This window comes from Papio anubis, chromosome 8, assembly GCF_008728515.1.
Source record: "Papio anubis isolate 15944 chromosome 8, Panubis1.0, whole genome shotgun sequence".
Taxonomy (NCBI): domain Eukaryota; kingdom Metazoa; phylum Chordata; class Mammalia; order Primates; family Cercopithecidae; genus Papio; species Papio anubis.
The window spans coordinates 86,938,216-87,082,394 of record NC_044983.1 but is presented as its reverse complement, the minus strand read 5'-3'; the positions used below and the strand labels follow the sequence as shown (position 1 = coordinate 87,082,394).

Genomic DNA, 144,179 nt, shown 5'->3' with positions numbered 1-144,179 from the left:
TTTTACATAAATGAAAGTATCACAAATATGCTGTTTTGTCCTTGCTTTTTAAAAAAGTTAATATATTTTAAGACTTTACGTATATTTAATTAATGTAATCTTAGTACAGGAAAATTAGTCTTTTGCCATATGTGCTGTAAATATTTTCTCAGTTTATCATCTGTCTTTTGACTTTGGTTAGGTATTTTTACCATGCAAAATTTAAAATATTGTATTTGGTCACATTTATCAATTTTTTTATGACTTTTTTTGTCTTTTTTTTTTTTTTTTTTGGTAAGCCTTTCTCAGATTAGAGATGAAAAATAAATCCATGTGTTCTTTAAATGCTTTCATGGTCTTAACTATTTTTCGCAGTTAAATCTTTTCTCCACCTACAATTTATTTTGGGGTAAGACTTCATTTTAATCCAGTGGCTAGCTGCTGAACCCCAAACTAATTTTGAAATAATTGATCTCTCTTTTCCCGTCGATATGAAATGCCAAGAATGTCAGTTTCAGAACTTTTAGAGAAGGAAATAAAAAAATCTTCAGGCGGTAGGAAAAATGTGAGACAAAGAAGTCTATACCAGTCTTCTGACTCCTCAACCTATGTCCACTGTTTCATCTCAACATTTTCTGAAAAATCTCCTCTGAAATTCAAAACCCCTCTCACCACTACTACCACCAGAGTACTTACTCAGTCTTCACTGTGTATCTGACATAGTGTAAGTATTTTACAGGTATCACACTCAATCATCACGTCAGCTGGGTAATGTAACTGTCTCCAATCTTAAGGCAAGGAACCTGGGAGAGTGAGGCTAAGTAATTTTCCTAAGACCACACATCTGGTAGATATCGCAGCATGAGCCTGAAGTAACTAGGCTGTTTGACATTAGGTCCTATGTTTTTAAACCCTGAGTTGCACCATATCTCAATAGCCCCACTTGAACAAAAACCCAGGTTTCCTCTGAAAATACTCACTTCCATTATGTCCTTCTAAGTGATAGTTTATTATTTTCCAATACAGCAGGTAAAGAAAGATGGAATTCAAAACTGGAGGCTGAGAAACAACTTTGGAGGCTGTTCCACAAGTTCAGGGAGCCGTGTGAAATGTCTGAATTAGTCTAATCAGAATGGAGAGGACAGGCTATGTTTCTGAAATATAGAGGCGATCTAATAGGCCAGATTTAATGGTTGAATGGTTATAGAAGGGAGAAAGAGAGTTCAAGGATGACTCTTACATTTTTAATTTGGTTGACTGACCAGGTAAATGATGTCTGCCATTAATTGAGAGATAATTTAGAAGGTATAAGCTGGATTTGAAGGACAGAATTAGATGAATTTAGTTTTTGACTGAAAATACTAAGCTGTTTTATTACAGGCAGTCTATGTGACTCTGAAAGCCAGAGACTCATATAGGAGAATTAAATTTGGGAAATGATTAGTGCATGGGTAGAAGTTTAAATTTTGGAAGTGAGTGAGATCACCTGGAAAAGGAATAAGGCATGAGAAGAACTTCCGGACACTTCAGAACTTTGGTGAACATCAGCATGCAAAATATAGGTGGCATGGAATACTACACAGCCATAAAAAGCAAAATCACGTCTTTTACAGCAACATGGACGTAGCTGGAGGCCATTACCCTAAGCAAACTAATGCAGGAAAAGAAAACCAAATACTGCATGCTTTCACTTATAAGTGGAAGCTAAATATCAGCTATGCATGGACATAAAGATGGCAACAATAGACACTGGGGGCTACTGTGGCGGGAGGCAGAAGGCATGGGTTGAAAACTAACTATTGGGTACTATGCTTACTACCTTCATGACGGGATCAGTTGTACCCTACAACTCATTATTATACAATATATCTAGGTGTATTGCACATAAACCCCCGAGTCTAAAATAAAAATTGACAAAAAATGTAGGTAGCTCATATCAAAAGGGATAGAGGAAAAAAATGGAAGAAACTAGAAAGTATAGTGTCAACAAATAAAGTGACCAATAGAATAAAATGTAACTAAAATCAGTGATATCAATAGACAAACACTATTTAGACAGCAATGATGAGGTCACTGGTGATTTTAATAAGAATATCTTCAACAGAGTGGAATACAGATGCACAGATGTAGTCATTAAACTCTGAATAAGCGGTTATGTTGAGGGGACCATCCAGCTTACTATTCTATGTAGTCTGGGAGAGAAACAAAGAATGGTAACTTGAAGAGAATGTGAAGTTTGGAGGTGGGTTTTTTTTTGTTTTTTTTTTTTGTTTTAAATGAAAAACTAGAGAATGTTTATTGGCTGAAAGGAGAGGAACTAGCATAGAGATGAATGAAAGACAACTTGTTTTCATGATACACAAAGAGTTCAAAGACACAAGTAGTATGAGGAGGATGGCTTCATCTTTTAAAGATGAAGGAAAATATTTTTGATGGATGCAAGGTAGACAGATTTGTGTATAGGGGAATTAGCAAATTGAGGGAGATTTGAAGAATTTTCTCTTAATGACCTTGATTTTTGTCCTGTAATAGATAAACTTATTTACTGAGAATGAAGGAGCTAGAATGGTGTCAGATGCTTGAGAAGAGCAATAAAAACTTGTTAATGCTTGATAAGGGCAACACAAATGTTGGAATGATATATTTCTGACTAAGAATATATAAAAATCATTTATTGGCAGTTCTGGGTACCTCGCTGACAACAGAAACTGAATTTTTTGTCATGCCAAATCATATTGTTGTTGTTGTTTTCTTGGTGTAGAAGAGAAGGCAGTTTGACAACATTGATTTTGTGTTGTTTGGATAAGCTAAAGATGTAAGGAAATTTAGCATATCTGCAAGATAATGAAGATGATAGACATTTCAGTACAGGGTACATAAGGAAAGTGAAAAGGGCAAATAAGCTGGAAGACAATAAAAAATTGATGTCTCTACGAGATGCAAGAGTGATGTAGTCAGAGTTTGAGGGTAAGGGTTACCGTCAGAAAGTGAGGTGGAGTAATTCTTAATGATAACTGAATTGAGAGTTTGGTAAAGGTTATAGGTGAATCTCAGTGGATTGGAGATGAGGGTCACTTGATAAGAAAGGTTCAGGGATTTGAAGGCAAGTTTAAACGGTAGGTTATTAAAAGAAACTGACTTTTCATAGATTACCATAGTAAAGGAGGAAGATTCTGAGTCAGAGAACTGACAGTAGCCAGGAGGTCAATAATGAGGATATAGCCCAATGGCATGAGTATTGAAGGTTCTGGACAGTTTTACCTGTAAAAAGAGGTGTAATTAAATGATAAAGAGAGAATCTTCAACATAAATTGTTTAATGAAATAGCATTTCACTGGAGAAAGTTATGTGGATATAGATAGAATTAGATACATAGTGTGAGGACCATTGCCATTTTAACAAACATATTTGAACTTATGTTGATGTTTTTCATTAACAACGATAATTCATTAACCCTTTGACACACCCTCCCAAATAAGACAAGGGTTTGAGTATGTTTTTACTTCTTCCTTTTTGCTCACCACCAGATTGTTACTTTTTTTTGTCGTATTTGTGGCACTATTTTTTACGTATCTTTTCTTAGTGTAGTCACTTTAAAATATGTCAGTCTAATTCCTCTTCCCTTGAATTTGGCCTGGTCTGCAGCGACTTGCTTCTAGTGAATAGGAGCTGGTGGAAGCTATGCTGTATGATTTCTGAGGCCAAATCACAAAAGAGATACAGCTTTCGCCTGGTTTTCTCTTTCTTGGAATAGTTGCTCTTGGAACCTAGTTGCCATGCTGAAAGGAAGCCCAGGCCACATAGAGAGGCTTCATGAGGTATTTCAGTGAACAGTCCCAATTTTTAGGCAGTATCAAGTCTCAAATATGAGTGAGGAAGTCATGGAGATGACTCTACCTCTAGCCATCACTTGATTGCAATCATATTAGCAACCCCAACTGAGAACCTTCTAGTTGAGCTGAGTCACTTCCATAACTTTTATAGATAATAAAAATAAGTGATAATTTTGCACAAGTAAGTCTGGGGTGGTTTTTCTGCAGCTATGATCAGAACACTCAACAATTGAGTTAATCCTCACAGTTCTATTATCAGTAAGTGTTTAGATGTAACCATGTATTTTATCGATTTGTATTAATCCATCTCATGTTATCTATTTCTTTGTGTTCCTTTCTCATTCTGCTGAAATATTTATTAAAGGTTTTTTCCTCTCAGAATAAACCCTGTGTCCTTGCATGTCTAAAAAGTATTTGAATGGTAGTTTGACTTTTTACAAAATCCTAGACTTAACATTATTTTCTTCTTTTTCTGCCAGGTAGTTTTAAAGATGAGAGTTCTCATTCCAGAGTCATTTTCACTCCAGGATGGTTGATGTTTCCTATGTTTTTAAGCTGTGGTTTTTGGAAATTTCACCTGATATTCCCTCTGCTTGGCATACTCTTCTCCCAGATCTTTTCATGGCTAGCATTTTCCTGCCATTCAGCTCTCACAGCAAATGCCAGTTCCTCAGAGGTACCTTCACTGCTATCTCAGTATAAAGTAGCTCCACATGGTCATTATTTATTATTACCTATACTTCTTTCTTCAGAGAATTTATTTCTTTTTAACTTTTATTTGTTAATTAATATATTTTATCTCTGATCTTTACAATGTAAAATCCATAGAGGGAGAATTTGGTCTGTCCTGTTCATGGCAGTCCCTAATCCCTAGAATGGAGCCAGGCATATAGTAAATATTACATGAAATCTTTGATAAAGGATGAATGAATGAATGTGTTTGCTTGTATTTCATCTTACTAGATACCCAGCATGTTTTTCAATGTGAAAACTGGATCATTTGCAGGTCATTCTTCTAAAAGAAGAATTCTTTTAGAAGATTATTTATTTTCTCATTCCTCTTCTCTCCTAGTATATGAATATTGGATAGAGTGAAACTCTTCTCCATATATCTGTAATGTTTTTATTTTTCATTTCTTTTACTCTTGAGTTTACACTCTTTGGCAACATCCTTTCACTTATTCAGCCTATTTTTTAAAAATTTTACCTAACATGCTTTATTTCCAAGAATCCTTTATTTTTTATTGCTATTTTATTGCATCTTGTTGGTTTTCTTTTGCAGATTCAGAGTCTTTTTTAATCACTCTGAAATTATTTAAAATGATTTAAGTTTTATTCTCTTTTCTGCATATCTCTGTTTCCCCCAGTTGTTCATCTTTAGCATTCTTTTTTATTTTATGTGTGTTTATTGAATGCTGATCTTTGTTTCCTGTGAAATGATAGGTGAAAGAATACGTTGGTGAGTTTACTTTTCTGGGTTGTATTTTCTCTGAAGCTGTATCACTGTCTCCCAAGTAGTTCTCTCCCTTGAGTGAATCCTTGGCACATTCCTGCTCCTGAGATTTAAGTTGCTAAGAAGTTTTGTTGGGACAAATGGGTTCTAACCAGTAGAATTTTCTGTGATTTGTGTTACTGTTTTATTCTGCTGAGTATATGTAATTCAATTTACTTTCCCTCATATACCTCAAATTTATTTTGTCTGCTAATGGCACTCAATAATCTATATCAATAGACGTAAATGTATAGCTGCAGATATGGATTTACAGTGAAATGACTATTAACATTTTAACAAACATATTCACACAACATTGATAATGTATTAACCCCCATAACTGTCATCCCAAATAAGACAAAAGTCTGAGTATACTTATTTTTCAGCACTGTCATAAATTCTACTTGTAAATATATTTCCTGTCATTTCAGTGAGAATGTGAGTGTAAAACATGTGCAAGTCAACCATCCTTATGTAGACACTACAGCTTCCAGACTCACACGTACATTTTCAATTCACTCGGCGCACATCTGTCCTAAACTTAATTCAATCTGGTTTGTGTCCACAGCAGTCTACTGAGACTGCTCTCCCTATTGCCCCAATAACTGATTAATCAACAAAATTTGTGTCAATTTGTTATTCTCCAATCGATGTTCAACACTATTGATCCCTTCCTACTTTTAAGATTCTTCTCTCTCGAAGATTTTGTGGCACCATTTTGTTTTGATTTTTTTCCTAGCCATTCTTTTTTTTTTTTTTTTCTGTTTTACTGACTTCTCCTGGAAATTACTTAATTCTTTGATGCTACCATGGAACAAGTGGAAATTCCTCTGCTGATGAGTCACTGAACCTATTTAACTCTATTCACTGATCTGCAAATCCTGTCCTATTCAGGATGGTCACTTTACCATCCCGTAAGTCTACCATGCTTATTTCAGACTCTGAGCATTGGCTTATATTATGCGTCCTACATAAATTGCCTGCCACTTTGACTATCTTTTCTAATCTTATCCATCCTTCTAAAAGGAGTACAATTCTCCATCTTCTATGAAGCATTCCACGTGAAGCCCAAAGCAGTTTCTTCTTTGAATGGTTATTTTTGGTCTATCATGAACTTCCACTTACCATTAATTCCCTCTAAATTTATATTCCATCTCTGTGGTTAATTTCTGCAAGAGGAGAGTCTGTGTCTTCTTCTTCTTTTTTTTTTTTTTTTTTTTTTTGATGGAGTTTCACTCTTGTCACCGAGGCTGGAGTACAAAGTGTCGCAATTTCAGCTCACTGCAACTTCCACCTCCTGGGTTCAAGCGATTCTCCTGCCTCAGCTTCCCGAGTAGCTGGGATTATAGGTGTGTGCCACCACGCCTGGCTAATTTTTTTGTATTTTTAGTAGAGATGGGGTTTTAACATGTTGGCCAGGATGTTCTGGATCTCCTGACCTCATAATCCGCCCGCCTTGGCCTCCCAAAGTGCTGGTACTACAGGTGTGAGCCACCGCTCCTGGCCTGTGTCTTACAATTTTTAAATTTCCCCTCCCTCTATACATATTCTAGTAATATGAACGTAGAAAGCATTAACATTTAGATTGAATTAATAAACAAAAAGCTAAGTGATCTATAACTAGTACTGATTCCTCTTTTAGCTAGGGCAAAAGAGATAAAAAAATTGGGAGTTAAGGATTAGGTCTACCTTCGAATAGCTACAGGTGAAAAGTGTAATAGCATTTTAATAATGACTTAATAGGGAAAGCACATTAGCCTGCTTAACAGAGTTTCAAACAGCATCTGGGTGTTTTCTTTTTTGGGTTTTGTTTTTAGGTTCTCATTTTACTATGGAACATTGGAATATCAAAAAATTCTCATGCTTATTTGGCACAGCTGGTTCCAGGAGAGATGCCTATGACCTACAACTTAATGAAGATTTCATAGCTTCATAAAATTGTATAGAAAAGGAAAACACCTGTTAGGTCAGCTACCTCAGATAAGAATATTACCATGCTGGCTCTCCAGGAGATAAGTTGCTATAAGAACTCATTGATTCTGAGTGTAATGTTTCAAATAATTACGATTTTAAAATAAACTTATTTTTTAAAAAAATTTGGGCTTCTCAGCTCATGAAACAAAGAATTCTTGGCAAAATAGCTAATTTATCTGTTTTATCTATTTTCCAAAATACAGCTTGCTAGAATTTAAGAATCTTAAAAGTATGTGTAGATAATCAAGATAGATATTAAGGAAACTTCATGTAATATCTAGAAAATATCTTTGTAAGAAGCAAAATTATATTGTCATGGAACTTAATTCCTTGATTTTTCAAGCTTTCTGAGATTCTATGATCTAGGTATCAGGAAAGTTTGTTTGACTATCTGGTTTGGAATCTGGACACATATGGTTACATATGCCCAGTTGACTTTATGCACTGAGGGTTTTAAGAAGGAATTGCCATAGAAGTAGGAATTTTCCAAACAACTTTTTGAACTTAATAATTTTTCCATATTTATTCTGTAGAATTGTTTTTAAAAGAAATTATTTTCAATGAAAGAACATTTGAGTCAGTCTTCATGGAGTTCTCATAATGGTATTTGTTCTTGTTTATGTTCTTGAAATCTACCTAAACATACATTGCCAAGAATAAATAATTCAGAGAGATTATGACAAATTCTTTGAAGGAATATCTTTTTCTTTCTATAATTATAGCAACTGAAAAATAATGTCATTCACCAGCAAGGTGATATTATAGTGACTTACAGTGAGATATCATGATGCTAATATTTGTTGCTGCCTCAGTTCTTTACAATGAAATAAATGTAACTCCAACTGCCTTGAAGCTGACCTTTCTGAAGCTTAGCTAACAATATTAATATTAAAACTCCGTTTTCGTCTTGTATTATCAGGGAATAAAGCATTCAATATTTGCTTTTGTTGTCTGAAAAATTCAGGTAAGCTTTTAAGCAGTAAAATTGACTTCAGTAAATTTCTCTAGATTTTTCAAAGTATTTCAAATATTCATGGCTTTGATTCAGCAGAAAACACTAAACAAAATTTAATTTTTTTTTTTTTTTGCATGATTTAGTGCCATCATTGTAAACAACAGCCTGTGTAATCACAGTGTTCATCATCTAAAACGAATGGGCAAAGTATGCCCCGGGGCCAAATCTGGCTCGCTGCCTGTTTTTGTTAATAAAGTTTTATTGGAACACAGCCAAGCCTATTCATTTACATTTGTCTGTGTCTGCTTACACAGACAATTTTTCTTGCTATCCCAGAAAAGTTGAGTAGTTGTGACAGAGGCTGTATGTCCCCTTAAATCTTAAAATATTTACTATCTGGATGTTTATAGAAAAAATTTGCCAAGCTCTGATCTAAAGCATGGTCCTCTTTTTATTGTTCCATGAGATACTAGATAGTCCCTGGAAGTCAGTTTTGGTAATTTCCTTTAGTATACCCCATTTACAATCCAAAATAGAATGCTTCTAAATATCTCTTATTTACTTCCTAAATATTTACCTTCTAACAGCTTTTTGAACTTTTTTACTTCTGTCCATTTCCACTACCAGAATTCTAGTCAAACCATCATCTTCAGCTGCTATGTTATTGTAATACACTTTTCACTGATTTTCCAGCAGCTAATCTTGCCCCATGTAAATCCATTCTTCATACTGAAAGGTGATATTTTAAAAGTACACGTTTCCATTATATTGCTCCCTTTCAAAGCACTCTTCAATAGTTTCCCTGTATTTGTTGGGATACAAATGGAATCCATAGACCCTGCATCTATCAGTCATATAAACTTTGTATAATCTAACCCCTGCCTACTTCTCCAGCTCATCTTAGATCATCTTTCTTTCTTTTCTTTTCTTTTCTTTTCTTTTTGAGATGGAGTCTTGCTCTGTTGCCCAGGCTGGAGTGCAGTGGCACAATCTCAGCTCACTGCAAGCTCTGACTCCCGGGTTCACACCATTCTCCTGCCTCAGTCTCCCAAGTAGCTGGGACTACAGGCGCCTGCCACCATACCCAGCTAATTTTTTTTTTTTTTTGTATTTTTAGTAGAGACAGAGTTTCACCGTGTTAGCTAGGATGGTCTTGATCTCCTGACCTTGTGATACGCCCACCTCAGCCTTCCAAAGTGCTGGGATTAAAGGCGTGAGCCATCGCGCCCAGCTGTGATCTTTCTTTCATTTCCTCATGTTCCTCCCACCTCAGGGCCTTTGCACAAGCTATATTCTCTGTATGAAATATTTTTGTGCCCTCCATCTATACCCTTATCTTCCAAAATATTAGTTTTCAAACATCTAGACATCCTTCAAATCTCAGATAAAAGCTCTCTCAAGGAAGCCTTTTATATATATATTTAAACCTTTTACAGATCCCATTTTTTTCCTATTTATCACAATATTAAAATGTTTTTTGCATAATATTTACATTAGAATGTGCATCCTTCTATAGGCTCTAAAGTTCAGGAGGGCAAGCACCAAGTTTGTTTTTTTCTCATTGTTTTATCCTCAGCACCCAGCAGGGAGTAGGGCCCTAATAAATATCTGCTGACTGAATTTAGGTTCTAGCAGTGCCTTCTGCAGTTGTTTTGATTCCTTGCCCCTCATGAGCAAGCATTTTGATTTGCCAGAATCCTTGCCATAGACTGTGTTTTCTATCTTGCCAAGGCTTTTAGAAACTGGCATTTAAATTTGAAATACTGTGTCAGTATCTAAAGAAAGCATAGAGATGTTAATGATTATGTGAGAGGCACTTTTGTGAGGAAAATCCACAAATATTAGCAAATATTTTACTTCTGTGGGGATTACCTACAGAACATTTTTATTTACAAGTTCTCTGGTGATTTCTCTATTGTTGAGTATTTTGGGTATGAGGCATTCAGTTGTCATGTGCTGCTTTAGTATTATGCCATATCATGTTTTGCCTACCTAATCCGAAGGGCAATGTAGAAATTTCTATGTCTTTTCATAATGTCTCTAAAAGAGAGAAGCCCACTCTTAGGCTTACTTCCAAAGGCATGCATTTCTGAGAAGACACAACATTCTTGAGGGTGCTACACATGTGCTTCTATAGCAAATGAGGGAGTCCAAACATGTGTCTTCATAGTCCCTTGATAATTAGAAGGACAAAGAACACAGGTTTTCTGTCATGCTCTCATCTCACTGTGGAAGCTGAAAAATTAGAATCATAAGGCAGAAGGAATCACAAGAGGTCATTTAATCAATTTTTCTACCTTGAGACATTTGTACTTAAACCAATAGTAAAAATTCATATGGAATTATCAGGCTGAGGCCAGAAAGAGTAACAGAAACTGTGCTCTGGGTAAATAAAATATTTATCCAAAACTAAAACATTCTCTTTTCATTTTGTTCACATTGATGGTATCTCCAGATATATTTGTAAGCAGAATAATCTAGAAACAATTTTTAATGCAAATATCCATTCTACCTACAAAAAATGACTGAAACTACCTGAGACAGAGAAAGGAGTCTGCTCCATTTTTAAACTTTTCACAATTCTATATTGAGGATTTTACATTATCCTTTGATAATCCATCTTAGAGAATATCCCCCTAAAGCTACAGTGTTCTTCCTTATGTCTAACATAAACTCTCTGGTTATAATTTAATCCCATCCTTCTACTTTCAGCAGAGAGGAGAGCAGCTGGCAACATACTCTATCCTAATAATCTTTCACATAATTACAGATGGTCAGTTACCAACCCTTAGCTTTTCTTGTCTACAAGAAATCAGCTCAGCATTTTTTTTAACCTTTCCCCAGAGGGCATTTGTTCTTTGATATTTTTACACGTTTGTCTGTTATAGATTTTCTTAGTATCCTTTTATTTTTCTTGGTGTTTCTTTTTGCTCAATATTCAAGGTTATGGAAAACAAACTTCATGCACACTGGAAACTGAGCCTGAAATTTTTAAATGGCAGATACTAGGTATAAAAAGTCTATTTTAGGCATACCAGGTCTAAAGGTCAACCTAATTGCATTGTTAACAAAGGCAGAATCCAACAGGAATTTAGCCTTGCTTTGAAAAGGGACTACTGGTTTGTTTAAAATCTAATCCATTGCAACTTTTACTCAGTACTAATAGTGACAGTGAAAACATTCAGAGAGGGATTGTCACCCATTCTTTTAAGAGCTCTGGCAAAGAGAAAAATGTGAATCTTGAGAGGAGAGAAATAGGGAAAATAAAAGATGTTAAATTTGAGAGACTTGAGCAGAGTTTATGAGAAAAAGACAGGTAGAGAATAAGAAAGAAAGGAGAAAGTGGGAAACTGATGAAATGAACTCCTAATAAGCGACGGGGGGAGAGGGAAGAGGTGCAAAGGTGGAGTTTCACTAGCGAAGGCTTCTTTTTAATAAGCAAAATTGACTATGTCACGATGACTATATAACACTATATTATTTTGCATTTTATTCTCTGATTTTATAAGTAATTCATGAAGGCTGCTAATTTCCTAGCAACCTTTTGGGGAAAAAAACACAACTCTTTTTTTCATCTTGAAGCAATTGTTTACTACATTTTTATGACAATGTTTTTCAGGTAATATCTGGACCAAGTAACGAACTCTTTTTCCTTGAATTCCTTGGTTAGCTTAGGCTTTAAGCTATTTTTTATTTTTGATTTTTTTTAACTGTTCCATACTTAAATCATTGTATTATTTTAATTGTATTATCACTTTTAATATGTAAATGGTCTAATTAGCTTACAACTGTAATTTTCCCTTTCTGGGCATTTATAGTTTTCTTCATGATTTGTCTTTTTATAGTTTCTATTTCCTTGCAATTCACACCTTCCTTTAAAAAAATCAGGTGTCCCATGAATCTACCAAAATACACCAACAATCCCAGAAACCCCCCCAATTTTTAGATCCCCGGAAATGCAGCCTGCTATGTGAACAACAGCTTGTGGTGGCCTCTTGCCTCAGGGGTTCTCTTTTATGGGTGATATCAAAGCAAAGGATGTGATTTGGAGTCAACTGAAAGCAAATCCATTTTCTTAAGCTGGATTTTAATTAGTCAAATGGGACATGTTAATATTTTTCACTTGAGGTTCCAGGAGAAGGGACCAAAACACTGAGGAACTTAGCATAGAATCTGATTGGGCATCTCTAACTTCTCTAAAATGTGGGGTAGCACACCCTTTTATTTATTTATTTTTCAACAAAAGCATCAGAAAAGAAAGACAAAAATTGTGAGAGGCTAAGTGTTACCCAAGAATATAGTAGCATATGTGCCACAAAGCTGCTAAAGGCTGAAGTACCAGGCTTAACAGCATTTCTCTGCAGCACAGTTGCTTATCAATGAAGCGTGTATGCAGTCTAATTAACATAATTGGAACTACTATAATTATGCTATCATTTTGTTTACTTTAGCACATTCTGTTGAGGTATATGGGTAGCAATATTTGCTATTGAAATATTGCCCCCTTGCTGCATGCTGGTTGTTTAATCATCCTGTTTATTCTACCTTCCTTGTGGTGCTGCCCTGCTACTCAAAGGTGAGTAAAGTGTTAAGTCCTTGTAGCCAGAAAAGTAGAAGAAGAAAAAAAACAATTAAACTAATAAGGAGCTCACAGCCACAAAGCTCCAAGAGTGGGCAGTTTTGCAAAAGCACAATGGGAAAATAATACTTCCCAGTTCAGAGCAGTCAATCTAATAAAATGATGAAGGAAATTGATTTCAAACAGAATGCGTTCATCATACGTGGTTTGCCCCTGTGTTTTAAGCAATTGAAACAAGTTATATCCTATTTTGGAAAACTGAGAATAAAGTCATAAATGCTTCACAGAGCTTGTTCCAAGATATTCATTACTAAAATGGGACCAAAAGATTTTATTTGCTTTGACCTTTTAAGTGAGGCTACAGTGAGGATGAGAAAATGATACTCAACATTCCTTCTCCTAGCTCTTGCATTTAGAGGCACTAAAGATTTTATTTTTCCTGATGTCTCAGCAGAACCAGGTAGGAGGTAAGAACTTCACAAGTCATCAGGCCCTTGTATGACCACGCCTTTCCAGAATCTTCAAAGAGAGACAGAGAGCAGAAGGCTTGATTTTCAGAATCAGCTTACATGCTTGTTCTATGGCACAGAAGAGGTTACACAGGTGTTTTGGGTCTTTGAAGCTTTCTTTTTTCTCATGTTGTTTCCAAAGAGAAGGTATGGGCTAAAGCATTCCCAATGGTTCCTACCAGAGGCGTCAAGCCAAGGCAAGCAGATGTCAGTGTCACATTCACAGCCAATGAGTGTAATATCTGGGTTTTCATAAGTACTCTTCTAAAGAACATAAACAGAACACAGTATAAAGATCAATAAAACAGGGGGAGACATGCTCAGTGCCCTCTCATCCCACTGAGTTCTCTGAATGACTCCACATCCTCCTGCCTACATTTCCTGAGCTCCCCGTTAGACATCAAAAGTCACTGAAAGAGCTGTTACTGTGTGTGCTCCACCTTAAAGATACATCACATATTCTTCACCGAGGTTCAATATGGAGATCTTAATCATCTACCAGATGTTTTTATTTACTAGTTGTTATTTAAAATAGCTTGTAGGGTTCCCTTTTTATTTCATCCTGATCGCATTCCATTTGGAAGTCTTTAAATGCATGCAACACATGTATTCCTGAAGCAGAGACTCGGCGGCAATAATCAGGGTTGTAAAAATGGTTTGTGAAATCTACACGGAACCGGTCAACTGCATGAACAAGTTGAACCCTATTTCACACAAATCTTGAGGAATGAATAACATGAGAACATTTTAATGGATGGTAAGTACAGTGGATGCTGTCAGTGTCTGGCAAGATCCCCTTTTCCTGACCAGTGTATGCACCCCACAGCTTCTGTGAATGTTGCTGGTTAATAGCCTATAGTTGCCTCCTTCTCTGGAGAATTTTCCTAGGCTGAACTAAGTGTTCTTCATGAAGGTTACACACACACACACACACACACACACACACACAGCCCAGGGCAGCCCAAATTCCAGTAATTGAGCAGCATGGGAGTATAAAGGGCCAGTAACCCTGACAATGGCAAGTCATGCTCCCAGAGCTCCCTGTATAGGATTGGCCTAAATCTGGACACCAATTGAGATGACATTCAGGTTTAAATAAATCTTTCCCCTAACCTATCCTGCCTCCCTCACTGTCATTCTCTTAAGAATATTCCCTGATGTATCCAAATTCTTGCTCTGCTACTTGGTAACCCAACCTAAGACAGTGGGGATATCTAAACAATTTGCACCATTAGCACTGAGGTTATAAATCAATCAAAACATAGTGTTTACTCTGAAGAGAGAACAGAGGTGGTAAAGCATAATACATATACAGAATCTGGCACTGAGCAGCCATCCTATTATTTCTTTTAAAATAGAGGAATAAAGAAACAAAAATTAGTCAAAGACTGTTTGGTTCTGTTAAGAGGCAATAACATCCATCATTAAGAACTCAGGCTCTGCAGCAGACATCTGAATTCAAATCCGGGTGCCTTCATTGTCTGGTGGGCTGTCCTTGAATAAGTCCCTGAACTTCTTTGTTCCTTAGTTTTCTCATTTGGATACTGAGGATGATAACAGAACCTACTTCACAGAGTTGTTATGAGCATTAAATAACTTCTAAATGTAAATTTTGGCATAGTGTATAGTACAAACTAAGCACCGAACAAATGAAGTTTTTACAATATCATTCCCGTCACAGAAAAGTCCTTATCAACAACCATTGTAACTGTTGCATGTGGCACATTCCAAAGGCTCCAAAATGACAAAGTATTCTTCTCTGCTCTGAATTTTCAGGAGGCTGGCTGAGATTTGATATAATGGGTCCAGAAAGCAGCTCCAGGCTTCACAGGACACAGCAAAGTTTTATTCACTTACTTGACAAACATTCTGTATCAGGAACTGTTCTGGACATTGCATATGCAATGATGACCCAACTAGGTCCCTGCATTGATGGAACTTACATTTTAATAGTGAAGAAAAACAATAAACAAATGAAAGTGGGATTGCCTCAGACAGTGAAGAGCTCTGAAACTAGACAGTAATGATCTGGAGCAATGTTGTCCAACAGAACTTTTTGGATGATGGAAATGCCATCTCTGCACTGCCTTGGTGGCCACTAGCTATGTGTAGCTACCAAACACTTGAAATGTGGCTAATGTGACAGAACTAATTTCTAATTTTATTAAATTTAAAATTAAATTTAAATCACTTTATGTACATTTGGATTTGCAGAAAGGCAAGTGGGAATAAGGAAGCAGACCTCCCATGTGAGGCCATTGGAGCTATGACAAAAGTGGCACTATTCAGAGAACACTTCTGAGTGAGGAACAGATGGATTTTTCAATAAATGGTACTAGGTCACTTGGATGTAAAAGTGAAAATACAAAATTAAACTTGTCACCTACCTCATCACACAAATAAACCAATGCTAGAGATTGTGTATGTGAATATTAAAAGCAGAACAATAAAACTTCTAGAAGATAACATAGGAGGATGTCTTTGCCACTTTGGCATTTGTAGAGATTTTATAAACAGGACTTACAGATCTCTAGCTATAAAGAAAACAATTGATAAACTGAAGTTCATTAAAATTTTAAAAAGACCCATTCATTAAGATTCCACTATGAAAAATTTTTAAAAGCAACCCATAGAATGTGAGAAGATATCTACATTACATAAAACTGACAAAGCACTTGCATCCAGGATATATAAAGAATACCTACAATCATATCAAAAATAATTTAATAGAAAAAATGGGCAAGACTTAAGCACGCACTTCACAAAAGGGGATATCCAATTAAGTGAATAAACGTGAAAAAATGCTCAATCTCATTCATAGTCAAGGAAATGCAAATAAAAATGCAACATGAACTACAACTTACACATCCATCAGAATGGCGGAAATTAAGAAGACTCATTATTGTATTGGTGAGTATATGGAGTATTTAGATCCTTCAATAAAGTTGTAGGAACTGTCAATTAGTATAATCAGTTTTAGAAACCATCTGCAGACTCTCTACCCCAATTCCACTCCTGAGAATACACCTAAGAGAAATGCTTACAAATATGCTCCAAATATGTATACAGTAACACTCGCAGCAGCACTAATTACAACAGCCCCAAACAGAAAACAATGAAAACATTCAGAAACAGAAGAACAAATTGTGGTGGATTCATCTTGTAAATTAGTATACAGCAATAAAAAATGAATAAGCCACTGCTATATTCAACAGCATGAATGAAGTTCACAAACATAATGTGGAATGAAATAAACCAGTCGGAAAACAGTGCATACTGTGTGAACAATACATGCGCTGTTTACAGAGTGCAGAAAGAGACGAAACAAATCTATAGTGTTAGAATCAAGGAGTGATTATCATGGGGAAGAGGGAGGCTTCTAGGGAACAGAGGATATTTTGTTTCTTCATAAGTGTTGGTAACACTTAGCTGTGCAATTTTCTATATGTATTTTTTAATAAAAAGATTATTTTAAAAAGCACATCATAAAACAGAATATACAGTTTGATCCCCTATTGTGAAAACAGATGTGTGTGTGCCTATGCAGAGAGCTGAATCCTCTGTGGAGGTTGAGAGAGAATTACTTAGCACTTTTACTTTTTTTTTTATTTTTTTTTTTTTTTACTTCTCTGATCACATTTTCTAATTCATCTGTAACAAATATGTATCATTTGACAATAAAAAACAAATTGTTTCTATTTATAACAACAGTAACAATATTATTAATAGGAATAACAAACAAATAAAGTGAATCTCCAGCTTTGACACAGCTCAAGTTAAGAAAATCAGAACAATTGTTGCTGAAGAGAACAGGCTTTGGGTAGCCAAAGAAAAGACTGGTAGGTCAAAGGAAACATTTGTTTTTAGAAGAATGAGGGACCTGATTGTCTTTATAAACTAAGTGGGAAGAGTTAAGGGAGGCAGGAGCTGAGAGGTCTTCATTTTGTTTGGTCACTGTGCAAAATGAAACAACCATTTTTTCCATGGATACTATGCAAAGGACAGATCCAGTCCTAGTATACGCAATTGGCTAGAATCTGCCTTGTACAGCAGCAGTGGCACAATCTTGGCACACTGCAACCTCTGCCTCCCGTTTCAAGTGATTCTCCTGTCTCAGCCTCTCAAGTAGCTGGGACTACAGGCATGTGCCACCACGCCCGGTAGTTTTTGTACTTTTAGTAGAGATGGGGTTTCACCATGTTGGCCAGGTTGGTTGCCCAGGCTGGAGTGCAATGGCGCGATCTCGGCTCACTGTAACCTCCGCCTCCCAGCTTCACACCATTCTCCAGCCTCAGCCTCTCAGGTAGCTGGGACTACAGGTGCCCGCCACCATGCCCAGCTAATTTTTATATTTTTAATAGAGACAGCGTTTCATCATGTTGGCCAGGATGGTCTCAATCTCTTGACTTCGTGATTTGCCCATCTTGGCCACCCAAAGTGCTGGGATTACAGGCATGAGCCACCATGCCCGGCCTCCTGGCCTCTTTTTATGAGCTTTCTTCTCATTTCCAGTATAGCCAGGTACTCCTAATTACCACCTTTGAAAAGCAGTTAATTCGCTGTAAAAAAATAAAACAACCAACACCACCAAAAAACAAACACAACTACACAAAACACCTATGTTTACTTTGCCTATAGCATAATCTTCTGATATTTTAGCATGATATTCAAGGCACTTCATAATGTGGCACCAACTCTGTTTTCTTGCCTTATTTCCTGCTGCTCACAACAGCCCTGTGCTGCTTTAGGCATATTGAAATATGTGTATGCCTCTTGCTGTTTCGTATTTGTGTTTTGATCTAGCCCCCTTTCCTACCTGGCAAAATTGCCCTGGTGTTTTCACACTCAGCTCTCGTGACAACTTTTTAAGGAAATTGTATAAATTCCCCTAGTTGTAAAAGCTAACATCTCCCTATGTGTTTTCTGAACCCTTCATAATAGTAAGAGCTACCATTATGCATCAGGGGCTGGGTGTGATACTGTTGAAAGAAAAACTTCAGCCAAATTAAATTTAAGAGAGTTTAATTGAGCAATGAATGATCCACAAATTGGGTAGCCCCCAGAATCACAACAGATTCAGAGAGACTCCAGGGATGCCTTGTGGTCTGAACAAACTTATAGGCAAAAGAGGGGAAATGATATACAGAAATAGGCAGTGAGGCACAGAAACAGCTGGATTGGTTACAGCTCGGCATTTGTCTTATTTGAAGACAGTTTGAACACTCAGCAGTGTATGAGTGGTTGAAGGATGGCTGCTGGGATTGGCCAAGATTCGTCTGCTATTACAGGAGCATACTCCTAAGTTAGGTTTGCAATCTTGTCTACCTATTAAGTTAGGATATGGTTTGTCCACAAAGTCTCAAATGTAGAAGTATGGAGTCTTTCTCAGGTCATATTTAGTTCTCTTTAACAAGACCAGTATCACTAATTCTCAAGGCTACTCTACCAAGTAGATATGATTACACCTTTTTATCAAATAAGATAACTACTGTCCAAGTTCACTCAACCAGTAAGTGGACGAGCCAAGATTTTACCTCAACCTGTTATCTCTGTCACTAGTCTAGAGTATGTGTCTGGCTCCCCTATTATATTGTGCATTTGAGGCCAAGAATCTCACCCTATTAGTTTCGTTTTCCCCACCCTGGCACCAAAATAAATAAATAAATAAATAAATAAATCACCTATATTGTAGTTTACACTGCTTGTGGAGCTTCACTGAAGTAATCTCAATTAGGTTCCTTAACAGGAAGTATAACATCACATTATGGACTGAACCTCATCCCCACAAAATTCCTTTGCTGAAGTCCTAGCCCCTAGTACCTCACAATGCAACTGGATTTGGAGACAGGCCCTTTCCAGAGTTAAGTAAGGTAAAGTGAGGCCATATAAGTGGGCCCTAACCCAACATGTCTGGTGTCCCTCTATGAAGAGGAGATTGGGACATAGATGTGCACAGAGGGACAACCATGTGGGCACAGAGAGAAAGATGGTCATCTACAAGTGAAGGAGAGAGGCCTCAGAAGAAATCAACCATGCCAACACCTTGACCTTGGACTTCTTGCCTCTAGAATTTTGAGGAAATCAGTTTCTGTTGTGTAAGCCACTCGTTGTGGCACTTTGCTATGACAGCCCCTAACAACTCATCCAGCTGCTCTGGCCATGTCCCCCTAACATGTGCCCTATCTGAGTCACTGTTCTGCTTTGGAGTCCTTCTTCTGGGTCTGTAAATCTTTTCATTCCTGACTTCTTTTTTTAAACCAACCATTCTCCCACTCCTCCCATCACTTTATCTTTCTTTAGAATTGGTATCTTCCTGTATTTTACTCACATATGTGATTTTTCTCTACAGCTTCGCTTTCTTATCAGTCTTGTTTTAGCCTTGCTTACCTGACGCTGCCTGTGGCTTTTATTTTAGATTATTGTCTGACTACTATTGCCAGATTTAGTAAACAAAAATTAGTTCTTATTTATTTGAAATTCACATTTAAGACGGTGTCCTGTATTTTATCTGGCTGCCCTCTATGTAACCCTTTGCCTGTCACCATAGTCATCAGTGTCTTTGCTGTGGCATAATTAATTTTAAAAAGAAGAAAATATTTTACTTGCAGTTTTAAAAAATTAGTATCAGGATTTAGAGCAAGGCATTCAGTTCAAATTCTGTCATCTCTGCTGACTTTCCAAGTAGCACAGAACAATTAATTCATTGTATCATGCAAAGTCTTTCTTCATGCTGATACCATTAGTGAGTTGCTTGTCAGACCTAGCTAAGAAAGGAAAGACTTAATCCCATTCTATTTACAATCATCAGCTGCATAACAATGACACATTGTTATGTGTCAGTCAACATGAACTGCATGTACAAGAATGGTTTCATAAGATTGTAGTATCATATTTTTACTGTACCATTTCTATGTTAAGACATGTTTAGATACACAAAAAATATTTACTCTTGTGTTACTGTTGCCTACAGTATTTGGTACAGTAACATGCTGAACATGCTGTACAGGTTTGTAGCCTATGAGCAACAGGCTATGTATACTATATAACCTAGGTGAGTAGTAGGCTCTACCGTCTAAGTTTTTGTAAGCACACTCTATGATGTTTGTTCACACAGTGACAAAATTGCCTAATGACTCATTTCTCAGAATGTGTCCCTGTCATTAAGGGACCCATGACTATGTCTGTCCACCCAGTTCCTCTAAATTGTTGGGCTCTTTGCTATCTTTGAAATTCTTCATCATGCTCCCTTCAACCAGAACTGAGGCAATGTCAAAATGCTAGTTTGTTTCGTTTGCCATCTTTATAGCCCTCTCCCTCCCCACTCCCAATTCCAAGGAGTGTTTTTCCATTCATTCCTTTGCTATGAGCTGTTGGAAACATACCCACAAACCATTTACAAATCCCTCCTCATAACTCTATTCCCCACCCCAGTGTTGGCATCTTCTACAAACAATTCTTTTGGAAAAAGAGGCTCAATTGTTTACCAACTTCATAAAGCTATTCTGTAAATAAACCAGTTTAAGTTTTGCTTGTGATTTGCTTTTTATTCAAAGAGCTGAATCAATAGTATGTTTTGTGACTCTGCTTAAAGGAGACAGAGTTAAGAAGTTTAATGGAGACAGCATGGGCCATACAGCAGTTGCCCAGCTCCGTAGATGTCGATTAACTCCCAATGTTCCCTTTTAGACAGATGTTCCCTAGGAAACTTGCCAAAACACATGCATGTTCTGTTAGCAGTGAAGAAGTCAAATAGAAAGCCACTTCCTCCCTTCCCTGAATGCATGCTTGAAAATCAGAAACTATAATTAAACGCATATGTGGCATTTTTCACAATATGTTAGGTTGGTTGTTCTAATTATTATCATACGTACCATATTTGATCTGGTAGAACATGTGAAAATGTTTATATACTTTTACATTATGGTTTAACAACACTTATAAACATTTAGGTACAAAAGGATTATAAATTTTGTTAAAGGCATTGAATTACTGTCAAAAAGAGAGAAACTTTAGCAATTATCCCTCTATTTTTTGCAAACCTTTTGTCACAGAACAAACTGTTTCAGAAAGTAAAACTGTAGGAGAACCCAAATTGAGGAAATGAGACTGAAATGTGTCAAATAAACAGAATATATTTTGTAGGAGCAGTCTTTTAGGGCTCTGCAATGATCAGAGAATGTAGGGACCAGGCCCAGTTCTGAGCTCATATATCTCTTGCTTTACTCACGAAAGGGGAAGAAACAGAGAATAGAGGGGGTGGGAATTGACCAATGTCACAGAGCAGACTTCTGTTCATGAATGATAAGAACCTATGTTTCAGGTACTATCATACATGAATTCTAATCTTTACAACAAACTGGCTCTCACATTACAAATGAGGAAACCAGTTTAAAAGTTTTAAGTAGCTTTGCCATTGTTGCTTAGCTGATTAAAGGGAGAACCTGGAATGACAGCCAAATGCAGGTCTGAGAGTAAAAGCTCCTCCTTCTGCATGAGGGTAGGCTTAGTCTGAGATTCCCCTCCAAAGTGTTAGCATAAAGGTCTCAATTGTTATGTCTGTGACTTGTACTAACTTTGTATTGCTCACTAGAAAGATGGCAAGTAGTATGCAAACTAGTGTTTGAACAAATTTGCATCATCAATCCATAAAATGTCAAAGCTAGAAATACCTTTGAAGGACATCTGGTCTATTCCCTTCATTTTAAAGAGAGTTGAGGTCAATGAGCTGTGTGGCTTGGGATGAGCAGCACTGTGCCATGGTGTTTTGAAAATACTGCCCTCTGGCATCATCACATCTCCACTTCTAGCGGAGAGGAGTTAACAGATACAGGGTTCTGTTGTGACATCTATGGGAATGATCTGGGTAGGCAGCCCCATAACTACTGCACAGATAGAGAAATACCTCCCGGGATGTTTAAGCATGTAGATGACCCAGCCAATTTGGGCAGTTTTTTCTATTTTTTTTCTTCTTAATGTACAGCATCAGTTAATCAAACACAAACTGCTCCAGCTAATGCTGGCTATTTCCTACCTAACTGACAGACCTGGAGTGCTTACCATAAAGAGCCTCTTCAATCCCCAGTCGTGGTAGCAGATGAGTTTTGTGGTTAGAAGGAAGTTAAGATGCCCTGAAGGCTAGACACAGAGACTCATCTTTAAAGGTGAAATAAGGAGCCGTGGAGAGGGACAGTTATAAAAGCACAGTTCAGGAGTCTGCTGGACTAATAATGACTTGAAGCGACTACCTTAGTGCTCTCTTCTGACTCAAATTATTAGAGGTAACCACTGTGATTCACAGAGAAATGGGATTAGAGATCAGCCTCCTTCCTTCTTTCCTTCCACCCATCCATCCCCCCTTCCTTCCTTTCTTCTTCCTGTTCTCCTAATGCATTTTGAAGTTTGGTGATACCATAGGAGCCACTTTCATTCATTTCTAACTGTGAAGCAGATCACAATTACCCATTATAACTGCAAAGTAGCTTTAAAAATCACATTTTAGAGAGTGTTTTAACACCATATGGTTGAGTACTGACAGGATACAGCACAAAGGCAACAGAAAGTGTTTAGTGACAGAAGCATTTTCATGAAATCCACCTTTTCCTTCTCTGGCTTCCCATTTCCAAGGCTGTTTTGGACAGGGATTAATGTGAATTCTCAGGACAGGACAACATTGCTACTAATCTTACAAGGAATGAAGCACATGTGCTGAAGAGGCCATGGGGTGACATCCAGACAGCCTGCTCTTTACATTGTGTTCACACGCGGAGTGTTCCCTAGTCCATCTCTTTAATTTAGTCACTCCCCAGGCCCTCACTTCCCATGGTCTTATTTCTTTTATTCTTTTCCCATTAAGTGCATCAATGGGGGAAAAAGCTAATTGAAAACAGGATATGAGAAACTACTTCAGAAGATGATTCACTACATTCTCAAAGGCACCCAAACTTGGGTCCATCATAGCAGATTTAAGTATTTATTGAGAACAAACTAAGTTTAAGTGCTTACTAAGAGCTGTGCAAAATAAAAAAGTATCACACAAAATACAAAAGTAATGTAAGGAAGAGAATGGATGTTGATTGAAGTGGTAGGTTGTGGGAATGTGTTGACAAGGATGCTCATAGGAATCCGGCTCACTAGGAAACCATACCGCGCTGCTGACTGGAGATCTTCACCATGGACTTGCGTCAATGTCTTACAGAAGCCTCATAGTGCCCCACAGAGGAGAAATTTTTCTTCTCCAATTTATAGACTTATAAACTGAGGATCAGAAAAATCAGATAATTTTCCTAAATGTGCATAGCCAGAAAGGTAGATCCAGGTTATCTGACTTCCAAGTCATATTTTATAATTTAATTTTTAAATGTGTGTACCACAATTATGAACTTCTGGGCAAGACAGTGAGTTGAGTACAGTTGTGTATTTATCCTATAGTGCAAAAGTACTAGAAAGTAGATAGAGGAGACCCAGGAATATGTAACTGGCATCCCTTAAATCAGAGAGGAAAGGGCTAGAGGCAAGAGCAGGCCAAGCACGATACAATGGAAAAATATGAATTCCACAATGCAACGGGACACCTGCTGGACAAAGAGCTTCTGGGCAGGGTGCCCTTGGGCACCTTAGCAGTGGCCAAAATGAACCTGCAATGCTACCTTGGATGAGAGGCAAAGTTCCCTATAATGATGACCCTGAGCAAACTACCTTTCCACTACTCCCAGACTCAGAATACCAAAGCCAGTCAAATAAAATTATGGTCAATGATAAAATTATCTAGTGTTTTTCCCCCCTTTTCACATGAAAATAGAAGAATTGGACAGAGACCCACATCAATTTCAACTCCAAAGTTATTTTAAGTCAATCTTGAGTGAACATAGATGGTCTTATGCAAGGATGAGCAAGAAGAAACCAGCACGCTTTTGAAACTGTATCACAGTTCTAAAGAAAGGGACAAGCCTGAGATGATTACAAGCATCTTCCTTTGAAATAGATTTATTGCAAGGACAAGGATTTTTTCTTAAATTCTAACTTGGGTTCTCATATACCCACAAGAGAATAGTAAATCAAATAAAATGCAATATTAAATCACAAAGAGAAAATAATCTTGGTTAAGAAAATTTGTACAATGTGAAAGACATGATTTTGTGATTAAAAATTATAGTGTTGTCTTTCCATGGCATATTGGATATAAGATAAAAGGATTTTTTTAGAAAACAGCAGAGGACAGATTTAATATCTTAATATATTCATAAAAACATGGTAAAGATATATTTTGGGTTAAAGATGACAGGCTAGGAGAGGAGATACAGTGGAATACACAGAATATGTATTTAGCATTTACATTTCTGTGTGCAGGCACCCAATATTTCAGACATCCAAGAGGATCAGAAAATATAATATTTAAGTTATTCTTGAAAGTTGTTCCTGAAAGCAACTATCTGAATATAAGCTCTAACCTTTTTATCAAGGTTAATACATAAAATAAAGACACAAATCAAAATAAAAATTTGGGAATGGGGACTACGGGTATAAAAGATCTGAGATGAGCAGTGCGATCAATTAAAAAGAGTCTATATAATTTCCAATATGGCTATAAAACAATGTAAATGTGAAAATGGTCTTTGAAGACTAGATTTATAATATAAATTTGTAGCAATAGCAGTGAAGTAAAATCTAATTTATACATGTTACATATGCAGATATGTGTTTTTTGATGTGTATGTAGTTATATACTAAAAATCTGTATCAGGTAGACCTGGGTTTGGATCCTGGCTTTGCCACTAAGTTTCCTATGATCTTGCCTGCATACACCCACACACCTAAACATATGCTTAACATACTTACAATAGGACAATCCAACAAAATGCTGAAAGTATTTGTCTCTAATCAACAGGAATTATGTGAAAATTTTATCTCCTTAATACATTTCTATCACTTCAATAATCAGAAAAATGTTATTAAATACAAGAAAAGTGATATTAAAATTTTAAACTATAATTCTAGCTAAGGATATTCTTTTCCAAAAATCAAATCTACATAATTAGGAACCTGGGTTGAGTTTATCTGAACTTATATTGGTAAGCTTAATAACAACAGATGCCATTTTGTGTTGAGATAAGACTTGGAATTTCAACATCACATCATTAGGATTACTGGCACTGCTGAATGGGCTGTTGGTTATTGACATCGTGGTCAGTTGGCCTGGGTCTGTCTCCTGCTCCATCCTCACTCAATCATACTATGTTATGCAGAGTGAGCTATGTAACCTCTCTGGACCTCACTTTTCTAACCTATAAACTTTGAATAATAGGGGTGCCTGTATTATAGGTTGACTGTAGAAATGAAGTTAGATAATGGCTGGTGAGGAAGCTGAAGGTTAAGGAAGCTGCAGAATCAGTCTTCAGAGGGAGAGCTGACCAACTCCAGAGCCTGGCCCTGCTGCTTTGGTTTCTCCCTAGCCCTGGAACCCAGTCATGAGGCTGAGCCCCCTGCCAATTTTTGAGAGCTTGTTTGAAAGTTCTAGCAGGGGAGTGCAGCTATTTGTATGTGCTTGACTGAACACCAGTCTTCCTCTGTTAGGAATAGTGGTCCTCTTCGACCAAGTGTGCACCTTCAGGAGGGAGGCACATGGAACGGTGAGGTAGGAAGGGGACACCCTCCTAGTCAGCCAGCTCAGATGAATCAACCCTGGCAATCAATGGGGTGACACATGTTGCAGCCATATCGCCCTCACATCCAACCCCCTGCCAATTTTTAACTTCATCTTCCTACTTAGATTGAGTTGTGTGTGACTAGTGTTTTAGTTCTAACACCAGTATTCTTTCATTTATTGACAAATTATTTATTTGGTGTTTTTTGAAACCATGCATTTGTTGTTACCATATTCTGACCACCTGAAGTTTCTATATGATACAACATCTGTGTGTTATGAATACAATAGCAAAAAACAAATGTGATTTTCCTTTTAACTCTTAACAAACCTATTACACAGACATCACAGCCAAGAGTGGTGTATACTTATGGCCTCTCAAGCTCCTTTAAAATTCTTACAACAGCACTAAATGCTCTCTGTGTAGATAGATGGATCTGTAGAGAAATGGAAGTTCGGTCAGAGCTGCTGTGCCCAGAGGCTTCAGAATTTGTTTTGCAGTTGTTATGTTGTGAATAATCACTCTTCTCATTCTGCACTTGGTTGCTTCGTTTTTTATTTATTTTTTATTTGTTTCTGTCCCTCTTGCCCAAGTAGAAGCAAGTCTGAATACTGATGGCTGATAAATTCCAAGCTATCATTTGGAGGTAATTAATTTGGACAGAAAGCGTAAACCTAGCACTTGTGGGGCTAATTTGAGGTTCGGTTAATTCACCAGATGAATTATTTCATTTTTAAGTAGCTACTTTTCCAAAGACCTATTAATAAGATACGTGTTTAACCTCTAGATCCACATTTGACTCAGTCCTGGGATAGCACCAAGTTTCCTGAATACATCAATAGAATATTTTGGTGTCAGTTTTTAAATTTAACTGTCATGTGGCCAAGTGTTTAATTAATTTTACCTTTTTTTAGGTAAAAAAAAAATCTATCAGGAACTACCAAACAAGAATAGAAGTGGAAGAGGACATTTTCAATTATTCTCACATCAGAAACTAGAAAATGCTGTGATTGACCTTGCCTATGGAGCAATGATGAAACATATAACCTACATTCCAAAAGCATACATTTTATATCAGGGAGCTATATGACCAGTTCCCAAAAAGTACTCCCTCTGAAAAGTACATAACCCTTAAAATGTTGCTCAGAAAATGTTTGCAGCATTATATGAATACTCTTAAAAAACTGAAATTTGCAATCAGCAACTTCGAATGTTTCAAGGACATCCTCACAAGGAGAACACCATATTTTCCAACCTGAAACAGCTGTGCAACTACTTGAGGCTGAGTTCCTTAAGGCCCTTTTTGTACTGTGAAGTATCACCCAGATGTTGCTACCTGGAAGGCCTTCGATGACTTGCATACTTTGTCTAACATAAGAAGAGAATGACCCAGCTCCTTAGTTCAGAGCTGCAGCACAAATGTACCAGAAAATGCAATCACACAGCATGGTAGGCAGTCACTGGTCTCTGCTTTTACCTTGGTAATAAATGGAATCATGTTGTCTGACTAAATATTGGACTCTTGTGTTCATTTATTTTTGTCATGCTCCACTACCATACGGTTAGTCAAATGGACAGAAGTTAACCTCAACCTCTCCATTCTTCAGAAACACTTAATTTTGTTTCAACTGATTTAATATTAGCACATATGTGCCTTACAAATCTTTGTTAAAGACCACTTAATGTCCTGAAAAGGGCACTGCTGAATCTGATAAACTTAAAACATGGAAAGATGAAAACCAAGAATTTTCACAAGATTTCTTCCTTTAAATGTGCTTTATTAGTGAAGACTGCCAAATGAGGAATGTATCAAAGTTAATGTTACTACAAAGAAGGGAAGTACTCTTCTTCCCCAAACATATGCTTTGCAGCTGAGCCATGCTCTCAACTTTGAATCTTGTTTCATGTGGCAGTCTGACTCTCTTCTTTGGCCCAAAGCCCAAGCATCTCTGACCATACCTTCCCTATCTTTCCACCCTACAGAGTGAGATAAAGAAATATTAAACTGAACACACTAATTAACATGAGATTGAGTCTCCATGTAATACAGTGCTCAAATAACATGCTTATACAAGGAAAAGGTAAAGCAAGTCATTTTTGCTATTTGGAAAAGCATTTGGGGATGTGTGTGTGTGTGTGTGTGTGTGTGTGTTCTTTTCATAAATATTCCTTCCTCATTATTTTGAAAAGTGAGTGAAGTGAGAAAGAAAATAGAAAGAATGAAAGAGGATGGAGAACTTTTGCAAATTGGCAGAACAAAATATGAAGATTCAAAAATGGCGTTGACGGATACAGAAAGGAATGTCACAGTACAAGGAAGAGTGGTTAGTATTGTTAACAGAATTTTTTAAAGTGCATATGCATTAATGCTAATTCAATTGAAATAGATGTTACTGTTTCTAGAGGATGAAAGGTTAAGGTTAGCTTCTATATGTTCTGCTAACCATATGTCAGTGGTTTATGACTAAAATAATTGCTGTAGTGTTTCCTCCACTCAGAATGAGACAAAATATAGAGAAAAAGGAGCACATTTGCAGGCTTGCTCTTTCATGAGGTTTTATGATTCCTCAGCAAGACTGGCCCTGTTCTTGATGACAATTAATCCTATTTTTGCAAGTTGCTTCTCAATGTTCACAATACTACTACATTTTATGGAGGAGACTGACCTTTGCATTCTGAACATTCTCTTTATGAAACCCAAGTTTTCTTAGGTTTTGTTATCCTGTGGGTGACAAATGAGATCATACAAACATTTGTGCTGAAATTCCATTAAGCCACAATCCCTATCTACTTCAACAGCACTTCAGCCCTTCCAGCTCCTCCCTGCTCCACTGCACCTCCATTTGTTCTTGGGAGGGTCCGGTGGGTTCATGGACAAGTCTACTTCTGTGGTAGACATGATACTATACAAGTCATCAGTGCTCCAAGAAGAAACAGTCTCTCTACACTTCTGTGGACACCACTCTGTGTGAACATTACTGCTTTCCTGGGACCTACAGGCACTAACCTGCTCCATGAGCCTCTACATCTGCTCTCTGTACTCTTTCCCTAAGTACTTAGAGATTTTTATTGCCTGGGTCTTTTCCTGAGCCCTTTTCTGTGGCAGAATTATGAAGATGATGTGTTCTTCTCTGGGTCACTGTTGCAAACATTCTGAAAATAGAGTTGTTTAGGCCACAGTGGGCTATGGCTTTCAGTGAAAGTGCTATTTTAGTTTTATTTACTGAATTCTCTAAGGATTCAGATGTCTCAGAAAATTGGAGCTAGAAATACACTTATGTGGCAGACAATGTAATCAAAATCCATACTCTCTTCCAAATGTCTATTCTATATTCACAAGCTCATCCTGCATGGTTTCTCCTTTCCTTGAAGAGAACCCTCACCCCTCCTGCCAATGGGCATCCCTTGAGTGATCCACCAGAGCACCAGATTTGTCAAGGAAATCCTGCACTCTGTTAGAAAATGGTCTTCTCTTCTATGCAACAGACATTCTAAATCCATATATATGTTACAATTCTCTTAAAACTGAAGCCAGTTTCACGTCTATTTTTTAATTGGGTATTTAAATGAGTTATGAAGATTCAATAGATTTGATATTTCTCAAACAGATACCATATCAAGATACAAATTTGCAAAGAAACGTATATGAAAACCAGCTTCATGACTGTTACCTCCTCACCTAGCTTGATGTTTGGGTCAAGCATGGAGATGGAGAAAGGCATTTTAGAAAGGAATGCCGTGGAGAGAATTATGATGTGACATGGGTTCCACCATTCTGAGGCTTGGAGAGAGGTGCTTCCCAAGATCTCTCAAATAATGTCATTTGTGTCTCCTACAGCTGGAACATTTCCAGTGAATTCATGTTCATGCTTTCTTATTAAATATAGAAGTAGACTGGCTAGATGGCTGCTGCAAGATTGAGCAATAGTTGCAGGGTCAGAAATGGCTTAAGTCCCTGTGATTTGTCAAGGTCAAGTTTTCAAGGCCATATGAAATAGGGAGGTTCTGTCCAAGAGGGACACCTAAAAGCCCAAATTGACCTCAGAACAAAGAAGCTGAAGAAGTTTGGCCAAACTGGGAAGGCTCAAGACCAGTCTAAGGTAGTACCAGTGAAACAAAAACTCTCCTACATTCCTTATCTGTCCTCCTTCCAGATCACCTCTTCCTACTCCTGCCACCCTCCGAAGTCAGTAGCTATCAAATGCGGAAGGAGGTAAGCCAAAAAGAGGGAAAAAGCTACCCATATGTGTGTCCTCCAGGGCGGACTGCTCACTCGAAGAGCTGTACCTACTTGTGGAATAGAATATAAGGCATGCTCTTGAATGAAGGACCTGAATGCTCTATTTTCTAAATTGAAACGTATTTTATGACCTGAATAGACTATAAAGTCCCTGACTAGAGAGTCATGGAACTTTCAAATTGTTTTTCAGAGCCATGGAAAACTAACAAAGATAAAAGTACAATGAGAATACAAAATAAAATCACTTTATGAAAATATTCCATTAGTCCATGGAGTTTGCTCAATACACTAGGTATGTCATTACAAATCCTACATGTTAAAAGGGAAAGTATCACACTCATAGTCTTAATATCTGGTTGGATCCCTTTTCTTCTTCTTAATCATTTAAATCTATGTGAAATTCCACATTTCTAATTAGAGCAACTTCCATAATGTTTTCAATCTTACTGATTATACCAGGGTTTTATAATTATATACATTTTAAGGCTATAAATAACTTTAAGAGGATCAAATCCAATGGTTCCCAACCTTTAATGTACAAACAAGTCACCTAAGACCTTGCTAAGACACAAATTCTAATTCAGTGTGTCCGAAGAGGCCTGAGATTTTGCATTTCTAAGCAGCTCCCAGATGATGTTAATGCTGCTAGCCATGAGCCATATTTTGCAGAGCAAAACTCTATATACATCTACCCCACTATTATAATATAACCAATAAACTTAAACCCTATAAATGAAGAATTGGAAGTCCTCATATGAGGCAATGAAACAAGGAGCAGATTCTAGAACTGGGGCCTCTGACGTTTGCCTCCTTAGGCCATATACTTCTTCACTGTCATTACTCTTGTCATATGTAATAACCAATCCAGGAGCTTTGTTTTCCAGGTATTACATGACCTGTGAAACTCCTCATCCATATAAAAACATGATATAGGTTGTGCTAGCCAACTGAGATCAAAAACAATGATGGTAGTTACTGAAACTTATAAAAAACGATTAATGTACTCAACTAGACCCATGGAAAGAAAAATCTGACTGAAATCTGACTGCACTAAGAAATTTCACCTCACTTTGCTGACATGCTTCTATTTGTGCCATTTTTTCCCCACCAGGAATACCTTTCATTCTTACATATTTTAAATGCTTTAATTTATGCATAATCCCTCTTAAGAAGCCTTACCTGAAAGTCCAGACTTAATCACATGACTATTCACTGTTCTCCAAAGTATCTTGTGACTGCTTCAACTTTAACATTTACTATGTTATTTTGAAATCAGCCATTTATATATATGACTTATCTTGCTTTTGATGGCTGGGACTATATATTACTATTTGTGCTCCTGAGTATCTAGCAAAATTCCTGGGATATATCAAGTGTTCAATAGGTATTTATAAACAAAAATAGACTTAAGACAAGAAATTTTTCTGTAGACAAGGAGAGAAGTACTGACTTTAAAATCTGACTGTATTAGGGAGATATAATAATTATAAATGTAGATGTGCCTAGACACTTAAAATATGTGATTAAAAAACTGACAGAACTGAAAGTAGAAATAGACAATTCAACAATAATAGCTGGATATTTCCATAATCCATTCTGAATAATTGAAAGAACAACTAAATGGAAAGTCAGCAAGATTATGGAAGACTTAAAATGATACTATCAACTAACTTGACTACCTAACTGAGATATAAAGAACTCTTCATACAACAACCATAGAACATACATTCTTTTTAAGTACACACGTAACATTCTTTAGGATAGATCATATGCTAGACCCAAAGAAATCTCAATAAATTTAAAAGAATTATAAACATACAGAGAGTATCTCTGACCAGAGTGTAATTAAATTAGAATCAACAACTATAAGAAATAGGGTAATCTCCAAGTATTTGAAAATTAGACAACATACTCTTAATCACTGGCCAAAGCAGAAATAACAAGAAAAATTAGAAAACATTTTGAGCTGAATAAAAACAAACGTATCAAAACTTACGTGATGCAACTAGAGCAATGTTTAGAGAAAAATATAGAACTTTGAAATGACTTTGTCCAAGAGGGAGAGAATGACATCAGCAAGGTAACAGAATAGGAGTTATTACCATCATCTCTCCATAGTGCACTGATTTTGACAACCACCCACTGACATTTGTGAGTTCAGTAGTCTAGTGGAGAAGTTCTAGCACACTGTTGGAGCAAAATATTTGGGAATAGACACACTGACAAGGGAAGAACAGCTTTGGTTTATCCACATTACCCCCCCTTCAAGGTGGCACAGCTCAGTAGCAAGAGAGATCCCCCAAGCATGTGATCCTTCCCATGGGAGAAAGTAAGAGCATAATAAGTAAGCACCCAGGTCTCTGAGCTATATGGGAATCTGCCCAAGAGGTTCACTACTTTTTTTGCCCCATGCAAAATTCTGAGGAGATCAACATGGCTGAGTAGCTGGGAGAGGCTGGTAGTAGGAAAGAGAGGTAGGAACTCACAGCAGGAATTCACAGCAACTAGGGTGTGAAACTCTATTATAAAGAGTCACATATCCTACTAACTGCCTCATGGGCTTCCTTAAGAAGCCCTCCCATGAACTACTTGGGACACATTGTCTCCAGACCCCCACCCCAAAAAAAAGAAACTGGCCCATGGGCTTCCCCAAATATCTTCTCTGTGGCTGACTCCCCATCTTCCTCCACTAGACATGGAGTGTGAGCCTTTACAGATGACTCATGAACAAGCACAGTCAGATTTAACACAATTGAGAGAAGGCACACAAACTTGAGCATTTCAGGGCATCACCCTAGGGAAAACAAACAGGAGACTCTCAGCACCAGGCCTACTTTTGTGGGATCAAGACAAGGCATACAATTTTAAGAATTCTCACCTAAGAGGGAGCAAGAGGGATAGAGTGGCTGCATCCATAGAAAAAGTCTAAAAGAGCCTCAGAATCCCAAGCCCAGGTGATTGCTGAAGGTGTTTCTCTCCCAAAGCCAGTTAGTAAAATACGTCTTTACTTATTCAAATATAAAGACAGCAATTCAAGACCTCAAGAAACATAAAAAAGGAAACATGATGCTACCAGAGGACTACAATAATTTCCTAGTTACCACTGCCCCCTCAAGAGGGGTAAGAACTGCCTGACAAGTAATTCATTTTTTTTTTTTTTATGGAAGCTCAGTGAGAACACAGATTGACAGCCAGTGACATCAGAAAATGATTTAAAAAGTGTGAATTTCAATAAAGAAATTGTCTTAGTCCCTGCTATGTCAAAACACCATGGACTGGTTAATCATACATATTTTTTTGTTCACATTTCTGGAGGCTACAAAGTCCAAGATCAAGGTGCTAGTAGATTTGGTGTCTGCTACAGGCTTTCTCTCTGCTTCCAAGATGGTGCCTTGTTGCTGAATCATCTGGAGGGGACAAATGCTGTGTCTTCACATGGTGGAAGGACTAAGAGGGAAAAAGGATCAATGCTGTTTGAAGCCCCTTTTACAAGGGCATTAAAGTAATCCACAAAGGATAAGTCCATATGACCTATTTGCATCCTAAAAGCCTCTCCCTTAATACTATTGCATTAGGGGTTATATTTCAACATAAATTTAAAGGGACACAAACATTAAAATCATAGCAGAGTTAGAAAACATTTTTAAATAACAGAAATTCTGGAGCTGCATACAGTAAATTAAATGAAAACTGTAATAAAGAGATTTCAACAGTAGGCTTGAGCAAGGAGAAGAATGAATCTGTGAACTTAAAGACAAGGTCAGTTGAAATTATCCACTGAAAGGATATTTTAAAAAGAGTGAAATTGAATGAAGAAAGTTTATGGGATTTATGTGATACCATCAACAGAAATAATTTACAAATTATGGAATTCCAAAGAAGACAGAGACAGAGGGAGCGTGGGGTGGGTACAGAATGCTTATTACATACAAGGGACTCATTACATACAAGGGGACCTTCATTAGACAGAGCAGATTTCTCAGCAGAAAACTTGAAGGCTAAAAGTGGGGTAATATATTCAAAGTTCTGAAAGAAAAAAAAAATCCAACCAAAAATATTTTGCCCAAAAAAGCTGTCCTTCAGAAATGAAGAAAAGATAAAGGCTTTTCCAGACAAACAGAAGCTGAAGAAGCCTATCACCAACAGGCCTGTTAAAGAGAGTTCTTTACCAAGAACTAAAGTCTCTTGATCATTTAACAAAAACTCATTTAATAAGAGTTCATTTAACAAGAAATGCTAAAGGGAGTTTTTCAAGCTCAAACTAAATTATACTAATTAGCAACATGAAACATATGAAAATATAAAACTCATTGGCAAAGATAAATATATAGTCAAATTCACAATATTCTAGTCTGTAATGGTGGTATATAAATCACTTTTACTCTAGTATAAAGGTTAAAATACAAAAGTATTGAGACTGACTATAGCAATAATAATTTGTTAAGGGATATACAATATAAAAACTACATTAAGAAATTAAAACTTAAAATGTTGGGAGAAGGGAGAGTAAAAGGTACAGTTTTTAATATGTAATTGAAGAAGATTGTTATCAGCTTAAAATAGATTGTTATAAGTATTACAGGTTTCACGTACACCCCATGATAATTCGCAAAGCCAAAACCCATAAAAGATACACAAAAGATAAACAGAAAGGAATCAAAGCATACCACTACAAAAAAAAAAAAAAAAAAAAAAAAAGATCAAATGACAACGAAAGATAGTAAGAGAGGAAGAATGGACAAAGGAACTATTAAAGAATAAGAAAACAATAAACAGAATAGCAGCAGTAAGTTTTTAATCTCAAAAGTACTTTAAATATAAATGGACTAAATTCTATAATCAAAAGAAATAGGGAGGCTGAAAGGATACAAAATAAGACTCCAGTATACACTGTCTACAAGAAACTAACTTAAGCTCTAAGGACCCACATAGGCTGAAAGTGAAAGGATGGAAAAAGATATTCCATGTGAATGGAAACAGAGGAGAGCAGGGATGACTAACTTATATCAGACAAAATCAGTTAATGTAATATACCATATGCATAGAAAAAAACACCAATAGATGGACAAAAATCACTTGACAAAATTGAAGACCCAATTATTAAAAAACAAATTCTCAACAAACTATAAAAAAGGGAGCATCTCCAATTTGATAACAAGCATCTAATAATTAAAAAAAATACCCACAGCTAATATACTAATGGTGAAAGACTGAATTCAATGCTTTCCACTTAAGATTGAGAACAAGGCAAAGATGTCTGATCTTGACAATTTTATTCAACATTATATGGAGTAGCCTCTAGTACAATAAGGAATAAAAAAGGAAAAGGATAGAAAAAAGAGACAAAGTTTTATAAAGGGACCCAGATAGGAAAGAATGAAGTAAACTCTTTTTTAGCAGATACACACTATTTTTTGTAGAAAATCTCAACTACTTAAAAAAATTACAATAATTGAGTTTAGCAAGGTCATGGAATAAAAAAATCAAAATATACAAGTCAACTGTATTTCCATATGCTAGCAATGAAAAATTTAAAATAAAATTAAGAAAACAGTTTTATTCAAAATAGGATGAAAAGAAGTACTTCAGAAAAAATTAGGAAAAATGTAAGACTTGTACACGGAAACTATAATAATATTGTTGGGTGAAATTAAAGCAGACACAAATAAATGGAGAGATAGCTTATGTTCATCAATTAGACAATTTAATGCTGTCAAAATGAAAATTCTCCCCAAATTGATCTATCTATTCAGTGCAATTAATATCAAAGTTCCAGTTGGGTTTTTAATAGAAATTTGCAAGCTGATCCTAAGCTGTATACATACACATATACATATATATACACATATATATACATATACATATATATACACATATACATACATATACATATATACACACACACATATATATGTATATACACGTAAAAACCTAGAATTGTCAAAATAATTTTTAAAGGAAAAAAAAAACTGGAGCCCTTACACTACTAATGTCAAAACTTACTATAAAGCCATAGTAGTTAAAACATGTGGTATTGCAACTCCATTCCAAGATGGCTGAATAGGAACAGCTCCAGTCTGAAGGTCCCAGCATGACCGATGCAGAAGACAGGTGATTTCTGCATTTCCAACCAACGTACCTTGTTCATCTCATTGGGACTGGTTGGACAATGGGTGCAGCCCAATGAGGGTGAGTCGAAGCAGGGTGGGACATCGCCTCACCCGGGAAGTGCAAGGGGTCAAGGGAATTCCCTTTCCTAGCCAAGGGAAGCCATGACAGATGGCACCTGGAAAAATGGGACACTCCTGCCCAAATACTGTGCTTTTCCAATGGTATTAGCAAATGGCACACCAGGAGATTATATCCCACGCCTGGTTCAGCAGGTCCCATGCCCACGGAGCCTTGCTCACTGCTAGTGCAGCAGTCTGAGAGCAACCTGTGAGGCACCAGCCTGGCAGGGGGAGGGGTGTCTCCCATTGCTGAGACTTCAGTAGGTAAACAAAGCAGCTGGGAAAGCTTGAACTGGGCAGAGCCCACTCCAGCTCACAAAAGCGGGCTGCCTCTGTAGTCTCCACCTCTGGCGGTACGGCATAGCTGAACAAAAGGCAGCAGAAACTTCTGCAGACTTATATGTCCCTGTCTGACAGCTCTGAAGAGAGCAGTGGTTCTCCCAGCACGGTGTTTGAGCTCGGAGAACAGACAGACTGCCTCCTCCAGTGGGTCCCTGACCCCTATGTAGCCTAACTGGGAGACACCTCCCAGTAGGGGCTGACTGACACCTCACACAGGTGGGTGCCCCTTTGAGACGAAGCTTCCAGAGGAAGGATCAGGCAGCAATATTTGCTGTTCTGCAGCCTCCACTGGTGATACCCAGGAAAACAGGGTCTGGAATGGACCTCCAGCAAACTCCAACAGACCTGCAGCTGAGGGACCTGACTGTTAGAAGGAAAACTAACAAACAGAAAGGAATAGCATCAACATCAACAAAAGGAACATCCACACCAAAACCCCATGTGTAGGTCACCAACATCAAAGACCAAAGGTAGATAAAACCACAAAGATGGGGAGAAACCAGAGCAGAAAAGCTGAAAATTCTAAAAAAGAGAGCGCCTCTTTTCCTCCAAAGGATCACAGCTCCTCACCAGCAATGGAACAAAGCTGGATGGAGAATGACTTTGACAAGCTGACAGAAGTAGGCTTCAGAAGGTCGGTAATAACAAACTTCTCTGCGTTAAAGGAGGATGTTTGAACCCATCGGAAGGAAGCTAAAAACCCTGAAAAGAGATGAGATGAATGGCTAACTAAACAGTGTAGAGAAGATCTTAAATGACCTGATGGAGCTGAAAACCATGGCACAAGAACTATGTAATGCATGCACAAGCTTCAATAGCCAATTTGATCAAGTGGAAGAAAGGGTATCAGTCATTGAAAATCAAATTAATGAAATAAAGCGAGAAGAGAAGTTTAGAGGAAAAAAGAGTAAAAAGAAATGAACAAAGCCTCCAAGAAATATGGGACTATGTGAAAAGACCAAATCTACGTTTTATTGGTGTACCTGACAGTGATGGGGAAAATGGAACCAAGTTGGAAAACGCTCTCCAGGATATTATCCAGGAGAACTTCCTCAACCTAGCAAGGCAGGCCAACATTCAAATTCAGGAAATACTGAGACCACCACAAAGTTACTCTTCGAGGAGAACAACCCCAAGACACATAATTAGCAGATTCACCAAGGTTGAAATGAAGGAAAAAATGTTAAGGGCAGGCAGATAGAAAAGTCGGGTTACCCACAAAGGGAAGCCCAGCAGACTAACAGCAGATCTCGTGGCAGAAACTCTACAAGCCAGAAGAGAGTGGGGGCCAATATTCAACATTCTTAAAGAAAAGAAATTTCAACCCAGAATTTCATATCCAGCTAAAATAAGCTTAATAAGTGAAGGACAAACAAAATCCTTTACAGATAAGCAAATGCTGAGAGATTTTGTCACCACCAGGCCTGCCTTACAAGAGCTCCTAGAGGAAGCACTAAACATGGAAAGAAACAAGCAGTACCAGCCACTGCAAAAACATGCCAAATTGTAAAGACTATCGATGCTAGGAAGAAACTGCATCAAGTAACGGGCAAAATAACCAGCTAACATTATAATGACAGGGTCAAATTCACACATAAAAGAATATTAATCTTAAATGTAAATAGGCTAAATGCCCCAATTAAAAACACAGACTGGCAAATTGGATAAAGAATCAAGAACCATCAGTGTGCTGTATTCAGGAGACCCATCTCACATGCAGACACACACATAGGCTTAAAATAAAAGGATGGAGGAAGATATACCAAGCAAATGGAAAATTAAAAAAAAGCAAGGGTTGCAATTCTAGTCTCTGATAAAACAGACTTTAAACCAACAACTATCAAAAGAGACAAAGAAGGCCATTATATAATGGTAAAGGGATCAATTCAACAAGAAGAGAAGAGCTAACTATCCTAAATATACATGCACTCAATTCAGGAGCACCAAGATTCATAAAGCAAGTCCTTAGAGACCTACAATGAAACTTAGACTCCCACACAATAATAATGGGAGACTTCAACACCCCACTGTCAATACTAGATCAATGTGACAGAAGGCTAACAAGGATACCCAGGAATTGAAATCAGCTCTGCACCAAGCAGACCTAATAGACATCTACAGAACTCTCCACCCCAAAGCAACAGAATATACATTCTTCTCAGCACCACATCACACTTATTCTGAAATTGACCACATAGTTGGAAGTAAAGCACTCCTCAGCAAATGGAAAAGAACAGAAATTATAACAAACTGTCTCTCAGACCACAGTGCAATTAAACTAGAACTCAGGACTAAGAAACTCAATCAAAACCGCTCAACTACATGGAAACTGAACAACCTGCTCCTGAATGACTACTGGGTACATAATGAAATGAAGACAGAAATAAAGATGTTCTTTGAAACCAATAAGAACAAAGATACAACATACCAGAATCTCTGGGACACATTTAAAGCAGTGTGTAGAGGGAAATTTATAGCACTAAATGCCCACAAGAGAAAGCAGGAAAGATCTAAAATTGACACTCTAACATCACAATTAAAAGAACTAGAGAAGCAAGAGCAAACACATTCAAAAGCTAGCAGAAGGCAAGAAATAACTAAGATCAGAGCACAATTGAAGAAGATAGAGACACAAAACACCCTTCAAAAAATCAATGAGTCCAGGAGCTGACTTTTTGAAAAGATCAACAAAATTGACGGACTGCTAGCAACACTAATAAAGAAGAAAAGAAAGAAGAATCAAATAGACGCAATAAAAAATGATAAAGGGGATATCACCACTGATCCCACAGAAATCCAAACTACCATCAGAGAATATTATAAACACCTGTAGGCAAATAAACTAGCAAATGTAGAACAAATGGATAAATTCCTGGACACATACACCCTCCCAAGACTAAACCACGAAGAAGTTGAATCTCTGAATAGACCAATAACAGAATCTGAAATTGAGGCAATAATCGATAACCTACCAACGAAAAAAACTCCAGGACCAGATGGATTCACAGTCGAATTCTATCAGAGGCACAAAGAGGAGCTGGTAACATTCCTTCTGAAACTATTCCAATCAATAGAAAAAGAGGGAATCCTCCTTAACTCATTTTATGAGGCCAGTCTCATCCTGATACCAAAGCCTGGCAAACACACAACAAAAAAAAGAGAATGCTAGACCAATATCTCAGATGTATATCAATGTGAACATCCTCAATAAAATAGTGGCAAACCAAATCCAGCAGCACATCAAAAAGCTTATCCACCATGATCAAGTGGGCTTCATTCCTGGAATTCAAGGCTGGTTCAACATATGCAAATCAATAAACATAATACATCACGTAAACAGAACCAATGACAAAGACCACATGATTATCTCAATAAATGCAGAAAAGGTGTTGACAAAATTCAACAGCCCTTCATGCTAAAAATTCTCAATAAACGAGGTATTGATGGAACGTATCTCAAAATAATAACAGCTATTTATGACAGACCCACAGCCAATATCATACTGAATGGGCAAAAACTGGAAGCATTCCCTTTGAAAACTGGCACAAGGCAGGTATGGCCTCTCTCACCACTCCTATTCAACATAGTGTTGGAAATTCTGGCCAGGGCAATCAGGCAAGAGAAAGAAATAAAGGGTATTTAATTAGGAAAAGAGGAAATCAAATTGTCCCTGTTTGCAGATGACATGATTGTATGTTCAGAAAACCCCATCATCTCAGCCCAAAATCTCCTTAAGCTGATAAGCAACTTCAGCAAAGTCTCAGGATACAAAATCAATGTGCAAAAATCACAGCATTCCTACACACCAATAACAGACAAACAGAGAGCCAAATCATGAGTGAACTCCCATTCACAATTGCTCCAAAGAGAGTAAAATACCTAGGAATCCAACTTACATAGGATTTGAAGGACCTCTTCCAGGAGAACTATAAACCACTGCTCAATGAAATAAAAAAGGACACAAACAAATGGAAGAATATTCCGTGCTCACGGACAGGAAGAATCGATATCCTGACAATGGCCATACTGCCCAAGGTAATTTATAGATTCAATGCCATCTCCATCAAGCTACCAATGACTTTCTTCGCAAATTGGAAAAAACTACTTTAAAGTTCACATGGAACCAAAAAAGAGCCTGCACTGCCAAAACAATCCTAAGCAAAAAGAACAAAGCTGGAGGCATCATGCTACCTGACTTTAAAGTATATTATAAGGCTACAGTAACCAAAACAACATAGTTCTAGTATCAAAACAAAGAGATGGACCAGTGAAACAGAACAGAGGCCTCAGAAATAATACCACACATCTACAACCATCTGATCTTTGACAAACCTGAGAAAAACAAGAAATGGGGAAAGGATTCCCTATTTAATAAATGGTGCTGGGAAAACTGGCTAACCATATTTAGAAAGCTAAAACTGGATCCCTTCCTTACACCTTATACAAAAATTAATTCAAGATGGATTAAAGACTTAAATGTTAGACCCAAAACCATAAAAACCCTAGAAGAAAACCTAGGCAATACCATTCAGGGCATAGGCATAGGCAAGGACTTCATGACTAAAACACCAAAAGCAATGGCAACAGAAGCCAAAATAGACAAATGGGATCTAATTAAACTAAAGAGCTTCTGAACAGCAAAAGAAACTACCATCCGACTGAACAGGCAACCTACAGAACAGAAGAACATTTTTGCAATCTACCCATTTGACAAAGGGCTAATATCCAGAAATCTACAAAGAACTTAAAGAACTTAAACAAATTTACAAAAAGAAAAAAAAAATCAAAAAGTGGGCAAAGGATATGAACTTGAGACACTTGTGAAAAGAAGACATTTATGCAGCCAACAGACACATGAAAAAAATGCTCATCGTTGGTCATCAGAGAAATGCAAATCAAAACCACAATGAGATACTATCTCACACCAGTTGGAATGGTAATCATTAAAAAGTCAGGAAATGATAGATGCTGGAGAGGACGTGGAGGAATAGGAATGCTTTTACATTCTTGGTGAGAGTGTAAACTATTTCAACCATTGTGGAAGACAGTGTGGTGATTCCCCAATGATCTAGAACTAGAAATACCATTTGACCCAGCGATCCCATTAATGGGTATATACCCAAAGTATTATAAATCATGCTCCTATAAAGAGACATGCACACGTATGTTTATTGCAGCACTATTCACAATAGCAAAGACTTGGAACCAACCCAAATGTCCATCAATGATAGACTGGATTAAGAAAATGTGGCACATATACACCATGGAATACTATGCAACCATAAAAAAGGATGAGTTCACATCCTTTGCAGGGACATAGATGCAGCTGGAAACCATCATTTTGAGCAAACTATCACAAGGACAGAAAACCAAACACCACATGTTCTCACTCAGAGGTGAGAATTGAACAATGAGAGCACATGGACACAAAGAGGGGAACATCACACCCTGGGGCCTGTCATGGGATGGGGGTCAGGGGGAGGGGTAGCATTAGGAGAAATAACTAATGTAAATGACGAGTTAATGGGTGCAGCAAACCAGCATGGCACATGTATACCTATGTAACAAACCTGCATGTTGTGCATATGTACCCTAGAACTTAAAAGTATAATTAAAAAAAAGATATGTGGTATTGCATAAAGATAAATGAAACAGAATTGAGTCTATAAACTCTTATATTTACAGTCAACTGATTTTCAACAAAATGCTAATGCAATTTAAAAGGGGAAAGAATATCTTCAACAAATGGTGATGAAACAATTGGATGTCTATGTGCCAAAAAAAGAACGTTACCTCAAACTATAGCAAAAATTAACTCAAAATTGATGACTTAAATATAAGAGCTGAATATTAATAAATAAATCAGAGGAGGATTTTTTTTATTCTGGAGTAAGCAGAGAGTTTTAGAAACAGCATCAAAAACACAACCCATAAAACAAAAATTGATAATTGGGAGCTTGTCTAAATGACAGACGTTTGTACTTTTAGCCACACAATTAAAATAAAAAGAGAAGCCACAGTATGGGAGAAAATATTCACAATCAAATAGCTCATACAAATCTTATGTAAAGAATATTTAAGGAACCCTTAGAACTCGATAAATAAGGCAAACAACTCAATTAAAAACAGGCAGAAGATGTGAATAGATATTTTACTATACACCCTTTAGAATGGTTATAATGAAAAAGACAAGTCAATGGCAAATACAATATTCCCCCCACAAATTGTCAGTTTCACTTTTTTTCCAGATTTAAGTTACCCATGGACAGCCAAGGACTGAAAATATTAAATGGAAAAATTACAGAAATAAACAATTCATAAGTTTTAAATTGTGCACCACTCTGAGTAGTGTGATGAAATCTTGCACCTTCCTTCTACCTGGGACGTGAATTGTCCCCTTGTCTAACAAAGCCAAGTTCGTTGCTTGGTCATGGCTCAGTGATCCTCATTCTGTCCAGTGTTCAAAAGGTCAATGGTAGAGTAATGCTATGTTACAATGCCTATGTCATTCATCTCACTTCATCTCATCACATAGACATTTTATCATCTCACATCAACACAAGAAGGGTGAGTACAATACAATAAGAAATTTTGAGAGAGGGACCATAGTCACATAACTTTTATTACAATATATTGTTATAATGGTTCTATTTTGTTATTTGTTATTGCTGTTAATCTCTTACTGTGCCTAATCTATATGTTAAACTTTAACACAGGTATGTGTAAATAGGAAAAAGTATAATATATATAGGGTTCAGTACCATTTACAAATTCAGGCACTGACTCAGGGTCCTGGAATGCATCCCCTGCAGGTAAGGTGGAGGACTACTGTATTAAAGAAGGGTACTTTAAAATTGTACAACCAGTTGGAAGACAGTTGGTGGTTTCCTTAAAAGTTAAACATAAAGCAGTCATACAACCAACCCAGCAATTCTGCTCCTAGGATTCTACCCAAGAAAAATGAAGACTTAGGTCCACACAAAAACATTATGAATGTTCATAATGGCATTATTCCTAGTAGCCCCAAACTGAAAAAAAGTACAAATACCTAATTGGTTAATGGATAAATAAAATGCATACAAATGGAATACCATTCAGCAACATAAAGGAATGAACTACTGACCCATGCTTCTACACGTAAGACTTGAAAGCATTATTTTACGTGAAATAATGCAGACACACAAAAAACTAGATATTATATGCTTCTATTTATATAAAATGTCTAGATAAGAAAAATATGTAGAGACAGAAATCATATCAGTACCCAGGGCTAGAAATGAAAGTATGGATAAATTGCAAATGGACACAAGGGAAACAGCAGTTTATGAAAAGTTCTAAAACTGGATTGGGGTGATGCTTGCACAACTAAATCTATTTTTAAAATCTCTAATCAAAAAAATATTATTTTAGAGGTTGAGGATAAGGATTAGAAATAAGATTTCTTTCTTTTATTATTTTAGCACTTCACCCTACTTTGGTTTAACATACTTGTTAACAAAGACATTAACTGTCTAACCAGTCCAGGATACCAGTCATTACATATCCTTTTAAAAAAATATGTTGTTGCAACAGGCAAGCAATTCAAACACTGTGATTGTTCTGTAGGGACCAGCTGAGCACCTGCTCTACATGAATTCCTCTCACCTAATATTTTTATGCTGTTTTAGACAAAGTCTGAAGCAGCAGTGCTGCTCATGCTCTACCTTTATCATGATTAAGTGACTTCTGGTCCTGCTCTTTCCTTCTTTTTAAAAGTGCCAAGGCTCCTTATGAGTGTTAAATTGTACTCTGCTCCAGGAGTTTCCAGTATGTCACGGTGCTCACTGAGCCAAGAGTTTTAGTCACCTCCTCTTCATCACATTGGTGAAGAAGAGACTCTCACCCTAGGTTTATGAAGATGGCCAAACACATGAATGCCTGACACTGGACAGGTAAGGGCAACAGCAGTTAGTCACATATACTCATAACCTAGGGGAGAAGGATATCATATGTCACACAAAGCCCATGGACATTGCAATTGGGAATATAATGAACAACCAGGGGCTGTGGGAGGCAGGCTTTGTACTATCAAGATAACAAGTGCCCAGTCTCCCTGAGAGAGTGTGATTGGCTTGTATGAATAATTTCATGGGCCAGCAGGAAACTGAAACCTGCTATTCAGTGAAAAGTAGCAAGTCCACCTGGTCTGTTTGATAAGGATGGTTGTTTGGATAAGGGACTTTATTCATGGGAGGAGAGTGGTGAGGGAACTTGCAGTTAGACTTGTTGAAGCCCTCCCTGTTTAATCAGATGTCCAGGTAGCATACAATATTGAGCCTTAATTTTAGGTCTTGTATCACACTAAGTTAAACACATGGAACATTTTACTTTCTATAAGTGATTGTATATCCAGAAAAGTGAATCAACTGTCCTGTTCAAATTCTCTATTTAGCCACTCCATGCCTGCATTTGTAATCACAATATCTGTGAATTATATAAGTTGGAGGGAAAAAAAACCCGCAAGATTAATTATCAAAAAGTCATCTATAAGATGTTTTATATGCTTGCAAAGAAGAGCAATAAACATCATTGTATATATTATAGGCCCTAAAATATAGGGAAAAGGTAGGAATTTTATATGGGTCTTAAATATTCCCACCAAGTATTTTGTGCATCTCTATGACCCTACAACACTGTATTGGTGGCTTCATTTCCCTGAGGATGGAGCTATGTTTTGTTTGTCATGGCGCCTCCAGCACCAAGCCTAATATCTGGCAAAATACTTCTAATGATGCCTAACAGTTAATGAGAATGCACCATATTCCAGACAACGTCCTAAACAGTATGTACACATAGTCCCATTTAATTGTCACAACCACCTGTGAAGTAGGTACTATCATTATTTAAGCTTATTATATCAGGGGTCAGGAAAATTTTTCTGTGAGGGTTCAGACAACAAATATTTTAGGCTTTCTGTACTACAGATTGTGTGTTAAGACCACCCTACTCTACTCTTAAGACTATAAAAGCAGCCAGATGATACACAAATGAGTGGGCATGGCTGCATTCCAAGCAGTGGGATGGATGTGGTTCACAGGTCAAAATTTGCCAACCCTGCCTTAGATCATGGTACTAATGCTTGGTGTGTTCAGTAATTAGCTCAAGGTCACACAGCTCGTAAGAGGCAGAGCAGGATTTTGTACCCCAAATCCTGATTTGTTTGACTCCAAAATTCCTTTTCCTAATTACTATTCTGTACTGCACCAAACTACTGCACTAGTCAATAGGGCCCCATACATATGTGTTGAATAAATTAAAAATTCTATTATATTCACTTTACTATAGAAAAAGTTGAGTCTAATTTTATTAAGTCAGCACATAATCAGGACTTGTGATTTCTATCCTAAATCGAATTTAAAACATAATGAAAAGTTAATCAGTCTGGGATATTTTCACTAGGCCTCTGTCTACTCGTTTAATGGCAAAACAAGTCTATATCTAGTAAGAAAGAGCAGCTGTTAACAGAAGAGAAACAGACCTTGGTCTACAGGCTTTATTTTCCGTTATCTGGATTCTCATCTGTAGCAGCATCACCATGCTTCATGATCATTTTCTTCAGGCTCTGTCTACGGACTAGTACATGTGACTTTCCAGGGCTGTTCAATCCTAACCCTACTCACATTCTCTTACACTAGGAATTCAAGTACCCCATAAACTAGCTCTTTTTGTCTCTTAAATTTGTTACAAAATACTAACATTTTTTCACACTTTGTTGAAAAATATGCTTCCCAGCTAATACAGTATTTTCTAATTTTTAAACAAAAATTCATAGGATGAAGAATAAAAAATTGCTGACACATATTTAACTGACTATGCCTGGAATAATGGAATTTCTAAGATGATTCAACTATTATTTTTTGTAAACAGGAGGAATGAATAGCTACAGCATTTTTACTTATAATTCAGAGCTCACTGTTATTTAAAAAAAAAAAACAGACATGTGGCATCCGGAAAATGTAATTAATTTGATGGTATAAGCCTTCATAAATTATCAAGTATTCCCAGTAGCAGCCATGAAAAACTTAAGAGAGAACATGAGCTGCCTTTAAATTGCTAGTTTTCTCACAGCCAGAATTATTTTAAGGTGGTTGTGTTGCTGTTGGCATTAAAAGATATTTGAATTATTATTATCATTAATGGCTGACTCCACCTTTAAATAAGGTGATAGAGATTTGGAGTCACACACAAGCCAGTATCAGTGTCTCAAGGCTGTCATTCTTCTCGCTAATGAACTGCTGCTTACAGAAATTAATTACAGGGGAAAGGTTGCTGTTACCCCCACCAGGAATGAAGTCTCCAGATTCCAAATCAAGTGTTGTTGAGGAGGAAGTGCAGAGCTTCCTGTGGCTCCACCTCCCAAAGCTCTGCTCATGTTGTGCTCCTTCTGCCAGGCACAAACAACACACTTGACTGCACAGTGGGAGAAAAATGACTTTGGGAAGTTTTTCATATTTACAATCAGTATACAAAGCAGTCCCAGAAAGACAGCACAATCCAGTGACTAGAACAATTTCTTGGGAACCCCAAAGAGTAGGTTCCAGGCTAGGAGATCTGGGAGACCATGAATCTACTTTTGAATGTCCACATGGTATTTGCAAAATCAATAATGTTATATCTGACCTCTCCAACCTTTCTAGAAATATGTCAGTTTCAATTATTAATAATATAATGCATTGCATAATTCTATCTTCTGAAATAATAGAAGACATTGATAGTTTGCAAAGTATTTAAGTAAGATCTGAAGACCATCTATATTACATTTGCTATTCATTCATGGGAGAAAAGCAAATTGCATTATTTTCTCCACTTGACGGTGGAATAGCTAGCCTTCACAGGAAGTTAATTGATGTGTCATCCTAGAGATATTAAGGCCTAAACTGTATGCCCACTTTTTGTCAATTTGTATGGAAGTTTTGAGTGTATCTATGAAGTTCAGGTATTGGGTATTCTTGAAGTCCTTTTAAATTCTGGGGGTTTTTTTGGTTTTTTTGTTTGTTTGTTTGTTTGTTTTCCCGTTATGTAATAAGACATATGTGAAAGGGATGGGGAGTTAGAAAATTAGGAACTTAAATTATGTGACTTAGGGCAACATAATCAAAATCTTAAGACCATTTCCAATATCATCAAAAATATTTTCTAAGTGGGGATGAGAGAAGATGATCTAAGAATAAATCAGCCCACATTAGAGAAGGAATTTCGAGCCTTCAGAGTTAAACTGGCCATTTTCTCAGCAGCACAAGTGCCCACAGCTGATTTGCAAGCAATTTTACAGACATCCTTGTCCTTTCACTAGCTGGAAATAAGAGGGAAAAGATAAATGAACTCTGTGGATCACGTATTTGAGATAGGGTTGCTAGGGGTGAAGAGCACTAATCTGAAGTCATTGATTATTAATATGCTTCCTATTCACAGGCAACATCAGGGTGATGAGGCTGTAAAACTGAAAATTCTAAAGAATGTTGTTATGAAAATGATATAACCATCAGCTCTTGAACACTGGATGAAAGAATTTTCATTCTTCTCTTTATGTGTTTACTTATAATTACAGGATATGTTAAACAGTGACAACAATCACTCGAGCACACACACGCACACACACACGCACACTGAAATGTACAAAGAATGAAAGTGACCAATTGTATAAATGTACTTTTTTTCTGCAAAAAGAAGATAAAATGAGGTCAGCTTGTGCCTTCAGAAATCCAGCTCTGCTGTTGGTTGACAAAAATTTTGTGACTATGCACAGGGGCACCTCCTGTGCCTCAGGATCTGAAAACCTGATGGCACTGTGTACAGTCATGACTTGTAGAGATACCTGCAGTAAACACAGCCATTTATGTCTGTCTATCTATCCATCTATCTCTATTTATCACAATATGTGAACCCAGCCCTGTCTGACATGGGTTACTCTCCAGTCAACTATACCTGTCTGACAGTTTAGCAGAAGTTCACTCCTGGCGGTTACAATAAAAGATCTTCCAATTTGCCACAGAAAGCTAGAAAAATGGTAAAGAAAATTTCTTAGCTCACTTCATTTTATTTGAATAAAAGCCACATGTGAAGTTTCAGTTTTTCCTCTTTTTTAAAAAAAAATGTCCATTTAGAATCCAATGTACAGATTGTGAGACAAAGTAACAACAAAAGCTGTTTGCTCATTTCTGTTTGCCAACACAACTTCACCAAGTCCCTCACTCTGCAATGACGTGCAGCTCTCCAGAAAGATGCTTCAAAGACAAAACAGAAGAGAGCACATAGGTCCCCCATGTCTCTTGCCTGAGTCACTACACTCCTTAAAAGACAAATGACCTGGTCCTTGCCTTGTCCTACACATAAGATAATGTCAGATGGGGTTAGTGATTATGCCTCAGTAATTTATAACCAGATGTACTCTTACACCCAAACCTTGATGTGATTCTGCTTTAATGTGAGTTCTCAGGAAGTTTGATGTGATTTAGCATGTACTGAACCCCCATCCCCCTCCCTCCTCCACTTGTACATGAGATACGAACTCAAACACTGCTTTGGAGCAGTCTGAAAGAACTCCTAAGCGATAGGCCACAGTAAGACTTCCAAAAAAACCTAACTTTAATTCTTTAAAAGCTTGGCTTCTTTCTTTAGTCAATAAGATCAAGGAAAAGTGACAAAATAACATCTAAAGAATAGAAAATGAAAATACCCTTCTTGGGTATTAGGAGAAATGCAAAAGTAAAAAGGCTATTTGTACCCTCTGTTGAAGGAAGGAAGTGCCTGCTAAATTGTCCTAAATAAAGTCATATTGACCTTGACAGAAGCATCTTTAACTACAAAAGTACTCCCGACAAAAAGTACTCCCAATAAAAGTATGAACATGAATTGATCAATTTCTGTTTTTTAAAATTATACTTTAAGTTCTGGGATACATGTGCAGAATGTGCAGGTTACATAAGTATACACATGCCATGATAGTTTGCTACACCCATCAACCTGACATCTACATTAGGTATTTCTCCTAATGCTATTCCCTCCCCTAGCTCCTCATTCCCCGACAGGCCCCGATGTGTCATGTTCCCCTCCCTGTGTCCATATGTTCTCATTGTTCAATTCCCACTTATGAGTGAGAACATGCAGTCTTTGGTCCCTGTGTTAGTTTTCTGAGAATGATAGTTTCCAGCTTCATCCATGTCCCTGCAAAGGACATGAACTCATCCTTTTTTATGGCTGCATAGTATTCCATGGTGTATATGTGCCATATTTTCTTTATCTAGTCTATCACTGATGGGCATTTGGGTTGGTTCCAAGTCTTTGCTATTGTGAACAGTGCTTCCTTAAACATACGTATGCATGTGTCTTTATAGGAGAATTATTTATAATCTTTTGGGTATACACCCAGTAAGGGAATAGCTGGGTCAAATGGTATTTCCGGTTCTAGATCCTTGAGGAATCACCACATTGTCTTCCACAATAGTTGAGCTAATGTACACTCCCATCAACAGTGTAAAAGTGTTCCTATTTCTCCACATCCTCTCCAGCATCTGTTGTTTCCTGACTTTTTAATGATCACCATCCTAACTGGCATAAGAAGGTATCTCATTGTGGTTTTGATTTGCATTTCTCTAATGACCAGTGATGATGAGCTTTTTTCATATGTTCGTTGGCTGCATAAATGTCTTGTTCTGAGAAGTGTGTTCATATCCTTGACTCACTTTTTTATAGGGTTGTTTGTTTTTTTTCTTATAAATTTGTTTAAGGTCCTTGTAGATTCTGGATATTAGCCCTTTGTCAGATGAATAAACTGCAAAAGTTTTCTCCCATTCTGTAGGTTGCCTGTTCACTCTGATGATAGATTCTTTTGCTGTTCAGAAGTTCTTTAGCTTAATTAGATTCCATTCGTCAATTTGGCTTTTGTTGGCATTGCTTTTGGTGTTTTAGTAATGACGTCTTTGCCCATGCCTATGTCCTGAATGGTATTGCCTAGGTTTTGTTTTAGGGTTTTTATGGTTTTAGGTCTTATGTTTAAATCTTTAATCTATCTTGAATTATTTTTGTACAAGGTATAAGGAAAGGGTCCAGTTTCAGTTTTCTGCCTTCCCAACAGCATTCATTAAATAGGGAATCCTTTCCCCATTGTTGTTTTTGTCAGGTTTGTCAAAGATCAGATGGTTGTAGATGTGTGGCGCTATTTCTGAGGCCTCTGTTCTGTTCCATTGGTCTATGGATCTGTTTTGGTACCTGTACCATGCTGTTTTAGTTACCGTAGCCTTATAGTATAGTTTAAAGTCAGGTAGCATGATGACTCCAGCTTTGTTCTTTTGGCTTAGGATTTTCTTGGTTATCCAGGCTCTTTTTTGTTCCATTTGAAATTTAAAGTAGTTTTTTCTACTGTGAAGAAAGTCAATGGTAGCTCCATGGGAATAGCATTGAATCTATAAATTACTTTGGGCAGTATGGCATTTTCACAATATTGATTCTTCCTATCCATGAGCATGGAATGTTCCTCTTATTTCCTTGAGCAGTGGTTTGTATTTCTCCTTTAAGAGGTCCTTCCCATTCCTTGTAAGTTGTATTCCTAGGTATTTTATTCTCTTTGTAACAATTGTGAATGGGAGGTCACACATGATTTGGCTGTCTGTTTGTCTATTATTGGTGTATAGGAAAGTTCGTGATTTTTGCACATTGATTTTGTATCCTGACACTTTGCTGAAGTTGCTTATCCACTTGAAGAGATTTAGGGCTGAGATGATGGGGTTTTCTAAATATACAATCATGTCATCTGCAAATAGAGACAATTTGACTTCCTCTCTTACTATCTGAATACCCTTTATTTCTTTCTCTTGCCTGATTACTCTGGCCAGAACTTCCAATACTTCGTTGAATAGGAGTGGTGAGAGAGGGCATCCCTGTCTTGTTTTCAAAGGGAATGCTTCCAGTTTTTGCCCATTCAGTATGATATTGGTTATGGGTTTGTCATAAATAGCTGTTATTATTTTGAGATATGTTCCACCAATACCTAGTATATTGAAAGATTTTAGCATGAAGAGGTGTTGAATTCTGTCAAAGGCCTTTTCTGCATCTATTGAGATAATCATGTGGTTTTTGTCATTGGTTCTATTTATGTGATGGATTACATTTATTGATTTGCATATGTTGAACCAGCCTTGCATCCCAGGGATGAAGCCGACTTGATCATGGTGGATAAGCTTTTTGATGTGCTGCTGGATTCGGTTTGCCAGTATTTTATTGAGGACTTTTACATCGATGTTCATCAGGGATATTGGTCTGAAATTCTCTTTTGTGGTGTCTCTGCCATGTTTTGGTATCAGGATGATGCTGGTCTCATAAAATGAGTTAAGGAGAATTCCCTCTTTTTCTGTTGATTGGAATAGTTTCAGAAGGAATGGTACCAGCTCCTCTTTGTACCTCTGGTAGAGTTCAGCTTTGAATCCATCTGGTCCCAGGCTTTTTTTGGTTGGTAGGGTATTAATTACTGACTCAATTTCAGAACTTGTTATTGGTCTATTCAGGGATTCGACTTCTTCCTGTTTTAGTCTTGGGAGGGTATATGTGTCCAGGAATTTATCCATTTGTTCTAGATTTGCTAGTTTATTTGCCGAGAGGTGTTTATAGTATTCTCTGATGGTAGTTTGTATTTCTGTACAATCGGTGGTGATATTCCCTTATTATTTTTCATATCCAGCCAAACTAAGTTTCATAAGTGAAGGAGAAATAAAATCCTTTACAGACAAGCAAATGTTGAGAGATTTTGTCACCACCAGGCCTGCCTTACAGGAGCTCCTGAAGGGCTCAGGCACGGTGGCTCATGCCTGTAGTCCCAGAACTTTGGGAGGCTGAGGCGGGCAGATCACAAAGTCAGGAGATCAAGACCATCCTAGCTAACACGGTGAAACCATGTCTCTACTAAAAATACAAAAAAATCAGCCAGGTGTGGTGGAGTGCACCTGTAGTCCAAGCTACTCGGGAGGCTGAGACAGGAGAATGGTACGAACCTGGGAGGCGGAGCTTTCAGTGAGCTGAGATTGCACCACTGCGCTCCAGCCTGGGTGACAGAGCAAGACTCTGTCTAAAAAAAAAAAAAAAAAAAAAAGACTCCTGAAGCACTAAATATGGAAATGAAAACCTGGTACCAGCCACTGCAAAAACATACCAAATTGTAAAGACCATTGACATTATGAAGAAACTGCATCAACTAATGAGCAAAATAACCAGCTAGCACCATAATGACAGGATCAAATTCACACATAACAATATTAACCTTAAATGTAAATGGGCCAAATGCCCCAATTAAAAGACACAGACTGGCAAACTGGCAAATTGGATAAAGAGTAGACTCATCAGTTTGCTGTATTCAGGAGACCCATCTCACATGCAAAAAACACACATACGCTCAAAATAAAGGGATGGAGGAATATTTACCAAGCAAACGGACAGAAAAAAATAAATAAATAAATAAAAAGCAGGGGTTGCAATCCTAATCTCTGAAAACAGACTTTAAACTGACAAGGATCAAAAAAGACAAAGAAGGGTATTAGATAATGGTAAAGGGATCAATGCAACAAGAAGAGCTAACTATTCTAAATATATATGCACTCAATACAGGAGCACCAAGATTCATAAGACAAGTTCTTAGAGATCTACGAAGATACTTAGACTCCCACACAATAATAGTGGAAGACTTTAACACCCCACTGTCAATATTAGACAGATCAATGAGTCAGAAAATTTAACAAGGATATCCAGGACTTGAACTCAGTTCTGGACCAAGCAGCCCTAATAGACATCTACAGAACTGTCCACTCCAAATAAACAGAATATACACTCTTTTCAGTACCACGTAGCACTTATTCTAAAATCGACCAAATAATTGGAAGTAAAACACTCCTCAGTAAGTCCAAAAGAATGGAAATTATAACAAGCAATCTTTCTCAGACCACAGTGCAATCAAATTACAATTCAGGATGAAGAAACTTACTCAAAACCATACAACTACATGGAAACTGAACAACCTGCTCCTGAATAACTATTGGGTTAATAAAAATTAAGCAGAAATAATTAAGTTCTTTGAAACCAATGAGAACAAAGCCACACTGTACAAGAGTCTCTGGGGCACAGCTAAAGCAGTGTGTAGAGGGAAATCTGTAGCACTGAATGCCACTGGAGAAAGCGGTAAAGATCTAAAATCAACACCCTCACATCACAATTAAAAGAACTAGAGAAGCAAGAGCAAACAAATTCAAAAGCTAACAGAAGATAAGAAATAACTAAGAGCTGAGCAGATCTGAAGGAGGTAGAGACACGAAAAACCCTTCAAAAAAATCAATGAATCCAGGAGCTGGTTTTTTGAAAAGATTAACAAAATAGATAGACCACTAGCCAGACTAACAAAGAAGAAAAGAGAATAATCAAATAGATTTTTTAAAAAAATAATGCAGATAGTAAGCCAAGTAAGGAGTTTTCCTGAAGTTTTCCATTTAGCAAAATACAAAGGGTTTGCAATTGTTTTCTATGCTTCCATAGAGAATAGCTTCATTTTTCTAGTTCTTCAAAAGAAGCATTTTAAGGATTGATGCAGATGGAAGAGGGAGTGAATTAATCAGGCATGGAGAGCATGACTCCCAACCAGAAGCGTAGACCACATGCAAGCCCCAGAATGGAGTCCGGCAATCTCAAGTCCAAGGTCCTCACTTAAAAGATGAGGACATGTATGTTCAGAGGAGCAAAAGCAGTATTTCTCAAACTTTAAGGTTCACAGAAAGCATCCTGAAATCTTCTTGAAATGATGCCTTCAATCTTGTAGTTTTGATTAGGACTAGGATTCTGTGCTTCCTACAAGCTTCCATGTGCTACTGATACTGTGCTTCCCAAGCCACACTGGAGCAGTGTAGAAAAACATGCTTTTCCATTTTAGTTAATGGAACAAAGAGGATTTGGCTACACCCTGCCTACCTCTGATTAATTTTTTTAAGTTATACAGCTATTGCCTGTATTTGACAACTGAATTAGTTATCCTAGTTATTCAGTAGTATGCTGGCTTTATTCCCACCAGAGAGAAGTATTATACACTTATTTGGTAGCCAGATTCTGCTACAGGCTTTCTGAGTTCAATCCCAGTCTTGCCACTTACCATCTATGTGATCTTGATGAATTTTCTACCTTCTCCTTGTCTCAATTTCTTCTGTAAAATAATGGTGAGAATATTATCTATCATATACAGCTTTTTGTTTTGTTATATTTTACCACAAGTAAAGCTCTTAAAACAGTCCCTAGCATAAGCTAGCCCTCAAAAATGTTAGACTTATCAAGAAAGAGTGGAGTCTGACTGCTTTTGATGGATCATCTCACTTTATAGATATGAAACTTGAGACCTAGGCCGGGCGCGGTGGCTCAAGCCTGTAATCCCAGCACTTTGGGAGGCCGAGACAGGCGGATCACGAGGTCAGGAGATCAAGACCATCCTGGCTAACACGGTGAAACCCCGTCTCTACTAAAAAATACAAAAAACTAGCCAGGCGAGGTGGCGGGCGCCTGTAGTCCCAGCTACTCGGGAGGCTGAGGCAGGAGAATGGCTTGAACCCAGGAGGCGGAGCTTGCAGTGAGCTGAGATCCGGCCACTGCACTCCCGCCTGGGCGACCAAGCAAGACTCCGTCTCAAAAAAAAAAAAAAAAAAAAGAAACTTGAGACCTAGAAGAAAAGTAGGACAGAATCAGAATTAGCATTATTTTTGACTGCCTGTGACACTAGAAGACAGAAAAGTTCAAAACACAACTTGTTCTGGAGTAGGAGGGAAAACTGCATGTGCTAAACACTGTTTTTGCCTGACGTATCAAATAAATAGTATAATCTTCAGTTTTCTTAACAGTCTTGTGGAGTTGTCTTGTCACCACTACGTTTTACCTTAGGAAACCAAGGTACACATGTTAAGTGACTGGCCAGTGGCAGTTTAGCCACAAACATGGCAGTTCCAAGATTGGGACTCAGGCTTGGCTGACTCCAAAACTTCTGTGAGTTTACTAGGTGTGAGCCCTCTGATGTAGGAAACAGGGGTCTCCGTGAAACTAAGTAGGGAAAGGTTACCAGCACCTTGCAGGGTCATCCTCCTAATCCTTTAATAGGTGATCATACATTGGTGATTGCTCAGACAACACTTCCAAACTCATAGCAATTACCTTGCTTACAAGAAACAAGTCGTTTTCCTCTGCCTGGATGAATCTTTTTTCCATTCTAGGCGTCAGAGAAGGAAGAAAAGGGAATTTTTGGTGTTTCTTTCTGCCCCAAGCCCCTCCAAAATTATCTTTCTCTCTCTCTTTCCCCCTCTTTCTGTCTCTCTCATACCTCTACTTTTCCATCTGCCTCTCAAAGGAATGTCACCATCACGTCCCCACATCCCCATATCAGTCTCTATTCTTGCCTAAGCCAATGCAGTTACAGAATTTAACCTTTCTCAGGATCACCATAAAAAACAGCGCCTCTCGAAACTATTGGTGCGCAATTTACAATTTACCCGTGACTTCACAGGGGCAATGGAAAAGAGGATTTACATTGGAAACACTTCAGCAAACTGCTTGAAATAATTCTTCTACAGGTTCCTTTCTTCCCACCTTGCAGAGATCCTTGGACCCATTTCTTATCCCCATGGTAGCACTCACATTTGCTGGTTTCTTTCTTTCCCCCAGTGGCCTCCCCAGCTTCTGCCAACCTTCCTTAAACATCATTTAGGAGAATGCCGGGGCTCTCTCTCAGACTTACCATGTTCACACCTACCTTGGAATAAACTATGGCCATTCAATCACAAGGACCTGCCTTTCCTAGAAAGCAGTGAAGTGCCTGTACAATAAGTTTTCTGGCCAGTCACAAAGTTGATAGGTAGCACCACTAGAATGGCAGGTGGAAACCATACGCAGCAAGAAGCCAGTCTTCCTGCCACCCCATAGCTTTTGCAGTCTGGTGAGAAAGAGTCATTCATTCAATGACTTCACAGTGCTGCAAAAATGAAGGCCAAGCATCAACTGAAGGGAGAGCCTGTGTCAGGAAAGGCTTCCAGAGGTTAGAACTACAGGCAGGAAACTAAAGGATGAGGCAGAATCATCCAGATGAAGATGGAGGAAGGAGGACTCCAGAAAGTCCAAAATGTTCTAGTTTCTTGATTCTCCATGGGAGGACACCCTTCCTTCCTGTAACCCTTGCTCACCAGCTTACAGGTGATATGTCCTAAGTAGGTTTAAGGCTCATTATAAGCCTTCAAGAGGCAGTTCAGGGAAATATTGATGACTCATCCTAATCCAGGCGGCGGTACCCTGGTATCTCTCTGAACATTATTACACATCACCTTTAATCTACCCAAATATTAGTATATATGGATGATTGCATATGTCTAATAGTTTATTCTTGGAGGTTATAGGGAGCAATAACTATAAATGTCATTTGTTATAAAACTTTATGGAGCTATGTATGTATTTTGGTGATATGTATAATTTGCATAAATATATTTTTAAAAGGTTTTTGTTTGCAACAATTTTCCAACAACACTATATAAATGATTATAATTCTAAGTACTAATGGTATCAACAAACCCATCAGAAGTTTTACTTAAAGTTCCCTCTCCATGACCTCTGTCAGCCCTACACTCCATCAAAATAGAGACTTGAACATTTGAGATTCTTCAGAATAATTTTCCAGGGTCACATCACTTTTGAATTCCAGTCTCTGCCCTTTTAGTCTTCACATTTGTTTCTTTACTAGGAAATGATGAGAAAGACCAATGACTTCTATCTCACTCAAGGATAAAGTCAAATTCTTACAAGGATTTGCCAGGTTGTGCTGTGGTTCTCTGCTGCCCCTCCAGATCCCTTGGACACTTTCTTGCCCTCTACTCTGTGTCCATCTAGTATGAAAGCTTCATGAGGGCATACATTTTTGTCAGTTTTGGTCATTTTGGTATCCCCAGATCATACAAAAATGCCTGTAGATCATTACATGAAGAAAAGTTTTTTTTAAAAAAACAACTGAGAACAGTAATTGTCATACCTAAGTCATTAGTGAATCTCAATCCATTGGTCTTTCTCTTCATCTCTTATAGTATCCTGAGATGTTATTGAATAAAAATAGCCTCAATATTTTATTCATTTTTATATAAATATATATGCAAATAGACACCTATCTTGTATTATTCTAACTTTATATTGCAGTTGTCTTCATTCCTTTTACTGAATAGTAAACTCTTTTAGTAAGTGGCTATGTCTGCTGAATTCTAATTTTTCATATGACCTAGAACAGTGCCTGGAACATTACAGACAATGGATGTTTGTTGAATATGTGTGAAAGAACCAAAGTGAGAAAGCCTGAAACAGAGTTAATCTAAAATATAAATTGGGTTCACATTTTCCTATTAGATAAGACAATCAATATCCTTCCTAAAGCTGTAGTGTTGCAGGTCACTCTGTGTACCTGCATCACTGCAGGGCTGGTAAAGATTTTCATTCTGATGGCTCAATAGTTGTCACTTCTATTCCCAGGTGGGAGGAGAGTGAGATGGCAGAAGTGACCGGGCTCTCTCTCCATTGATTACTCTCTCCAGCAGCATGGCTGTTTTCCCCAGGATGGCAGGTGGCACAAGCATTTTGCTACTCAGCAGGAGGTGTTGGCTTGATGCTCAGGACCTCTGTGACATCAGCGGGTGCAGCAGAAGGGGAGATGACTTCCTGACGCAGATTTAACTGATTAAACTGCGAGTCCCCATAGCACCAGTGCCAGAGAGGCCCCTGGGACTGACTGCAGCCAACTTTCTCATTTATAGGTTTCGCTGTCTGTGATGCCTGACATTTTTAAGGCTAAGCTGGCAAACAATCCATGATGACAGCCTCCAGAGATGAGACTCAAGTAACTATAATAGCTTGGGTTTATAGAGAATATTTCTTAGCACTTAACAAGTTATCTCATTTTATCCTCTTCATGATCCATGTCTGTGAAACACACAGCAATTCCTGCTTGTTTTCCAGCGGGTAGAGACCAATTGTGCTTTATTTATGTATTTATTTGTTATTATTATTATTATTTTGATGGAGTCTTGCTCTGTTGCCCAGTGCAATGGTGTGATCTTGGCTCACTGGAACCTCCGCTCCCTGGGCTCAAGTGATTCTCCTGCCTCAGCCTCCCAAGTAGCTGGGACCACGGGCATGCAAGACTATGCTTGGCTAATTTTTTTTTTTTTTTTAAGTAGAGATGGGGTTTTGCCATGTTGGGCAGGTTTGTCTCAAACTCTTGACCACAGGTTATCTGCCCACCTTGGCCTCCCAAAGTGCTGGGATTACAGTTGTGATCCACCATGCCTGGCTCCAAATACATTTTTGCCTAAATGAAAAGTAAAATCTAGGTGTTCGGATTTTCCGTTGAAGACGGTTTCAGTCCAAGGGTTGGAGACAAAATAAATTGTTTTTGAAAGCCAATGAAAGCATTTTCTGGAAAGAAGCCAATATAAATCAAAATGTAAAAAGTCAGGTACCATTGCCTCCTCTCGTTACATTTAAAATCGAAACTTCCTATAGCTGGCGTGTCTCTTTAATGAATTCTTGTTCTTGCTTAGTAAACAATTTTGTGTGTGTGTGTTTTTAATGTGTATATGCCAGGTTGTATAGTTTAAAGTTGGTTCTAAAACTGTTGAATTTCTTCAAATAAGGAGGAATTATTATTGGCCATAATCATTGTGGTTTTTTTCCCACTTAATTCTAAGGGTCACAGAAGATTCAGATGACTAAAACCATTCATTTACAGTGTCTTATAATTTTTATTATAGCTTTTTTATTTTTAAAAAGTTTCTTATGGTACAAAGGCATGGAGAGGGAGGCGGAATACTTGTAATATAAAAGAAAGTTGAACAATGAGCCACACCTTAAAACAAAACAGTGAATAATGGTGGTTTCTTCTTGCATTTTTATATTTCTTGGTTTTATGTAGTTAATGTTCCATGAATGATAGATTTTAAAAATAGTCAAAGTTATTCTAATTTTTTTTCTTACTTTCAACATAGATTGAGGGGTTGATTTTCAATTTCTATCTACTGCAGAGTACAGAAATAAGTAGAAGTGAAGCCAGGATGAAATTGAAAATCCCACTAATGCATAGAATCAGCTGCCCAGCAAATGCTCCCTCTTTCAGTACCAATTTTGCCGCCTTCCGGTCTAATTATGTCTCCACATCATAAGGAAGCATTTGTTCTTTACGTAGGTAGTAAGCCTAACTGCCAAATATTCATTAGAAATTCTCAACCAAAAGGAGATCCATAGCCCAAACTACGTAAGCATCAATCTTGTTAACTCATTCTATGAAAGAAAAGGTTTCCTCTCCTTTGTTACTAAGAAAAAAAAAAACGTCTCTTGAACACTTTGGACAATTTATTGTTTGAAAACTTACAGGTAACCTATTTTAACCTTCCAAATAGCCAATACTCCTTTGCTTAGTGTAGATTTCTCTCCATGGTACTGAGAAGGCAGAATCAATGGTGAGTATTTCCAACATCTTCAACTGCTACTGATTTTTCACAGTCCACTCAAGGTTCTTGTTATTCCAGCACCTCCATCACCTATGCACCTGCATAGAATAGGCATATTCTTCTATTTAACACTTTTTAAAAGCAATATTTTTTCTAGTTGTCATCAATTTTGTATATATCATAAAAAGTGACAGGCAATAGCAGCATTTTCCTTCAAAAGAAACAAAAGCAGAAAAAAGGGAAGGATGCTGTGTGAGGTCTTATTTGCTTTATAGAGCAACCTGAAGTTACCGAGTCAGAATTTTCCTTAGAAGCGTAGCTTCTTCATATATGAGTCAATTTCCTTCTGGGCACACAGGCACAAAGAACCAGAGGGTCACAACTTTCTTACAGGAGGTTTCTAGAATCTCCAAGGACTGTTAAAAACAACCGTGGAAAAAACATTTACTTAAGCATAGTAACGTGTACTGAGCATACTGGAAAAGGGAATTTCACAGAACTTCTGTCAAACAATTACAGACAGCATTGACTGCCCAAGAGCTTTTAAGCAGTGGTGACATCCTCTGCAGCAGTGAATTAAGCCCCAAGAAAAGTGTTAGTGTTATTTTAAAAATAATCATCAAAAATAACAAAAATACTTATTCCTGATGACTCATACAAAGCAACAAGAAGAAAAATCACAATTCCAATTTAGACTTCCTAGGAGGCCTCAGGCAATCCTTCATAAATTTCTAAAGATCAATATTTAAGCAGCAGCAAGAAAACAAATATAGAGATTTTTCTTTTCTTTCCTATTTGTGAAATTGGTACAGGACTCCACAGAACAAAGTAGGAAATAAAATGAAAAATCATTTCCCAACATGAAGAGAAAATAAGGCAATGGGTAGGGGTGGAGGGAGGAAATATATTTTTATAGATCAAACCAGTAAGCATTACTGAGATCTAAGAGCCAATTACTGCCAGTGCTATTTTCTAAGGGATTTAAAAATACATCTCCTCCTAATATGGCCCTAGCACCAACTCTTGAGATGACAGATTTGAGCCAGACACAGGTGTTGTGAGCAGGGGGCCCAGAAACGAATAGAAGGAGCTCACTGGCTGTGCCAAAGAAGTGAGTCTATGCCAGGAACATTCTGGATAGAGCCCCTCCAACTCCAGCGCTTACCAAAGCAAATTAGAATAAGAATCTACAAAATAGGAGAAATTATCTGCTTCAAATGAAAAAACTAAATCAGAGAGGAGATGTCTTCTTCTACCTTTTGGGTCTTTTAAAATTTTTTGAGACAGGGTCATGCTCTGTTGCCTAGGCTGGAGAGCAGTGGTAGGGCTATACTCACTGCAGCCTTGACTTCCTGGGCTAAAGTGGCCCTCCTGGCTCAGTGTCCCAAGCAGCTGGGACCACATATGTGCTCTACCATGCCCAGCTATTTCTTTTTTTTAAGAGATGGGGTCTTGCTATGTTGCCCAGGCTGGCCTCAAATTCCTGGGTTCAAGCAATCCTCCCACCTTGGCCTTACAAAATGCTGGGATTACTGGCATAAGCCACTGGCCTCAGCTGATTTTTTCTTCTCAGTATTCTGTATTGACTCCTTCCTCTGCCCACTGCTATGCTAAGCTCCCCCATGACCAGCAGCATGCCAGAATCCCCCAGTGGGGACAGCATGTGTTTTAGGGGGAAAACAAGTCCTCTCCATTGATTCTCATTCCTGTTCCCTCAGCTCAGCTTCACTCCTTTAAGAACTGTCCACTCAAATGTAGCGGTAAGCCCAGTATTCTAGTCTGTGCCTAGCCCTCATTCCTTCCATGTATCACACCCTAACAGGATGATTCCAACATTTCTGTGGTGGGACATGTTAATGATTCTCTTACGATTATCTCTGACTCCGGTGTGGACCTTTAACTTCAAATTAGACATTGCCTCTTTGAGAGACTCATGGGTCCATCAAACTCAGCATGTTCAAAAGGGAAATTAAGATGCTCTGCTGGAAGGGGTAGAAGCATACTCTAGGTCATTTAAGTAAAAATTGACTTACTAAAAGGATACAACAAAAAAGCCCATGGACATGGAAGGACAAACATGACATCTACTCAGCCCTCCTTGCCACATTTGTTTAAGCTTGGGCCACTTCCCTCATGGGAAGTCACAACATGCTGGCTGCAATTCTAGGCATCCAGAGAAAGAAAGGAGATTCATTTAGTTCTTTTCAAAAGTGGGGGCAACTTGTGAAGAAGATCCAGCTCAGACTTGACTTTACTATGCATTTGACCAAACCTATTTCCCTGTCCATTTCCAAGCCAAGCATTTGCCAATACTCAGCTGTGATTAGAAGACAGTAAAGGAATTAGAGTGTCTGTTGTGTATGTAACCAACTGAATACTTATGGAAAGCCAGGAACCAAATTTAGTCTCAGTTCTGAGGGACTGCCTTCCAGTTATCAACTGTATCCTCCCTATTCTTATTTTCTATTACCCTTTTCCTCCTTCACTACACGAGTCATTCTCTTGCTCACACACATCAAACTTCTTTCCTATTTAATTCACATCTCTGCTTATATCACCTCCTCAAATAGTTCCCTATTCGTAACCACCCAATCTAAAAGCAGCACCCTACCATTTTCTACCACCTTAGTTGGTTGATTTTTCTCCCCAGTACCTACCATTCTCAGACATTATTTATACATTTATCTTTTATCTAGTTTTCTACTAGAATATCATTCCATCAAGGCAGAGCTTTTTCTTCTTTGTTAAATGCTATATCAACAGTGCCTGGGACCTTTCCCGGTATATAGTTAATGCTCAGTAACTACTTTTTGACTAAACAAATAATTTTTCAATTTATCAGTCTTAAATTCTAGGCAGAAAAGATATTATTGCAAAAATCGGGGCGAAGCATTTGCTCGCAGTCAACTGTAGACTGGCACGGGATCATGTGCTTCACAGGTGGGGGGAACATGTACCCCACTTTGCTCTGGAGAATCCTAGCTCATTCCTGCTGTTCTGTAATCATTATTGGCAGCTTCCTATTCTCAATCGCTAACATGCCTCCATTTAGATAATAAATTAGATGAGCACCCCATGCACAAGGAATGCCCCATCCAGCAGCTGTGGAAAGAGAGGCTGTTTTTTAAATAAAGGAGTGTGGGTAGGAAATGAATAGCATATTAAGTACTCTCCCCAATTCTTCCTCTTCATTGGGATTCTCTATGCCAGAAACCTCACTGCCATTCACCCAGATGGCAAACTAAAACTAGTCTCTGCTGAGATGTTCAGTTGTCTCTAAGGATATGTCATGCCCGTTCAATCAGCAATTAAACTTTTTTTAAATATACCTCTTTTTTATATCTCATAACTACCTCCTCTTTTTTATCCCTAGCGCTAAAATTCAGGCTCAGAACTTTTCTCCTGGACTGCCCTAATATTTTTATTTCTTTTTATTCATAAATGGTCAATGTGTTTTAGGGGCAAAAAAAAGTCCCATCAGGTGATTCCTGAGTATAATCCCAGTATACCACCTTACTGTGTTGCAGATCCTGTTCAAAAGTGTTATGAATATTAATTCATTTAATCCTTATAATAACTCCATGCAGTAGGCATTAATTATATTATCATTGTCCCCTTCTAAACGTGGAAGAATTGAGGCACAGAGAGGTTGAACAATGGCACACAGCAGTGACCGTGTGAGGAATCAAGCAGCAGAGTGGGACTCAGCCCTTACACTGAGCTAACCTGACAGGGATCTCTGCCCATGATTCCACTCCACATCAAGGGAGCAAAGCATCGGTGAAACCTACAGTGCCTTAGCATGGTATACAAGGGCTTCTGTAATCTAACTTTGCCTCCTTCTACAACCTTACCTCACCATGACAACCTAGTTTCACCTTTCAGTAAACTTTTGCAGAACATGCTACCTTTCCCCAAATGGGTCATGGTTTTTCATGTCTTTCTTTTTACTTTTCTGGCAGACCTCACTATTATACCTAGAATGTCACAATGTCTGGGATACCCAATATAGTAAATCCCAGTAAAACTTTCAAGATTTGGGCTTTGTTACTTCCTCTATGAAGCTTTCCTACTCTTCTAATATGTCTCTTCCTTGTTTCTACTATATCCTACATCAATAACACATTGTTTCACTGCTTGAAGACAGGGTTCATACCTTGGTCATTTTTGAAAATATGCTTATTGCATAAAGCAAACAGATCAAAGAAGAGTAGTGAGATGTTCAAATTCCAGTCATGAAATAAAGCATCCAGAGAGGGGCAGAAAAATATTCCTCACTGACCCACAGAGTAATCGTCACAAATATTAGGTTGGTGCAAAAGTAACTGTGATTTCTTATAATAGTTTAATATATATTCACTTCTCCTTTCTATTAACGGAGTTTAGCAAACTATGACCTATGGGCTAAATCCAGTCTGCCACCTTCTGTGTGAGTGTGTGCTCATACACATGTGCACTGCCTGTTTTTTATAATAAGGCTTTAGAGAACACAGCCATGCCCATTCATTTCTGCAAGGTCTATGGCTTCTTTCATGCTACAATGGCAAATCTGAGTTGTTGTGACAGAGATGATACGTCCTGCAAAGATGAAAATCTGTAATATTTGGTCCTTTATAGGAAAAAGTTTGTGACTCCAGTTCTACAATAAAATGTTCAGTGACTGTCATGAAAATGCTATTTGACGATGCTCTTCCATTTGTCAATCTAGACCTGCTGTCACAGGATAAGGCTAGAGATCCAGGCAGGGGGAGGAGCATGAATAACAACACAACTTCAAGTCATAATTTCTATTCTCATTATGGCATAACAGGATTTATCTCCTTTTTTGTGGGACATAGATGCCCCTTTTAGGTGTGTGGCCCAGACTAAACTAGAACACTCATGAAGAGATAGAGCTACTTAACTCCAAATACCTAAGTATGTTGAGATGATTTCTCTTAATGAGGAAAACCTTTGCTCTTATATGTCCTTTCCTCTGATACTGGACCAGGAGGGGTGACTTTTCTTCATTCTTTCCTTATAGGTACAAGAGCTAAAATGAGCTCCTTGCCCCACCCACCCAAGCTCCACTGAGGGGGAATTTGGAGGCAAACAAATGACCGAGAGCACTCATCTAAGGACAACAGAAAGAAGTGGAATCATAAAGGAGAGGCAGAGTGATCCACAGTTTTAGGAAGGATGGTAGTGGTGGCAAAGAGAGGTGGGCAGAGCAGGAAGGACTTCCTTATATTTTGAACTCACTTTAATAACGATTCATAGTTTTCCTGAGGCAAGAAGTAAATTCTTGTTTTGTTCTCTGAAGCCTTGATGTGGGTTTGGTTGTCTCACAGTAGGACCTTTTCTGCAATGTATCATCCCTTTTCATTCTTCCTGAGGTTGTGGGCACAGCTAAGGGGCTTAACCTGCATCTTTCACTTCAGTACTGTGTTATTAAAATGGCAGTCAATTTACAGAGGGAAAATAATCTTCTGCAAATGGAATCAAAATACTAGATCCATACTCCATTCCTTTACCATTTTCCCAGGCCCCAGAACAAAACAGAACAAAACAACACTGAATTTGGCATCCCAAGAGAGTTTGTTCACTTTCAGTCCTACAGATATTTGTGTTTATGCGTGACAACATCTGGAGATACGTGGGCAATGCTAGCAGGTCTTTAGAAAAGCAGATGTTGTGTGAACCATTTTGCACTACTCACCAGTAAAAGGGGCAGGCAAGCAGAACGGTGCCATTCTTTGCCTGGCATTTGGCAAAAAAAGAGAAAACAAATGCATTTTTGACATCTGTTCATGTTCTTCTTTATAGCTTAGCTGTGCCAGCCAAGCAGGCCTGATCAGGCATAATTGATAAATTATTAAATGCAACTTGACAAGGAGGGCAATGAAAACTAATAATGAAAAAAAGAGAAAAATGAATTGACTCATGTTTGTCAGGTGCTTTGAAGAAAAAAAGTTAAAGGGACAAGACAATCTCAAAAACAAAAAACAGTATTGTTTAAGCAAAACTGCAGTGCCATGGTGACTGAAACATAAATAACTTTGTTCTTTTTCTTTTGCCTCCCACAAATTATTGGGAGCAGACTGAAAAATTATGTTCTTCATATCATGAAATAATAACAGCGACAAGTTATTGAGCGCTCTGTAAGGCATTACATAATCTCTAAATCCGTATCAGGAATTATCCTCATTTTAGAGATTGAGAAACTAATATCCAGAGAGTAAACAGTCACATATGTGATCAAATGGCAGTGTCAGGATACAAAAACTGCCTTAAATGTGCATTCTTAGCTGACAGACTACTCCCAAGTACACGTCTATTGAGAGAGGCATAGCCTGGTAGCAACAGCTTGGACTTTGGAGCTGCAGAGCTTTGAATCCTGCCTCTGCTATGTTGTAGCTAGTGGATTTGGTTTAGTTACTCCATGTGGAGACTTCAGTTTTCATGGCTGTAAATGAGCAATACAATCTATGTCACTGGGTTTCTGTATGAATTAAATCAGGAAATATACATATATATATTAAATTCCTTAGATATAGTAAACCCCCAATAACAACCGTCTGTTGTTTTTCTTTTCCTCATTTAATCTCACCTTGTGTACTTTGTTTAAACTAGCATTTTGAGAAGATAAACTGTGATACTCAAATGCTCATAGTATAGTTTAAAAAACTGTCTCAAGCTGCTGTCCTTGATAGATGATGTTTCAAATAAAAAGTCTTGTTTCCTCTGGTTACGTTATCACATCTTACTACTGTTAACATTACCAGTCTTACCAAGCATCTTGGTGCTGTTAACCTGAAGTGGGTCAGGATTTCCAAACCATCTTTCTAAACAAGTACATTAAGGTAAAGTTCTGGGGCAATGAAATGGGGGCCTCTCAGTGTTCCGATAAAGGTATGACTAGCAACTATATGAGAATCCATCCAGCATTTATTTCTTAATTTGGTAATTGAAAAGTCTCTATCACATGCTTTTTGCCTCTTACCTAAAATCTGATAGGAAGTTGTACAATAGGAAGAGATACAATTCCATATATCAAATGGATGTTAAATAATTATTAGTTGACAATATGACGCAAAGGAAGAAGATTTGCAATAAACAACTTTAAGAAATGGCTTTCCGGCCGGACGTGGTGGCTCACGCCTGTAATCCCAGCACTTTGGGAGGCTGGGGGCGGTGGTGGGTGGGGGGCAGCTCATGAGGTTAGGAGTTCGAGACCAGCCTGGTCAACATGGTGAAACCCCATCTCTACTAAAAATACAAAAAATTAGCTGGGCGCAGTGTAGTCCCAGCTACTCAGGAGGCTAAGGCAGAAGAATCGCCTGAACCCGGGAGGTGGAGGTTGCAGTGAGCCGAGACTGTACCACTGTACTCCAGCCTGGGTGATCGAGTGAGACTCCGCCTCAAAAAAAAGAAAAAGAAAAAGAAAAAAAAAAGACATTGCTTTCTGAGTGTGACATCTGTGAGCAATCAGGCAAGGGGTGAGAGGAAGTGTCAAGAGTGGAATTCTTGCCTTTGTAAGTTCTAAGATGACATTTACCCTTCAATCTTTCTTTAAGTCCCGTGGGAAATACTTCAGTAGCACTTCCTGATCGTGTATGATAACATCTGAGATGATTAGACAAAGAATGAGGCATAACTGTAAATGTTCAACAAGGTTACATTTTGTAATATCAATAGTAATAGAAGAGAAATCAAATATAAGTGGAATAAATGTGCATAAGGAGACTGTAAATGAGACGCTATGTAGTTCCTTTTTATTTGTATTTGCACTGTTTCTTTTTAGCAGCACTACAGTTAATTATCAGGTATTCAGCCTTTATTTTCAACTGAATGCTGCCAAAATTTAAGCAGACATTCTAAGGAATGAGGGCAAAAGAAGATCTAAACCAGATGAACTCATGAATGACGTGAAACTAGAAAACAGAAATTGCCTTATCACCATGGTGGTCTGAAAATACTTTCTTCATTGTAAAAGTCATGGGAAACATCTTATCTATGAACTTGTAATTTCCCAATAGAGACATAAGCATTAAATATTTTTAGGTGTATCTGAGAGGAAACCAAGACCACTGAAGACAAACTTTCCATTTCACCAAATAGTTACTCAGGAACAAACTTCACAAATTTCTATATAGAGAAAGGGAATAGAACTTGAGCCCACTCAGTCTCTGTAGTTTAATAGTGCTGTATTACTAGTTAAATCATATATCCACTATGAACTTCAGTTGCCTCATCTACATAATGGAGATAAGTCTTTTCCATTAATTATTTATTGTGAAACATGTCACCCCAATCACTAATTTTGTTCAGAAATCTCTAATATAGGTAAGACCCATCAGGGAGAGCTTGCATTTGTTTTATACAGCATTATTAGCTGTGGTGAGAGAAAAACTATGGACAACTTGACAGCCAAGGGCTGGAATAATCTGAAGACTCACCACTCATATCTGGTAATTGCTGACTGGTGGTTGGACCACACTCAGCTGGGGCTACAGAGTGTACAGTATTGGTTTCTCTCCACACAGTCCATTCCATCTGATACAGCTTTCTCATGGCAAAGAGACTGTGGTCCAAGAGCAAGCTCTTCTAAAAAGCTGTGCTGAAGGTATATACTCTTTTATGACTAGTCTTGGAGGCCATACACTGTAACTTCTGCCACGGCCAGGAGTTTATCCAGCTATGAGGGAAGGGAACATAGATCCATCTCTCAATGGGAGGAATGGCACAGTTACATTATAAGTATGTGTAGGATGAAGGATGTCACTGTGTCCATTTTTGGAGCATACAATCTACCACAATAGTAAAATCTACCATATAACATATATTTCTTTTCCACTTTTTTCTTCCAGAAAAAACTCTTTTTACATGCCTTCCCACACTTTTACAATTTTTATCAATTTCTCAAAATAAAAGACATTGAAACTTAACACTGAAAATTGTTTCTTTTTTTACTTTTATTTTTATTTTTTCAGAGTCTTGTTCTGTCACCCAGGCTGCAGTGCAGTGGCATGATCTCAGCTCACTGCAACCTCTGCCTCACAGGCTCAAGCAATCCTCCTGCTTCAGCCTCCCAAGTAACTGGAACTACAGGTGTGAGCCACCATGCCCAGCTAATTTTTATATTTTTAGTAGAAACAGAGTTTTGTTATGTTGCCCAGGCTGTTCTCAAACTCCTGGACTCAGGTGATTCACCTACCTTGGCCTCCAGAAGTGCTGGAATTACAGGTGTGAGGCATTGTGCCTGGCCTTGGTTTCTATTTCATGTTTTTGCTTTTCAGGTAATGGTTTCTTGAGTAAGGATGCGGTGTTTTAGTGAACTAAAAGTCAGGAAGGAGAGTGACAGGTAAAGAAACTCTTTTGTTGTTGTTATCTTGAATGATGAGAACACACTTTTAGAGTGAACTTTGCTAGTGCGACAGAGTACAGCACTTTTAACAAGACTAGGTTTGCTTTATGAAAACACCCTTTATATTTCATATCAACTTGACAAACACTTCTCCTTATGCCCTTTTGTTTTTCATGATATAAGAGCATCAAGCAAGGGCTAGAGTGTCTCTCATTTTGGATAGTGATTGTTGTGGGTATTACAAATGACAGTGTGTATGAAGGTCTCTGACTATTGGTTGGATGAGCAACTTTTTTTGACAAACAAAAACCAAATATCACCAAAAGAACTAAGTTTACCAACTGGCAAGTTAGTATGCATTATTAATTTTGAATCTCAGCATCCACAATTCTGATCAAGAAAACAACATATAAGACTTGGGAGAAATTAAAAGCTCTGGCAGAAGCTCTCCTTGAATGTCCCCAGCTCTTCCTCAAATGTCATAGACAGCCTACAAAGAGAGTGTCTTCGATATTTGTTTTCCCATCAAAAAGCTGTTATAATACTCAATGCCAAATATTTAAACAAAATAAACCAGTAAAATTATGTATAATTCTACGACTTCCAAATTCCAAGATACATAACATCACAAAGACTCAATTAAAATCTGTTTACCTCCAAGTTTTATTTTGGCATTGATTTATTAAAGAAGAAATTGAGAAAATTCATTGAGAATAGTAGCAAAATGAAGTGCATTATTGAACTGTTAGCAAAACTGCCAGACATATTTTCTAATTTGTGGGATAAGGAAAGAAAATAATGTAGAACAGTTTTCAATACTTCCATTAAACTGTTGCTTTTGTTTGTTGCCAAACCATACTATCTGAATGCAGTGCATTAAAGGAGGTGTAGAGACTGAAGATCTGCATTAAGCAGCAAGTACTTCATCCCAGGTGCCTAGCCTACCCTCTTATATTCAGTTACTGTTTATGCAGTAGTCATCTCCGAAGTGATAAAGTCAGTGATGATTTTTCTGCTGCTGTCAACAAAAATAGCCTTAGAGGTTTATGTCGGACCTTGGAAATCAAGTTTTACTTTGAAAAAAAAAAATGCATTTTAAATAATATAGAGGGAAAAACTTGTCAGTTACATCCTATGCATATGTTGTCCAGTTAAAATAGAAGAGCACATTTTACTAGTGTAAACATAACCATTAGGTTTTATCAAAAATAATCGGTAATTAGTTAATCCTTATAAATATTTTAAATTACTAATTTCATGATACAACTTAAATAAAGTGGTTCTTATCCTGAAAGAAAATGAACATAAAGTAAAGTAGTTTTGAGAGGTGCAGCATCTGGACTTTTATGCACTTTGTTTATTCTATGACTTGAAGCTTTCAATTCTCTGGCTACACCCCTGGCACAAATTAAAGATGTAAGAAAATTTCTTCAGTTAATTCTCAGTTTTTCTTGAGGAAAGGAGAGTGTAGAAAAATGAAACACCCAGATAATACAAAATGTTTTCTGTAGTCTTGCCTCTTGGAAAGAAGTTAGTGGATGTATTGTTGTAAGGTACCAGCTCAGCCTGAAATGGGCTATGCTAACTGGTGAGTCAGACTGCTGGGACTTCATTCACAAGCAGAACAGGAATTTTGGAAGTACCCTGTTGGGAGGTGTATTAGTTATCTACTATTGTGAAACAAATTATCACAAATTTAGTGGCTTACAACAATACACCTTTATTATCTCACAGTTTTTGTAGGTTGGAAATTTGGGCAGAACGTCTCTGGATCCACTGCATTAGAGTTTTCCAAAAGGCTTCAATCAAAGTATCAGCAAGGGCTGTGGTGTAATCAGAAGGCTCAACAGAGGAAAGATCTTTTTCCAAGTTCAGTGATATTGGCAAGATTCAGTTTCTTACAGGCTGTTAGGCCGAGGAGCTCACTTTTTTGCAGTGTGTCAAGCTGGGGGTCTTTGTTTCTTGCTGGCTATTGGCCAGAGGCCATCCCAGTTTCTTGTTATGTGGGTGTCTCTACATGGCAACTTGCTTTATCAGAGCATGAAAATTAAGGAAATAAAAGTCTGATGGCAAAACAGAAGTCACAATATTTTGCAGCCTCATCATAGAAGTGACATCCATTACCTTTGCCATTTTCTATTGGTTAGACACAAGTCACTATGTCCAGCCCTCACTCAAGGAGAGGGTATTACACATGGGCATGAATGCCAAGAGGCAAGGATTACTGGGTACTATCTTAGTATCTGCCTACCCCAAAGTAGTTGAGTCCAAAGGGACTGGGTTGGGAGGAGCACTGTGTTTTCACTCTGGTATTGGTCTCTGGACCTGTGCCCAACTTCTGTGGTGAAAGCCTCAGCAGGCTAAAGTAAGAGGAATTGTTTTCACCTAGAAGGATTCAGTGGCACCTCAGAGGTGTGGCTTCCTCTCCTATGTGATAGCATGTGATATTGGTTTGGGACAAGGCATATACTTCTCTCTTCTACATGTAGCACAGCATTGCTTTCTCCTCTCAGCACCTGTGCTCTTTACAGCAGCTTTCCTGCTTCCACAGTGAATTATGGGGAATTCTGGGAGACTGTGTTCTTGTGTGTGTGTGTGTCCATGTTTTGCTTGGTTTTTTGTTTGTTTTTTGTTTTTTTTCTTCCCTTCCTGAGGAGAGAGAACAGAGAAAGGAAAGGTAAGAGATTGTCCTTGTGTTTTTATGCAACTATAAAAGAGAATGTTAAACATTATAGGAATGGATGACTCTGGTCTGTTTGTGCATACTGGATACATAGCTGAACACATAATTCTTTTAAGGAATGTATATAGTCTGCTGAGCAATTTCTCTATTTTCTCATCTTCCTTTCTTTGACTCAGTGACCAAGTTTGTTGGAGGCTTTAAGCATTCTAATTTGTATGCAAAACAATAAGGAAAGCCAAATGTAAATTAATTATCTAAGTTTCACAACAGAAGGTTGGTAGGGGATGGTGTTGCTAAACTGACCTCTATTCTATGTTCAAAGATATGTTTTGAACAATGCTTATGATATTCACATATTATTTTGGATGAGTAAGTGGGAATCTTAGCATATTAATTGTTTCTAATTTGTGAAAATTTCTGGCCACTGAAGTGTGTCTGTTTATCCATGCATGATTAAAATACACAAAGAGGATGCTGGTATTGATGTCCATTAAGTAACAATAGGCTAAAGCAGAATAATATAGAAAAGAAAAAGGAAGAGATGGAAGCAGAAGAAGAGAAATGTGAAGAAAGTATTTTTTCTGTAGTAATCCTTATCAGATCTCTTTTGAAAGATATACTCAAAGACCATTACAAAATGTTCATATTGTTACTTTTGAACAGTATACTTTAGACTCTTCCTGGAATGAAGGAAAGGATAACAGGAGACCAAAATCTCAGATTTGTTTATTGAATTGGCCCTACAATTTCTTTTGTATACAGTTTTATAATGAGCTTATGATGAACCATTTTTTCCTGAAAACCTAGAGATCTTGGGATGGTGTTTCAGTACCACCTTATGTCTAATATTTATCAAAACAGGAGAGACTAAAGCATTAAAATGTCTAAACTTTATCACACATTTACGTTTCCTGGCAAGACTATACGACAGTTGTTAATATTGAAAATGAGATGAAAGATGTTCTAAATTTATCTTATCAGCACCGTCTTTCAGTGTAATGAGAGTTACCTGACACTATCAAAATGCTCTTCAGCCAGTTGAAACCAGGTCTGAAAAGACATACATTCATTCAGAAGTCATGGCTCAGAAATACAAGAATGATGCCAAATGAAACAGATAATTGTTCATTCACCTGGGAGCCATATTTTGACTGTATTACAGTGCAAGTTGGAAAAAAAAAGCAATATTTGCATCAATTTAAAAATCATACTTAAAAGACCTCAGATGGAAACCATACATTTTTTTCAATATCCATATATAAATTAATATGTACCATCTGGGTTACATCTGGTGACATAAAAATGTTGTCTTATGAACGCTGAAGGTGTGAGAACCATCAAGCAGATCCAAGTTGATTTTGACACATTTGTTCACAAAGGAGATAATTCTTTATGTGGTAAGATTTAATCTAGAAAGTAAACAGAAATTTAAGAACCCATCTCAACATACACAATTTGATCAAAAATATAAAACACATTAATATCGATGAGATAAACAAATTGCATTCTACATTAGAAGATTATAAAGCAGGATAATGAAGTTTGAAAAATAGAATCTGCCTTTGGATCTTTTTAGCAAGCGTATTTTGCACCCATTGTGGAAATAAAATATTGTGTACAGAAATTGTGATTCTCCTATATGGGAAAAATCAGTATTTAATTCTCAGTCTGTTTGTTTTCAGGTCCATGTTCTACGCGCTATGCAAATTTCAAAGCTACATTTCTGGGACCCTTGGCAGGGTGCTCAGGCCAAGCAAGGATATTGGGTAGAGTCACAAATTACCCCATGTACTTCCTTTACATTTGCTTTCACCAGGACTTTTATTCAGGTTAAGTTGGTTCGAGGTGAGTATCAAGGGAAACACTGAAGAGTGAAAAAAGCAACAAGAGAGTATGGTGGGAGTTGTGTACCAAAAGGTAACAAAGACTGCTCCACCCAATTGCCTTTGTGGGGTGATGATGCATCTGTTTTGTGTGTATATGCGGGTTGTACTTTTTTCCTACACTATGTGTTGAAGAGGAGGGACTGGGCTGGCCATTGAGGGAGTGGCCCAATTGGCATATGTTGTGTGCATGACCATTCAGCAGGAGAGGGAATAGCCAGTGATGGATCACCCTGACAACACAGCCAGAGGGCTTCCAGGGTCTTTACTGGCTGGTGGCACCATGCAAAATGCACTGTAATCTAACACCTGCAACATCCATGCAGCCTCGAAAAACTGATTTTGACTATAGCTTGAGGAGGACTATCTTCTGAGACAGATTCACATTAAATAAATTCATAAGCCTAATGAAGATAATTTGAAGGCCAATTAATTCTGTTCAGTTCTCTTCAAGGGTTGACAATATTTACTCTACTCCATATGATCTGTCTGAACTCACCTCCTGCTATCTGCCTCATGCACTTTGTTTGGGCTACCCTGACCCCGCAACTCTTCCTCAAACACACCAAACATGCTCACTCTATCCAGGGTACTTTTTCTCATTTATCCTTATATCTTGCTCCCTCAGCTCTTTTTGGACTTCTCAGTGAAGCTTTATTCACATCCCTGTTTAAAATGCAACATCAGAGGAGTCACATCAGCAAGATGACTGAATCTGAGGTCCCAGGCTTCACTTTCTCCCACAGATATTTCAGTTAGCAATTATCCTCAGATGAAAAGAACTTTATGAAAACCCAAAAGCTTAGGACTAAGACTGAGTGTAAACCATAGAACTAAATAAAATTATATCATAAGATAAGAGGAATGATTTCACTTTGACTACATCATCATTTCCCTCCTTTAAGACAACACAACACATACGGAAGATCCCCTGAATCAACAGTTTCCATAGTGAGTAAAGAGCTCTAGAGGTAGTCATCCAGCTTCTCAGTATTCAGGGACACTTGTCAGGGAGCTCATCTCCATCTCACCTCAAAGGGAACACTGGGTGTAACAACGGGACTAGACCACCTGGGATCAGATAGAAACACAAAAAGGAGGCTCAAGGATCTTGATGATAGCCCTTTGTTTCCACCGGTGATGCCATCCCAGCCAACAGCAGAGTTCACCCCCAAAGCCAAGCTGGTGGCTCCCAGAAGTATAGCAGGACGTTCAATCTGGCTAGAGCCCTAGGCAGCCAGCCTCCACACCTAGTCTCAGAGCCTACAGCAGATCCCCACCCAGGCAAAAAGACACAGTCACAACACATTTCTGTAGAGCATAGGGGCTAGTGCCTGGCCTGGGAGTCGAATCAGCAGCCTGGCCCAGACTCATTGCCCACCCCAAAGCTCCACCCAAGCTAGGAGACACCCTCTATAGTGCCTTTCTGTAGAGCACAGGAGTGAGTCCTGCCTAGACCAAGGAGTAGCTTGGCCCAGTTCCAAAGCCTATTCCAAGGCCCCACCCAGGAAGGGAGAGTCCTGTTACATGCATTTCTGCAGAGCTTAAGGGCTAGACCTGCCCAACCTCTGAGTTCAAACAGTGGCCCGACCCAGACTCAGAGCCCATTTCAAAGCCCCACTCAGGCAAGGAGGAAAGCTTCAAATATGCATGGCTACAGAGCATAGCCTTTGGACCCATGTTTTGAGCAGTGACTCTGCCTAGCCTCAGAGTGCTTAACTTCTGCAAGCACAGCCTGCAGCCTTGCCCAACTGAAAAACACAAGTAGCAGTAATGCTCAGCCAGGGAATATACCCTGTGACCCTGAAGATTGATACCACAGAAATACAAATGATCATAAAAGATCACTGTGAATAACTATACATCAACAAATTGGATAACCCAGAAGAAGTGGAAAACTTTTTAGAAAGAACCTATGAAGACTAAATTATAAAGAAATAGAAAATTTAAATAGTCCAACAATGAGTAGGGAGATTGAATATGTAATAAAAAGTCTTTCATCAAAGAAAAGCCTAGGACTTAATAGCTTAACTGAATAACTCTACCAAATATTTCAGAACTAGTATCAATCCTTCTCAAATTATTTCAAAACATAAAAGAGGAAAGAATACTTCCAAACTCATTACATGAGGCCACATTCCCTGATATCAAAGCCAGACAGGGACATGAAAAGAAAATTACATGCCAATATCCCTGATGAATTACAGTTGCAAAAATACTCAACAAAAATATTAGCAAATTTAATTCAATCTTACATTAAAAGGATCATTCACCATGATCAAGCAGGATTTATACTGGGGAAGCAAGGATAGTTCAGCATATACAAATCAGTAACTGTGATACATCACATTAACTGAATGAAGGACAAAAATGATATGATTATCTCATTTAGATACAGAAAAACCATTTGAAAAAATTAAGTACTTTTTCATAATAAACTCTCAACAAATTACATACAGAAGGAATGTACCTCAACTCATTTAAAGCTATATATGACAGCCCATAACTAACATTATACTTAACATTGATGACAAGGATGTCCACTCTTGCCACTTCTATTCAACACAGTACTGGAAGTCCTTGCCAGAACAATCAGGCAAGAGAAAGAGAAAGAAATAAAATACATCCAAATAGAAAAGAAAGAAGTGAAATTGTCTCTGTTTTCTGATGACATGATTTTACATGTAGATAATCCTAAAGATTCCACCATAAAACTGCTAGAACTAATAAATGAATACAGTAAGTTTGCAGGATAAAAACTAACAGACAAGAATTAGTAGTATTTTTATACACTAACAACAAACTATTTGAAACCGAAATCAAGAAAACAATTCCACTTACAATAGCTACCGAGAAAATACTTAGAATAAGCTTAACAAATGAGGTTGTATTAATTTTTTCTCATGCTGCCTGGGTAATTTATGAAGAAGAAAGGTTTACCTGAGACTGAGACTGGGTAATTTATGAAGAAGAAAGGTTTAATTGACTCACAGTTCTGCAGGCTGTACAGGGAGCACAGTTGGGGAGGCCTCAAGAAACTTAGAATCATGGTAGAAGGCAAAGGTGAAGCAAAGCAAGTCTTCACATGACCAGAGCCAGGGGAAAAAGAGAGATAGGGGAGGTGCTACACACTTTTAAACAAACAGCACTGGGGGATGGTGCTAAACCACTAGAAACTACCCCCATGATCTAATCACCTCCCACCAGGCCCCTCCTCTAATTCTAGGGATTACAACTTGACATGAGATTTGGGTGGGACACAAAACCAAACCCCATCAGAGGTGAAAGACTGGTCCACTAAAACCTCTAAAACATTGATGAAAGAAATGAAAGACACAAGAAATGGAAAGATATTCCATGTTTATGAGTTGGAATAATTAACATTGTTAAAATGTCCATACTACCCAAGGCAATCTACAGTTTCAATGCAATCCCTATAAAATTTCAATGTCATTTTTCTCAGAAGTAGAAAAAAGAATCTCAAATTTCAGATGGAATCTCTCTCTCTCTCTCTCTCTCTCTCTCTCTCACACACACACACACACACACACACACACACACCCCTGAATAGACAAGCCAATTTTGAACAAAAAAATACGAAGATGAAGGCATCACTCTACCTGATTTCAAACTATATTACAAAGCTATAATAATTAAACCAGCATAATATGGGCATGCACATAGACACATTGAATAATGGAACAGAATAGAGAGTCCAGAAATGAACCAACACATTTACAATCAATTGATTTTTGACAAAAGTGTGCCAAGAACACAAGATGGAAAAAGGAAAGTCTCTTCAATAAAAGGTGCTGGGAAAATTGGATATAGACCGGTAGAAGAATGAAATTAGACCCTTATCTTACACAACATACAAAAATTAACTCAAAATTGATTAAAAACATAAGTGTTAGACCTGAAACTGTAAAACTACTAGAAAAAATCATAGAGAAAATGTTACATGACATAGGTCTGGACAATGATTTTTTTGGAATTTGACCCCAAAAGCTCAGTCAACAATGAGAAAAAATAAACAAATGTGAAATAATAAACAATAATATGAAAAAACAAACAAAAGCAAAAAAGCTTCTGCACAGCAAAGGAAAAAATTAGTAAAGAGACAATCTAGGAATGGTAGAAAATATTTGCAAGCCATATATCTGATGAATGATTAATGTCCAAAATATATAAGGTACTTAAACAACTCAATAACAAGAAAACAAATAACCCAATTAAAATTTGGGCAAAGAACCTGAATAGATATTTCTCAGAAAGAAGGCATACAAATGGCCAACAGATAGATGAAAAAAATCTCACCATCACTAATAATTAGTGAAATGCAAATTATAACCACAATGAGCTATCTATCACCTTACACTTGTCAGAGTGGCTGTTATCAAAATGACAAAAGATAACAAGAGTTGGTAAGGACATGGAGACAAGTGAATTCTTTTTTTTATTTCTTAAAAAAAAGGGATACATGTGCAGAACATGCAGGTTTGTTAGATAGGTATACATGTGTCATGGTGGTTTGCTGCACCTATTGACCCATCTTCTAACTTCCCTCCTCTCACCCCCCATCCCCTAACAGGCCTCGGTGTGTGTTATTCTCCTCTCTGTGTCCATGGGTTCTCATTGTTCAACTCCCATTTATAAGTGAGAATGTGCAGTATTTGGTTTTTTGTTCCTGTGTTAGTGTGCTGAGGATGATGGCTTCCAGCTTCATCCATGTGCCTGCAAAGGACATGATCTTAATCCTTTTTAATGGCTGCACAGTATTCCATGGTGTATGTGTACCACATTTTCTTTATCCAGTATATCATTGATAGGTATTTGGGTTGGTTCCACATCTTTGCTATTGTAAATAGTGCTGCAGTAAACACACTTGGGCATGTGTCTTTATAGTAGAATGATTTATGTTCCTTTGGGTATATCCCCAGTAATGGGATTGCTGGGTCATATGGTATTTCTGGTTCTAGATCCTTGAGGAATCACCATACTGTCTTCCACAATGGTCGAAATAATTTACATTCCTGCCAACAGTGTAAAAGCAATTCTAATTATCTACGGCCTCACCGGCATCTATTATTTCCTGACTTTTTAATAATCACCATTCTGATTGGTTTGAGATGGTATCTCATTATGGTATTGATTTGCATTTCTCTGATGATCAGTGTTGCTGAGCTTTTTAAAAATGTTTCTTGGCCACATAAATGTCTTCTTTTGAGAAGTGTCTATTCATATCATTTGTCCACTTTTTGACGGGTTTTTACTTGTAAATTTAATTTCCTTGTAAATTCTGGATATTAGACCTTTGTCAGGTGGGTATATTAGACATTTTTCTCCCATTCTGTAGGTTGCCTGTTCACGCTGATGATAGTTTCTTTTGCTGTGCAGAAGCTCTTTAGTTTACTTAGATCCCATCAAGACAAGGGAATTCTTGGGTACTGTTGGTGGAATGTAAATTAGTACAACCATTTATGGAAAACTGTATAGAGGTACCTCTGAAAACTGAGAATTTGAAATCTGTATGTTGAAGAGATATCTGCGTTCTCAATAATCAATATGGAATAAGCCTGTGTCTATCAACAGATGCATGGTTTAAAAAAATATGGTATGCATACACAATAAAATATTATTCCACTTTAAAAAAGAGGGAGGAAATGTTGTCATTTGTGACACATAGATAAACCTGGAGGACATTACGCTAAGTGAAATAAGCCAGGCACAGGAGGACAAATACCACACAATCTTACTTGTATGTAAAATGCAGAACAACTGAAAACAAAAATAGAGAGTAGAATGGTGGTTACCGAGGCCAGGGGTTAGGGTTTGGGAGATGGGGTCAAAGGGGACAAAGTTTCAGTCAGATAAGATGAATGAGGTTTTTCAGATCTGTTGCACAGCATGGTGACTATAGTTCATAATAATGTATTATATGTTTAAAAATTGCTAAGAGAGTAAATTTCAAATGTTCTCACCACAAAAAAAGTATGTGAGGTGATGAATATATATGAATTAGTTTGATTTATTCATTCCACACTTATATTCATATATCATAACATCACTTTGTACCTCGTAAATATATACAATTATAATTTGTCTATTTATAATAAAATAAAAATTACATAGATCAAATTAAATAAAATTCAATGTCTCCCTACCCTGACCCCATTACCTCTTACCTTCTCTGCTTTATATTTTTTTCTATAGCCCTTATCATCATATGATGTAACTCTATATTTTACTTACGTTGTCAACTTTCTTATTTATTAGAATGCAAATTCTGCTTATTTATTAGAAGGTAAATTCCTTGATGGCAGAGGCTTTTGTCTGTGTAACTCATTGCTATATCTTCAGAATATAGAACACCACTGGACATAAGGTAGTAACTGACTTAAATATCTTTTAAAATGTGGTTATTTAGTTAACTATTTTACACAGAGAAATATAACTATAAGTATGTAAACATAAATATGATAACTTGTGTTACATGAAACTTTACATGATAAATATTATACTATGTATATCCCAACCACTGTATATATTCAGAGTAGACAGTGAAGCTTGGTAAGAATATTAAAAACTAAAAATTTCTTGGGGTGTATGCAACCACACTAAGAAAATAGTTTAGTCACACATGTAGTAGTGACTAAATCTCAAACTATAATCTTGAATATGTTCCTCAAAAACGTAACTTTATTTAATTGTCCTTAATTTCTAGCTTGAGTCTCATTATGCCTGGTAGCAGAATCCATTTCTGACAATTCAGAGTAAATACACTCAGTTGAAGGTAGACTCAGAATGATCCAAAATTATTCTCCTTTTTTTCTTTTGCTTATTTCTTTTTTATTATTATTATACTTTAAGTTCTAGGGTACATGTGCACCATGTGCAGGTTTGTTACATATGTATACATGTGCCATGTGGGTGTGCTGCGCCCATTTCTAAACCTTTTTTTGCTTATTTCTAAACCTAAGGAAGTTGACTTATCTGGTCCTCGGTCATCATTTTCTACATTGCTGGCATCTGCTGAAATGGCCCCATTCCCACTTGTTCCCTTTGAATGGCTACTGGCAGCATTCCTTGACTTCCTTTCATCTTATATCCAGGACCTTGTCATCATTCTTTCCATTACATTTGTGCCTCTCTGGAGGAGGGTTGGTAGGTACACAGGAAAATTTTTGCATGCTCTCCACGTCACTCTGAAGCACAGGAAACTTCAGAGGAGGATGCTGGTGGGAAGGGGATGTCTTTGAACTGCTTTCCCTAGATAAGCTACACTGCCATTTCTTTTTGACTGCTACTACCTCATTTAATATGGGGAATATCATCACCAAATATCATCACCTTCCAGAGCCACAGACGGAAAATGGGTACGTGTTGACTTTCTCTGAGGGCCCAACCCTACATGGTCATTAGTGGTAGAGATGCCAGCTGTCCACCAAAATATCATGGTTTTCTTGCCATAGTTTGGAATTATTGGTGGGATGAGGCTATATAACCGGGGACTGAGTTTCCAAGTCCCCTTTTACATCTAGTTGAGGGTATGTGACTAATTCTTGCCAACTGAATATTAATAGAAATGATGTATCTCATTTCTCTGCCAGGATTTATAAGAAGCAGATAAGAATTTTTCAATTTCTGTTTTCCCTTTTAGCTACTGGATTCCAAGGCTCTAGAGAACTGAAGAGTCCCAGAATGGAAGGAGCCTGAGAACCTGAGTCACCACATAGAAAAAAGCTGTCCACCAATCAGACCCACTTCCTTGGATTATTGCATAAGAAATAAAATGTATTGTATTGTGTCTCCAAATTTGGCTGCTGCAGCAAGGATTACCCTAAAAAATAGCGTTCTGTGGTCCTCCCAAACTGGGTCTGGGAATGGAGAGCAAACACTTTCCTAATATACACACTGGTGTATTGCTTCTTCTCTCGTATACTCCAACCTTAGCCCGTGGATTCTTCATCTAGTCTAAGTGTATTTTTAAAAAATACTCAGGTGATATTTATTCTTCTATGGGTATTGTTTAGCACAGGGCCACCTCTGTTCTCTGAGGAAATCAAAGACTTTGCCTAGTGTTTCAAACATATGCTTTGAAATTTGAAATTGAGTATTACCTAGAAAATTTTTATTTGCATTCTGATTGCCATAATCCTTCTGAGGCAACTGGATTCTTCAAGCTGAATGGAAGTTAGGGAGGATATCTTGTAGTTATGGTAGTTTGAGTACAGGAGGAGATAAACCTCAATGGAGATCATATCTTCTTACCTCCTCTAATAGAGCATCAGGAGGGACTTGCAATGGAACTATACTAAAAGTCTAAGAGTCAATATTTACTTTTCTTGAGACAGTGCTTAGATGAGCTTTGCTGGTATCTGCCTTGGTGATCTTCCTTTGTCCTTCTTTGTTTGATCTGCACTTCTGACTAATACATGATTCCTTTAGATTTATTCATCATTGCAATCAAATTATCTTCAATGTTGATGACTGGAATTTATTTGAATTTTCAAGGTGACCGTTTTTATCTGTGTTCTCACCAACTGTACATTTATTTGATAAAGTATATATCCAAGGATAATCAAATGTCCCCTAATTCTATGATTTTGGGAGCAGAAACTGTCTACCCACTCCCCATGTTCTTCAACACTGGCTTTTTTGGGAGGTATGCCTTTCTTTTGTGATTTGGCAACCAACCCACAGCTTCCAGGAGCCGAACTAAATCTATATCCCTAATCCAATTACTAGGCAAAATCTCTGGAGTTATAGAAGGTCATCCATGATAGTTGTAGACATATATGGAAAGATTACCTTTTATACATTTTTAATAAGCAAAGGAAAAGGCTCTGATGATGGATACAGGGAGTTGAAATAATATGCAGAGATGCGGAGAACGCTGGCTGTGGCATCTTGCAGGGCTAGGCTAATACAAATGTAACTACTATCACTCAGTACAAGGATTCAGCTGAGATAGCAAAAATTCAGTTTAAATAATAATAGTCACTTAATTTTTTAGTTTAAGTTGTAAAATTTTTTATAACCAGGGGTCCCTATATTTCCAGATTATTCTTTATAAGGAAATGAGTACTGTTAAATATTTATTAGGGAGTACTGAGCATCATATTGGATTGTTCTGCTTGTTATGTCAACTAAAGTCTTCCCTTTAATTTTAGAAATAGGAAATTAATTTAATATCAGTTCTAGGGATTATTCAAACATCTGCATGTTTAACAGGAACTTAAACATCGTTGACCTTATGAAAGTGGGATATATGTTTTTCTTCTAGAAGTGGAAGGGATTGCTCCATGCACTCTCTCTGCACGTCTCAGATAATGAAACTGAGACCCACAAAGGTAAAACACTTGCCTAAGGTTATTCTTTTACTACACAATGAGAAAGAACCACAGAAAAATGCGTATTATGAGAAAAAGAATCACTGACAAAAATAGGGAATGTGTTTGTAATATAATCAAGATTGATCATATATATTCATGTATTTATACACACATTTATACACACACACATACCCAAAGAATAGAGTGTGCTCTTGCTCTCTCTCTCTTCCCCCACACCCATTTTTGAATATTTGCTTAATTAGGCAAAAACATAGAATGTCAATGTATTAAAATGCATGAAACAGCCTACTACTTTTCTATATTTTTAGAATAGTATTTGCTATGGAAACATATTCAGAGGCCTTGACAGAGGAACCACCTAACGAAATTGAAAATAAGTAAATAAATGAGACACCCAAATATGCATACTGAAGCAGTCTGAATGTTCACTTAAAACTCTGATATAACAATGAACTAAATTATGGCAATCATTGTTATTTTGCTAAGGACTTTGATGTTCATTGAATTCTTATAACAACTTAATGACTAATATAAGGATTATCATTTTAAAGAGGCAGAAACTGAGACTCAGTTTGATTAATGAAACTTTTTACATAACTATTAAATAGTAGACCAAAATCTGAACACAATTTTGTCTCATTCCAAACCCTCTCCCTCAGTATAACATGTTACTTTCTTCACCACCCAAAAAAAAGGAAGTTCAGCTTTTTTCAAACTCACTTCCTTTTTTGTTTCAGATTCACTTTTTACTATAACAACTTTACTGATGTACTTGTCCAGATGTTTGTTAGGTCCCTTGTAGTCATGTTCTCTAGTGCACATCAAAGGCATTCGAACAAATAGGCGATTGGTTGCCCTACTGACTAGAAAGTTAGCATCCAGACGAAGGGAATTTTCCATTAAAAAAACTTACAAAATTTAATAGTCCATGAAGACAAATTCTTCCTCAATCATCTCCTTACTAATCTCCAAAGAGCCATCGAGTAAGAAGGGGGTGATCATCAGTAAAACATAGCAGTAACTTAAAGATGAAAATTATATTTTGAAACATAAATCATCAATGATGTTATTGCACCTACCATTTCTTTCTTTTTCTTTCTTTGAGTATGACACACACAACTACGTGGATGGCATTAGAATCTAGGGTAGAGGTCACAAGGTGAAACCTGGCTGAGCAGAACAAGTGTTTCCCACCCTTGCTTGCTTTCACACAGCCTCCTAAGGAATCTTCTCAGCAATGCCCGTAAGTCCAATCAGTATCTTAAAGAAGGTTAGTGGACATGAAGAAGAACTAAAAAAATCGCCTTTCTTTCAGACACTTAGCACTTTTTTGTAGAGTACAGGCTAGGTGCTATTCCTTGTGCCAAGTCAGGGAAGAATCAGTCAAGGCTGGTGCACTCAAGGAGCCTACAGTCTAACAATCTGTTATGCTCTTTTTCTTATCAACATTCCCGTGGTTGAGGTTGGACTAGCACTTCATCAGCATTATGAACTAAGTTAGCTAATTGTATGAAATATATGGCAGTATGGCAATTCCAACTAAGACACTGAAGACTCATGAACTCATGAGAAATAAATTCCAGCCCATTGACATATTAAGAATCACACAGTAGTAGCCAATAGCACATTTCACTACAAACCTTAAGCTGCCTTCTAGATGCTGGTGTACACTGGAGGATAGAGTTCAAAGGACAGACATTTATCTTTATCACACATTTGTACAAAGACTACTCCAGACAGGTAAACATTTCCAAGTTTAATTTGTTTCCATCACTGACCATCGGCTTTAATTATGCCTCTAGACCATTTGCATGGTGTTTGTTATGCAAGTACCCTCATTAGAAAATAGGATATTGCTTTAAGAACGCATCCAGTTTTCTTCTCTGCCCATAGCCTATAGCGTTCGACTTCAGCCTGCACACTCTTTTCTCCACCCAAATGTCATAACCACCTCCCCCTAATCCATGAAATAAAATCTCTGAGTGCATGAATGTCAAAACAATGTGCTAATGTGGAATCCAGCCACCCAAGTTTGCTCTAAGCACAGCTCTTGCGAAATCCAATCCATTTTATCACTCTGTCTTTGTGCTGGATTTAGCAGCTTCATAATTCCACACCTCTGTCAACGAGACCCTCATTATGCAGGCTTCTAAACATTTTACTTGGGGAGAGAATAAACAACATATTTAGTACTAATGAGGTGAGATATTGCTTTTACATTTGCATAACTGTTTAATGATTGTGGTATCTTCAGCACTTTGGACTCAGGAAGCTTGCTTTGATTGATGCAGTGTTTCAATGAGAAGCTCTTGCTGACAACCAGCTACTTGCAGAGTGCAGTTTGTCCCATAATCTGGATGTGGGGCTTCACAACTATTGCAAAATAGAGCTCCATCTTCCATTCACCATGGATGCTCTACAGGTTGCAATGTTATTCATGTTGTTTACATTTGAGCATACACATTTAAAATGGAGTGTTTATCAACCAGATAAATTTAATCATATTTTTTCTTGTATTTTTCTCCCCCTCCCCTCTGCAGTACAATGACTGTAAAACACCAACAATTTTAAATATTTTCTCTTGCCCTAATTTATCCCAATTCTTCCCGCCTGCATGAGTCTTTCAAAGATCATTTACTGAAACAAACATTATTTGGTATCATCCTGTAAAATAGAGTTATATATTCCAGACTAAGCATAACTGATAGCAGCAACTTTTGATCTCTAAATGGAAAGAATTTGGGATCAATAGAAGAACTGCAAAACTGATCTCAGGATATGTCAAATGCAAAGGCGACATGAAAAGAATAGAGCCTTGTGGCCAAGAAGAGCTAGATTTGAATCCCAGCTGGGCTACTTAGTAACTCAGTGAACTTGGGCTACTTACTTAATTTGACACTTAAGTTCTTTACCCATAAATGGGTATTTAAAAATATCAACCTCATTTGTTCTAAGGACTGACGAGATAATGCATGTAAAAATGCTATTGTATGGGGTCTGGTGCATATTAGGCAACTCCATACACCTTTGTTCTAGTCATTATTATTAAAACACTCACAGTAAGGCGAGTACATAGATGACTGATAACCCTATATGGAAAAACAGAAGCAGTGATACAGCTGAGCGTTCACAAGAATACTAGAGAAGAGCAGCTTTTCTCCCTGTGTTTAATCCCTAAACTTTGAGAGCCGTGGCTACTCTCAATTCACATCCAAACCTTGAACACACGTAAGGGACCTTAAAGAGTTTCCAAATTATTCCCCTGCCAATGGAGAAAGGACCTATTCAGTTATGTGAAACAGTCCTCAAGCAAAAAACAGTCAGTGCCTTGCAACATGATGAAGTTTTAAACCCTAAGTCTCTATGAAAGCCATGCTAGCCTACCAGAGATCACATCCAAAGGAAGACATGAGAGAGGTCTCAAATCAGGCTGGGAGACTCTAGGGAGATATGCAGGGTAGCCCAGCAGATTCTTTCTTCAACAGGTACTTTTTCTACCTCTACTCAGAATACCAGGTATAGAGTCTGTAGACCTGGATATAAATTCGGATTCTATCACTCACCAATCTACAAAAGAGAATTCTGTCCTTTTTACTTCAAGCAGTTATTGTAAGAATCACACGGGATGATGTAATAAAGAGTGCTTAGTAAATTTTAAAACAATTTACATATACTTGTTACTCTCCAGCTGAGATGAACCAAGTAAGACACTATTTAATTAGATATTAAATTTAAATTTACTTTTTATTTTTCTTAACTAGTAAATGTGGGTCTTAAGAGTAGTAAATTTATTTTTCCTTTATAAACACCTGGGGTAAAATGCCAACATTAGCATTATTAGATAATCTCAGGGCAGAAGACAGAGCCTTGAGAGCAGACCATGCTTAAATACCTGCAGATCACTTTAGTTACTTTTATCCAGAACATATCTGTGGTCCATGAAATGATAAAATAGAGTTAACTATTATTATTATAGAGTAGGCTAAAAAATTACTGACACAATGTGGGTTTTACAATGAATGAGCAGAGTTTCTGAAATATTTTAAATTCTACATAGATTTAAATCTTTTAAATTCCACATTCTACATGGATGAGATTTAATGAGTTTCACCTCAGTAGGACATCAGAGTCCTTCCCTCAGGGGAAGAAAAAAAGTATGGTCCATTAGTACCTAATAGGAAATAACATACATTTAAATTTATTGCCTAGACTCATTTTACTTCTATTTGTATAAGGTACATATTTTGCTAGATAATATTATAAAATCAAATATGGTAGCACAGAACTACAACATGCTTATTTTTTTTTTTACTTACCCTATATCATATCTTTCCTTCAAATGTATCTATGTGAATACATAAATCACAGTAAAGTGTCATGAAACATAATCCGATTTGATTTTAAAATCTACACTGGAAATCATTATTCTGGAGAACAATAAAAATTTCTTCCAAAAAATTTCTTGAATTGAGAAATTCAATAAATACAGGTTAGGTTCTTTCTCTGGTTGAATTACTTCTACATTTCAGGCACTGTGCTGGGGCATGGAGTATTGACATGAATCAAACATGGTGCTGCCTTTGCACACAGCTTGGCCTGCGAAGCCTGTGGCCTGGCTAGCACTGTCATAACCCTGGCATGTGGTATGAAGAGAAAGCAGCAAGTGTGAGCATAAAGATTTGAGAATAAGTGGGAAAGCTGATGAAAAAAAAATTGGAACTGAGCGAGAAGAAAGAGGAGAGGCTCTAGGCCTCCCAAAACTATCATTGAGAAAGAATTTCAGATGTCACTTACTCTTCGTAAATAACTGTTTATAGGTGAGTTTTAAAATTTTATAGCTCCAACAAAATGCCAGGTTTAATGTTTCATATTACAGAATACACTGTGAATTGCTGCATTAAAATAAGGATTGGCTAGAGACTTCAAGCTGTAAAAGTCTGTTTTCATGTCTTTATTATGTTTTGGTATATAGTGATCATACTGCAGTGAAAATAGGGTAAAACAAAGCTTTTAATAAATGGAGAATTAAATAAAAATTTGGTGCTCAGAACTATAATTTCAAATCATTAGTTGGGTATTTGAGCTTGGACACTATGGAGAATTATTTTCATTTACGCTTGGTTAAATGCATGCAATGTTGTTGCAATTTGTTGTATCACTGAGATGGTTGGCATCCTACGAGCTAGAAATATGGGTTGAAGTACCACTTAACTTAAATGTTAAATCTTTTCCAAATCAGTGGCAATGAGTTGCCAATTCTTATTTTAAAAAGGGGTATGAATTAGTTAAAAAAGATTACTCATGATTCATCTGAATGTTATTGTGTTAAAAACACAACTTGGAAATTTACTCATTTTATGGATTTCACTGTCCCCTACAATATTAATAAACAGGAGAGACAAAATCTGGGTTTCTTTAATAAAGCATTATGTGCATATCTACAAAAGCATGGCAAAGATATGGAAATCCACTTTTCTGAGAACTAATTCCTTTCAACCCCTCTAGCTTTCACGCATTGTCCTTTTACGAGCCATCTTCTGTCCCTGCCTGAGGCAGGGTCATAGGAGTTGGTGACACTCTCATGGCAAGAATAGCACCACTGCTGTTAAGCAGAACATTTTTTATCTCATACATGAATCTTTAAAAATGTGACTACTTATTGGTCTAGTGCTTCTTGATTCTCTAACCTGCTTTCCATTTCTTTTGATGCCTACAGTTATCCAGCCTTTATCCTTTTTGGCAACAGGGTTTACTAGGGCTCCCTTAAACATACCCAAATTTGGACCTAAGTGCAAGATTTCAAGTTTCCATTCATCCCACTTTCTCTGTGATTTGAAAATACCTGGGCAGTTACACCAAAACGTCTGTTACATTTTGCTTTTTGCAAAAAAATAACTAAATGGTGAAAGGCTCATACAGAAAATACAGGCTCCCACAGAAGTTAATGCAGTCTATTTTCTATAGATGAATTAACTGCCTACCATAAATGGTAAGGAAAGTAACAGATTTGATGACAGCAGCAATCTTTTAGATATACTAAATGCACTATGCATGCATTTCAACAAGTTAACATGATGTATTAGAAAAAACAGTACACATTTTGCCTCAATTAAAAAAAAATCAGTTTGTCGAGGAACACACAACTCATCACAAGTAAACCATAAGAAAAGGAAAAAAGAGAGGAAAGAAACAGAGAGAAAAAAAACATTTTGTCCTAACTACATATGACAGGAGTACCAGAATGTGAATAGCAGAGAAATTCCATCTTCTCCCATCTTCTCACAACTTCCCGAGGCAGGTGTCAGTGCTATTTACATGTGTCTTCTGTTTTTTAATCAGAGAAGTAAATATTTACAGTGGATGTTTATTTTCTGCAGACTTTGGGGGCTTAAGAAAAGTGTCTACACAGAAAATGTTTCTAAAAGCTGAATGTAGATTTGTGTTTGGTTTGTATTTTATTAATATATATCAGTAGACTTGACTCTAGCTTGAATTTTAAGGCTTTACATTGAGCTTAGTAGGTAATAATTATTCATCATTCTATGCAGTTTTCATGATCATGATGGTCTTTCTGGCTAGGTAAGTTTATGCTGTTCTGTTATTTACACTGACCTGGTCCATCTCCTGCATGTGGTATTCTAACCATCTCTTGGTATATGAGGGTGGGGTGGGAGGTGGGTTGCTAACCATGGGTTTGCAGTCATAATTGACTGGTATTAGAATGGAGGATTCCTACTGTAGACAACATGAGTTGCTAAGACTCAGTCATAGGTAAAAGCCACTGGGAAGTGTCAACACCAGAACCTCAACATCACCAAGTCCAAATGCTAGCACACACAGGGGTAGAAGTAGAAAATTCAGTTTTTTGTCACTGAACCAGCAGTTTATAATGGGAGAAGTGGGGCTCATATCATAAGTAAAACGGGAATAAATAAGAAAGTTCCCAAGGCAATGGACTCTAACAGGGATATAGGTAGAGGTAAAAGGTGAGTGTGCCAGGGAGGCTAAAATTGTTAAAACAAAGTAAACACATCTTTGGGCATATACTGATATTCCTGACATTTCCTAGCAGTGTAAATTGTAGCTATTATTTCTCCCAAACCATTAAGTTGTTTTTTTAATCCATCACCAATACACTTAGAAAATAGAACTATAAGAATTCTTGAAATTCTCTAGCTTAGTTTAGAGTAGTATGAAACAAGCAGCAAAAAATAAATGATGAATTTTAAGAACACCTACGAAAATTCAATTCCCTGATGCACATTAGATTTACCTAGACAGGTGGGGGTTTGTTATTATTGTTGTCGTCGTTGGTTGGTTGGTTTTTGTTTGGTTTTTAAATATTCCAATCACTGGGCTCCACTCAAACCAATTTAGAATATCTGGAGGTTAGTCTCAAACACTAACGTGTGTTTCAAAGCTTTCTAGGTGGTTTAAATGCACAGGCAAATTTAAGAACCACTGGTTGAATTCTACCAGTCTGGAAGTCAAGTTCAGCATTTTAGGAAAAATTGAGACAAGTCATTACCTAAATTTTTAAGTATGAAATATTATGAAATAGAGATGAGATAGTTAAGTTACTAGTCCTTGAAAATTTCATTATATTGATTAATTCATTCAATAAACATTTATTGAATGCTAACTCATACCAAGTGTAGTACCAAGCATATGAACAAAAAGCAAAATCTCAAGCAACTTAACATCTTTTGTCTTTAAAGGAAACCCCAAACACACAACTCCTTTCTACCTAGGGACCATGAAAAGGGACTAGGGATAGCCCAAGGCCATTTAGGAATTTCTCTGGACCTCTTCATTTGTTTGTATCTGGTCTTTCATGGATGTTCTTTACTTGACCCGATATCCTCCTCCCTGCAACCCTGATTCAATCTCTGGCCGTTTGAGTCTGCTATTTACATATGACTGTCTCATCATTTTACTCTTAGATTTCCCTTATACCTTTGGTCTTTATGGTGCTCCCTGACTTTCTGTTCCAGGCTTCCTTGAATAGGTTTTTGTTTTTTAAAGAATTATTCTTTTGGTAACTCTAGTTTACTAGTAAAAAAAAAAAAAAAAAAGGAGAATTCCATTCATATCCACTTACTCTTATACTTCAGGAAATAAATTTTGATGTATCTGAGCAACAAATCCATTTTCTACAAGTTATTCATGCAGGAGATCAGTTAGGTAAATCATAACTAATAGCTTAGAAAACTCAGGCTCATAAAAAGTGGGTCCCAAATTGGGTTTTATGTCTGAATCAACTGGTGGTAGCAGGTGCAGGGGAAAGGGGTTTGAAAATAGGATTCTTTGGTACCATTTAGAGTAACTGAATTAGAAACTCAAGGTTGGGGGGATGCATGGAAGGTGAACAACCATTTTTTTAAAAGCTTGCCAGGTAAGTTTCATGCAGGATGAGGGTTTAAAAGCACAGTCATAAAAGAACATATGAAGGTGGAAAGAAACCCCATCTTCAGTAACTTTTAAAATTCACTGGAAACCTTAACATGGTCTACACTTTCTTCTCTTCAGTGCCTACAGGAAGCTCATAAAATTAATTCCATCGTCCTTAATAGAGAATAGAAGGAAAAAGAAACTCAACCAAAGGACACTGATTTTTCAAAGCGGCCACAGCTTGGATTAATGCCTCACAGTTTCCTTTGCCATGTATTTTGCCCACAGGCTTTTAAAATTTAATGACATGTTTTGATTGAATTATTTTGAAGATAGTTTATTCTTGAAAACTATAACCATAGCTGTTCCATCAAAAATTGTTATTCTTCACTAACTTATATGGCTTTTGGAAAGAAAAAAGAAAACAAGGTAGTATCAAAAACAGATCAAGCAGCAATCAATCAATCAGCACTTTTAGTCTGAAAAGAAAAATAAGTGTCATCAACCTCTAAAGATTAACAGGTACCCTTTAATTTATTTTGAAAACCTGGTGACTAGTTGTATAACTCTATCACATCTCCCTAAAAGTATCTGTATTCTTCGTGGACACAGTATGGGGTTTCTCAATCTTTCTAACATCCTCTTTAATTACACAGCAGGCCATTGTGTACTTCACATTCATCCACAGGCTCCCTAACTAGTAGCACCATTGTGCTGAACACAGCATGAGGCCTCTCCATTTCTGAAAAATAGCTTTCTCATAGACATTTCATCTGTAGACTAATGGTTTCACTTCAGATTTTCTTCCTCATGTGGAAATACCACACTTTTACTCTAAGACTTTTTCTTCTTCCCTTTACCTAAGCCACAGTCCTTTCTTCTGCAGGGAAATACATGGATAAAACAACAAACAAACCCTGCACTATTGGAGTAGCGTCCTTTCTTTGTAGGAAAGCCCTTAAGGTATGTTCATCTTTTATGTGTTGGAAATTCCACATCATTTTTTTCTATTTTGACATGAAAATTTCATATTTTATTCCTTTAAAATCTTTTTAATTAAAAAATAGGAAGTCTATAGTTTTTCTAATTGATAAGTGGCTTTATATTTAGACTTACTTGGAATCAAATCTAAGTCAATATTTGTATCCTGAAATTATAGAAAGGGAATAATTTTATAAAAGCAATTAACAGGCTGGCTTGACTACAAGGTAGAATCCCATTTTCAAATTTTTATTCAAAGCACTAATGCACACAGCCTTAATTTCTTAGCAGAAAGGTATTACCATATCAGAATAATCTACACCAATGATTTTGTCTATATTTTTCATTCTTTTTTTTTCTTCAGTAATCATCAACTCTCTCAAGGCACTGTGCTACAGTTGCTTATAAACAATATAAACATGAGTAAGACATTGTTTCCAGCCACAAAATAATCTGAAATTTAAATGGTATGAAAGAGATGGAAAACTGAATAAAATAATGACATCAGAATGTGATGAATATCACAAGAGACATGCAAAGTGCTATGCAGGTTCTGAGAACCAGTAAAGTCATTTCACCAGAGTAGACAGACACAGGAAGTCTCTATATTTATTTATTTAAGATCATCAGCTCTACCATCCTTCATGACTATAGTGAACAAAATTCCTTCAAGATGCATGAGTACTCAGGTACAATCCAGGTTTGTTTTATAAGGGAAGGAAATTACCTTTCCTCCACAGAAGAATTGGGGCAAAAATCATACCTGCCTGTATTTGTCTTCTCAGGTGCCTGAGGGTAGGACCTGAGTGACTCTAGATAACCTCCTCCTACTGGTCCAGATGCACTGCCTTTTGATAGTAACACACTTGTCAGCCCACTTAGCATACTGCCAGTTATCCCCACAGATTGAGGAGGGACAGGCACAATTATTATCAAAACTGAATCTTAGCTTTGTTAAAGAGTCGGTAAATTTATCTTCAGAACTTCACACTATTCTTTTGGGATCTTTTCCACTCTTATTTAGCACACTCATATCTACCAACTTGCCTCAGAAATCCTGGGGCATATCCTATTGAAATATACTTTTAGAGCCTTCAAATTCACATAAAGATGTGAATTATTGATATTACATAAATGTATGCTATTAGTAATAAAGAGAAATTACTAATGGTAATAAGAGAAACTCATTATCTTTGTATATATTTTATAGTTTGCAATACCCTTTTGCTATTATTTTCTAATTTGCTCCTTGCAATAGCTTTGTAAAGTAGTTATGAAGGTGTTATGATCTATATTTTATTGATGGTGAAATAAGGCTAAAAGATTATGTCACTTATCAGAGTGACATAAGCAAGTGTCATTGCTAGTATTAAAACAGTATGTTTTCTGACTCTAAATTCACTGATAAACACATAAGTAATGGTGAAATTTTAGGTGCCCATTCTGTTCTAAGAAAGCTATTTGGAAACTTTTACAGTTCTTGAAATACATAGACAGGTATTTATTTTACCTTCATATTTAACCAGCACTGGTTATATTACCAGAGACGTATAGCCTTTCTGATAATGTTCACTTTGTACTTTAAATTTGCTGTTTGTCATTCAGAGAGCATTAAACCAGGAGAAGAAAAAAAAAAAAAACACCCCACAGGAAATCAACATTTAAAATTCAAGACTGGAGCATGATTTGGACAAATTAAGGATGCCAAGTGGTATCTGCTGATACCGCAGCTGTCACTCAATAGCTTTCTCAGGATTCTCCTCCAGCAACAAAAAAACAAAGTGTCTAAGCTTAGCCAAAGTAGGACCAATGATGATATGGAGTGACAGAGCTTTCATTGCACAAGAGACAGTTTAGTTAGTTCTTTCATTGGACTCCTATAAGACGCATATGGAGCATTCAGTCTATGAATGAAGCATGTGTGATCTTCAGGGAGAGCTGGCCAAAGCGTTAAAGTGCATGGATTTTGGATAAGTCAGTGTGAACATGTGGTGCCGTGTGAATAAAATGTGATAGTGCCTATCAGAATGAGCCTACATCATATTCTTACTTGACACATTAAGCAAAGCTTTCAGTTCTGGGCCTACTGATGATAGGATTGTGTTCACAATTGTTTTATGATAGCTTGTTCTGGAATTTTATAACCAAAGATCCCATGAGGAAAGACTTAAAGGAAGCACCATACACTTATTAGTGTACTCGGCACCTCCAGGGTTGAAGACTCATTTGTTCTCACCTTCAAGGTAAAAAAAATCTCAGTTTGTGAAATCCCCCTGCTAACATTATAATTTCCATAGAGAACATTTCCTTTCTATTGTCCAATCAAAAGCACTGGAGCTAAGAAATACGGCAATACCACTTTCTTCAATTAAAATTTCTTTTCACATGAAATAAAGAGGTGATTGTGTGTATGTGTATGTATGCTACAATACATTTGTTCATACATACTGAGCTAGACAAATGTGGGTAGTACCTATGTTTTTGTTTATTTCTTGATTTGTATCTTATTCTAAACCTCCAATTTACACCAATATAATTCTTTAGTGTATTATTCATGGATGATTTTAAAGTCAGGGTTCCTAAAATCAGATTCCTCAGAAATCAGAACCTGAAACAAAGTCTTAAGTGGTTGTGCTTTCTTGGAAAATGTGATCCAAGAAACATAAAGGAGAGAGATGGTGGGGTGGGGGCTGAAGCAAGAAAGAAGAGAAAATCAATAGAAAGATACCTCCTTGAGTTGGCTGTTGCTATGCTGCAACTGCTTGGTAAATCCCATGAGACATTTTGAAGAACCATATGAAGCACATTTCAGGACTTTATAGGGTAGGAAGGAAGCATCTATCCATGAGAGCTTTTGTGTCTAATCCATCAAAGGTCTGTTCGTTGGAGTGCTTCTAAGCTGTATTTTGGTGAGCATTCAGAAGGTTGCCCTACTTCAGCAGTCATGTCTGCAGAGGCCTTCATGGAGGGCATGAGGCAAAGCGTTGTCAGAATATACCTGCACGAAACTGGCTGAAGCCAAAGCAGAACCAGTTGCTCCTCTGGCTCTATAAGAATCTGTGGTGGCACATAAAAGGTATGTGAAATGTGGGGGCTTCATGTTTTATAAATAAGTTAGGTTTCAAATGTTCATTTGTGTGTCTGTTATATGAGTGTTTTATTCCTCACATGAACTATCTAAATGTCTATAGCCTACATAGAAGAATTCTCAGGGTAATCCACAGAGGCCCTTTTAACCCATGTAGATAAAATATTTATTACAATGAAAAGTGGCATTGGAAAATACAATTATACCTCTATAGTACATTAAGTTGAAGATGCTATGTGGAATCTAGTAATTCCTGGGAAACAGCTATCAACAGTCTCATCCAGACCAGGCTGTGCTCTCAAATCACTCTTGCTAGAGCATTAGTGACTGATATCAAATCAGTATGACTGGTGGAGGAAGAAGAAAAAACTTTAGAGTGAAGGCTGAGAGGATTGCAAAAGATGAAAGTTTTCGAAATGGCTTTTAATAGTCTGCATCACAGCATCTTTTCTTCTCACGTTATTTTATCACACATGTTGCTTTTATATTGTTTCCACTCTGACTACAGTCTTTATGTTTGGTTCTGCGAGTCACATTCAAAATAGCATGGCTTAAGATTTTTGTGTAAGAACACTGTGAATTCACAGTGAGTTCTTTATTTTTTTATTCATTAATTTTTAAATCATTACTTGAATGAGAAGAGAAAAATGGTGGACAGTGCCTTGTTATTCTATATTTTTATTGTATTTGTAAATCAGATTGTTTAAAATGTTGAACACGGAGCACATCCATTTTTATTATGGCCATATTTTACTTTTTAATTCTATATATCTTTTGTTTTCATTTGTAAAGAAAATCTGGTTCACTACTTTTAAGTTCCTCTCTAAAAATACTTTAAGAAGAGATGATTTTCTTAAGCACAGTTATTCCAAGAGGAAAACAATTTCTTTGAAATTTTGACTTTACATTTCACCATTAGATTATGAAAAGTTATGAGAGTTATATCAGCGAAAATGATAGAGTAAGACTATCTAGGGACCGGGTGCAGTGGCTCACGCCTGTAATCCCAGCACTTTGGGAGGCCGAGGCGGGTGGATCACGAGGTCAGGAGATCAAGACCATCCTAACACGGTGAAACCCCGTCTCTACTAAAAATATAAAAAAATTAGCCGGGCATGGTGGCGGGTGCCTGTGGTCCCAGCTACTCGGGAGGCTGAGGCAGGAGAATGGCGTGAATCCGGGAGGCGGAGCTTGCAGTGAGCTGAGATCACGTCATAGCACTTCAGCCTGGGCGACAGAGGGAGACTCTGTCTCAAAAAAAAAAAAAAAAAAAAAAAAAGAATATCTATAAGTCCATCCCTTCACAAAAACAATGAAACCCTGGCAAAAAATAAAATAAAAAAAAAATGCCAGCAACAACTTTTTTAGAACTATGAAAACTAAATAAAAACCTTCAACAATCAGGATGAAAGTATCTCAGGCAAAATCAGCTGAGTCTTAGTTAGAATAGCAAGATTTGTGGCATTGTAGTTTACCATGGTCCCATCCCCCACTCTCCAGCTCAGTGGTGGCCTTGAGAGAAACAGCCTGCATTTGTGGTACAGGTACTGGTACAAGAGGGAACAGAATGGATCTCATTTATAAAGAATTGTGATTGTTTGACCTGTCTTGTGGCTGTATGGAGGAACAGCTTAAAGGAATTTCCTTTATCTCACCTAACTCATTTTCCAAAAAAAAAAAGTTTATGGGCAGATGTATTAGTTACTGTGGGTTTTAGTTGTAGATCATGTTGGGACAAAGAATAGACTAACTGAAACTTGAAAGGAAAGTTTGGGAAATTAGATATGTTGGAAAATAAAGATTTGAAACACTCTGACATATTCCTGGGAATCTATAAGTCCATGTGCATGCCCAGGGTTGTGTGCATGCTCGAAAGAAAAGAAACCCTAAGCTCTCATCTCTGTCTGACCCCTAAGCTCTCTGCACGTAGGAAGTGAAGTCTAAGGCAGAACTGTCAACTACCTAGCCGAATGTGGAAGGTGTGTCACCATACACACACACATACACTCCATCTGCAAAGACTGGAGAATATGAAAAATGTTTTTTCCAGATGTTTAAGGTAATCTCTCTTCAACTACTAGCTAACCACTAAACTAACAAATAGAGATTTCAGTCACCCCTCACAGCAAATAATAGAGACCTCACCAAGTTATTTCAGAAAATTCAGTAAATAAACATTCAATAACAACTACAACAAGCAACAAAAACAAACCCAAAAGGGTCAGAAATCTGATTTCCAAAGCTGCCCCTAATAATACTCAAAATTTCCAGTTTTCAAAAAAAATGAAATATGAGGCATGCAAAGAAATTAAAAAGTATGGCTCATATACAGAAAAAGACAGGGCAGGAGAAAACTGCTACACGCAAAAAAAGAAACAGAGAAACTGTCTCTGAAGGAGCCCATACACTGGACTTACTAGATAATGACTCTGAATCACATGTTTTAAATATGTTCAAGGAACTAAAGAAAATCATGCCAAAATAACTAAAGGAACCACAAGAAAAATGTATCTTTAAAAAAAGATAGTCAATAAATAGAAATTATAAAAAGGAATCATTAAAATTCTGGAGTTGAAAATCACAATAACCAAAATTGAAAATTTACTAGAGAGACTCTACAGCAAATTCGAGCAAGAAAGAATCATCAGTGGACAATAACTTGGGTCAATTGAGATTATTCAATCTGAGAAACAGAAAAATAATTTAAAACATTAAAAGAACCTACAAGACCCTATGTGATATTATCAAGTGTGTTAACATATGCATAATGGGATTCCTAGAAGGAGAGGAAAGATAGAAAGGGATGGAAAAATATTTGAAAAAATAATGGTCAAAAAGTTCCTGAATTTGAAAAAAAAAGCAATAATTTATACATTCATTGACCTTAATAAACTAAAGTAAATCTAAACCAAGATACATTATAATCAAATTGTAGAAAAAAATGGACAAAGACAGTATTTTGAAAGTAGTAAGAGAAAAGCAACTTATCACTTAAAAGACGGATTCTATATGATGATAGCTGATTTCTCATCAGAAACCATGGAGGTCAGAAAGCAGCAAAATGATGCACTCAAAATGCTGAAAGGAAAAAAAATCAATAGAAAATTCCATATCTGACAAAACTATCCTTCAAAAATAAAGGAGAAATTAAGCCCTTCCCAGATAAGCAAACATTGTGTTGTTAGTTGTTACCAACTCTTTCCTGCAAGAAATGGTAAATGGAGCTCTTCAGATGAAATGAAAGTATACTAGATGATAACTCAAATCCATATGAAAAAAAGAACACTAGTAAAAGTAACTATATAGGTAAATATGAAATTCAGTATTTATTTTTTGCTTGTAATTTTTTAAAAAGTCTCATTTAAAATAAAACTTTATAAAACAATAATTATAAAGCTAAGTTGATGGGCACAGAATGAATAGAGGCATGATTTGTGAAAAGTATAAAGGGGAGGGATGGAAGTATATGTGAGCAAAAATTTTATATATTATTAAAACTTAGTTGGCATTCATTCAAACTAGAATGTTATAAATTAAGATGTTAAGTATTCTCTCCAGGGCAATTATTAAGAAAATAACTGAAAAATACACAGCAAAAGAAAAACAAGAGAATTAAAATTGTACAGTAAAAAAGATCGACTTAACACAAAAGAAGGCAGTAATGGATGAATTGCAGGACACAAAAGATAAGACATATGGAAAAGAATAGCAAAATGGCAAAAGCAAGTGATTCTTTATAATTCATTAAATATAAATTGATTAAACTGTTCAAATTAGAGGCAGAGATGGGCAGAATAGATATTAAAAATATGATCCAACTATGTGATGTCTACAAGAAACCCACTGTAGATTCAAGGACACACATAGGTTGAAAGTAAAAGGTTGGGAAAAGATATTTTATGCAAATAGTCAAGAGAACCAGATAGCAAAACTAATATCAGAAAAAAAGATATCTTAAGACAATTATTATTATGGGACACCAAGAAAGCTTTATTTGATGACAAAAGGGTCAATCCACCAAGATATAACAATTATAAATGTATATGACCTAAAAGTCAAGGCCCAAAATACATGAAGCAAATACTAATAGAAAGACTACTAAAGGAAGAAAAGAAGATTCAACAATAACTGTCAGAGATTTCATTACCTCATTTTCAAAAACAGATAGACAACTAGAAAGAATATCAGAAATATTGTACTTGAATAATACTATAAACCAACTAGACTTAGCAAATATATATAGCACACTCCACCTCAAGAGAGCAAAATAGACTTCCTTCTCAAGTTCACATGGAACATTTTCTAAGACAGACCATCTGTTATACTACAAACAAGGCTCAATTTATTTAAAAGATTAAAATTATACAAAATATGTTCTGTGACAACAATGGAATGAAATTAGAAATCAATAACAAAGGGAAATTTGGAAAGTTTCCAACTATGTGGGAATTAAACAATACATTTCTAAATAAAAGTAGGTCAAGTAAATCATAAGAAAAATTAGAAAATACTTTGAAGTGAATGAAAACAAAAATTTAAAAAATACCAAAATTATGGAACATCAAAAAAACAGTCCTTCTAATAAATTTTATAGCTACAGAAAGATGTCAAATTAATACCCTAATCTAAATATCTTTTTTAAAAAGTAGGAAAAGAGCAAACGAAACCCAAAACAAGAAGAGGAAAATGTAATTGTCCCTCAGGATACACAAGGGATTCATTTCAGGACTTCTGCATATACAAAAATCTGCGCATCCTCAAGTTTGGCAGTTGGCCCTGTGTAACCCACATATGCAAAAAGTTAGCCCTTGGAAATGTGTTTTTAATCCTACAAATGCTGTACTTTCAATCTATGTTGGTTGAGAAAAATCCACGTATAAGTGGGCCTACCCAGTTCAAACCAATGGTTTTCAAGATTCAACTGTAGAAATGATTAGTGAAAAGATAAACAAAATAGATAATAGAAAAACAATGGAGAACATTAAGGAAACCAAAAGTACGTTCTTCAAAAAGATCAACAAACTTTTGGGCAGACTGGCAAAAAAAAAAAAAAAAAAAAGAGAGAGAGAGAGAAATAAAATTGAATTACTAAAATCAAGAATAAAGTGGTGACATTACCACAGATCTTACTGATATAAAAACGTTTCTAATACTATGGATAATGGTATGTCAACAATTATATAACCTCAGTGAAATGGACAAATTCCTAGAAATGCACAGTGTACCAAAACTGACTAATGAAGAAATAGAAAATATCAATAGACCTATAACAGGTAAGCAGATTAAATTGGTAAGAAAGAAACCTTTCAACAAAATCCTGAGAATCAGACAGTCTCATTAGTGAATTCTATGAAACAAACAAAGAAGGATTAACACAAATCCTTCTCAAACTCTTTCAAAAGATGGAGGAGGAAATACCCCTAACTTATTCTATAAAGATTAGTATTACACTGGTTATAAAGCCAGACCAAAACCGAACCAAAGCAAAAGCAGGAAAGAAAAAATATCACAAAAAAGGTAAGAGGAGAAAGAAGGCAAAAAGAGAGAGGGAGAGAAAGAGGAGAAGAAGGAGAAAGGAGGAAGATGAGGAGAAAAACGGAGAAGAAAACTCTAGACCAATATTCTTTATGAATACAGATGCAAATACCCTCAACAAAATAGTAGCAAAGTGAATCAAGCAGCATATTAAAATATACACTATATGTAGAATTTATCTCATGAACGAAGTGTGGTTCAACATATGAAAATCAACCAATGCAATAAATAATATTAATAAAGGTATTTATTATTAATAAATAATAAACTATATTAACAAATAAAGGCATTTATTACTAATAAATAAAATTCATAAATAAAGGTAAATAAGATCTGATCATTTCAATAGATGCAGAAAATGCATTTGGAAAAAATCCAACATTCTCTCATGATAAGAAGCCCTCAGCAAACTAGGAATAGAAGGATATTTTCTCAACCTGTTAAGGGTCCCTATGAAAAACCCAACATTAATAATACACTTAACTAGTGAAAGACTAAAACTCTTACCTCCCTAAGATCAAGAAAATGTCTGCTCTTGCCACTTCCTTTCAACATCATACTGAAAATTCTAGCCAAAGCAATTAGGCAGAAGAAATAAATAAAATGCATTTGGACTGGGAATAAAGAAGAAAATGATACTCACAGATAACATGAACTTATGTATAGAAAACCCCAAAGAATTCACAAAAAAAAGCATTAGAGTTAATACATGAGTTCAGCAAATTTGCAGACTACAACATCAAAATACAAAAATCAGTTGTATTTCCATTCACTTGCAATGAACAATCTAAAAAAATGAAGTTAAGAATTCCATTTACAATAGCATCTCAAAGAATAAAATACCTAGGAATAAACTTAACAAAAGAGGTAAAAGACTTGTACACTGAAAACTACAAAACATTGTTAAAGAAACTGAAGAAGACACAAATAAGTGTAAAGACATCCTATGTTTGTATACCGGAATACTTAATATTAGGATATTAATACCCTCCAAAACATTCTACAGATTTAATGTGATTCCTATCAAAATTCCAGGTTCTTTGTTGCTTTAAGAAATGGACACCCTATTCTAAAACTTGTTTGGAATGCAAGAAACCCAATGTAACCAAAACAAACTGGAAAGAGAAAAAGCAGGACTCACTCTGAAATTTCAAAACTTAGTACAAAGCTATAGTAATCAAAACAATGTGATACTGGCAAAAGAATAGATCAGTGGAATAGGATTCAGTGTCTAGAGATAAACTCATACATGTATCTATGGTAAATTGACTTGACAAGATTTCCAAGACCATTCAATGAGGAAAAGGATAGACTCTTCAACAAATGGTGCTGTGACAACAACAAACCTACATTCAAAAGAATAAATTTGGATCCCTCCTTCATACAATGTATAAAAATTAATTTAATATGGATCAGAGACCTACACTTAAGAGCTTACACTAGAAAACTCTTAGAAGAAAACATAGTATATGTATTTTTGAGGTTGTATTAAGTAATGATTTAAAAAACATGATTGCAAATAAGAAACCAAAAATAGACAAACTTGAATTTCATCAAAATTAAACACTTTTGTGCATCAAAGGTCATTATTTAGAAAGGGAAAATATGGCTGCTTTGTCTATGGAGTAGCCATTCTTTTACTTTCTTTAAGTACTTTCTTTACTTTCTTTAAGATTTCTTTACTTTCTTAATAAACTTGCTTTCACTTTACTGTATGAATTCACCTCAGATTCTTTGTGTGAGAGCCAAGAACACTCTCTTCCTGGCTGGACTGAGACCGCTTTCTGGTAACATCTTTCTGCTGAACCACCAAGGGACTATACTAACATATTTCTGGTGACCACAGAAGGGACAATACTGAGGAAAACCCCAACCCAAAGTCTAATTTTGGGTATGTCATGGGGTCCAGTAACATCCTTCTGGCATACCACTGAAGGGATGATGCTAAAGAGACCCCCAATCCAAAGGAAAATTATCTGACTGGGCTGACTGGGTAAGTGGGGTGCATATACCTGGGTAAAGGATGGGATTGGGTTACAGGCCCAACTTAGAGGAGTCAGATTCTCTCCTAACACAGAGTGGGTTAAAGGCCCCCTGAGAACCAATTTAGAAAGGTTACAGTTCTTCCTAAGATTTAGGGTGTTAGAGGTCTCTGTCAGTAAAGTCCCTCTTGGCTAAGGATGGATTAGGCACTGTGAGATATTAACTGCTATTCTCTTTGGATTAATTTGTCTTGCACTCTTTGCTGATGGATAAGGATGACAGAATTAGGCACGTGGAGGACCATGGGACATGAGAAACTTTTTCCTCCTCAAAAGGGAACACTTAAGAGCTAATAAGACAGCTAGAAAAGATCCCTTTCCAACTGGCAAGCAGCCACCTGAACTGGTGATACAGTGTCACTGTGGTGGGCGGGTCTTTCTCTGACCTCCCTGAGGCTCCTTGCCTTCTCCACCCTGCCACAGGCAATACTTTTCCCTTTCTTTTTTCATTTTTTTTCATTTTTATTTTTTAATTTATTTATTTATTTATTTATTTATTATTATTATACTCTTGTTCTAGGTAAGACAGTAACGCAGTTTGTTACATATGTATACTTGTGCCATGTTGTGCTGCACTCATCAACTCCTGGCCAGCACCCATCAACTCGCCATTTACATCAGGTATAACTCCCAATGCAACTCTCCCCCTCCCCTCCCCCATGATAGCCCCAGCAGATGTTCCCTTCCTGAGTCCAGGTGATCTCATTGTTCAGTTCCCACCCCATGAGTGAGAACATGTTTGCTTTTCTTCTGCATAGTTTGCTGAGACGATGGTTTCCGCTGCATCCATGTCCCTACAAAGGACACACAAACTCATCCTTTTTATGGCTGCATAGTATTCCATGGTGTATATGTGCCACATTTTCTTAATCCAGTTGTCACTGATGGACATTTTGGGTTGATTCCAAGTCTTTGGTTATTAGGAATAGTGCTGCAATTAAACATACGTGTGTATGTAGGCCTTATAGCAGCATGATTTATAACTTTGGAGTATATATCCAGTAATGGGATGGCTACTAAGTATGGTACATCTAGTTCTTAGATCCTGAGGAACGCCATACTGTTTTCCATAATGGTTGAACTAGTTTACAATCCCAACCAACAGTGTAAAAGTGTTCCTATTTCTCCACATCCTTCCAGCAATCTGTTGTTTCCTGACTTTAATGATCGCCATTCTAACTGGTGTGAGATGGTATCTCATTGTGGTTTTGATTCGCATTTCTCTGATGGCCAGTGATGATGAGCATTTTTCATGTGTCTGTTGGCTGTATGAAGTCTTCTTTGAGAGAAATGTCTGTTCATATCCTTTGCCCACTTTTTGATGGGGTTGTTTGTTTTTTCTTGTAAATTTGTTTGAGTTCTTTGTAGGTTCTGGATATTAGCTCCTTTGTCAGATGAGTAGATTGCAAAAATATTCTCCATTCTGTAGGTTGTTCACTGATGGTAGTTTCTTTGCTGTGCAGAAGTTTCACTTTAATGAGATCCCATTTGTCAATTTTGGTTTTTGCTGCCGTTGCTTTTTGGTGTTTTAGACATGAAGTCTTTGCCCATGCCTATGTCCTGAATGGTACCACCTAGGTTTTCCTCTTCTAGGGTTTTTATGGTATTAGGTCTAACATTTAAGTCTCTAAACCATCTTGAATTAATTTTCATACAAGGAGTAAGGGCAAATCTAGTTTCAGCTTTCTACTTATGGCTAGCCAATTTTCCCAGCACCATTTATTAAGTAGGAATCCTTTCCATTTCTTTGTTTTGCTGGGGTTTGTCAAAGATCAGATGGCTGTAAATGTGTGGTATTATTTCTGAGGACTCCTTTGTTCTGTCTCCATTGTCTATATCTCCTGTTTTGGTAACCAGTACCATGCTGTTTTGGGTACTATAGCCTTGTAGTATAGTTTTCTGAAGTCAGGTAGCTGATGCCTCCAGCTTTACTCCTTTTTGACTTAGGATTGTTCGGAGATGGTGCTCTTTTTGGTTCCATATGAACTTAAAGCAGTTTTTTCCAATCTCTGTGAAGAACCTCATTGGTAGCTTGATGGGATGGCATTGAATCTATAAATTACCTTGGGCAGTATGGCTATTTTCACGATATTGATCTCTTCCTATCCATGAGCATGGTGGTGTTCTTCCATCGTTTGTGTCCTCTTTTATTTCACTGAGTTGTGGTTTGTAGTTCTCCTTGAAGAGGTCCTTTACATCCCTTTGTAAGTCTGGATTCCTAGGTATTTTATTGTCTTTTGAAGCAATTGCAGAAATGGAAGTTCATTCATGATTTGGCTCTCTGTTTGTTCTGTTACTGGTGCATACGAATGCTTGTGATTTTTTGCACACACTCTTTTGCACCTGAGACTTTGCTGAAGATGCTTTTTTTATCAGCTTAAGGAGATTTTGGCTGAGACCATGGGCTTAACATACAATCATGTCATCAGCAAAGAGGGACAATTTGACTTCTTCTTTTCCTAACTGAATACCCTTTGATTTCTTTTTTCTGCCTAATTGCCCTAGCTTTCAGAACTTCCAAATACCTCATGTTGAATAGGAGTGGTGAGAGAGGGCATCCCTGTCTTGTGCCAGTTTTCAAAGGAATTTTTCCAGTTTTGCCCATTCAGTATGATATTTTGGCTGTGGATTTGTTTTCATCACAGCTCTTGTATTATTTTGAGGGCCGTTCCATCAATACCGAATTTATTGAGTGTTTTTAGCATGAAGAGTTAAGTTGAATTTTGTCAAAAGCCTTTTCTGCATCTATTGAGATAATCATGTGGTTCTTTGTCTTGGTTCTGTTTATATATGCTGGATTATGTTTATTGATTTCCATCGTTGAACGCAGCCTTGCATCCCATAGGGATAGCCCACTTTGGATCATGGTGGATAAGCTTTACGTGCTGCTGAACTGCTTCATTAGCATTTTATTGGAGGATTTTAATCAATGTTCATCAGGATATTGGTCCAAAATTCTTTTTTTTGTTGTGTCTGCCAGGCTTTTGGTATCAGGATAATTGCTGGCCTATAAATGAGTTAGGAGGATCTCTTTTCTACTGATTGAAGAGTTCCAGGCCGAAATGGTACCAGGCTCCTCCTTTGTACTCCCCAGAATTCAGCTGTGAATCCATCTTGGTCCTGGGAGTTTTTATAGGCTATTAATTATTGGCCCCCACTTCTAGAGCCAGCTATTATCTATTCAGGGATCTCAACTTCTTCCTGGCTTAGTCTCCGTAGAGGGCGGTCCAGGAAATTATCCATTTCTTTCTAGATTTTCCAGTTTATTTATGAGGTGTTTATAGTATTCTGATGGTGGTTTGTATTTCTGTGGGGTCGGTGGTGATATCCCCTTTATCATTTTTTATTGTGTCTACTTGATTCCTCTCTCTTTCTTTCTTTTATTAGTCTTGCTAGCGGTCTGTCAATTTTGTTGATCTTTTCAAAAACCAACTCCTGGATTCACTGATTTTTGAGGGTTTTTGTGTCTCTATCTCCTTCAGTTCTGCTCTGATCTTTAGTTATTATTTCTTGCCTCTGCTAGCTTTCGAATACTACTCTTGCTTCTTAGTTCTTTCATTGTGATGTTAGAGTGTCAATTTTAGATCTTCCTGCTTCTTGTGGGCATTTAGTGCTACAAATTTCCCTTACACACTGCTTTAAATGTATGTCCCAGAGATTCTGGTATGTTGTATCTTTGTTCTCATTGGTTTCAAAGAACATCTTTATTTCTGCCTTCATTTCTGTGATGTACCCAGTAGTCATTCAGGAGCAGGTTGTTCAGTTTCCATGTAGTTGAGCGGTTTTGATTGAGTTTCTTAGTCCCCAGCTCAGCTTGATCTGCACTGTATTAGTCTGAGAGACAGTTTGTTATAATTTCTGTTCTGGTAGCTACTTGTTGAGGAGTGCTTTTACTTCCAATTATGTGGTCACTTGGAATAAGCGTTATGTGGTGCTGAGAAGAATTTATATTCTGCTTTGGTTTTGGGGTGGTTCTCATGAGTGCTCTCAGTTCTGCTTGCTGCAGAGATGTTCACACTCCTGGATATCCTTGTTAACTTTCTGTCTCTGTTGATCTGTCTAATGTTGACAGTGGAGTGTTGAAGTCTTCCATTATTATTGTATGGGAGTCTAAGTCTCTTTGTAAGTCTCTAAGGACTTGCTTTATGAACCCAAGGTGCTCCTGTATTGGTGCATATATATTTAGGATAGTTAGCTCTTCCTGCTGAATTGATCCCTTTGGTCACAGTGTAATGGCCCCTTGTCTCTTTGGATCTTTGATGGTTTAAAGTCTGTTTTATCAGAGACTAGTATTGCAACCCCCTGCTTTTTTGTTCTCCATTTTGGTAAATCTTCCTCCATCCCTTTTATTTTGAGCCTATGTATGTCTCCAAGATGTGAGATGGCTCTGAATAATACAGACTGATGGGTCTTGACTCTTTTATCCAGTTTGCCAGTCTGTGTCTTTTCATTGGAGCATTTAGTCCATTTTACATTTAAGGTTAATATTGTTATGTGTGAACTTGATCCTGCCATTATGATATTAACTGGCTATTTTGCTCGTTAGTTGATGCAGCTCTTCCTAGCCGATGGTCTTTACATTTTGGCATGTTTTTGCAATGCCTGGTACTGGTTGTCCTTTCCATGTTTAGTGCTTCCTTCAGGGTCTCTTGTAAGGCAGGTCAGTGGTGACAAAATCCTTAAGCATTTGCTTATCTGTAAAGGATTTTATTTCTCCTTCAATTTATGAAACTTAGTTTGGCTGGATATGAAATTCTGGGTTTGAAAACCTTTTAAGAATGTTGAATATTGGCCCCCACTCTCTGGCTTGGAGAGTTTCTCAACAGAGATCTGCTGTGAGTTCCTTGATGGGCTTGTGGGTAACCTGACCTTCTCTCTGGCTGCCCTTAAGATTTTTCCTTCATTTTCCAACTTCTGGTGAATCTGGCACTATGTGTCTTGGAGTTGAATTTTCCTGAGGAGTATCTTTGTATGCCTTCGGCTTCCTGATTTGAATGTTGGCCCGGCTCCTACTAGGCTGGGGAAGTTCTCCTGGATGAGGTCCTGGAAGAGTGCTTCTTCAACTTGGTTCCATTTTCCCCCTCACTTCAGGCACCCCAATCAGAGTAGATTTGTCTTTTACATAATCCCATAATTTCTGTGGTGGCTGAGCCCATTTTTTCTTTGGTTTTCTCGCTTTATCTATTTGATCCTTTCACCGCCATAATTTCTTTCCCCAGTTTGATCAGCTGAGCATTAGTTGTGTATCGGCTGCCAGATTTTCGGCTTTGCGGAGCATCTTCGTATTTTGCTGACCTTCTGGCTTAGTTTACTTTACCAATCTTTTCCACCTTTTCAGATTTTAGTTTCTTTGGCGCCAATGTAATTCTCCTCTGAGAAATTTGATGGACTGAAGCCTTTCTCTCATCTCACAAAGTCATTCTCCGGCTGCTTTGATCCGTTGTTACGGCGAGCTACGCCCTTTGGTTGAGATGCGCTTCCTTTATTTTTGAATTTCCAGCTTTTCTGTCCTGCTTTTTTCCCCATCTCTTTGGTTTTGATTCGCCCTGGTCTTGTTGATGCATGGTGATCGAGGATGGGGTTTCTGCAGTGTCCTTCCTGTTTGATAGTTTTCCTTTTAACAGTCAGACCCCCAGCTGTAGGTCTGTTGAGATTGTTTTTGAGGTCCACCCAGACCCTGTTTGCTCTGGGTGTCAGCAGCAGAGGCTGCATAAGATAGAATATTGCTGAACAGCTGCAGTGTACCTGTCTGATTCTTGCTTTTGGAGGCTTCCTCTCAGGGGTACTCCACCCCTGTGATGTGGGGTGGCCGACTGCCCCTAGTGGGGATGGGTCTCCCAGTTAGGTTACTCAGGGTCAGGGACCAAAATGAGCAGGCAGTCTGTCCCTTTCCTCAGATCTCAACCTCCGTGTTGGGAGATCCACTGCCTCTTCAAAGTTGTCAGACAGAGTCGTTTGCATCTGCAGAGGTTTCTGCTGCTTTGTTGTTGCCATGCAGCTCCTTGCCCCCAGAGGAGTCTACAGAGACAGGCAGGTTTCCTTGAGCTGCTGTGAGCTCCACCCAGTTCGAGCTTCCCAGCGGCTTTGTTTACCTACTTAAGCCTCAGCAATGGCGAGCACCCCTCCGCCAGCCTCGCTGCTGCCTTGCCGGTAGATCACAGACTGCTGTGCTAGCAATGAGGGAGGCTCCGTGGGCGTGAGACCCTCCCGGCCAGGTGTGGGATATAATCTCCTGGTGTGCCTGTTTGCCTAAAGCGCAGTATTGGGGTGGGAGTTACCCGATTTTCCAGGTGTTGTGTGTCTCAGTTCCCCTGGCTAGGAAAAGGGATTCCCTTTCCCCTTGCACTTCCCAGGTGAGGCGATGCCTCGCCCTGCTTCAGCTCTCGCTGGTCAGGCTGCAGCAGCTGACCAGCACCGATTGTCCGGCACTCCCTAGTGAGATGAACCCAGTACCTCAGTTGAAAATGCAGAAATCACCGGTCTTCTGTGTCGCTCGCACTGGGAGTTGGAGACTGGAGCTGTTCCTATTCGGCCATCTTGCTCCGCCCCCCCTCCCTTTCTTTTTTCTACCTTTTCTGTTATTCAGGGTGAGCATCTTGCCCAGAAACCACAAGGTGAAATTCCTGGTCAGAGGTTGGATTAATGATAATGAGGCCCAACTTGGGGCAAGTTTGAGCCTTGCCAATTTGATATTGGGTGCTAAGCAGAGTGGCTAATGTCTAGGTTTTGTCACACATGTTTTGCTCTGGCCTGAATAGAAAAGGATAATTTTCCTTTGTGTTGTGGCTTGGTCCCCAGGGCTGTAGTGCAGCCAGCTGGGTGACTAGGGCTGCTCAGGGAAAGGGAAGCCAGAAGCCTGGCATGCCCACAAAAGGCTAAGAATTTCTTACCAGTCAGACTTCTGGCCCCTCTCGCTCTCTCCCTCTTCATGCAAACTGGTTGAATAAATGGCAAAAATCACTGTTTATCTCCTCTATAAAGTTTTTATTAACTGGAAAAAGGGTTTGTGAAGCTAATCTTAAATTGTAGGGAATGTGTTGTGTTTTGTGTCTTTCTGTAATGTTCTCCTATAAAGAGGGGTATCTCAGGATTGAACATGGACCTAGGACCCCATAAGCCCACTGTTCAGGATGGCCCAGCAAACTAGTCATTCACGTCCTTGGGAGCTTGACCTTGTATCCACATGGCAGCACTTTCTCTTGGCCTCTGCCATCACAATGGTGACCCACATTCGGAGTTCAATTCCTAGCTTACGGAATAAGTCCTTTATCATCTGTCTTTCTGTGTACTTACATGTTGTTTGTGTAACATAACAGTGCTCTAATTAATTGGCTTAAAATATAAGAGCTTAAATCCAGTATTTGTCAGAAAAGTAAAAAGTGTAATGCCTTTTAGTTTATGTGACTTTAGTAAACTCTGGGAAATAAAAATAGTTTTGAAAATTATTGGTAAAATAAAAATAGCTTCAAAAATATAAACATTTCATCTAAATTATACAGGTCAGCTATTAGGTTTGCTTAATCCTTTAAGGTCATAAACTGCTTCTTTGGCTTTTAAAAATTGTTAGCATTAGATTCTAGATAAGGCCTGGGGACATGTGGAATTAGCCATGCCCCCTAGCTATGTGAAGAAGGTTATAAAGAAAAGAGATTTTATATAAGAAAGGATCCTGTATGGTAAATTCTTGTCCTAAAGTAAAACAACTGGTTGTTTAAAAAGAGGGATATTTAGGACAAGTCAGAAAGTCCAAGCGTGTCATAGTTGGTCTGTGTAAGTCAGTAAATAATTCATGAAAGGGAATTTATGCAGGAAATGTTGCACAATGTAAAAGTTAATAGGCCTCCTAAATGTTTCATAAAATGCCACTATAAATTAACTGTACAATTTGCCTTGCTTTACAGGTAGATAAGGCCTATGATACCTGGAGTTAGCTATAACCCCTAGCCACACTGGAAAGAATCAGACTTCATTGGAACATCTGTTTGGGTCCTAGGAGCCACACATAGTACATAATTAAAATCTCTTACCAAGGTTTTAACCAAAAGTAAAAGTCACTAAGAGTTAACAGTGTAACATATAATTGAGACTACTGAAGAAATCATTTCACATGCAAGGTATATAAAAACAGTGAAATGTGTTTTTCGTGAAAGATTATAAGAAGGCATGAAAATGGGTTTTTTTGTGTTTTTTTTTTGTTTGTTTGCTTGTTTGTTTTGTCTAGATCAAAAGGTTAAAGGATTGTTTTAAGTTCGAAAAAAGCTGAAGGTTTAAGCAAGTTATGGAAGGCTTGTGAAAAATTAATTGTAAAAGAAATTCTGTCTGTGAACATGTTGGCTAAAATAAAAGGGGCATTATTCAGTTTTCTGTAATTTGAACAATGGAATAAAAACAATGGAATGAAATCTCTTTAACAAAAACTGTAAAGGGCTTTAAAAGGTTTCTCCAGAATTTGGAAACTATTTGTGAGTCTTAACTTGTGGCAATATATTTATTTGCATAAGTGCAATTAGAATCTGTTTTCTGGCCAATATGGCAGCTCATGCCTGTAATCCCAGCAGTTTGGCAGGCCAAGGCAGGTGGATCAGCAGGTCAGCAGTTTGAGACCAGGCCAACCAACATGATGAAACCCCATCTCTACTAAAAATACAAAAATTAGCTGGGTGTGGTGACGTATGCCTGTAATCCCAGCTACTCAGGAGGCTGAGGCAGGAGAATCGCTTGAACCTGGGTGGCGGAGGTTGCAGTGAGCTGAGATCATGCCACTGCACTCCAGCTTGGGTGACAGAGTGAGACTCTGTTCCTCCCACTGGAAAAAAAAAAAAAAAGAATCTGTTTTCTTTTGCAACAGGACATAATTGGAGAAACTGGTTATTTTACCAGGGCTATGACTAGAATGATGTGCTTTCCTCTAAGGAATCAAATTTGACTTACAAAGTCAATAAAAGCCCTTTGGGAAAACTGGCCTCATACCTTGTGTACATGGTCCTTGTACAGGGTTCTTGATCTGTGGTAAATAGAGAATGTCACATTCTGACAGGCACAGGAGCCCCAAGCTATCTTGGGATATCAAGATGAGAGGAATTTAAGCAACTCATAGATATTTGAGGGTACAAACTGATGTCTCGGCTTTGCTTTTATAAAAAAAGCCTTATTGGAGATTCCTTCTATGGAACAGAGTTCCATCAAAGCCAATTTTAAAAGAGCTTATGTGAAAAATAATGATTCTTACTGTACTTTATACAAAAAATTAGGCCAATTATAATAAAGCAAATTGGTCCTACCATGACTTGTTTTTAGTAAAAATGGGAAACTGGAGAGAGAAAAATTATGTTTCAAGAACTATGGTACACTTGTTATTAGATGCTAGTCTCATCAGCTATTTTTAAGTTTTTCTCTGCATTTAGGCTAACCTTTTTCATTCCCGTGAACCAACGAGTGATCTCTGACTGCTGCTCAGAAGAAACAAGAGGAATGGGTAATGTAAAAATTGGGATCAATATTCTAATTCTGGGCACATGTTGGAATCAACTAGCAACCCCAAGTTGGTTCCGCAGTTACCCAGTTCATGGAAAGCCTTCTTACTTAGTTTACTTGGGATAATTTTACTTATTTTGCTTTACTCTTGTGGAATATACTGCTGTCGTACTTTGTGTAGGAATGCAGAATAAGCTTACTAAATGTTTTCTTAAATTGAACACTTATTAATCTTCCAGGTGTCACCTTTTGTGGAACTTGGAGTTATGAATGGCTTTCAGTGTACTGAAGTACTGATGTTTTCTGACTGAGTTCCTCTCTCCCCTAAATACAAGAAATCCTAATAGTTAGGCAGGAATATCATCTCACCCAACATGAAGAAGTTACAGAAGATGAATCTTCATCCCTCTATAATCCATAAGGCTAAGGATTCCTTATAAAATGGGGGGGGGGGGGGCAATGTCAGAAGCATCTGAACCAGAGCTGCTCCACCTTGAATGGAGGCTGGGTAAAATAAGGCTGAGACCTACTCAGCTGCATTCCCAGATGGTTAGGCATTTTAAGTCACAGGAAGAAAGAGAAGGTAGGCACAAAATAAAGGTCATAAAGACCTTGCTGATAATGCAGGTTGCAGTACAGAAGCCAGCTAAAACATACCAAAACTAAGATGGTGATGAAAGTAACCTCTGGTCGTCCTCACTACTGCACTTCCACTAGCGCCATGACAGTTTACAAATGCCATGACAATGTCAGGAAGTTACCCTATGTGGGTTAAAAGGGGAGACATGAATAATCTGCCCCTTATTTAGCATATAATCAAGAAATAATCACAAAAAGGGACAGCCAGCAGCCCTTCGGGTTGCTCTGTCTATGGAGTAGGCATTCTTTTATTCCTTTACTTTCTTAATAAACTTGTATTCACTTTACTGTAAAAAAAAAAAAAAAAAGTAATAATGCAGCCACCAAAATGGGAAAAATATTTGCAAGTCATATATCTCAAATTATCCAACTGATAATTTATCAGTCATGTATCTGATAAAAACATTTATATAATAAAACAAATAAAATAATAAAATTCTTTTCAATTTTATAACACCAGTTCAGAAAATATAACTCTAATAACTCAACAAGAGCAGCAAAAAAGAATACGTTTCAAAATGGACAAGAGTTGAATAGCCATTTCTTCAAAGAAGCTACACAAATGGACAGTAAGCACATGAAAAGATGCTCAATGGATCTGGCAAGATGGTCATATAGGAACAGCTCTAGTCTGCAGCTCTGAACGAGATCAACACAGAAGGTGGGTGATTTCTGCATTTCCAACTGAGGTAACCTGTTCATTTCATTGGGACTGGTTAGAGAGTGGGTGCAGCCCATGGAAGGCAAGCAGAAGCAGGGAGGGGTTTTGCCTTACCTGGGAAGTGCAAAGGGCTGGAGATCTCCCTCCCCTAGCCAAGGGAAGCTGTGAGGAACTGTGCTATCTGACCCAGATATTATGCTTTTCCCATGGTTTTTGCACCTGGGACAGAGCACCTGGGAACAAGGGTGGCAGTGGGCACAATTTCAATAGACTTAAATGTCCCAGCCTGCCAGCTCTGAAGACAGCAGCAGATCTCCCAGCACAGTGCTCAAGCTCTGTTAAGGGACAGACTGCTTAGCAAGGACAAGCTCTACTAAGGAGACACCTCCCAGCATGGGTCAACAGACACCTCATACAGGAGAGCTCTGGTAGGCATCAGGTGTGTGCCCCTCTGGGACAAAGCTTCCAGAGGAAAGAGTAGAAAGGAATCTTTGCTATTCTGCAGCCTCCACTAGTGACACCTAGCCAAACAGGGTCTGGAATGGACCTCTAGCAAACTCTAGCAGACCTGCAGAAGAGAGGCCCGACTGTTAGAAGGAAAACCAGCAAACAGAAAGCAATAACACCAACATGAACAAAAAGGATGCCCACACAAAAGCCCCATCCAAAGGTCATCAGCATTAAAGATCAAAGGTAGATAAATCCATGAAGATGAGGAAAAACTAGCATGAAAATGCTGAAAATTCTAAAAACCAGAATGCCTCTCCTCCTCCAAGTGATCGCCACTCCTCTCCAGCACGGGCAAAAAACTGGATGGAGAATGACTTTGATGAATTGACAGAAGTAGGCTTCAGCAGGTGGGTAATAACAAACTCCTCTCAGCTAAAGGAGCATGTTGTAACCCAATGCAAGGAAGCTAAAAACCTTGATAAAAGGTTACAGGACCTGCTTACTAGAATAACCAGTTTAGAGAAGAACAAAAATGACCTGATGGATCTGAAAAAGCAAGAGAACTTCATGAAGTATACAGAAGTATCAATAGCAGAATTGATCAAGTGGAAGAAAGGATATCAGAGATACATGTCAACTTAATAAAATAAAGCGTGACGACAAGATTAGAAAAAAAAAGAATGAAAAGGAACAAACAAAGCCTCCAAGAAATATGGGACTAGGTGAAAAGACCAAACCTATGATTGACTGGCATACCTGAAAGTGACAGGGAGAACGGAAGCAAGTTGTAAAACACACTTCAACGTATTATCCAGGAGAACTTCCCCAACCTAGCAAGATAGGCCAACAATCAAACTCAAAAAATGCAGAGACCACCACTTAGATACTCCACGAGAAGAGCAACCCAAAGACACATAATCGTTAGATTCTCCAAGGTTGAAATGAAGGAAAAAAATGTTAAGGACAGCTAGAGAGAAAGGTCAGGTCACCTACAAAGGAAAGTTCATCAGACTAACAGTGGATCTTTCTGCAGAAACTCTACAGGCCAGAATAGTGTTGGGGCCAATATTCAACATTCTTAAAGAAAATAATTTTCAACCCAGAACTTCATATCCAGCCAAAGTTGGCTTCAAAAGTGAAGGAGAAATAAAATCCTTTCCAGACAAGGAAATGCTGAGGGATTTTGGCACCACCAGGCCTGTCTTACAAGAACTCCAGAAGATGCACTAATTATGGAAAAGAAAAACTGGTACCAGCCACTGCAAAAACATATCAAAATATCAAGACCAACTACACTATGAAGAAACTACATTAACTAATGTGCAACATAGCCACCTAGCATCATGATGACAGGATCAAATTCACATATAACAATATAAATGTAAATAGGGTAAATGTCCCAATTAAAAGATAAAGACGGGCAAACTGGATAGTCAAGACCCATCGGTGTGCTGTATTCAGGAGACCCATCTCATGTACAAAGACACACATAGGCTCAAAATAAAGGGATGGAGGAATATTTACCAAGCAAATGGACAGCAAAGAAAAGCAGGAGTTGCAATCCTTAGTCTCTGATAAAACAGACTTTAAATCAACAAGATCAAAAAAGACAAAGAAAGACATTACATAATGGTAAAGGGGCAATGCAGCAAAAGAGCTAACTATCCTAAATATATATGCACTCAATACAGGAGTACCTAGATTCATAAAGCAAGTTCTTAGATACCTACAAAGAGACTCAGATTCCCACACTATAATAATAGTGGGAGACTTTAACACCCCACTGTCAATATTAGAAAAATCAACAAGACAGAAAATTAACAAGGATATTCAGGACTTGAATTCAGCTCTAGAACAAGAGGACCTAATACGCATGTACAGAACTCCTTACCCAAAAATCAACAGAATATACATTCTTTTCAGCACCACATAGCACTTATTCTAAAATAGACCACATAATTGGAAGTAAAACACTCCTCAGCAAATGCAAAAGAATGATAATCATAACAAACAGTCTCTCAGACCACAGTTCAATCAAATTAGAATTAAGAATTTCTTAATTCTAATTAAGAATTAGAATTTCTTAATCTCAGGATTAAGAAACTCACTCAAAACCACACACCTACATGGAAATTGAACAACCTGCTCTGGAATGACTACTGGGTAAATACGAAATCAAGGCAGAAATAAATAAGTTATTTGAAACCAATGAGAACAAAGAGGCAACGTACCAGAATCTCTGAAACACAGCTAAAGCAGTGTTTAGAGGGAAATGTATAGCACTAAATGCCCACTTCATAAAGTGGGAAAGATCTAAAATATACACGTTAACATCACAATTAAAAGAACTAGAGAAGCAAGAGCAAACACAATCAAAAGCTAGCAGAAGACAGGAAATAACTAAGGTCAGAGCAAACTAAAGGAGGTAGACACACAAAAAAAAACCCTTCAAAAAATCAGTGAATCCAACAGCTGGTTTTCTGAAAAGAGTAACAAAATAGGTAGACTGCTAGCCAGACTAACAAAGAAGAAAAGACAGAAGAATCAAATAGACACAACAAAAAATAATAAAGGGGATATCACCACTGATCCCACAGAAATACAAACTACCATCAGATAATACTATAAATACCTCTAAGCAAATAAACTAGAAAGTCTAGAAGAAATGAATAAATTCCTGGACACATACACCCTCCCAAGACTAAACCAGGAAGAAGTCAAATCCCTGAACAGACCAATAACAAGTTCTGAAATTGAGGCAATAATTAATAGCCTACCAAACAAACAAAACAAAAGCCCAGGACCAGATGGATTCACAGCCGAATTCTACGAGAGGTACAAAGAGGAGCTGGTACCATTCCTTCTGAAACTAATCCAATCAATAGAAAAAGAGGGACTCCTCCCTAACTCATTGTATGAGGTCAGCATCATCCTGGTACCAAAACCTAGCAGACACACAACAACAACAACAAAACTCAGGCCAATATCCCTTATGAACATTGGCGCAAAAATCCTCAATAAAATACTGGCAAACCGAATCCAGCAGCACATCGAAAAGGTTATCCACCATGATCAAGCAGGCTTCATCCCTGGTATGCAAGGCTGGGTCAACATACAAAAATTAATAAAGGTAATCCATCACATAAACAGAACCAATAAAAAAGATTATCTCAATAGATGCAGAAAAGGCCTTTGATAATATTCAACACCCCTTCATGCTAAAAACACTCAAAAACTAGGTATTGATGAAATATATCTCAAAATAATAGGAGCTATTTATGACAGACTCATAGCTAATATCATACCGAATGGGCAAAAGCTGGAAAACCAGCACAAGACAAGGATGCCCTCTTTCACCACTCCTATTCAACACAGTATTGGAAGTTCTAGCCAGGGAAATCATGCAAGAGAATAAAATAAAGTGTTTTCAAATAGGAACAGAGGAAGTCAAATTGTCCCTGTTTGCAACTGACATGACTGTATATTTAGAAAACCCCACCGTCTCAACCCAAAAATTCCTTAAGCTGTTAAGCAACTTCAACAAAGTCTCAGGATACAAAATCAATGTGCAAAAATCACAAGCATTCTTATACACCAATAATACATCAACAGAGAGCCAAATCATGAGTGAACTCCTATTCACAATTGCTACAAAGAGAATAAAATATCTAGGAATACAATTTACAAGGGAAGTGAAGGACCTCTTCAAGGAGAACTACAAACCTCTGCTCAAAGAAATAAGAGAGGACACGAACAAATGGAAAAACATTCGATGCTCATGGATAGGAAGAATCAATATCATGAAAATGGCCATACTGTCCAAAGTAATTTATAGATTCAATGCTATTCCCTTCAAGCTACCACTGAGTTTCTTCACAGAATTAGAAAAAAATACTTTAAACTTCATATGGAACCAAAAAAAGAGCCCATATAGCCAAGACAATCCTAAGCAAACAGAACAAAGCTGAAGGCATCATACTACCTGATTTCAAACTATAGTACAAGGCTACAGTAACCAAAACAGCATGGTACTGGTACCAAAACAGATATATAGACCAATGGAACAGAACAAAAGCCTCAGAAATAACACCACACATCTACAACCATCTGATCTTTGAGAAGCCTGACAAAAACAAGCAATGGGGAAAGGATTCCCTATTTAATAAATTGTGCTGGTAAAACTGGCTAGCCATATGCAGAAAACTGAAACTAGACACCATCCTTACACCTTATATAAAAATTAACTCAAGATGGATTAAATACTTAAATGTAAAACCTAAAATTATTAAAAACCCTAGGAGAAAACCTAGGCAATACCATTCAAGACATAGGCATGGGCAAAGACTTCATGACTAAAACACCAAAAGCAATGTCAACAAAAGCCAAAATTGACAAAAGGGATCTAATTAAACTAAAGAGCTTCTGCATAGCAAAATAAACTATCATCAGAGTGAACAGGCAACCTACAGAATGGGAGAAAATTTTTGCAGTCTATCTATCTGACAAAAGTCTAATATCCAGAATCTACAAGGAACTTAAACAAATTTACAAGATAAAACCAAACAACCCCATCAAAATGTGGGTGAATGATATGAACAGACACTTCTCAAAAGAAGACATTTATGTGGCCAACAAGAATATGAAAAAAGGCTCATCATCTCTGGTCAGTAGAGAAACGCAAGTCAAAACTACAATGAGATACCATCTCATGTCAATTAGAATGGCGATCATTAAAAAGTCAGGAAATGGCCAGGAGTGGTGGCTCATGCCCAGCAATTTGGGAGGCTGAGGTGGGTGGATCATGAGGTCAGGAGATCGAGACCATCCTGCCTTACACTGTGAAACCCTGTCTCTACTAAAAATACAAAAAATTAGCTTGGCATGGTGGCAGGTGCCTGTAGTCCCAGCTACTTGGGAGGCTCAGGCAGCAGAATGGTGCAAACGCAGGAAGTGGAGCTTTCAGTGAACCGAGATGGCACCACTGCACTCTAGCCTGGGTGACAGAGCAAGACTCATCTCAAAAAAAAAAAAAAAGAAAAGTCAGGAAACAACAGATGCTGGAGAGGATGTGGAGAAATAGGAACGCTTTTACACTGTTGGTGGGAGTGCATATTAGTTGAACCATTGTGGAAGACAGTATGGTTATTCCTCAAGGATCTAGAACCAGAAATACCATTGGACCCAGCAATCCCATTACTGGGGATATACCCAAAGGATTATAAATCATTCTACTATAAAGGCGCATGCACACGTATGTTTATTGCAGCACTATTTACAATAGCAAAGACTTGGAACCAACCCAAATGCCTATCAAAGATAGACTGGATAATGAAAATGTGGCACATATACACCATGGAATACTACACAGCCATAAAAAGAATGAGTTAATGTCCTTTTCAGGGACACAGATGAAGCTGGAAACCATCATTCTCAGCAAACTAACACAGGAAAAGAAAACTAAACACCACATGTTCTCACTCATAAGTGGGAGTTGAACAATGAGAACACATGGACACAGTGAGGGGAACATCACACACTGTGGCCCATCGGGTTTGGGGAGCAAGAGGAGGGAGAGCATTAGGACAAATACCTAATGCATGTGGGGCTAAAAACCTAGATGATGGCTTGATGGGTGCAGCAAACCACCATGGCACATGTATACCTATGTAACCTGCACATTCTACACATGTATCCCAGAACTTAAATTATAATAATAATAAAGATGCTAAACAACACTAGTCAAGAACATTAGTCAGCAAAATCAAAATTATAAACACAACGGGATACCACTTCTTACTCACTAGGACGGCTATAATTTTTTTAAAATCAGAAAATAACAGGTGCTGACAAGGATGTGAAGAAACTGGAAGCCTCGTACATTGTTGGTAGGAATGTAAAATGTTGAAGCCACCATAGAAAAACATTTAGTAGTTACTTAAAAGTTAAACGTTGAGTTACTATGCAATTTTACTTCTAGGTATATATCAAGGAGAAATAAAAGGTATGGCCATATAAAATCGTGCAGATGAATGGTCTTATCACAATTATTCATAATAGACAATTATGCTAAGTGAAAGAAGCCAGTCATAGGGTGAAAAAGTCACAAATTACATGATATCTTTTATATAAAATGCCATAATACTCAATTCATTGAGACAAATAGTAGCTTGTTGACAGGGCCTTGAAAGAAAGGAGACTGGGGTATAACTGCTCACTGAATATGAGGTGTCTTCTGGGGTGATGAAAATATTCTGAAATTAGATAGTGGTGTTGATTGCACAACATTGCAAATATACAAAAAAAATCACTGAATTGTACATTTCAAATGATTAAAATGGTAAATTTATATGAATTTTTTCTCAACAAAAATTTAAATTAATAAAGAAACTATCTCAAATAGTTACAAGTTCTTATTTTTCAGAATTAAAACATATTAAATTAAATAATGAATGTATACAAATTTCTATAAGTAAAACAAATAATATAAATATAATTCTTCCCGATTTTACAACACCTAGGATATTTTACTCATTAAAAGTAAAGAAATAGATTGGAAGGTTGTATGAAAATCCCTCTGAGACAGCTGCCTGAAGAGAAAGAAAAAGTGGGTTTGTTGTTTAGTACGAGAACTAGGCTGTTTCTTTGAATTGAACAAATGTAAACATTTTTATCTCAAATCATTGGATTCCCAGGAACAATGGACTTTAACTATAGTTTCCAGTTATATTCATTTAAATTCAAATTTGTAGCTAAAATCAAAACTCTTTCAAGTAATTTAAATAGAAACACAAATTTATGTCTATATCTCTAGCACTGGAGGTAGAGCTCCTCGTGTAATTAAATCCTTCATCATTTGGAGCCATTCTAAGAGTGCACTAATTGTACTCACATTGGAAACTTTCAGGCAATAAATCATGAGCTAGGACTCTTCCTTTGTTATAATTACAACTCTGCTTCAAATATGCTTTCTCTCTGGGCACACCAATATCTTTGGCTGTTACAGTACACCAAACTCCTTCTAAACTAAATCATAATGGAAGCATGGTACATCCTTCAAGATGTATTTGTTTTAAGGTGTTTAGGAGAGGCTGGATGAAAAAAAAAAAAAAGCATTAAACCCATTAGAACTGGTAGTGCCTAACACTAGCCATTGGTTCACTCATTCATTCACCTGACAAACACTTATTTTGTGATTGCTCATGTTTTAGCTAGCCATTGCTCTTGACAAAGAATTAATGGTTAACATTTCCTGCTTTTAAGGAGACCACAGTATTTGCGGGGACAGAGAAAAATAGAATTAGTAATAATTTAATGCAGCAAGTACACTTACAGATATATGCCAGAGTGTGAACACAGGAGACACATATTGCATAACCTGGATGATCAGGGAAAGGCTTCCTAGAGGAGTAAAGGCTGTTTCTATAGGTAACACAGGCAACTGGAGGACGAAGAAAAGTGAAAGTAATTCTAGACACAGGATACAGAATTTAAAAACACACACAGGCAAGAAATAACACAGAGATCAGGTAAACTGAGAGGTGTTTCACATAGAAAGGCCAGATGAAGAAAGGACTTGTCTGCCATACTAAAGGGTTTGGATCTTACTATGTTGATAAAGGAAAGCTACTAAAGATTTTTAAGGCGCAGCAAAGTACAGACTGATTTGTACTTTACATAGTACACTTTTGAAGGGATATGGAATTTCAGGAGATATACTAAAAAGATAGTGGTTTGCATTCTTTTTGATCTCATTGCAAACATCATAAAGACCACAATGCATTGTAAAGACTACAGCGTACCACCATTTGGCAAAGCCATCAATTACTCTGCAATAAATCGCGAATATAGATATGGCCAGAGGACAAAGCAGAAAAGAGTTGAGACAAATCTTGGATAAAGCATAAAAGCATAGACTCTTCTTTTTTTCTCTCTCTCTGAAAACTTTCATCTCACAAATTGAAACAGTGTCTTATTGTCCTGAACAAAATCCCTCCTTTCTCAGAGGAAAACACCATGAAAATTAATGTCCACTAACATCAATGTTTGTTTGAAGTAAAGAGTCTATTATAACTCCATTAGAACAGAATTGCTTGTGGCATCAAATTACTGTGGGAAACCAGTTCATGCTCCGCCTTCCCATACACACATTGCTAAGACCCCGTAGAGAATCCATTAGTGGGACCCAGAGTCACACCAGCCTATAATTTTTCTTTGCCTTAGGAAAACAGTAGCCTGTAATTTTTCTTTGCCTGAGGTTTTAAAAGGGCTGTCCCTGGCTGAGTCTCATGTATGCTATTGTAGCCCCAAATCCAACTCATATACCAGTTACCGTCTGTATACTTTCTGAAGAAAAGAAGACCCAATGGAAACAGCCCTTCTTGTTTTGTAGTTTGTCTGTGAGCAAAGACATTCTTTTTATCTGAGCTCTCTTTCTTGATTTTTCATTGTAAGTTTGGTTTTAAGCTTATAAAGAATCTCAATTATAGTTGTCCCTCAGTATCCATAGGGATTGGTTCCAGGACTCTCCAAGTATACCAAAATCCACAGATATCAAATCTCTGAGATAAAGTGGCATTGTATTTGCATATAATCGACACACATCTTTCTGCATACTTAAATCATCTCTAAATTACTTATAATAACTAATACAATGTAAATGCTATGTAAATAGTTATACTGTATTGTTTAGGGAATAATGTCAAGAAAAAAAGTTGCACATGTTCAGTACGGATACAATTTTTTGTCTAAATATTTTTATCTGAGGTTGGTTGAATCTACAGATGTGGCACCCAAAGATACGGAGAGCTGACAGCACTTGGGTTTAGTTTAATATTAGATATTTTCTGTCATCAAAACTTTTCATGTAATTTTGTAAGCTTTATGCCAATGATATAGAAATTTAACCGCAGTGTGTTAAAACAGGTTCTATGTCATTATAGAAAGCCATGTTTAAATGATCATGTTATGATATTCAAATACATTATACTGAAGCATATAAGTTTGATGTTACTTTAAAAGACAGCATTAATCTATTACATTTATGAACACAAAAGGTTAAAATGATGATTAGAGTAGGTCAAACATGGATTATGTTTACTCAAATACACAATAAGTACTTGCTTGTTATTAGCGGAAAAAATAGATACACATCGTAGACAAGGAGAGTCTATAAAGGCACACTTTTAATTTAATAACACTTACTTCCCTAAAATCTAATTTCAAGTTCATGAGTAGAATGTCTGAATGCCATGTTCAAGTTCATGAGTAGTGTAACTGAAATCTCCTCTGGGTTAATTTTTGAAGAGCACTGGACTAATGATAAAGCAGCAATGTCTTCCCAAGTGGAATTTTTGACATATTTTTTGGATATTTTAATTTTCCACAGTGTTCCTTTTTTTCTTCTCTAATGACTCACATTCTTTGAGAGGACAGGAGTTTGTTATTAAAAAAAGGAGGAAGTATCACAAAATACACTGTTTTGTGTATAGAAGTAGTACTTGTTAAGTAAATCAGATTTCACCTCCTGGGACCTTTAAACGTTGGATGACTGCCTCTTTTGACCAATTGGTATTGCCATCCAGGAGGGAAGTCCTGATATATAGTAAGAGGCTCTCATGAAGAATCAGCAAAGAACAGAGGCAATGAATAGCAGCTGTATCCGATTTACCATCTGCCAATGAATAGTTAATAATTGGCAGCATTTGGTATAGCTCATCATGCCATTCTTCTTGAACTACACCTTTCTCTTTACCCTAACTCTAGGTTCTCATCCTTTGCTCACTTATTCTCAGCATTCTTTCCTATCTCCATCTCAGATTTCCAATCTGTAAAAAACAGGACATCTTAGAACTTGGTTATGGGATCATTTCTTTTCTCTATATACCAACAAAGTCTTCCCATGGTTTTAAATATCATCTTTATGCTAATAACTTTCAGGTTCAAAATCCACTCTTACTTCTCCTTGAAATATATCCACTGTTTACTCATACCCAATTATGTTTTTGACACCAATTCTTAAATGCTTAAAAGACATCTCAAAATTAACTTTGAAAAACTAAACTCTTGATTCTTCTCCCCTTATTCTTGTTTTTCCCTTATTTGCACTGTATCAATAAATAGAATTCCACTCTTCCAACAGTTTAGGCCCAAAGTCTTTAAGTCTTCCTTGTTACCTCCCCGTCTTTCACACCCCGGATTTGATCTATTAACAAACTACATTGGTTTTTACTTCAAAATACTTTGAGAATCTAACAATTTTTCACCAATATCGGCCCCTAGTCCCAGCCAAAATTGGTTTTTGCCTGGATATTGAAGTTATCTGCAATTATCATCCTTGCTTACCTTACTACTGTCTATTTCCCACAACAACGCTCAGATTATCACTTTTCAGCTCAATATTTCCCAGATCATTCCATCTTACTCAGAATAAATTCCAAAGTTTTTATTATTGCTTACAGCTGCCTACATGTTCTGGGCCCTTTTCCTTTCTCTGTACCTATCTCCTACCACCCGATTACACCGTGCCCTAGAGCACTGCTGTGTTGTTTTCTTGCTGTTTTTTTAATGTGCCAGGTACTCTTCCACTCCAGAGACTTTGCAATTGCTGTATCTTCTACCTGGAGAATTATCTATAACTAAATCTATGTATCTATGCATCTGTAAGATAGATAAATATCATTGCATCTCTGCATCGCTTCATTCAAGTTTATGTTCAAATACAACCTTAAAAGAGAGACCTTCCTTAACTACTCTAACTAAATAGCTCACCCCATCCATTCTCTGTCCATATCTCTTTACTTTGATTATTTAACCTATTAGTACTTCAGAGCACTAACATGACAGAGTCTTTTTTGTTTATTGTCTCTCTCCAGCCACCATCATGTATTCCCCTTGGTAACAGAGACTTGTATTCTCTGAGAATCTTCAATGACTAGGGCATGAAATACTAGGTCCTTTAACAACATTTAAGAGTCAATGAATTTGTTATACTTCAAACTAGGGAATCTGTTCTACTGGCTTCATGTTAAAAAGTAATTTTAAAAGTTTGTCTGTTTTGAAGAAAAAAGCACCAGCTTTCCAAGCTGTCTTTCAATTTCTCAGAAACCTGCTTAAAATATAAACGGTTATATAAGCTTAAAAACAAGCCTGCTACTTTGGCAAAGAGACAACCATGGAATCTCCTGCCATTCATTTGCTGGTGCTGAATTTCATTTCTTCAAACTATTAACTCCTTTGCTGGTAAAATTATTCTCAAAGAATGCCTCTCAGAAAATGTTTACTTCTCTGGTCTATGAAGATAGTCATATATACATATTACTACTTGCCTTTGAATAATATTATAATAACTCTTAAATCTTCATTAACTAGGCAGATTATTTAGTAGCACTATTTAAGCTTCAGACTTCTATATATGAAATAAGTATCTTGCTCCTGTGATTTTTAAGAAATATCTTATTTGTGTGAGCATTAAGACTTAAAACAGACATTGATTCTCATCCAATGTTATGGTTCTTGAATTAAAAGTTTCAACACCCACTTGTGCACTTCACTTAAGGCAAATTGTATCACTTATTACAAGTGAATAAGGCAAATACACAGACATGTCCTTGTGGAATACGCATTCTGTGAAATCCCACTTTGACTTGCAAGAATTTCCCAAATCCATCCAGAAAGTGAAAGGGATAAAAGTACGTGAAGAATGCTATATTATTACACACATGGAAAAAAAGATTCCATAACACATTTGGGATTTTCTGGTACGGAAATTCAAGGAAACTCTCCTAGAAGTCTCCTTCCCCTGGATATTCTTTGTTTGTTACAGATACTCCTCTCACTTGTTGATGACACCTTCCTGGCATTCATCCCCTTGATAAAATTTTATTCTCTCTCCTTTGTTATGTATGGGAAAAAGCAAACTTTGACTTCCTTTTCAGTATTCAAATATTATATTATGTTTGTCAAGTATCCATATTTAGCACCAATTATTCCCCAGGTATGTTTTAATCAAACACAGTATATCTGCTCGGTGTTATCCATCACAAGAAGAATAATACACTTGGAGTTTTCCCCCATATATATATTTCAGAATCAAACTTAATTCATATTTGGCAAATAGTGAGTGGTATATGATCCAGATTTTTTTACAGTACCTACTTCTGACAGTAGAGGAACTAAGAAAATCTTCATATAGAATATTTCCAAATAACAATATCCTTTAGACATTTTTATTTAGATACCCTTTTCTGGAATCATTTCTTGGGCATGCCACCGATTTATGTACAATGTACAAACATTAAAACAATATACTTCAATTTCTGCCTTCCTGTCCTTTGTGCTATTCTTGTCAATAATTTTACTTCTATATACATGCAGCCAACAAATATATGAAAAAAAGCTCATCATCATTAATCATTAGAGAAATGTAAATCAAAACCACAATGAAATATAATCTAATCCCAGTCAGAATGGCTATTATTAAAAAGTAAAGAAAACAACAGATGCTGGCAAGGTTGCAGTGAAAAGGGAAGACTTATGCACTGCTAGTGGGAATTCATATTTCTTCAGCTGCTGTGAAGGACAGTGTGGAAATTTCTCAAAGAACTTAAAACAGAACAACCATTTGACTCTGCAATCCCACTATTGGGTATACACCCAAAGGAAAACAAATCATTTCATCAAAAAGGCACATGCACTTGTATGTTCACTATAGCACTATTCACAATAGCAAAGACATGGAATCAACCTCAATGCCCATTGATGGAGGACTGGATAAAGAAAATGTAGTACATATACACCATGGAATACTACACAGCCATTAAAAATGAAATTATGTCTTTTGCAGCAACATGGATGCAGCTGGGGGCCATTATCCTAAGTGAAGTAACAAGAATAGAAAACCAAATACTGCCTGTTCTCACTTATACATGGGAGCTAAACACTGAATACATATGGACAAAAGATGGGAACAATAGACACTGGAGACTGCTTGAAAGGGGGTATAGGTTGGAAGGTTACCTATGAGGTATCATGCTCATTACCTGGGTGACGAGATCATTGTACACCAACCCTCAGCGACATGCAATTTATCCCATGTGAGAAACCTGCACATGTATCCCTGGAACCTAAAATAAAAGAAGAAGAAGAAAGCATATAATCTCTTTAAAACCTAAATTACTTAATTCCACTGAAAAATAAATAGTAATTTTACTTCCACATATTATATACCCCATTATACATTGTTACTTTTTCTTTAATCAAATATAGTTTAATACAATTTTAATGAGAAATAAGTTTTTATATTTATTCACATATTTACTATTTAAGAAACTCTTCTTTCCCTTGTGCAAATATCTCTATCCAACATCCTTTTCCTTAAGCCTGAAGAACTTTCTTGAACATATCTTTTAGTGCAAGTCCCCAGTGACAAATTCTCTCAGCTTTTGTTATTCTACAAAGGTCTCATTTAACTTTCATTTTTGAAAGACACTTTTGGTAGATATAGATTCTAGATTAACTTTTTTCTCAACTCTCTAAGAATATCATCCCATCGCCTTTTGGTTTGCATTACATATAATGAGAAGTCAATTAAATTTGTTACCTTCTATGTAATATATCATTTTCCTCTGAAGACTCTCTCTTCATTACTGGGTTTTAGTAGTTAGACTATGATACGTCTAGATGTGGTTTCATTTATTCATATTCAGTTTAGGTTTCACTAAGCTTTTTGAATGTGTAGATGTCTATATATCACCAAATTTAAGAAATTTTCAAACTTATTCATTCAAAATTATGTTATGCCCTACCTTCCTCACCATTAAGGACTTCAATTACACGTGTGCTAGAGAGCTTATTAATGTCCAACATGTCACTGAATCTCTGTTCATTTTTTAAATCACTTTTCTTTTAGGTTCTAGTGCTCTGATTCATTGCCACTAAACATTTTCTTCTATGGTATCTATCACGCACTTAAAACTTATTTAGTGACTTTATTGCTTCAGATATTCTATTTTTCATCTCAAGAAGTTCCATTTGCTTCTTTTATAAATAGGTTTTATTTTTTCTTCTAATTATGTTCATATTTTCTTTTAAATTATTAAACATATTTATACTAATTTAAATTCCTTTTCTTTTCATTCTATCAGTATGTAACAGCTCAGAAACTATCATCCGTGGAACTTTTTTGGTACAATCCATGAGTTAAGAATGGTTTGCATATTGTGAAATATTGTTAAATACACATACACACAAATACACAGCAAAACACAACAGAGAAAAACATACAATAAAGACCATAGGCAGCCTTCAAAGCCTAAAATATTTACATTATGGCCTCTTATATAACAAAATATTGTTTCGCCCTTAATTTATGCCATTTCTGAGTTCAATTCTGCTGACTGATGTATCTACTGACTATGAGTTTATTGCCCTACTTTTTTTTTCCTTTTGAGACAGAGTCTCACTCTGTTGCCCAGGTGGAGTACAGTGTGGCACAAGCTTGGCTCACTGCAACCTCCACCTCCCCGGTTCAAGCGATTGTCCTGCCTCAGCCTCCCGAGTAGCTGGGACTACAGGCGCATGCCACCATGCCTGGCTAATTTTTGTATTTTTAGTAGAGACAGGGTTTCACCGTGTTAGCCAGGATGGTCTTGATCTCCTAACCTTGTGATCTGCCCGCCTCAGCCTCTCAAAGTGCTGGGATTGCAGGCGTGAGCCACCACATCCGCCCTGCCCTACTTCTTTACATGTAATTTTTGATTGGATGATGAGAATTGTAATATGGCATTGTTGGTTGTGTAAATTTTGTCTTCTATAAAAGAATGTTTTATTCTAGAAAACAGTTTTTTAAATGATCATTCTGAGGATTGCTTTTCATCCTGCTAGGGCAGGTTTACAGTAACTTTTATTCTAGATTTAGTTTCGTTCTACTCCTAAGGTGTGGCTTTCTGAGGTCTCTCCTGTATGTCCCAATTACTCAAGGAGGTCTCTCTATTTCAGGTCATCAAACTGTAAATGTCTCCCAAACCACTATAATATCCAATCGTTTTTAAATTTACACTCTACATAATTCTTCCTTTACTACTAGTTGTTTTTTGCCCAACCTCATTGACACCAGTGTAGAATTCAACCAAAGATTTTGCCCAACATATGCATACCAATTTTGTATGTAGTTCATTGTTGATATAGCTTTTATTCACCCAAACTCTACAATAATAAACCACTCTCTTATCAATTTGAATAACGCATTTTCTTGAAAAACAACTATGTTGGTCAGACACGGCATATATCAGTCATTCATTTCTTTTGATGATTCATATTCCATTGTATGGCTATGCCGCATTTTATTTACCTATTCATCATTTGAAGGACATTTGGACTGTTTCCACTTCTTTGTTCCATAAATAATGTTAATATAAACATTCTTATATAAGTTTTGTGTGGACAGATGTTTTTCTCTTGGGCATATATGAAAGAGTGGCATTGCTGGGTCCCATAACTACTTTAGAAATTACCATACTGTTTTCCACAGCAGTGACACCATTTTACATTCCAACGAGCAGTGTATGAAAGTACTGACTTCTCCACAACTTTGACAACACTTATTATTGCTCTTTTTTTTTATCATAGCTATCCTAGTAGATGTGAAATTACAACTCATTGTGATTTTGACTTGTATTTTCCTGATGTTTAACGATGAACATCTTTTTATGTACTTACTGGTTATTCGTGTATCCCTGGAGAACTATCTATTCAGATCCTTTGCCTATTTTTTAAATGGATTATTTATAATTTTATTATTGAATTTTATTAGTTCTTTATATAGTTGATCCCTGAAGAACAGAGGTTGTGGTGCTGACTTCCTGCACAGTCAAAAATTCTCATATAGCTTTTAACTCTTCAAAAACTTAACTACTGATAGCCTATTATTGACTGGAAGCCTTCCTGATTACATAAACAGTTAATGCACATTTTGTATATGTATTATATATTGTATATATACAGCTTAATATAAAGTAAACTAGAGAAACAAAAATATTTAAAAATAAGAAAAAGAACATATATTTACTATTCATTAGGTGAAAATGGATTATCATAAAAGTCTTCATCCTTGTCATCTTTACATTGAGTAGGCTGAGGAGGGGGAAAAGGATGGATTGGTCTGGCTGTCTCAGGAGTGGCAGAGGTGAAAGAAACGGAGGAGAAAGAAGCGGAGGCAGAAGAGGCAGGCGCACTCAGTGTAATGTTTATTGAAAAAATTCACACATAAGTAGACCCATACAGTTTAAATCTGTGTTGTTCAAGGGTCAACTGTATATTCTGGATACAAGTCCCTTTTCAGATGTAAGATTTGTAAAAAAATTTCTCCCATACTGTGGATTATCTTTTCACTTTCTTTATGATGTCTTTTGAAGCACAGAAGATTTTAACTACGATGATGTCCAACTTATTTATTTTTTTGTCACTTTAGTGTCATATCTAAAAAACCATTACCTAATTACAGGTTATAAACATTTATACCTGGTTTTATCTAAGAAGCATATAGTTTTAGCTTTCAGCTAAAAATACATGTAGATATTTAATCCATTTTGCATTGACTTTGTATATAGCATGAGGTAGAGGTATAATTTCCTTCTTTAGCATGTGACTATCCAGTTGTCCCAACACCATTTGTTACAAAAAAAAAATTCCCCATTGGAATTGTCTTGGCATTCTAATATTATTATTTTTACTTTGGACTTAAAGAAATAATTTCAGGGACCCTCTCTGTCTCCAGACAACACTTAGAGAATGGCTATAGAGAATGGACATACATATATATTTGTATTTGATATAGAATGCTCTCAGAAGCCATTTAAAAAACAAGCTTCCAATGTGCCTAAATCTTCATCCTCCTGAAACAGGTTATATAGATAGAATAGCATGACCGTAATTGAGCAAAATATGCTTTCTGTCCTAGTGAATGACCTGTCATTTCTCTAAAACATTTAAGCATGTCTTCATCACCTATTGCCCACCTATAGACTAGGATAATACAATATGACTCTGTAGGATCTAAATACTGTTTTATATTTGGAGTTTTTACTTACCTAAATACAGATAAACTGAAAGATACATTATGAAATCCTCAAAGTTATGAGTTTAGGTTCTTAGGATAGGTAAGACCTCTGGATTTAAATTTTGGTCTCAAAACTTGCTGTGTGGCCTCAGCATAATTTCCAAAACTTTCTAAGCCTCTGATTCCTCATTCATAAAATAAAGACAATAATATTATTTCATTATGAATATTAATAATGTTAAAAACTCTCTAAGTCTCTGTTTCCTCATTCATAAAATAAATACAATATTTTATTATAAATAATATCAATATTCATAATAAAACCTTATATTATCAATGTAAGGTATAAAGCAGAGAATATATAAAGCACTTGGCACAGATTTGGGCATATACTAAGAATGCAATACATATCAGCTGTAATTAATCAATAAACATTCTTTGATTATATATGCTAAGCCCTGTGTTAAATACTGGAAATAATAAATAAGAATCAGTTCTTGACTCTAAAGCAAGGATTAACACATGCCATCTTCAGCAGCTTCCTATATGTTTGCTTAAAGACTCCCTTTTAGGGTATATTTTTATGCTTAGATTTATCCTCTTTGATCTTCAGATAGTCCAATGGCTTGTTTTTTTACCTACCCTCCCAAACTACCACTTTCAAGATATAACACAAAGTGATCAAGTATCATTTACGTTTTGATATGAACTTATTTATACCAAAGTATATGTTGAGGTTCATTCAGTCATTCATTTCTCCATTTATTCATGAATCCAGTAATCAGACTTTATTGAGCACTTACTAGTCCTAGACACTAAGCAAGCTGGGAATATAAATAAGATCATTTCCAAACTGTGAAAAAGAATATAGGTTAATTCATGAACATGAACTATAAGAATATAAAACAATTTTATAATTAATAATAATTACAAACAAATACCATAAATGTCCAAAGAAAGATAAGGGAAAATTTGTTTGAATGTATCAAATCAGCCCTGGATTATGATCTTTAAGAATTAAAAAAAAAAATCAGTAAGAACCAGTGAAGAATTTCTAACTGGAGGAAACTTCAGTCATAGAGTAGGATTTCTATTAGATGAGGAGAAAGAAAAGGTACAGGTATTTCTCCCTGCTCCAGAAAAATATTATATCCTAAGAATAGCATTAAGGAAAATCACTGGTATTACATTTAAGATATCTCAGGACTGCTCTTAAATGCCTGTCTTTCCCTTCCCTTCTCTATTCTCTTCCTTTTACCTAACGCTTGCTTGCTCTCAAGTCTACTTTAAAGCATTGAGATAACAGGATTTAAGATCCTCTTCTTTTTTTTCTTAATGTTGTATCTTCACTTTAACTCAACTGGTGAAATTGGATTTATTGACATGATAAAGATGACCATGAAGTCATTATTTTAGACACATAATGCACAGTTTTAGGATCAGTTTCTGCTGTCTTAAGTGTTCTAGCACCTACTACACATAGCCTATGAGAAACATGAAATTGTTCAAGGAATTTGCAGGCCTAGTGAAAGGAACCATATGAGGAGACCAAAAGTAATCTCAGGATTAGATATGTCTTCAAGGTAGAGTAAGATTCAAAGTCCTGACAACCTGAATATTTGACCAATCACACAAACTAGGTCCTGAACAGATGGGTACAAAGGAAAAGTCTAAGAAAATGTCATATATTTATCACTACTATTAATACACTGTATTGCAAGTTTATATATGGAATACTCGGCCATTAGAAAGTACGCTAGACTTTATATGATATACAAGGACATATTTTTTCCAAACAAGAAAAAATGTACCTTGTCCAGGACAATTTCTTCTTCCCTTTGGTTTGTTTTCTGTTTTTATTAATAAAGCCCACTATGCCTCATCAGATATATTAAAGATAAAATACTCCAAATATAAAAAGAAAATCAAGGAGTTAAGAATACCAAAATTCCATTTCCTATGGAGATAAAGGCTTCTTGTTCTTAGCACATAAAGATGCAACCCCAGAACCAAGGTCCTAGGTCTTCTTAGCCATGACCCAGTCAGCACATTGCTTCAAGGAATGAATAAGCTTGAGCTCCTTCTAAGGTTTAGATTTGCATCCAACACTCAGTACAAAGTGACAGACACAGTGTTTGTGTTATAGAATCCTAACCATTGACGAGGCTCTGGGATTCAATGTAAGTCTATGGTATTATGCACTGCCTATATTCTTGAATTGTCAAGGATGATGGTAATATAATAGTGAGGATAAATAAATGCTAAAACAGAAAAAAGTATAGCCACTTATGTATCCATTCATGAAATGCAAGCCATCCATTAAATACAAGTCACTGGAGAACTAGAAAACTGAAAGGGAAACTTCGAGATTTTACATGAGCTATGTATAAATAAAAATAATTGAAACAAGTAATTGAATTGCTATATTTCTATTTACTATTGAATGATATAGATATTAAATATATCAAATTTTCCTTTTATACATGTTACTTGATTAAAGAGTTCATCTGTGTCTGTGTACAGTTATCATAGTTTGTGTCTCATTTAAAAAGTAAGTTGCTTCTTGGCCGGGCGCAGTGGCTCATGCCTGTAATCCCAGCACTCTGGGAGGCCAAGGAGGGTGTATCACCTGAGGTCAGGAGTTCGAGACCAGCCTGGCCAACATGGCAAGACCCTGTCTCTACTAAGAATACAAAAATTAGCCGGGCACAGTAGCAGGAGCCTGTAATCCCAGATACTCAGGAGGCTGAGGCAGGAGAATCACTTGAACATGGCAGGGGGAGGTTACAGTGAGTAGAGATCGTGCGACTGCACTCCAGCCTGGGCAACAGAGTAAGACTCTTTCTCAAAAAAAAAAAAAAAAAGAAAAGAAAAGAAAAAAGAAAAAAAGAAAGTAAGTTGCTTCTAATATTTTTAATTTTAAAAAGTACCTCTCATGTTAAAATGTAACTATAAAGTATTTGAATAACTATAATTCACAGTTGAGACTGTATGCCAACCTTGAACTATTTTGCTTAATGGATGATGTGATTATGTGATTACTGCCTGACATGTCATGTCTCTGAATCATTATAACCATTTGAAAACAAATACTTCACATCATATAGAAGAAGCCTATGAATTAGTTTCTGTTGATCACCCATAGGTTAATGATCACTTCAAGCCTATTTATAAGATTCCTACAACTTCACCAGATAACCTGCAATTTTATGCATTTTTTAAATAATAAGCACATGTGTTTATTATGATATCGTCCTTAGCAAGGCTTTTATATCAGTTTTTCATTCTTTTAAGTTGAGTTATGCCAAGTTGCTTCCTGAAACCAGAACTGATTCTACTTTGTCCAACAAGAATAAAAAAATCTCAGAATATAAATAGTTTAAAGATACTTTTTTTCCTACTGTAAATGGCACACAGATGGTGCTTAACTGTTCTCTGAATCAATTCCAAAAATGTGCAACATCCTCAATAGGGAGAACTAAAGATGGCTGAGGTTCTATGAAAATCTTTAGAACTTGTAAAGGCTTTTCTAGATTTTAGATTGAAATTTTATTACCTACAAAGTTGTTTGGAGGAAAAAACATTTTCCTAGAACATGATTTTCAATGACATTTAACAATGTCTAATAAAATATTTTAGTTTACTTTGTACATTATTTCATAGATAGGAAGACTTTAAAAACCCAAATACTTCCAAATTCAACCCCACCCTCTGGCTAGCTTGTATGTTACAGATGGAGCTTTTAACAATTTTATTTGGATTTCACTCTTCCTTGAAAGATTTATCATTCTGTTTCCAGAATTCTATGTATCTACATGTTTTATTCTCTTGCATTTAATTATTCTCTTCTCTTTCATTTCCCTTCTCATATTTCACACCTTGTCTTTCTTCTTATCCTCATAAAATAGGAAGGTGATCAAAACGAGGTAGAAGCAAGTAAATGAATGGGAGAATAAAAGAAAGAAAAAGGAGCAAGAGCAGGATCTGTAAATCATATGATTCCCACAGAAGGCCTGGCACCCACCTAGTGACTCTCATACACAAGTCCATGTCCGCATCCAAAACATGACCTAGGTGATATGCCAGTATTTTCCATCTTGAAGTCAAGGATGACTTAGAAAAACATTCCTGGAAATTTGGGGACCTCAAGGAGCCATAGAAATACATGTCATTCAAATAGAGTAATATTTTGTTAGAGAGTGTCCCAATTGTCAAATGAATATAGAAATTCTGAATTTCCAGAATCAAATTAGGGGCCTACGCTTCCAACATGCAAAAGTTTATGAAGGTTCTAGGCAAAAGGCCAGCATAATTGAGGGTTCATACTACTCAAATCAGCTTTCAAAACTTTCTGAAAATGTGTTTATATACTGAGTATGTTTCTCTTCAATATTACTATGTATCAGTCACTCTACAGGGTTCCATCCTACAAAGATGTGACAAATGGTCCGATACCAAGAAATCATTGGCTAACAGAGTCACAAAGAGCTTCTCTTGTCTTCCCCTAGAAGTTTTACAGCTTTTCTTGTGTTTAGGTCTATGGTTCATAATGTTAATTTTTTTAATTGTCAAAGTTTATATTTTATGTAGATATCAAATTACACCAACACTGTTTGTTGAATAGACTATTCTTTTCCCATTGAATTATTTTGTTAAGTTAATTTGAAGGTAATTAACATATGTGAGTCTATTTCTGTAGTCTATTCTGTTCCACTGATCTATATGATTGTTCTTATGCCAATACCACATTGTCTTTACTAACGTAGATCTGTACTAAGCTAACTGCTAACTCACTGATAGGCAGTGTAAGTGCTCAGATATTTTTTCTCTTTTTCTATATTGTATAGGCTATTCTAAATTATTGATGCTTTCATACAAATTTAAGAATAAACTTGTCAATTCCCCAAAGTAGTCCTGATTGGAATTTGAATAAAATTGCATTATATCTGTAGACCAATTTGGGAAGTAATATTTTAACAATTTTGAGTCAATCAATACATTATATAGTTCCATTACTTTAGATATTCTTTAATCTCACAAATGTTTTATAATTTTCAAAGTGCATGTCTTGCATATACTTCATTGAAGTGATGAGAGAAATTTCATATTTTTTGATGCTGTTGGATAGGGCTTTTTTTTTAAATTTCCATTTTAAATATTTATCACTAGTATATAAATAAAGCAACTGAGTATTAAAATATTAACTTTAAATTTTACGGCCTTTGTAACTTACTACTTTTTAGTGTTAGGTTTTTATAAATTTACATTTGGGATTTTTTTATATTAACAATCACATCATCAGTGAGTGAAGAGCTCACAGTATTTCTTTACAATCAGTATGCATTCTCTTGACTTACTGAAGTGACTATGACCTCTAACAATGTTGACTAGATATGGTCAGATAGGTTTTTACTATTAAGCAGAAGTACAATACCAACTGTAGGTTTAAATATTTTTTGCCTATTTATTCTATCTATTATTGAGAGAAGAGTTTTGAAAATCCAAACTATAATTGTGGATTTGTCTGTTTGTCCTTGCAGTTCTACTATTTTTCTGCTTTATGTATTTTGAAGTACCATTATTAGGTGATTCAAATTTTACCTTTAGGATTGTTAGGATTGTTATGTTTTCCCGATTAATGGATCTTTTTCAGCATGCAATTTCTTTCTTTATCTCTGTTAATACCCATTTTTCTTTAGATTAGTGTTTCATGGTATATATTTTCCATCCTTTTACTTTTGACATATTTATTTTAAAATAATTTTCTTATAAATAGTAAATATTTGAGCTCATTTTTTTAATCGAATTTGGCCATTTCTACATGTAAATTTCAGTATTTAGACCATTTATATCAAATACACCTTTTGATAGGGTTGGGCTTAAATCTATAATATGGTTGGGATTAAATCTTGCCACTTCTTTTCTAGTATTCCATCTGTTCTTCGTTTCATTCTTCCTCTTTTTCTGCCATATTTTGAGTTGAGCACTTTAATAATTTCATTTTATCTCCACTATAGGCTTATTAGCCATATATCTTTGTTTTATTTTTTAAATTGTTGCTCTGCATTTTACAATATGCATTGTTAACTTATCACAGCTTACCTTCACACAATAGTATACCACTTTTTGCACAACACAGGACCCTTACAACAGTATACTTCTATTTCTTCCTTCCTATCATTTGTACTACTGCCATATATTTTGCTTTTACACTGGTTATTAACCCCACAATATTTTACCATTCTTTTTGTTATAAAGTATCATTTATCTTTTAAAAAGGTCAAAAGTAAGGGAAAAAATCTCTTCTATATTTGTCTACATTTTTACCATTTCTGGGACATATCCATTCCGTAGACATAGATTTCCAACTGACCTCATATTATTTCTGTCCTTTGTAAGACTTATTTTAAATAACATATCTTGTGGTGCAGGTAAGCTAGTGATAAATTCTCTAATTTTGTTTTTAATGTGAAAAATTACATACTTTTTATTTTTAAAAGGGACTTAGTTGGGTATAGAATTATTGGTTGACAAGTTGTTTTGTTTTGTTTCTTTACCCAGCTGACATGTCACTTCATTGTTTTTCTCTTTTGTTTTTTCTTACTAGCCTTCTGACGAAAAATCTACTGCCATTATTAACTTTGTTCTTCTCTATATGTTTCTTTTTTCTTTGGGTATTTTCAAGATTTTTTCTTTATTTTTGTTTCTAAGCAGTTTGATTGTGATGTATGTAGGTATATTTAGTCTGCTAGGGGTTCTTTGAGATTTTTGGAACTGTTGTTTGTTGACTTCAGTAAATTTTGGTGAATTCTTGGCCTGTAACTCTACACGAATTGTTGGGTTCTCACTATTCCCTGTTCTCATTCTGGGATGCCAAGTCTAGGTATTTTGTAGAGTTTGATAGTGTCCCACATTTCTGGATGTTTAATTCTCTTTTCTTCTCTCTTTTTCCTATTTGCATTTCAAGTTGAATTATTTCAAATGACTTATCTTCAAGTTCATTGATTTTTTCCTCTTCTTTGTCTAGTTTGCAGATAAGTGCAAAGGAATTATTTGTTTCTGTTAAGCATTTTCAATTTTTTTTATACTTCCCAGTCTTCTACTGAAATTCTCCTGTTGATATTTTGTCTACATTTTTGCTAGATTTTAAAAATATTAATCATAGTTATTTCAAAGACTGCCGAAATTTTCCAACGTCTGGGCTATCTCTATTTCTATTTCTACTGACTATTTTGTTTTCTTGCCAATGGGTCTTTTTTTTTGTCTGACACACACATACACACACACACACACCCCAGGAAAAAAAAAACAGGAATGAAAGTAGATATGAATAAACATCAAACATTGTGTGTGAAGAAACAGTAGAGACTGAGGTAACTATTATTTGTACCCAGAAATTGATATATCTCTTCTTCTCTAAGACTGTTAGTGTTGGTAGTTGAGTCAGTCTCACCAGTAATTGAAATGGATGAGAGTTTTGTAGTTGCTGTATTTATCTCAGTGCACTACCAACTCCAAATTTCTCCAATGATGGACCACGGCTTCCTCCTTGTGCTTAGTGTGACATGTGGAGTACTGAAGGTTTCATTTGGTGACCCTGCTCCATTTTCTGCTTTTCTCAAGCCCTACTCATGACATATAGTCTCTTTCTGAACTCCTGCCTCTTCCCAAGTGAAGGATTGCTAATGCTTGCTACTCTCTTCTGATATTTCTAGTATGTACATTGGCTATTTCTTATTGCATGTAGTAGAATACTTGAATGATAAATATATAACAAAAGTGGGTTTTATAGCTACTGAATAATATGATTAGCTACCAGAATTTGAAATATATGCTCAACATATAAAATATATCATTAAAACCAGAGCTAGTATAAACTAGAGACAAAGCCTAAACTAAGATTCTTTTTTTTAATGCCTGATAGACATTTACTTCTTTAGAGTTAATATGCTCTATGTCCAGAAATTACATCATTAAAGATTATGATTTATTAAATTTACCAGTAGGCACTTGCATGATAAAATCAATTCGGGTACTAGATTATTAAATCTAAGTCTAGAAAAAAAAACAGAATTTCATATTTGCTTCACATTGGAGGCTGAAATAGCCTATCTTGGGCATTCTCTGTGAAGGAGAATATAATCCCCTGAGGTTTACACAAATTCCTTGATTATAGATAGTGGCACAAGAAAAATTCATACTGGATTACTGCCAAATAGAAAGAAAATTAAGTATGGGTTTTTTTGTGTTTTTTTTTGACCCAAATGACTCTAATTTGCTTTTAGACATTTGGTGTTTTAACAAACAAAATGTCCATTAATTCAGGCCATCTGGGAAGTGCTTCTGTGCTTGGGACATAAAGTCAAGGATTTTTCTGCCCTGCTATCTTTAACTGGACTATTTGTAATAATGAGGTTCAGATATTCAACATTAGACAAGATAGTCCCAACAAATGACTTACTGAATATTTTGATAAAGGATCTTCCACATGCTTCTTACTGATACATGTTAGTTGACATTAAATCCCATCTCCTTCCTTCTTTCTTTCATTATTTTTCCTCATTTTCTTACTTGTTCCTCATGGTAATTTCTCCCAAGCCACAGTTTTTACAGTACTACAAAGGAGAGCATTATTTTTAACTTCAGTAACTCAAATGCTACTTTCATTATATTTATCTTTTTAAACTACCACTTATATACCAAAATATATTTTTAAATTTAAATAATTTTTAATTTAGCCTTATCCTAAGCAATTATATATTCATCAAATTAGTGGTTCTCAAACTTTAGTGCACATTAGAATCACCTGGAGGGATTGCTGGGCTTCAGCTGCAAAGTTTCTGATTCAGTGTATCTGCGGTGGTGCTTGATGATTTGCATTTCTAAGCTCCCAGGTGATACTGTTACTGTTTGGGAACCACAATGTAAAAACTACACACTATTTTTGGTTTTCTTGTGCTTATTACACAAACACACACACACACACACCACTCATTTTGTAGTATACTAATGTATATTCAATATATAACTATTAAAAGTGAAAGGTTGCTTTGTGAACTACCAAAAAATATTCTCACCTATTGCACTTTTTTTTGAAGGAATTTTCTAGCAGATCTCACTCTATTCTCCTGATAAATCATTCTCTATTTAGTTATTTCTACTTCTTCCCTACTTTTTTCCTTTGATTATAAAGCTCCGAATTCCTGTAATGTTATGTATTAGTTTGTTTTCACACTGCTATAAAGAACTGCCAGAGGCTGGGTAATTTATAAAGGAAAGGGGTACAATTGACTCACAGTTCCACATAGCTAGGTAGGCCTCAGGAAACTTAAAATCACGGCAGAAAGGGAAGCAGGTACGTATTAACATTGCAGCAGGCGAGAGAGAAGTGCAAGCAGGGGGAATGCCAGACGCTTATAAAACCATCAGATCTCGTGAGAACTCACTATCATCAGAACAGTAAGGGGAAAACTGCCTTCACGATCCCATCATTTTCCACCAGGTCTCTCCCTCAACACCTGGGGATTATAATTCAAGATGAGATTTAGATGGGGACTACCAAGCCTAACCATATCATTTTATCTGCACGCAGATAAAATGTCTCCTGTCATACTCACACATACAGCATTAATATATAGGTGTTTGGGGTTGCTCATTAGTTGTTTCATAAATATACAGGGGTCTGGAGTTGCCCAATAGTTGGAAAAAAAAAAAAGTTTTGTCTCAAGAAACCTAGAGAAAAGCTTACAAGTACCCAATAGGAAGACCAGAGTTCATCATGCTATTTTGCACAGCCCTTCTTTCTCCACCTCTGCCTCAAAATCTAGCTGAATTACATCATGATTTTGAATCTTAAGACCATGGTCTCTTCAACACATTACTTGTAAAGCACTATTTAAGTAATGGATTTAGAGAACAGCATTTAAGACTGGTTGTTTATTAATGTATGTTGACAGTGAGAACTGTAAGTGCAGATTAGACAAATAATACGACAGCGGATTACTATCATTCTTCTTTTCATTATTGTCTAATAAACGTTATTACTAATACTGTTCCAACACTTCAATAAAGACAAGGTCTGCAAAATCAGAAAGGAGATGGAAATTCAAGATATTTTCTAGAACCATGTCTAAAATAAAGGCACTCGGTATTATATTTTCACAGACAATCTGGAAATGCACACCCTGCTTACTTTCACCCTTAGGATTTCCCTCACGTTGCCCTTCTCATCTGGAATGTCTTCCTTTCTCACCTCTATCAATTCAAACTTGACCTTTGCTTTAGGCTCAGCTGGAACACCACCTCTTCAACACAGCCTTCATCAATCTTTTTTTCCTTGGTACCCCTAAAGCAATTATAGAATGTATTTTAGCACTTATATTCTGTTGTATATTTTCAACATTGTTTAATAAATATTACATTTTCCTCAACCAAAGCAGGGTGTCCCTCACAGCCCCTATAACTGTGCTAAGTATATGCTAAGTGATTCATCTTTGTGTTTAAATATTCTAGTGACTCCTAAAGAAATATCTAATTATACTGTTTTCCCTATTATTTAACTATATTTCTTATTTTACTCATAAATAAAAATAGTCTGAGCCAAAATTCTACTATTAATTCATTCTATTATCATAGATACGTTTTATATGTGTATATTTTACTTATTGTCTTAATTTTTATTTAATTCACTATGGCCAGCATAGCATAATTTTATAGAAAATTTGTATTGTAAGTCAGTCTTTAATATGAAGTCAATTTTTAGATTAGTTGTCTAAATGAGTAAATAGGCTCTTAATAATTCTGACTCCTCCTAAAATCAAGAAAAATATCCCAAATTTTATATCCATAAATTATAAAACATCATATAATTATACTACTTTAGAAAAAAATACATAACATCAGGAAAAATACAGTTGTAGCTATAAAACATTATATAACTAGTTTATTTGCATTTTTCTTTTGTCAACACATCATTTTGGCATCATGTAGACAATGTTAATGTCTATACAGTGCCAAAATATTTACCATAACAGCCAACTGACATGTGGGGAAAAAAATCAACGTATTTCCTTTTGTACACTTGATGCTAAACAACTGATTCAATTTATTTTTTAACATAGAAACAACCACATTAATCAATATTTTAAAAAATGTTTATATTCTAGTCCCTCAAATTTAGCCTAACAAAAGATGGGGAGGAAGATGACATATACTTTGTCTCCGCCAAAAGGCACCTTGCCTCTTCACAGAAGCTACAGAGGACTCTCGGGCATATGGAGACAGTTTTTACCACTGTCAGATCCAGTGGTAGTCTGTTGAGGAGAAGCAGGAAATGCTTTATCGACCACAAAAAGGAATTGTCTCAAGAAGCTTCTACTTTTATAAATAAAATCTCAACTGAAAACTGTTGTGATACTGAGAGCATGGTAAATTGATTCAGAGAAGGAGACAGAAAACTTTTTTTTTTATCAGAAAAGGACACCATCAAGCATTTTTCATTTATTTAAAGTTACAGAAATAATATAAAACTAAGCAATCATACATTATATTCTGCTATAATCTAGTAATACCATAAGTGTTTTCCTTGCATTTGATAATTCTGATTCAAACCATTTCCACTGAGGTGTAAAAACATTAAGGCATAGGCTGGGTACAGTGGCTCACGCCCGTAATCCGAGCACTTTGGGAGATCAAGGTGGCTGGATCACAAGGTCAGTAGATAGAGACTATCCTGGCCAACATGATGAAACCCCATCTCTACTAAAAATACAAAAATTAGCTGGACATGGTGGCGCGTGCCTGTAATCCCAGCTACTCGGGAGGCTGAGGCAGGAGAATCGCTTGAACCAGGGAGTCAGAGGTTGCTGTGAGCTGAGAGGGTGCCACTGAACTCCAGCTTGGCAACAGAGTGAGACTCTGTCTCAACATAAAATAAAAAAAAAATAAAAAATAAAAATAAATAAAATAAAATAAAATTTAAAAATTAAGATATAAACTCTAAAACCTATTTTCCAGAAAAGTAAAACAAGTATCTCATGCTAAAGGAAAATAAATTCTGAAGTCAGAAGACTTGAATTCAAGTCTCTGCTTCCTCATTAACCAGTTCTCCTTCATCATTAACTAGTTAGGTCACCTTGGGCTAGATGCTTTAATTGCCTAAGCCTCAATTCTCCTGTCTATAAAATGAGATTAGTAATACCAATTTTACCCTTCTATGATGAGGTTAAATGAAATAAAAGAAATATTTTTGTAAGCCATAGAAAGTAAAAACTAAACAAGAAATTGGCAGCCCAGATCACTGACT

The 144,179-nt window shown here is 36.8% G+C and overlaps 1 long non-coding RNA gene across 1 annotated transcript; it reads right to left on the bottom strand.

The window, feature by feature from the left end:
* Nucleotides 1-59,093: 59,093 nt before the first annotated feature.
* Nucleotides 59,094-143,606, bottom strand: LOC116276382. The gene is made up of 3 exons (XR_004185878.1): nt 142,128-143,606; nt 127,860-127,943; nt 59,094-60,391 (listed from the first exon to the last, which is right to left on the bottom strand). It is a non-coding gene; the product is annotated as an uncharacterized LOC116276382 (long non-coding RNA).
* Nucleotides 143,607-144,179: the final 573 nt, after the last annotated feature.